Here is a 108,462-nt window from a genome sequence, read left to right on the forward strand (position 1 = left end):
ACCGGGATTCAAACCTAGGACCTTCTTGCTAAAAGAAAACAGTGCTACCAACCTCAGATTTTAAAGTTTTCTGCTCCGTACCTGGACTGATGAGGTTCACTCAAAAGTAAGTAAAAAAGCAATAATGTGCAAACAAACATTTAATTTAAAAAACCTCAAATAACAATGAGAAATATTGAACAAAAGCAGAACTGCTCCTTGCTGCAACATACTGTTTCTTTTTATATTTGCTGGGTTTGATTTAGCTGATAAAATACACTGCTCAACATAACTCCAAGTAAATCAAACTTCTGTGAAATCAAACTGTCCACTTAGGAAGCAACACTGATTGACAATCAATTTCACATCCTGTTGTACAAATGGAATAGACAACAGGGAGAAATCTTTGGTGATTAGCAAGACACACTCAATAAAGGAGTGGTTCTGCAGGTGGGGACCACAGACCACTTCTCAGTACCTATGCTTTCTGGCTGATGTTTTGGTCACTTTTGAATGTTGGTGGTGCTTTCACACTCGTGGTAGCATGAGACGGACTCTACAACCCACACAAGTGGCTCAGGTAGTGCAGCTCATCCAGGATGGCACATCAATGCGAGCTGTGGCAAGAAGGTTTGCTGTGTCTGTCAGCGTAGCGTCCAGAGCCTGGAGACGCTACCAGGAGACAGGCCAGTACACCAGAATATGTGGAGGAGGCCGTAGGACAACAACCCAGCAGCAGGACCGCTACCTTCACCTTTGTGCAAGGAGGAACAGGAGGAGCACTGCCAGAGCCCTGCAAAATGACCTCCAGCAGGCCACAAATGGTTAGAAACCGACTCCATGAGGATGGTATGAGGGCTCAACGTCCACAAATGGGGGTTGTGCTCACGGCCCAACACCATGCAGGACGCTTGGCATTTGCCAGAGAACACCAGTATTGGCCAATTCGCCACTGGCGCCCGGTGCTCTTCACAGATGAAAGCAGGTTCACACTGAGCAGATGTGACAGAGTCTGGAGACACCGTGGAGAGTGATCTGCTGCCTGCAACATCCTTCAGCATGACCGGTTTGGCAGTGGGTCAGTAATGGTGTTTGGTGGCATTTCTTTGGAGGGCCGCACAGAATCCGATTGAGCACATCTGGGAAATCATGTCTCGCTCAATCCACCAACGTCACGTTGCACCACAGACTGTTCAGGAGTTGGTGGATGCTTTAGTCCAGGTCTAGGAGGAGATCCCTCAGGAGACCATCCACCGTCTCATCAGGAGCATGCCCAGGTGTTGTAGGGAGGTCATACAGGCACATGGAGGCCACACACAATACTGAGCCTCATTTTGACTTGTTTTAAGGACATTACATCAAAGTTGGATCAGCCTGTAGTGTGTTTTTCCACTTTAATTTTGTGTGTGACTTTAAATCCAGGCCTCCATTGGTTAATAAATTTGATTTCCATTGATGATTTTTGCCCTGCGATGGACTGGCGACTTGTCCAGGGTGTACCCTGCCTCTCGCCCATAGAGATGCTGGAGATAGGCACCAGCTCCCCCGCGACCCACTATGGAATAAGCGGTAGAAAATGATTGACTGACTGATGATTTTTGTCTGATTTTGTTGTCAGCTCATTCAACTTTGTACAGAACAAAGTATTCAATAAGAATATTTCATTCATTCAGATCTAGGATGTGTTATTTGAGTGTTCCCTTTATTTTTTAGAGCAGTGTACATTAAAATCCTTAAAACATGCAAAAAAGAGGAATTCCTCTTCTTGTCAGTATGTTATTATTGTCTACGTCTATTATGAGAGCTTAAATGCACTCAAGAACATCTGAAGGAAGGTTTTTTTTTTATTTAATTTCTGCTGCTGCAATTTTACTGAAAGTATAAAAAAATATATGTCTTGAAGTTCTTAGTGAAAACACAAGGACAGCATCATTGTTTGCAATCCTTTGACGAAATGTTTATTTTTCTTACCTTCCAAAAACCAAAAGCGACCTCCATTTCTACAGAAATCCTTTCATCAGAGCAAGAAACATAAGAAAATAAAAGAACTCCTGCTCTTACCTTTTCAACCAAAATTTCTTGAAAAAAATAAATGACTCAATTTGGCTCCATTCATCTGAGAGATTTTTTTGAGTAGATCAAAGACAGACGTGGCCTTAACTTGTCAGCTGCTTTGTTTCTTTAGGATGTGTGTGTTATAATGCATGAAGGAAGAAGCAGCAAGCCTCTACAGCAAGCTCTGCTTCCTTATCAAGCTCTGGGTATCAGGAGCCTTCATTTAATTCTGCTCCTGTTTGATCTGTTTTTCTCCTTGTCATCTTTTCTTTTCAACCGACTGCATCAGTTTGCCGTTTCAGGATAAACCCAGTGACAATGGTGTCATCATTAATGCCTTAATGTGTTGTATGACTCTGCTTATCTTATCTGTGCTGTCATTCCCTCTACTTTCAGCCTGTCAGTAAACTGCAGAGAGTCTGAATGAAGGCAGGACGCCGACACTTCACGGAAATTAACATCAGAGCGCTCCAGGAGAGATACATTCAGTGCCTACTCCATTCCTTCATCAAGGCACTCTTATGAGCATCTACACAAACAGTAGGCTCAACAGGGAAGCCATCCAGCTCCCGCCCTAAATCACACAACACCCAAAGCCTCCGCTGCCCCTCCAAAAAATAAAATAACGCCATAATACCAACACGTCTTCTTGACTCTTTAAGTTACTCCTCTCATTTAAAGCTTCTCAGAGCACTCTAAGTGCTGAAACAGCTCTGATTGCTCCTTCTGCTGAGAAAATCAAGGAAACCTCTTGGAAAAGTAAATGGGTCTTAAGTGGGATTACTAAAAGGTCAAGTCAGCATTACACGGAGCAGTAACACTGCGTTTAGTCATCAATGAGGTGCATTTAGAAAGCCGTACTTCTAACCTTGAGTTTTGACTTGGAAAACAGGTTATAATCAGAATCAGCTTTATTGCCTAGTTCGTACATACAAAAAACAAGGAATTTGACTCTTTGCTCTCTGGGTTTCTTTTTGTTTTTTTGTGTTATAAGATATATTCTGCATATATCCTTATGTCCATAAATATATATATACACAATATACACATATACAAAGGTGTATTTGCAACTTCAGTATGAGGTTGTTTGGTACTCTATTAAATGTTCATCAGAGAAACAGCCCTGGGGGAAGAAACTGTCTCTGTGGCGGATGGTTTTAGTAAACAGTTCTCTGTAACGACAGCCTGAGGGTAGTACTCTAAAAAGATTATGTGCAGGGTGTATGGTGTTGTGACTATGAATCTGAATATATTATTCAATATTTAATATTAATACTTTAATATTTTGGGCAAACTCCCATGAACCCTCGAGCACCCTGTAGAGGGTATAGAGCTGGTCCAGTGTTCCACGGCTGGGACGAAAACCACACTGTTCCTCCTGAAGCCGAGGTTCGACTATCGGTCGGACTCTCCTCTCCAATACCCTGGCGTAGGCCTTACCAGGGAGGCTGAGGAGTGTGATCCCCCTGTAGTTGGAACACACCCTCCGGTCCCCCTTCTTATAAAGGGGGACCACCACCCCAGTCTGCCAGTCCAGAGGCACTGTCCCCGACCGCCACGCAATGTTGAAGAGGCGTGTCAACCATGACAGCCCTACAACATCCAGAGACTTGAGGTACTCAGGGCGGATCTCATCCACCCCCGAAGCCTTGCCACCGCGGAGCTTTTTAACCACCTCGGTGACTTCAGCCTGGGTGATGAAAGAGTCCAACCCCGAGTCTCCAGCCTCTGTTTCCACCACGGAATGCGTGATGGCAGGATTGAGGAGATCCTCGAAGTACTCCTTCCACCGCCCGATAATGTCCTCAGTCGAGGTCAGCAGTCTCCCGCCCCCACTATAAACAGTGTTGGCAGAGCACTGCTTCCCCCTCCTGAGGCGTCGGACGGTTTGCCAGAATCGCTTCGAGGCCAACCGGTAGTCCTTCTCCATGGCCTCACCGAACTCCTCCCAGGCCCGAGTTTTTGCCTCTGCCACAGCCCGGGCCGCAGCACACTTGGCCTCACGGTACCCGTCAGCCGCCTCAGGAGTCCCACAAGCCAACCACAGCCGATAGGACTCCTTCTTCAGCTTAACAGCATCCCTTACTGCCGGTGTCCACCACCGGGTTCTGGGATTGCCGCCACGACAGGCACCGCAGACCTTACGGCCGCAGCTATGGGCAGCAGCATCGACAATAGATGCAGAGAACATGGTCCACTCTGAGTCTATGTCTCCAACATCCCCCGGGATCTGGTCGAAGCTCTCCCGGAGGTGGGAGTTGAATACATCCCTGGCCGAGGGCTCCGCCAGGCGTTCCCAGCAGACCCTCACTATGCGCTTGGGCCTGCCGAGTCTGTCCGGCTTTCTCCTCCTCCAGCGGATCCAACTCACCACCAGGTGATGATCAGTGGACAGCTCAGCCCCTCTCTTCACCCGAGTGTCCAAAACATGCGGTCGATCATCGACCTCCTGCCTAGGGTGTCCTGGTGCCAAGTGCACTGATGGACACCCTTATGTTTGAACATGGTGTTCGTTATGGACAATCCGTGACTAGCGCAGAAGTCCAATAACAAAACACCACTCGGATTCAGATCGGGGAGGCCATTCCTCCCGATCACGCCTCTCCAGGTGTCACTGTCGTTCCCCACGTGGGCGTTGAAGTCCCCCAGCAGAATAATGGAGTCCCCGGGAGGGGCACTATCCAGCACCCCCGACAGGGACGCCAAGAAGGCAGGGTACTCTGCACTACCACTCGGCCCGTAGGCTGAAATGATAGTCGGAGACCTCTCCCCAACCCGAAGGCGCAGGGATACAACCCTCTCATCCACTGGGGTAAACCCCAACACGAGACGGCTGAGCTGGGGGGCAACAAGCAAACCCACACCAGCCCGCCGCCTCTCCCCGTGGGCCACTCCAGAGTAGAAGAGAGTCCAACCCCTCTCAAGGAGATGGGTTCCAGAGCCCACGCTGTGCGTGGAGGCGAGCCCGACTATTTCTAGTCGATATCTCTCGACCTCCCGCACAAGCTCAGACTCCTTCCCCCCCAGCGAGGTGACATTCCACGTCCCTAGAGCCAGCCTAAGCATCCGGGGATCGGGCCGTTGAGGTCTCCACCTTCATCCGCCACCCAATCCTCTTTGCACCGGTCCCTCACGGTTCCCCCTGCAGGTGGTGGGCCCACTGGAGGATGGCCTCGCGTCTCTCGTTCGGGCTTGGCCCGGCCGGGTCCCGCGAGGAGCAACCCGGCCACCAGGCGCTCTCCGACGAGTCCCGACCCCAGGCCTGGCTCCAGGGTAGGACCCCGGCTCCGCCGTACCGGGCGACGTCACGTGCCTCGATATTGTGTTCTTCATGAGGGGTTCTTGAACCATTCTTTGTCTGACCCATCACCTAGAACCTGTTTGCCATGGGAGACCCTACCAGGGGCATTTAGGCCCCAGACAACATAGCCTCTAGGATCATTTGAGCACTCAAACCCCTCCACCACGTTAAGGTGACGGTTCAAGGAGGGGCTCTGCTGAGTCTGCTGCCCCCGCGACCCGGTCCTGGATAAGCGGAAGACGACGAACGAACTTTAATATTTTGTCAAATAATATTTCGGTCTGTTAAGGGTTGTCCTGTGAATACCAGCCCAGTAAGGCGGTGGTATCAGGACAAGATCGAAAAGGGTGAGCCTAGCTCTGACATTATTGAACAGCAAAACTCTGCACACACATGGAATGAATTCACACAATTTCTTAAAATACAAGAATTTATTAACAAAAATAAGTCAACTCAAATCAAACATATTTCAATCAACAAACTCTTTACTATGCTAAAACAATCCAACTAACTACCAAGCAGAATTAAAGAATAACAAAGACTAATTGGCTATGTACAATATAAACAAGTTGATGAGAGATGACTGAAAACATGACAAGAAAAAGTGATGCAACATTACCATGCAATGTTTATGTTTGAGAACCAAGGATTATCTTGAAGAATCTGGAAGTGAAGTTAAGTTAGTCTTGGAAGCAACTTAGGCAATAATCAGCAAATGTTTAGACAACCATTCACAATGCAAGATCAGATAAAATATTATTTTAATAAAACAATGTTTTAAGAATGATTTGCTGAATAAAACCAACCTTCTGGATGACTAATTCTCAATGGTGTCTCAATAGCTGCCTTTATTTATTAAAATAATATTCAAATAAATATTATTAAGGAAATGGTAAAATATTCAAAGAAATGTTTTGGAAAAGAGCCAAATCTTTCTGGAGAAATGGGGCTTAATGTGTTTACTTAGTTATCACGTTTAGTAAAATAATGTTTAGGGAACTATTATTTATTGGATTGAAAACTAACAACCTTTCTGGGTAAATATTCTTTAGCAGCAAGCACGTGTTCTTACCTGTTAGCAGTTAAAGCTAACAAAAGAAGCTTATAGCTTAGCACCAGAATCAAACACACACCTTTAAAATACCGTCAATAAAAGGGTTAAAATGCATAAGTGCAGACGGCGCGTTATGATCAATCTTCTGTGTTTAAAATCATCTTTTGAATAAAGTTTGTCTTAACTTTAAAAACACACAAACACAGAACACAAAACTGAGCACGTGGTGAGCAGATAGCCTGCTAGCACTAAGATAGCTGAGTTTCACACAAACAAAACCAAACTTCATAAAATGAAAAACGTTCAGATTACTTCATCCTAAATCTTTATATCACTCTGCCCAAACCTAACCTGATGAACCGTGCTGAGGAGGAGTTGTCCGGGCAACGACGAAGTTTGAAGAAACGTTCACAGTCAACAAACGGTTAGCTACAGCCAGGGGCGTTTTTAGGGTCTCAAAACATTGGGGGCTTTAGCCCAAATCCAAAATATTTAGATTTCAATAAGACAATTTATAGGTAATTTAAAATCAAAATAATATAGGACATATTGTACCAGTTCTCTGTCACAGCTGGTTTTAGACTGAATGTAAATTATTGTGAATCAAACAAAAAAGGTTTGCAATAATTTTACTTTTTATTTTTGTTAGAAGCTGAATGAAGGCCAAGGAGAAACAGAGTTTAGACCTGATGAAAAACCATTTTGCTGAAGCAAATAATGACACATTTTGAGGTATTTAGAAAAGAACTTAATCTGAATTTTTGCTGACAAAGGTTTTTCTTAAACTCATAGATGTTTACTATGGGCCAGATAAATGTGCTTCTTTTCTCATCTACATAAAATACCTTTTTAAACGTTACATTCTCATCAAAGTGTTCCACTCCTGAGGCTCAATTGTCTTTATTCTTATATTTCGAAAAAGGAAAATGGTATGAAGTTGATTTTCCTAAATCTTAGTCAACTGGTAAAATCTTAAAACACATTTATTTTATTATGCCAAGAGCTTTCGAAACATTCTTTTTTAATTGTTTCTTCTTTTATGCACCTGTTCTATTTTATCGCCATCTTTTCAGCCCTTCATTCCACTTCTGAAGAAAATTGGCCTGCCAAAAATAATAAAAGAAACATTTTACAACTGTCCAGGGTGTACCCTGCCTCTCGCCCATAGACTGCTGGACATAGGCACCAGCTCCCCAGCAACCCACTATGGAATAAGCGGTAGAAAATGACTGACTGACATTTTACAACCCAATCTTTTGTTCTGCACTGAGAATGGGACACATTGGTGCAGTTCGTACTATTAAACACTTTGAGAGGAAAGGTGTTAAGTTGTGGTGTTTAAAATATAGCATAGAGCCTCATCCTGGACCTTATCAGTACTAATATGTTGGGACCCAGCCATGGATTTCAACATTAATCTCCAGTACGAACTCTTCTGGAACTTTTCAAAATAAAGTGCATTAACCTTCTTCCGGCACAGCCAGGAAACGGGATGACTGCGGACTTCCTGTGACGCCACTAGCCAAATAAAAACACAGCTGTTGCTACATCCGGTCTCTTTCCACACGGCCTCTAGTGGTACCGGTCAGGAGAAGCCCAGAGCGCTAATGTCATTTGCTGGCAAAAAGACATAAACTCTTCAAACTGGATCCATGAGTGTCATAAGATCACACGATCATATGCACAAGTTAAGTATGAGTGAAGCACTGTTTGTGTACCCGGTGATTTCATTCATAAAGAGGGGAAATTAAGGTATAAGCATTGCTTACTTTCTCTCCGAGGCCTGCCGAAACTGTGTCGCAGAGAAATCCCCAGTAGACAAGCTGTTTCTACAAGCCGAGTCTGAAGGAAGGACAACGGCCCGCATCGCCATGGTTACGGTAATGAACAGCTGGTTGACGGACAGAACAAGCCGTCTTTCAAGCCACAACTCCAGAGGTCAGGTTAGCTGAAAGCTAACCGCTTGTTGACTGTGGATGTTTCTTCAAACTTCGCCCCTTGGACAACGTTCCCTCAACATGGTCAGAAGTTAGGTTTGGGCAGAAAAATAATAGAAAGATTTATATTGAAATGATCTAAACATTTTTCATCTTATGAAGTTTGGTTTTGTTTGTGTGAAACTCTGCTATCTTAGTGCTAGCAGGCTATCTGCAGCACACGTGCCCTGTTTGTGTTCTGTGTTTGTGTTTTTAAAGTTAAGTCAAACTTTACTTCAAGGGTGATTTTAAACACAGAAGATTGCTCATAACGCGCCGTCTGCGCTTATGCATTTTAACCCTTTTATTAACCATGGTATTTTAAAGGTATGTGTTTGTTTCTGTTGCTAAGCTATCAGCTCTTTTTGTTAGCTCAACTGCTAACCGGTAAGAACACGTGCTTGCTACTAAAGAGTATTTAACAGAAAGGTTGTTAGTTTTCAAGCTAGTGAATAATAGTCCCTAAACATTATTTTACTAAATCTGATAACTAAGTAAACACACCATTAAGCCCCATTTCTCCAGAAAGATTTGGCTCTTTTCCAAAATATCCCCTTAATAATATTTCTTCAAATATTAATAAATAAAGGCAGCTAATTAAACAGGTTGAGAAATGGTCATCCAGAAGGTTGGTTTTATTCAGCAGATCATTATTTAAAACATTATTTTATTAAAATAATATTTTATCTGATCTTGCATTGTGAATGGTTGTCTAAACATTTGCTGATTATTGCCTAAGTTGGTTCCAAGACTAACTTAACTTCACTTCCAGATTCTTCAAGATAATCCTTGGTTCTCAAACATAAACATTGCATGGTAATGTTGCATCACTCTTTTGGTCAGACCGTAATATTATTTGATAAAATATTAAAATATTATTAAATATTAAATAATATTCTCAGATTAATAATCACAACAAATATTACAGGTATTAATAACTGTATACATATGGTATGTATGTCTCACCTTCCGTAAAACTGTATCCTTGTTTAATTTGTTTATATAATATTACATGTGAAACTCAGAAAAATAAAATAGTTAACTAATTAATGGTCCACCTGTGATTAATTGCTTTGATTTATTTCTTAATTATACTGCATCTTTAAAGCCAGAGCTGTATGTTTAGAATCAGCACAGAATATATGAAAGAGAAGAGGGAGGCTTACTTTTGCTCTTTCTACTACGTCTTACTGGCACCAGGAGATATTTTTCTGTAGACTTTTTTCTGTCTACATGTAGAACTAGACTATAAGACTGGCTGCAGCAATGAGATGCAATGTGTTGATCTGAAGGACCTTTTAATGTGTTCGGCTACGTTAGGATTAAATGCATTTATTTTGACTGAAGTAAAGGACCAGATATTTTCACATTATGATGCAAATCCAGCTAGAAGAAGGTTGCTACTGTTTTCTGTCACAGATCATTTAACTTTACCTGTAGCTCATGTGAAAGTCCCTCATCATGACCCTGAAGATGCTCATTAGAGTGAACCGCCACCTCATGTCTTGCTGGGTGATTCAGTGATTAGCTGTAACTTACAATTAGCCCATTCCGAGTCAGCATTCAGGTGTTACCGCTATCTTCTCCTGGGTTATACCGCTCTGCTTCCACCTGTTCCTGAACACACACACGCACCAGCCTCCCTCTCTCCGGTTGGCTCTGCGGTTGCTCTGAAATTAACCCTGTTTGAGGCGCTCAGTGTAACTTTTCAGGTAATGAAGGAGGCAGGTCGACCTGGAATAAACTGCTGTTCTGGATTTCTCCAGAATGGAGTCTGTCTCTGGCTGTGTGCGTAGTTGCGCATTAGCGGTGCCGCGAGTGCACAAATAGCTATTTTTTGTCTTCTCCTTTGAACTCATTGTCAGGTTAGGTGGAGTGGAAAGTGATTATATAGAACACAATTGAAAACGTCTGATTGTTTTTAAATAAAAATGTGAAGTCCAATACCATTTTGTGGCTGCATCTTTTTAATACTTCTAAATTTCTTCTATCAAGAAGTCCGGGGCTGTTCAGAAAACATCCGGGGCGGAAGCCCAGGTCTAACTATGCGCTTGGCTACAGCTAACATCCTTAGCTGTGGGGAGTGGCTCGTTCTGTCGGCCACCAAACTGCACGTTACCGTAACCACGGTGATGCGGCTCCTGTTGTCCTCCTTTCAGACCGGGAAACTGCTTCACTCGGCTTCGTAGAGACAGCGTCTCTACCGGGAATTCTCTATAACACAGCTTGATTCTGTAGGCCTCAGAGAGAAAAGTCAAGCAAGGCCTATACCTTAATTATTATCTTGTTATGAATGAATCTATACAGTGATTCATTTGTACTTATCTTAGTGCATATGATTGGTGATCGTATGACACTCTCGGATCCAGTTGAAGAGTTATGTCTGTATTGCCAGCAAAGAGACATTGGCGCGCTGTGCCTCTCCTGTCCCGGTCCCGCAGAGGAGCAGTGGAAGAGAAGGATTCCTTGAAAAGGGGGTGCTTTTATACACCCAGTGGCATCATGGGAAGTCCGCTGCTACCCCCCCCCCCCCCTTCCTCAGTTGCTGGAAGTCGGTTAAATGCAATTTATTTTGAAAGTTCCAGAAAGGTTTGTACCGCATCTTTCATGTTGTATCCATGGCTGTGGGTCCCAACAGTGGGGTCTGCAGACATTTTTCCAGCTCTTTTCTTGGCCCTAGACCTGTATAAGTCCTGGAAGGAGGGAAGGTCGGCCCTGATTATTTGATGCAGTCTGGACCTGTCCTGTTTTGTGGATGAACCAAACCACACTGAGATGGATGAAGACAGGACAGACTAAATGATGGCAGTGTAGAAGATGACCAGCAGCTCCTGTGGAAGGTTGAACGTCTTGAGTTTCCTCAGGAAGTACAGTCTCTGCTGGGCCTTCTTTCGAACAGTGTCTATGTGTGAAGACCATCTCAGGTCCTCAGAGATGATGGTTCCTAAGAACCTGAAGTGGTCCACGGCCGATACAGTGTTGTTGAGGATGGTGAGGGGGGTGTATGGGGGTGGTGTTCTCTGAAAGTCCACCACCATTTCCACAGTCTTGAGTGGGTTCAGTTCAAGGTAGTTCTGACAACACCAGTGTATCAGCCGATCCACCTCCTGTCTGTATGCAGACTCATCACCGTCCTGGATCAGTCCAATGACAGTGGTGTCATCTGCAAACTTCAGGAGTTTCACGGACGAGTCCGCTGAGGTGCAGTAATTTGTATACAGGGAGAAGAGGAGTGGGGATAGAACACACCCCTGGGGGGCACCAGTACTTATTGATCTGGATAGGGAGAAGATGCTCCCCAGTCTCACCTGCTGCTGTCTGTCCGTCAGGAAGCTGTTGATCCACTGACAGGTGGAGGCTGGGACGTTGAGCTGGGTGAGCTTCTGGTGGAGGATGTCTGGTATGATGATGTTGAAGGCCGAGCTGAAGTCTACAAACAGGATCCTGGCGTACGTCCCTGGACGGTCGAGGTGTTGCAGAAGGAAGTGTAGACCTAAGTTGACAGCATCATCTGCATACCTATTTGCTCTGTAAGCAAATTGCAGGGGTCCAGCAGGGGGCCTGCAATGTCTTTCAGGTGCTTCAACACCAGCCGCTCAAAGGATTTCATGACCACAGACGTCAGGGCTACAGGCCTGTAGTCATTTAATCCTAGGATGGTGGGTATCTTGGGCACCGGGATGATGGTGGATCGTTTGAGGCAGGGGGGGACCTCACATGTCTCCAGTGACTTGTTGAAGATCCCGCTGAAGATCGGGGCGAGTTGATTTGCACAGGCTTTCAGACATAATGGGGAGACGTTATCAGGTCCTCCAGCTTTCTTTTTCATGCGCAGAAAGAGCCTATTTACATCTTCCTCAGAGATCTTTAGTGCAGGCAGAGGATCTGAAGGTAGGGGGTTGGTTGTTTTATGGGAAGAATTTGTTCCTAAATGGGATGTGGAGGAGATGGTTGGAGGATTCTGTTCAGGATGGGTGGGGGCAGCTCCTGTAGGCAGTCAGGTTTCTCAGACCAGTCCCTACAGCTGAAGCATCGCCAATAGAAAGGCTGTTCTTAAGCTTTTTACTGTAACTTCTCTTGGCTGCTTTGATCTCCTTTGTTAGTTTGTTCCTGGCCTGCCTGTACCGTGCCCTTACAGATAAGCAGCTAAGCTCCAGGTTTTTTATTTTTATTTTACCCAGGAGGTGAGCGATCTCTGTGTGTTTCTTCATGTTTGACAATGACAACAGCTGGAACATGGTTTCATTTAGACACTTCATAGTTCATCGTGAGTAATCCGACAGTTGCATGCTTTTTAATTTGCTAACCTCCTCATCCAGTAATTGTGAATTAGGAGCATAAAACTGCAATTAATAGCAGAAAAAACCTCTGATAAAAAGACAGGACAACCTATCCCCTAACAGCCAGTCTTTGTTTCCTGTGAGATGCTTCTTGTAGCCATCTACCAGTCTACCAGGCTTGAAAATTGATCTGAGGAACATTTGTCCAAATTGCGGTTTCAGATGTAAGATGTTTGAGTTTCTTGCTTGTCCAGCCCATTTCAAGTCACCCCAAAGCATCTGAATGCAATCAAGATCTGAGTTTTATCCCGGCCAAGGACTTTTCGTTTCTTAGTTTGTATGCGCTTGGTGGGTTTACTGGTATGTTTAGGGGTCATTGTCATGTTGCAGGGTTGAGTTCTGATTCAGCTTTAAGTTTTAATAACAGATGGTCTCACATTTTCCTCAAGCATAGACTGGATTCATGTTAGAGTCAATGGTTGTTAGCTGGTTGTCTGTACTGGGGTCCAAATATTTCTGTTTTAGACTAAAACCAAAGAACATTATTGCAGCAATCCTCGACATGTCATTGTATGTTTTCTTTGGCAAAATTCAGTCATGACCTAATGCTTTTCTGTCATGGTTTGGTTTGGTAGAGGATCCAAGAGCAGCCAAGAACATGGGAGCAGCACAGTGAGTAAAAGGATTTAATGAAACAAAAAACAAAACGAAAGCATGGACAAAATAACAGGGAGGAAAACAGAAGAATCCATACATATTTTTTATTGTAAGAAATACTTACAATAGGTGTGACTGCTTATTTACATTACTTGGTTTATCTGTACTGTTAAAAGTGATGTCAGATATCCCTGTGTCTAAATATGTTAGAAAACACCGCAGCTTTCCACGTAAATGTATATGTTGCACAGACTGTAAGAAGTGCTGATAAAAAGTGTATGCCTCCAGCTTAAACGACATTTTAAACACATGGAGGTCATGATGGACAGTGACCTCAGGGCTGGCTAGTGGAAATGTTAACTTCAGGTGGCGTTCTTGTTTAATTTCCAACTGGAAACTTAGAAAATCTATTTTCCAACGACAAAGAGAAGTCTTAGACTTTGGGAGAGCTGGGGAGGATGGGCAAACTTGTATGTTTTGTAGTCCTGGGAAAAAAGGCTTTTTCTCATTGACCAGCTTACAGTTAGAGTGCGCATCCAGAGTACAGCATAACTACCAAATTATCAAGATTTTTAAAGTATACTATTTGTGCAATTGCAAATCTGTGTTATGTACTTTCAAAATCTTTTGGCCCTGAGGCCAGCAGGTCAACCTAAGAATTTTCAAAGTTTGCTTATGCCTCAAGCCAGCCTTACCTGGATGCTTCCCTTTACAGCTTTCCCATTCAGTTTGGACTCCAATCCTAAAACACAGCAATATTTTTGCATGTTTCTCAGAACTTACCTGTTTGCACAGACACTTAAAAGTATAAAACAAGTGTTTATTACCCATTCAATAAAGCACATTGTCTTTTAAGTTTCAATAACAGCTTTATTCCTTAGTTGACAAGCCAGTTAATAACCCTAAAAAGGCAAAGTTTGGTCTGTAAGCATGCTAACATTTAGACAGCTTGCAGTAATCGGCTCATACAGCGACTGAGACTGATGAGCTGCAGCTCTCCATCATAAACCAAAGAACAAATAGACAAAAGTGTATGCAGATCATGAAAGAAAGAGGTTTACTGGTTCATCCTCATGAATGAAATGAAATAATTAGAGCAATTATCACATTAGAACTAAAACTTTATCCCACTCTTTTCCGTGGGTGTGCTAAAACAGCAATACAATGGCTTTATTGTGGTTTGCCTTTAGTCAACAAGCTCAAGCATATGCTGAACAACCAGAAACTGTAGCCCTGGTGGGGTTTTCTACTGCATGTGTTTCACTTTATAGTAGAATATGAGCTTAACTTAGGTCCAATTATTAGTCGTTCATCAGCATGAAGCGTTAATCATCCTTGCAGACTTTGTAAAGCCATTGTAAAAAAAAATGTCCAACAAATGCAGAAAGAAATCCAAACTGCTTTTGTGACAATCTGTTTACAGCTGCATTTTAATCTCCTATCTGAAGGTTTCTATACTTTGTGGCTCTTAGGATGAATTTATCTTGATCCTTTTGCTGGATGGCGACACTTTAATAATAAATCAGAAAGTCCGGTCAGAAAGCAAATGAATTTGCTGCAGCTTCTTATAGTGGAAAAAGATATTAAAGTTACAACGCCTATGCTTTCACTTGTACAAAACAAATTTGTTAAAGTTCCAAAGTGTAGAAGAAGCATTTAGTGACTGTCAATAAAATAAACAACCTGCTTGAGTAGATATAAAAATATTCTCTGTTGCACTGACAAAAACAATACCACAGTAAGACATGTTGTGTTTTAATAAAATCACAAGTGCCATAGTTATAGGCAACAATTATAATTCTTATAAAATAAATGCACCAGAAGCATTTTAATAATTTATATTTTCCTTCTTAAAGTTGATCAGAATGTCTATGACTTTCTGCTTCCCTTGGGTATAAATTTCCCATGGACCCATTTCTGTTAGCCACCCAAGACCATAGAACATACTATTCAAGTGAGGAAGATATGTGGGGATCTCCATGAACCAGAAAATGACAAGAAAAATGCTACATGCTCAAACTTGCCCGTATCTACAGTCAGGGCATTAATTAAAAAATCAAAGCAGCTGGAAATATAACATGCAAGGCTGGTATGTATCGTACGATGGTTATGAAGGTAAAAACGTATCTCCAAAGCTTACTTTTAGAGAACTGCAGGAAAGAGGGGCATGTGGGGTCACCAAGTCGCCATAACGACACTTAATTTTACAGCTGCTGTTCACATACTTGCTGCAGGGAAGCCGGGAATTGTTGAAGGCTCAGGGCATTTGTAAATCCTTTTAACACACACACAGACCTCAGTTCTTATTAATGATTTATAAATACAGATTCTGGAATAATTTCTAACTTTACAGCAGATACACATTTTCTCATGTTACAACAGTAACCTGTGGTTTGTAATCGGGATTCTGAGTAATACATGAACACAAAGTAGTGCATAAATGTGGAGGAAGAAAAATTATTAATTGTTTTCAAAATTTGTTAATTTTTTTACACATTTTTCAAAATGTGTAAATAAAAATCTGAAATCTGCAGAGCACATTTAAAATTTTCCCTCTTTACTCTGATATCCCTATATAAAATACAGTGCAACCAACTGCTTTGGAAATAATCAGAATCAGCTTTATTGCCAAGTTCGTACATACAAACAAGGAATTTGACTCCGGTACACTTTGCTCTTTGGTTTTGTTTTTGTATTACAGAATATACATATTTACAATGTACAATATACACATATATAATAAAAAGTTGCATTTGCAACATCTGTATGCTGTTGTTCTGTACTTTATTGAATGTTCAACAGAGAAACAGCCTGGGGGAAGAAACTGTCTCTGTGGCGGCTGGTTTTAGTGAACAGTGCTCTGTAGCGGCGGCCTGAAGGTAAAGCTCTGAACAGTTTATGTGCAGGCTGTGTGGGGTCTGCAGAGATTTTAGCAGCTCTTTTCCTGACCCTTGACCTGTATAAGTCCTGAAAGTAGGGAAGGTCAGCCCTGATTATTCTCTCTGCAGTCCTGATTATTTGTTGCAGTCTGGACCTGTCCTGTTTTGTGGATGAGCCAAACCACACTGAGATGGATGAAGACAGGACAGATTGAATGATGGCAGTGTAGAAGATGACCAGCAGCTCCTGTGGAAGGTTGAACTTCTTGAGTTGCCTCAGGAAGTACAGTCTCTGCTGGGTCTTCTTTCGAACAGTGTCTATGTGTGAAGACCATCTCAGGTCCTCAGAGATGGTGGTTCCTAAGAACCTGAAGTGGTCCACGGCCGATACATTGTTGTTGAGGATGGTGAGGGGGGTGTATGGGGGTGGTGTTCTCTGAAGGTCCACCACCATTTCCACAGTCTTGAGTGGGTTGAGTTCAAGGTAGTTCTGACTGCACCAGTGTACCAGCCGAACCACCTGCTGTCTGTATGCAGACTCATCACCGTCCTGGATCAGTCCAATGACAGTGGTGTCATCTGCAAACTTCAGGAGTTTCACGGACGGGTCCGGTGAGGTGCAGTCATTTGTGTACAGAGAGAAGAAGAGTGGGGATAGAATACACCCCTGGGGGGCACCAGTACTTTTTGATCTGGATCGGGAGAAGATGCTACCCAGTCTCACCTGCTGCTGTCTGTCCATCAGGAAGCTGTTGATCCACTGACAGGTGGAGCCTGGGACGTTGAGCTGAGTGAGCTTCTGGTGGAGGATGTCTGGTATGATGGTGTTGATTTCAGGACCACAGACGTCAGGGCTACAAGCCTGTACTCATTTAATCCTAGGATGGTGGGTTTCTTGGGCACCGGGATGATGGTGGATCGTTTGAAGCAGGAGGGAACATCACATTTCTCCAGTGACTTGTTGAAGATCCTTGTGAAGATCGGAGCGAGTTGATGTACACGGGCTTTCAGACATGATGGGGAGACGTTATCAGGTCCTCCAGCTTTCTTTGTTTTTATGTGCTGAAAGAGCCTATTTACCTCTTCCTCAGAGATATTTAGTGCAGGCCCCCAAAGGTGCAGAAGGTCTTGGTCTGCATACACATGTCCTCAAAAAAACAGATGTATGATGTCACCACATCAGTTAGTTGGTTTAGGTCAGTGGCTGAAGTTTCAAAAACAGTCCAGTCTGTGCATTCAAAGCAGGCCTGTAGCATCTGTTTTGGTTCCTCAGTCCACTTCTTAACAGTGTGAACCTTGGGTTTGGAAGCTTTTTGTCTCTGTCTGTAGGGTGGGATGAGGTGGATTAGGTAATGATCCGAAAAACCCAGAGCAGCTCTGGTAACAGCATGATATGAGTCCTTTAAAGCTGTGTAACAATGGTCCAGTGTGTTTTTGTCTCTGGTGGGACACTTAATATGCTGTCTGTATTTGGAGAGTTCATTGGAGAGGTTTGCTCTGTTAAAATCTCCCAGTATTATGATGAAAGAATCCGTGTATTTTTTCTCCAGGTCTGTAATCAGCTCAGCAAGATGTTTTTCAGCGGCAGAAGTGCAGCCATGCGGTGGAAAATATGAGCCGATTATTATAAACGCGGAAAACTCTCTCGGTGAATAAAACGGTTTACAGATTATGGAAAATGTCTCCAGATCCGGGCTACATGTTTTCTCCAGCACTTTTACGTCTCTGCACCAACCTTCATTTATATAAAAGCAGATTCCGCCTCCTCGCCTCTTCCCCGATAGCTCTGAACAGCTGGAAGTCCGGCATCAGCAGTGCTTGGTCCGGGATGTTTTCACTCAGTCATGTCTCGGTGAAGCAGAGAATCGCTGATCCGCGGAGGTCCGTGTTTTTATCGGTGAGAAGAAGCAGCTCATCCACCTTGTTGTTTAGAGAGCGGACATTTGCCAGGTGGATTGAAGGCAGCGGTGTGTGAAGTCCTCTTTTGCGGAGCTTTACCAGCGCGCCAGCACGCTTTCCCTTCCGCCGCTTTCGGCGCAGTATCCCGTGTAGTGCCGCAGCTCCGCTTGCCAGGAGCTCAGTGAACCTCGGATCGATGAAAGATGGTGAAAAAATCCCAAGAGAGGACTCTCTGATGTTGAGAAGTTCCTCTCTACTGAATGAGACCACAGTACTGTGGCTCGAAAGACATAAAAACACACAAAATAGAGAGAGCGAAGCTCCGAGGCTGCCCTCGTCGGCGCCATCTTGGTTATATATATAATAAACTAACTAATAAATAATAAACTCAGTATAAATACAGGTCTTCTGTGAAGGCCTCAGATGTTTGTTAGAGAAGATTAGTAAACAAACAGCACAAATGAAGACCAAAAAAGACCACATCCAAAATGCTGTGTGTGGGTGAAAACTGCTGCTTCTCCTTACCACACCACATCAACACACCATCCACACAGTAAAACATGGTGGTGGCATTATCATGCTGTGGAGATGCTTTTTAACAGCAGGGTCAATCAGATTTGACGGGAAGCTGGATGGAGCTAAATAAAAGACATTTTGGGAAGAAAAACCATTGGAAGCTGCCTTCCAATAGAACAATTGCTCTAAACATGCAATCAGAGCTTTAATGGATATGTTAAAATCAGAATGTATCTATCTGTTTGAATGGCCCAGTCAAGGTAAAGACCTAAATCCACGTAAGAATCTGCGGTGATACTCTCTTCATTTAAATTGATTGAGTTTGAGTTTGCAAAGGAAATATTAGCAAATATTTCAGTGTCTAGATGTGCAAAGCTGGTAGAGACATATCAGAAGACTTGTGATTGTCTGATACATAGAAGTTTCTGGTTGTAACATGAAAAAGGTCTAGGGTTGGGAATACACAAGGCACGAACGAGTACACAAGGCATGAGTACACACATTTTTGGACTAATTTGAGCCTGTACTAGAATGGCTTTCAAGGAGAACCTGGGCATTTCCTGGTCCAGTGGAGTTATTGAATACCGCTACGCATGAGTACTTGATACACCTGGTTCTCCGAGATAACTGATATGACCCATTCACTACCAGTTAGCCATAAAGAAAGATGAGTCAATAACATGGGGCAAATAATACCTCACAATGTGGGCAAAGTGCAAGACAACTGCGACAGATATACAGTTAAAACCAAATATTTTCCAGTTTTAGATCAGTTTAGGTCAGCAAAATTATTTCTAATTGTTAAATGAATGAGTGAGAATTGTTCTGTAATATACATATTTCTAAAATTTCTTTTACATTAGGAACAATCCCTGGATCTATGTAAACACTTACATTTCCTTGGTAATTGGAAGAATTTCCTTTTAAACTGCATGACTTGGTCAAACATGCTGTGTACTCACAGTAGTTTGCTAGTATTTCTACTCACTCCAGGCAGATCTGGTTTTAACTGAGTCAGGTTTGTAGACCTCCTTGCACAAACACACCTTATCAGATCAGGACTTTGTCATAGCCACTCTGAAACATTGACATCTCATCCTTTAGCCACTTAGGAAGACCCATTTATACCCAAACTTTGGCTTTCTCTGTGTGTTGTTTGGAGGTGTTGCTTCAATATTTGCGCATAATTGTCTTTCCTTATGACACCCTCTATTCTGTGAAGTGCACCAGTCCCTCCAACAGCAAAAATACCCCAACAATATTAGGCTGCCACCTCTGTAATTTACAGTTCCCTCCCAGGGTAACAAAGGTCATTATGGCCAAACACTTTACGTTTAGCTTCATAAGACCACAAGATATGTCCCCAAATGTATTCTTATGGTATTTGTCCACGTGTGTAAATGTAATGTAGCTTTTTATGTTTCTTTCAGAGTAACGGCTTCTTCCTCTTTGAGAAGCCTTTGAGCCCATGTTGGTACATTGGTAAGTAGACATCTGAATTTGAAAAAAAAAAAGAAACTCCCTCTCTTATCATAATATTCAGCAAATATGTAAAATATTGGTAATCCTAACTGACTTTAAACAGGGAAAGAAAACATTGTTGTGTGTCTTTTTATTCAGTGTGTGTACACACTGTATTTGTTTTTTAAAGGTCTTCAAAAATCATTTGCAGCTTGTTTTTTTAAAATTAAAAACAATTTCTGTCGCTTTGTGTCAGCCCCTCAGGATAAGCTGCAGCGCTCAGACATTGCACACACATCACAGATCCCAGCAGAGGGCTGCCGGCAACTAATCAGCTGAGGGCTGGCATGATGTAAAACGTTATCCGTCACAACGGCACACTCAGGTCGGAAAAGAAAGAAAAAAAATGAATCAGTGCCACTGTATAACAACAGCTCCCACACTGTGAATGAGCCCACTGCAAGGCGCCTCCACAAAAGGACCTATGGTGTACCATCACAAAAACAATCCCTCTCACTCACGCACGTTCGTGGAGAAATTCGACAAAGCAGAAAGGATGATGGTGATTATGACACATAGCTATGCCACCCACAGTGGTGCCTGTGTGAGGGCAGAGCACATCAAACTGAGCAAGTGTAACACATGCTCTATGTCAGTCCTCCTCCCCTGCACTGGCATGTAATGCATGACACATAACTGAACCACCTACAGGCCTGCTGTCTCCATGCCCAGCTGATGATGGAAGGGGAGTCTGAGGGTAGCGGCCAAGGAGACGGATATTACACGATTGTCCTCTGAATGAAAGAGTGTTTACAAGCTCAGGCTGTTTCATGAGTGTGGAGAATTACTTCTTGGATTGGCTTAGATGTTTGTCTTATAACTTAAAAATATCACCAAGTGTCACTTAGAGTGTAGTGCTGATTTACTGTTAATAGTCATCTGCGGCTGCTTCTCACCCAGCAGCCCAACATGTGAAAACATGTTGCAAACGGACCTCTGGGTGTTCTGTGACTGCATCTGTCGTAAGATCAGAGCTATTCTGTGAATGTGATGAGCATATGTGTGTATTATTAATACTGAATGGGTGGGGATGGGGGGTGGGCTGTGGGGGATTTTGATGGCCTGCAGCCGCTTACTTCCAGGTGATCCAATCTGAGTGACCCTGAATTGGCCTGCTGTGAGGATGACAAATTAAAGCAGAAACTGTTACTTGATCTGACCCAGACCTCCTGCACAAATACAGTACATGCATAATTCACATCCATGCCCAAGCATAAGATCTGGTGTGTTCCCATAATTTAGTTCCGCAATTTTTTGACACATACTTATAAGTAAGAGGAGAGGTGAGAAGAATATCTGTGGCTTACTGTAGTTAAAGATGATGTACAGCTCAATCATATTTATTGCCACCCCTGGTAAAGACACGTAAATAGTCCTAAATAAAATAATCTTGTAGCATAATTTCACACCAAGCAATAAAGTTTAAGTGCCCTTCTTCTCAATGTGGGATAAAAAAAAAATCTTATATTAAGAAGTAAGTGTGTTTTTCTTCAAAATTACAATTTTGTCAGTTTTCTATGAGCCCCATTTGCCAGTAGGACAGCCCTTAGTCTCCTTCTATAACATTTCACAAGGTGGAAGAACACAAACAAAATGGATCTTTGACCATTTCCCATTTAGTATGTGTATAACATTTTTGGTAGACTGTATGGACTAGGTGGCTGTAAGCAAACTGCCCTTTATAGGAATTAATAGAGTTTTCTGGAGAACACTAGAATTTTATTGAAAATGTTTTTTTATTTCTATGATTTCTTGTAAATTCTAAGCAAGTGCTAAGGCATTTACTCAAGTAGCTTTGGTCAGGTAAGTGCTTGCTCAGGTCCATTCTGTAAGAGTGCATAAAGACAGAAAACATGAGTAACCAAGAACAAGGAAACTCAAGAAATTCTCATGAAAGATCTCAGGCTTGGCTTGCCTTGCCACCGGTAGTGGTTGACTATCTGACGTACTCTGAGGTAGATGAGCGGTTAAAAGTCAGGTGTGACTACAACAGTCTGCCATGGCAACCGCCCTCCAGGTAGCAGTCCTACAGCTCTGGAGAGAGAACACAAGCACACCCAACCCACACACTCCAAAACCATTACAAAAGTATAACTAAGCTACACTTCCTTTGAAAGGGAGTGTAGGGTGGCAATGAATATGCCATTGATTATTTTATAAAAAAGTATTATTTCTAACAAGAGAATTATTTCCCTTACTTGACCTGAATGTTTATATTATCCAGCTACAATAAAATAATAATTTACATTTAGGCTTTTTACCCAATTTTATCATGGCAGCTTATAACTGTTGCCTCCACCGTGTGTTTTGCTAAGTCTAAGAGCAGTTTATACTCGTGTAAAGGTAATTTTAATAACCTCCCCAGGTATGTGCAGCATGTCTTTATTCAGGGTTCCTACAATATTTCCTTTTTCCAGACTTAATTTTCTACATATTTTTTGGCAGGTTTTAGGACATTGTGGACATTTGAGCATAAAACATCTAGCTAGTTTTATTATCTGAATATGTTCTACAAAACTTTGATGAAGCTGCTTCCAATCTGGAAGTGTGGTAAAGGGGCATTTGGCAGCTTTTTGGCACCTGGTCAAACATAGATCAGTTCAAATCTACAGCCTTGAAAAATGTAGACCAGACTTTCCTTTGAATCATAGTTAATGATCAGTAATAGCTTCATTTCAAAAGATTAAAAAAAATTGCATTTTTAATGCTAAATTGAACCCAGTTCAGGACTCTTGGGTCCAGTTTTAAACCTAGAAGTAAAATGATCTAGAAGTAAAACTGTGAAACCAACCTTTTCATGATTTGATCAGTATTTTTATCAGTCAATCAATAAAAGTCATCATCTACATACTGATTAATGAAAAGATATTTATTTTAAGACTCATTTTTTTTATTTTTCTGTTCTTATCCAGACTTTAAATTGATCAGGTCAGATTCTCTGTCCTCCCAGACTTTTAAAGACTTTGTAGGAATCGTGTAAATTGCATGAAAACTGAAATTTTAAGATTTTATTTTAATGATTCTTCAACTTGAAAAAAAAATTGCACAACTGGGCTGTACTTTCCATTTCTAAATGAGTCACCCTATATATCAACCAGGTCTAGCATTTCAGTCATACTTACCTTGGTGTTCAGCTCCATAGGACAGTGCAGAAAATGTCTTTCTGTCTTTACATTTCTGAATTCTTGTTTCAAATCACCAGAAGCTTTCTCTAACCTTTCCTAACTGTTGAGCATAAGTTTCCTGAAGTTCTATAAACACTTTGCTTCACACATTTCTGCCGCTATTTTGTGCATTTCAGGTCCCTAGTATCTGACGGTGCAGGTTTTCATCAAGTTTGTCCGTCTAACATCTTTAAAGCTAAACAAAAAAGATCCAGCACTGTCTTCAAAAGATTAATTCATCTAGAAGTTTTGCAAGAACAAGATATAATATAATCATAATAAGCTTTATGTATCTAGAACCTTCCCAGATAAGATCCCAGTGTGCTTCACAACAAACCTTTAAATAAAAGACAGAGATAGAGCACCAGTTAAAATAGAAATAAAAGACAATAACAAGAAATGGTAAAATAAGAATAGACAGAAAAATAAAATGCTATCAACGAGCCAATCAGCCAATTCAGCTGTCTTGCACCAGATTGTAATTGATCATTCATTGTATGTCAAATTTCTTTGCCAGGACGGTAGCTCTTTGGTATAAATCTTGGTAAAGCTTGAGTAAAAAACTAAGCTGTGTCTGCATTTTTGCAAACACCACAAAAATAAACACGAAACATGTAATTGTGGTTAAAAGGTGGTAAAAAGGCCTTTGAAATTGGTTAAACTGGGGTTTTTTTGCAGGCAGAAACCCGCTTGGTCGCTACAACAGTAATTGTTTTAGCAAACAAAAGTATCCCTGTAAGACTGATGTAAAAGGAAAGTTTCAAGCAAAACACATGAGTCAGACTAAAAGGATCCACTGCCTTGTTTAGCATTATTAACAGACAAATCATAATGCCTTCGAGTACAACTTCCACATAGTTGTTGATATATCCCTCTGTGTATTTTTTTCTGCTTCTCCTGTTGCCTGTGAAAGAAGTATCTTAAAGAGAAAACACTTCTTGGCAGAGGTCGTAGCTTAACTAAGTGTTTAATTGTTGCTTTGACAATTAGCCCCTGGTTCATGCAAATGAAACGTAACTGATTTTCAACTTGTCCAGAAAGAGGAAGAAGGCGATGCGTGCACACATGCAGTTGAGTCGTTCCAGGTGATTGTACTGAGTGGGAACAGATGATAGCGAGACAGATGTGGCGCAAGAAGATAAGGCAGAGAAACAGGCGACGTGTGGAGACAGAGAAATTGCACTTTGCTCTCCTAAGAGGAAGAGGAAGCTCTACGTTGTGCCAATAGGAAGAGTTCGTTCCTCGGCGAGATACAGGAGACAGTGTCAACACACACGCTGTGCTCAATATAGCTGCTGTCACCAGGCCAGGCATACCTCCATCTCCTCTCTAGCCTGACACCTGCACCTTCCTCAACACCTCTCTTTCCTTGCTCACGTGCCTCCTGTCTCCCCCCTCATATATCCTTTCCTTTCCTCTCCACAGCCCGTGTCCATCAATGTCATGTCCTCGGAGCTAAATTAACTGATCCCTCCTTTCCCAAGCTTTCTCCCCATTTTTCTCCTACAACTCATTGTACTGTATATATATACCACAGACTTGACACTGTGCCAGACGTTGGTTTAATATAACGCGCTTTCTCTGTGCCTCCCACCCGCTCCCACATTACCCTCTCTTTCCGACTCCCACCACCCCTGCTTTCATATGGGCACCGGCTACTTGTTTTTTTTCCATACTTTCCCCTCTGCAAAAAAAGGAGCTTTTTGTTCTTGAATAGCTCCCTCATTGCCATGGTAATCCAGCAGAAAAAGAGAGTGCGGTTTCTCTGTCTAGGGCGTCTTGGATGAAAATAGTAAGTCACAATGGGTTTCTTTAAGTGGCCCTGCATTTGAGAAATCAGTCAGTGCAAATCTGGTGCTCTGCACACATTCATGCATGTGTATAAATATCACAATCATCTTCTGCATCTCTTGGTTGGACTTTTTGATCCAGTGTCAGCCCTCCTGTTGATCCCCCTCTTCTTCCTTGTCTTCCTACATCACACTCTCCTTCCCTCTCCTGCTGCACTAACGCACAACTCGCTGTGGCAATCCCATTACTCATGTGCAAATACCAGCTGGGGGGTGGGAGTGTGTGTGCACAGTTGAAAACTGTCTGGAGGCCTCACTTCAGACCTGTTTTTAAAATACTTCATTAGGAAAAGTGATAAAGACAGGTTTGCTGCAGCAGTTTTTGAACATGTTCAAAGGATTTAACTTGATTTTACATCCAGCTGTGGTCTCAAGAAAAATGTAGCAGAAATGTGGAAAATCATCTGAAAGTGTAAACAGTTGTGTTTAACTCAAGGCAGTAGACTGCAAACAGTAAAAGTCTTGCAGGAAGTTATGCTGGACTGGATAAAATGGCTGCCAGAAGAATAATGGTTTATAGACAAGCAGTACAAAAAAGGCCTATAGCTCGCCCAGTCTGTTTTCCTGTACATGTATGCTGTGGCTCAACTAGTCGTAAGCATAATAGACAACTTTGCAAATAAATAATACTAAAACAAACCTGTACGGGTGTTTTTACAACTAGTTTGTTGCAAAGACACAATTTCTTTCCATTTTTCCTGTTGAATTTACAAAAAGCAAAAACAAGGATATCACAGTTGGAGAGACACTGATTCTCATTTTTGCACCAAAAAGTGATTCTAGAGAGTCTGTTCAGCTGTTTGCTAAATTTCTGCATGCAGCAGTGGATTAAGTGAAGGATGATACATCATCTATGTCTTAATGAAAGACTTTCAGATATAAAATGGCTCACCGAAGTATCCATACCTTGAACTTTACACATTTTATCAAATTACATCTATGAATCTTAAGGTATTTTAGTGCAAAAAAAAAACACAGAAATAAAAGTCTGAAAATGTAGTTTGTATTAATATCCCGCCCCCTAAACTCTGACAACACCAAATAAAATCATTTGCCTTTCAAAGTCACCTTAGTAGTAACAGAGTTCACCTTTGTGTAATTGTATCTCAATTGCAGCTGCGAAGTGAAGGTTTCAGAGCCCCCTTTCGCCCCACTTGCAAAAATACTATATGTAGCAGAAAATTATCCACGGTGATATGTAATGAAACGGTTTTTTTTTCAGCATGGTCATTGAAACTGGTCAGAGCTGATAGATGATGCTAAATATAGGGAAATTTGAAAGAAAACCTGTTAGAGGATAGAAATGACTTAAAAATAGGGTTAAGGTTCACCTTTCCGCAGGACAAAAACCCTAAACATACAATCAAGGGTTCAGTAGAATGCTTCAGATCAAATCTTATTGATGTGTTGGAACGGTCCAGTCAAAGTCTAGACTGAAACTGAATTGAGAATCTATGGCAAAACTTAAAAACTCCTGTTTATAGATGCTCTCCATTCAGTCTGATTGTGTTTAAGCTAATTTTGACAGAAGAATGGTTTCAGCCTCTTGATGTGCAAAGCTGGTAGAGACATAGGCAAAAAAACTTACAGCAAATGGTGATTACATTACAAGTATTGACTTGGAAATACGAATGCATGCTACACTTTTGAAAACCAATAATCATTTTCCTTCCACTCCACAATTATGTAGTACAGGTCCTTCTCAAAATATTAGCATATTGTGATAAAGTTCATTATTTTCCATAATGTAATGATGAAAATTTAACATTCATATATTTTAGATTCATTGCACAATAACTGAAATATTTCAGGTCTTTTATTGTCTTAATACGGATGATTTTGGCATACAGCTCATGAAAACCCAAAATTCCTATCTCACAAAATTAGCATATCATTAAAAGGGTCTCTAAATGAGCTATGAACCTAATCATCTGAATCAACGAGTTAACTCTAAACACCTGCAAAAGATTCCTGAGGCCTTTAAAACTCCCAGCCTGGTTCATCACTCCAAACCCCAATCATGGGTAAGACTGCCGACCTGACTGCTGTCCAGAAGGCCACTATTGACACCCTCAAGCAAGAGGGTAAGACACAGAAAGAAATTTCTGAACGAATAGGCTGTTCCCAGAGTGCTGTATCAAGGCACCTCAGTGGGAAGTCTGTGGGAAGGAAAAAGTGTGGCAGAAAACGCTGCACAACGAGAAGAGGTGACCGGACCCTGAGGAAGATTGTGGAGAAGGGCCGATTCCAGACCTTGGGGGACCTGCGGAAGCAGTGGACTGAGTCTGGAGTAGAAACATCCAGAGCCACCGTGCACAGGCGTGTGCAGGAAATGGGCTACAGGTGCCGCATTCCCCAGGTCAAGCCGCTTTTGAACCAGAAACAGCGGCAGAAGCGCCTGACCTGGGCTACAGAGAAGCAGCACTGGACTGTTGCTCAGTGGTCCAAAGTACTTTTTTCAGATGAAAGCAAATTCTGCATGTCATTCGGAAATCAAGGTGCCAGAGTCTGGAGGATGACTGGGGAGAAGGAAATGCCAAAATGCCAGAAGTCCAGTGTCAAGTACCCACAGTCAGTGATGGTCTGGGGTGCCGTGTCAGCTGCTGGTGTTGGTCCACTGTGTTTTATCAAGGGCAGGGTCAATGCAGCTAGCTATCAGGAGATTTTGGAGCACTTCATGCTTCCATCTGCTGAAAAGCTTTATGGAGATGAAGATTTCATTTTTCAGCACGACCTGGCACCTGCTCACAGTGCCAAAACCACTGGTAAATGGTTTACTGACCATGGTATCACTGTGCTCAATTGGCCTGCCAACTCTCCTGACCTGAACCCCATAGAGAATCTGTGGGATATTGTGAAGAGAACGTTGAGAGACTCAAGACCCAACACTCTGGATGAGCTAAAGGCTGCTATCGAAGCATCCTGGGCCTCCATAAGACCTCAGCAGTGCCACAGGCTGATTGCCTCCATGCCACGCCGCATGGAAGCAGTCATTTCTGCAAAAGGATTCCCGACCAAGTATTGAGTGCATAACTGTACATGATTATTTGAAGGTTGACGTTTTTTGTATTAAAAACACTTTTCTTTTATTGGTCGGATGAAATATGCTAATTTTGTGAGATAGGAATTTTGGGTTTTCATGAGCTGTATGCCAAAATCATCCGTATTAAGACAATAAAAGACCTGAAATATTTCAGTTAGTGTGCAATGAATCTAAAATATATGAATGTTAAATTTTCATCATGACATTATGGAAAATTATGAACTTTATCACAATATGCTAATATTTTGAGAAGGACCTGTATTTTTGTATTGGTCAATGACATAAAATCTCAATAAAAGACCCTGAAGTTTGTGATTGTAATATAACAATGTAATATTGCAATATTGTAATAACGCTCAACAGTGCAATGAGTAAGAATCCTTTTGCAAGACTCTGCAATTTGTGTACTTCATATGTCTTTAATCCTTGTCCTCTCTTCTTTTGTCCTTCCCTTATTATTTTTGCATCTTAAGGACAAACTGCCCACCAGGATTTGCCAAACAATAAGGACCAAGGGCCAAATTTATAAAAGCTGAAAACTGTGAATGTTCAAAGAAAAACTAGAGACAAGTTTCAAATTCTGGGAACCTGCAATAAATACGTTCGGGCTCAAGAATTACGCACAGAGTTATGTATTCATCTCTCTTTGGGCATTTGCAGCAGTTTTTTTTTATTTGCACTGATGATCTTATGGGCATAAAAGATGAAGAAAAAGAAGGACACAGAGAGACAGTGAGTGATGTGTGGCCGTGTCGCCTGACTGTTGGACTTGCAAGCTTGAAAATAAACAAGTTCTGCAAGACAAAGAATCCATTGACTCCCTTGTTCCGTCTCCCTCTCCCACTCCTTATTCTCCACAGCTTCGTTCTTTTCCTGTCTCTTCCTCTCTGTCTTTTCTTGCTATTTGCCGTTTCAAAGGGATGAGGTTGCAGGGTGAGTAGGCGGGGTATTAACCGCCACCCCGCTGCACTTGTCCTGCTGACAGCTTTTTCTCTGTCTCTTCTATCTGGTCTGCTCTAACTGGCAGTGGCTTTTAGTCCGAATGCACATTTTCAGTTTGCTCCCAGTTCTATGTGTAATACAGTTGAATGAGGGCTTCTTTTGTGGTTTTTTTTGCATAAATCTATCAGAAGTTGGCTGTTTCATTTAATTATCTGGAAACAAAGTTTGAAAAAAATGTGACAAAGGAGAAAAAAAAGAGGAAGTGAGTGTGTTTTTATGCATGAATTGGTTGTCAATGCATTTACTTTCTTCCTGAGTGGTGTGCATCATCACACATGCTGTGTACATACTGTATTACTCTTCAACGCCCAGTCCAGTGATTATAATCCCTGCCTGGCCTCCACTGGTTGCAGAAATAAAATTTTGCATATGACATGCGTGCAAGTGTGTGAATGTTGAGTGTTTGTGGGCCTCCGCTGCCTGCGGTGGCTCTGGTTAGTGGGCTACCACACCCATTGTCCACGGTAATTACTCAGACTCAAGCCATCTGCGTTGTAGAGGAAACCAGTGAATGTGTTCAGTGCTGACTGCAAGGCCTGGTATGCAGTTGCACCACTGATGTCCACTGGAAAAAAAAGCATGTAGAGGTTTTAAGTTGCTTGGTAATTAAACCCTAAAATATATGTCATTTTCAAGTAGTTGGCAAAGATCTCTGTCGTGATGCCGGCTCTTGTTCGGGATGATGCATCAATTCAGTCTTCTCAGAAGAGGACCATGTGGGGGGATTGGGATGAAGGTTTGCATCTATAGGAAAAGATGTCTGGAGTTTATTCACACACACACAATCACTCCAGCGACAAAATCTGAGCTCTCCTTTCATTCTCTTCGTCTTTCTCTGCAGAGCGTCTGTCTGTCATTTTGATTAGGAACGGACAGAGTCGCATAAAGCTGTTTGCGTGTGTGTGTGTGTGTGTGGGCAGGATGGGACATAGAGGGAGTTACAGATGATGTGGAGCCGATAACACAAGGCTCCTCTGTGATGCACTGTCTATCAGACACATTACCATGTTCACTTCCCATACAGCTTCAGTTCTAACGGCTGAAAATTTGAAGTTGAATTTAAATTTAAATAAATGATACCAGAAATTGTCGCTGAGGATATGGGGGAACATCTTCCTCTTTGCCGCAAAGCCCAACTTTTCAGACATCCTTAGTTTTGTGTGAGTAATGTTTCACCTGTGCTGTGGGTGTTTTTGGTGGCTTTCAAATCAATGTGAGCCACACATTTGTATATGATACAGCTGCATAAAGCAGTGGCTACTAAAGTTGGAGTTGGGATCCCACTGGGAATCGGAAATCAGCAAGTTTAGGTTTATAGATCCTACAATAAGAACTCAAAGAATAAGACCAAATTGGTCATTACAAAAGGATATTCAAGCTACTTACAAAATATGCTGACAATAAATGGATTGCAAATGTTTTATTGTGTTGTCATTATACCTCTGAATTGACGTAATGGCAACATTTGAGTAATCCACGGATAAATGGGGTTACAATTCCCTTCCGCCATGAGTTTGTGAGTCAGATGTTGAACATTTTGCGGATTAATAATTTATTTAGCTGACAATAACTTCAGGCAATTTTCAGGCATTTTTGACACAAACCATAAAAGGTGTTACATTTATAGAGTCAGAGAAGGTTTTTGCGCCTTTCAAGATGTTTTTGCTCTCTTTTGTTTCACATTTAAATGTTTCAGATCATGCAACTGATATTGATAAAGTGAATACAAAAAGCTGCAAATATGATTTGATTTTATTTACAGAGAAAAAAAGCTTTCAAAACTCCCCTGGCCCTGTGTAAATATTCAGAGAATCAGAAAAGAGGCCCATAGTAGCTTTGGAGAAGCTGCAGAGATTCACAGCTCAGGTGGAAGAATCTACACGACTCTGACCATTGGGGAAGACTGGGTAGAAGAAAGCGATTGTTGAAAGAAAGACATCTTTCCGACGTCCCATCAGCAGTTTGATACAAGCCATGCAAGGTGTGTAATAAACATATGAAGAAGGTGCTTGGGTCAGATGAGACCAAAATTAATCTTTTAGTTGTGCTTGTAAGATGTGACTGTAGCAGAAATCTAATACCATACCCACAGTAAAACATTGTGGTGACAGCATCATGCTGTGAGGATGTTTTTCTTTAGCAGAGAAGCTGGTCTAAATTGATGGGAAGATCAATGAGGGAAAGCCTAGCAAAAAAAATCTATTAGGGGCCTTTTCCACCAAAACAGTTCCAGTGCTTAACCAGAGCTAGACCTTACTAAGCACTCGTTCTTTGGGTTTCTACCATTCACATTTTGGCCCTACCTCAGAAACAGTTTTATCCCAACACCGGTTTGCTGCCAGGTCAGAGAAAAGAACTGCTTTCGACAAGAGCTAAGAATGTGCTTATTGGAACAGCAGCCAATCAAAACATTTTGACATTTGAAATCTAAAACAAAACACAGCAAAAACATTGCTTCAGAACATCGATCCCTGAGTACACCATTATCACAGTGAAACATGGTGGGAAGTTTTGATGGGAAGTTGGATGAAGCTAAATACAAGACATTTATGAATGGCAACATTTTGGAAGCTTTCTTCCAACAGAACAATCACTCTAAACATAAACCATAAATTGTCTTAGATCAAGGCACATTCATGTGTTGGAATGGCCCAGTCAAAGTCCAGATATAGATGTAATTAAGAATCTGGAATAACCCTCAAAAATTAATGCTCACAGATAACCTCCAAGACTTAAAGGTCAATTGCAGCAAAAGGTGGATCTATAAAGTATTGACTCGGTGGAGATAAACATAAATGCCTGCCGCACTTTTCATATTTGTATTTGATAAGTAGATTTGAACAGTAGATAAATATGAAAATTATATGTAAAAGTTAAAGTTGCTTAAACATGTGCTAATTAGAATGACCTGTCTAATTAGGCACTAAATTATGAACTTATCAGGAGTGATGCACTGCAAAGGCCCTAAATCTTATAAAATAAAAGATAAAAAAGTGCTAAAGCAGCAATGTAAAAAAAAAAAAAAACATGTGAGCTCTAACTGGAGGACACTCATATTGTTTTTGGCTGTGCCTAATTACTTAGAGTATATCAAGGTCTCATTGACGTCTGATTAAGGTTAAGATCACAAGTTAGCACAATAATACTAAAAAAAAAAAATCTGAGTGAGAAGAATTATACAAAATGAATCTTGTTTCCTCAGTCCATCAGGCATGTAGGTGAAACCACTGCCTGACAAGGAGAGGAGGTAGGAGGAAAGGAGATAGAGGCACAGAGAGGTGGCAGGCAGAGGTAGGAGGACGAAAGGAAGAGGTGTGAGAGTGAAGGAAGGGTGAGTGGACACTGTGTATGACAGGTGGTGGAGGATGGCAAAGCACTGCAAACAGAGAATGGGGAGAAAAACAATCAGAGCGCACAAAGAGGAGGAAGCTGAGGAGGAGGAGAACACAGGTGGGAGAGAGGGAACGGGTTGAGCTAACCGTCGTATTTATTGGTGTTCAGAATGTACTGTGCTGTAGATTTGTCTGTAAATGTCATCTGCTGCACTTGATGTTCAATAGTGCTAGCTCACACAAGTCTGCAGCTTACACATGCGAATGAAGACCCAGAATGATAGAACAGGAGCAGTAATCTCCACACAGCACTAATTATCTCTTATGTGAGCATGTTATCAGAAAACTTGTCCTCCAGATGATTTCTTCCCCTGTATTTTCACAGACAGTGCATAATTTTGCAAAAGTGTTCTGTCAGGTCATAATTACAAACTTTAATGTGTTTTATTGAGATTGTATGTGATAACCTACACATAGTAGAGCATAATTGTCAAGTGGAAGGAAATTATTTTCAGAAATTTTGCAAATAAAACACTGAAACGTGTGATTTCGATCTAAACTTTGACTGGGCCATTCTAACATAAATCCACTAAACCAGTTGAAGGTTGAAAGTATACTTTTGGGCCATGAAAATTAGTTTTTTAAATTAAAAATCCAAAACTAGTTTTAGTGTGATTTTTTTGTTTGTTTTTTCTGGTCAGCGATTAATTAAATGTTCCCTATTTTAACTAAACTAATAAGATAGTGTTGATCTAAGGATCATAAACATTTATACAAAGACAGCTATATAATTTCTTGATCTTGGGGGTTGATTGTTTCCTATTTTCTAAGTCTATTAAACATTTTGTGTATTTTCAACAACAACAGGATGTGGGTCTTTCTTTAAAAACACGTGATGTATTCAGCCAAGGACATTTGTGGTCCTGTTTACTATACCATTAAAATCAAGCAACATACAGTAAGTGGTAAAAGTTGAATACATTGTGTTGTAACTAATTACTGCAGCTATCAATAAGCTTTACATCCAGATCGGATGTTGAATTTCAGGGTTGGTGAGAATCTGAGTTTCCCACTTGGAATTTAATATTTTATTTTGTATGGCAAGACCTTTCAAACATAATTAAGGAACAAGGAAATGATCAAAACACAAATACAAATGAAAACCTAAACCAAAACACTTAAGGATCGTATGTTTGTGTTTAGGATCCTGCCTGTTTCAGTCATTATCCTTATCACATAACCATCGGTGAGGGACAGAACATGGACAAAATCTCAGTAAATCAAGAACTTAGATTTTTTGCTAATCTCTTTCTTCACCACAAAGACTGAATCTGTGTGCAGATTACTGCAGATGAGGCCCTAATCCATGTATCCATTTCCAGCTCCATCCTGCCAACACCTGTGAACAAAACAATCAGATACCTGAAAGAGACAAAGCAGACATCCAATGGTTTTGATCCAAAGTTTCTGTGTTCATGGTATGCCACAACAAACCATAAAAGTCAAAATCTTGTCAGCATACACTTCTAAAATGTTTGTTAAGATGGTGGTACTTGGTTTGTATCGAGGGGGTACTTACTGTAACAACTTGGAGAACCACTGATCTAAACCATTTCATTGTGGTTCTGTATACATGTTTAGGGTCATCGTGTTAGCTAAAGGTGAACATCTGCCTCCTGTCTCAAGCCTTTTGTCCCCTCTAATAGGTTTTCTTTCAGAACTGCCTGTATTTACCTTCATTTATCATCCAACCAACATCCGCTCACGACAATGCTGCCTCCGTCATGTTTGGAGGAGGTGGAGTGCTCATGGTGATGTACATCATTTGTTTTCTACCACAGGCCATATAGGTCAGTTTTTGATTTCTCCTCAATAGAGCACTTTCTGCCACATTCCCTTGGTTTGTGGCAAATAGAAAATGGGACTTCTTAGGGCTTTCTTTGAACAATGACTTTCTTTTGCAACTTTCCCATAAGGGTCAGCATACTGGAGGGCATGATTCTCTTACCAGAGCAGTCGAACTAGCTTTTCCAAAGTTATCATTGACCTCTTGGTTGCTTCTCTGCCTAATGCTGTCCTGTTCTCTCATATTCACCTGCAAACCTCTGAGGCCTTCACAGATCAGCTTGATTTACTAATTAAGCAAGTTCTGAAGACAATGGGTTGCACCGGACATCATTTAAGTTTATCATACAAAAATGTAATTTCACACATATAAATTTGTAGTTTTAAAAAGTGTTGAAAGCTATAATTAATTTTCCTTCAATTTCACAGTTATGCACTACTTTGAGTTGGTCTTTCATGTAGAATTCATCCATCCATCCATTTGCTATACCCGCTTCTTCCATACTGGGTCGCAGGGGAGCTAGTGCCTATCTCCTGCAGTCTACAGGCGAGAGGCAGGGTACACCCTGGACAGGTTGCCACGCCATTGCAGGGCAACACAGAGGATGAACAACCATGCACACACACATTCACACCTAAGGGCAATTTAGAGAGACGACCTAAACTAACAGTCATGTTTTTGGACTGTGGAAGCCGGAGTACCCGGAGGGAACCCACACATGCACAGGGTTAACATGCAAACTCCATGCAGAAAGTCCCCAGGTGGGAGTTAAGCCCAGGACCTTCTTGCTGCAAGGCAACAGCTCTACCAACTGCACTACTGTGCAGCCCATGTAGAATCCCATTATATTGAATTAAAATCTATGGTTGTAACACAACCAAATGTGACTTCTGAAAATGACAAAATGATAAGGATGTTTCAGATGCATCCCAGAGGAAGCGACAGAGCATCCAGTGAAGAAAGGAGAATAGTGCAAGCTGATTGTCCTATTGTCAACTGCAGTGTGAGAACATGTCACCCAGGTCTATTTCTGTGGTTGCCCTGCCCCTGTAGAAGATAGCAGCTCCGAAACAAAAAGCTTTAGTTTCCAATTGAATGTTTTTTTTCTTATGGTTCGGTTTCTTATCTGGCAGAGCAGAGTCCGTTTCCTGTGCCTGTCAAAGAATGGGCAGCAAAAGGAGGACAAATCCTGTTTGTAAATCACCCCACCAGGACGCTGCTGCACTACTGTCAGGGGACTCTGTTTACTTTGTTTTACTACCACTGTCTTATCCTGTTGACTGGGCAGGGCAGTGATGTGTATCGTTGATGTAACAGTGGAGTCAAAAAAAACCCCCGCATGAACACATATCAGGCCTCCATCCTGTTCAGCCAGGTGCCAGTGTTCAAGAAGGCACAAAAGGAGATTCACTTCATCTCCCATGTTTGACGCCTCACGCCCTCGTTATCAGCTCAAATGGAAGCAAAAGGTCAGAGTGTTCGAGGTGACAGGAAGCAAGTCTGGGCTTAATACTGGTGCTCTCAATCGATTAGGTCATGCTGAACCTCTAATCAAAAGAAAGAGAAAGTTTACAAATTACATACATCTGAGATGGGAGGATGCTTAATATGCCCACACCTATAAATAAACGCTCTGGGTCACAGTTCAGCCGCCTGTGAAACGTGGGTGAAACACAGAATAGAGCTTGTTGACTGCATCTCTTAGGAACAGAGAGTTGGAATTGCTACACTTGATGACTCAAATTCATGTACAAACTGTTTTTGGTTTACTTTTGTTTTGCTGATGTTCCAATGATGAAAGTTTTTGTATTTGCTGTTTTTACTGCAGCAAAGGTAAAGCATTTCATTAAATCAGAGCTGTTTCCTTTGCATCATATTATTTAATTTTAAACTGTTACTTGGGTTTAGGAAGAAGTGCTACAGCAGTAACCTAAAACAAGTAATTGTTAATTGGATGATAAATATACTGTATCAAGTTAACACTTTCAGTTCAGCCCAATTAATGTAAAAATGCATATGAGCTTCATAAAAGCTTGGTATAGTTTTATTTTCACATTTCATGCTTTTAAATATTTTATATGCAGAAGCAAACAATGTAAAATTAATAGGCTTTAACAAAAAGTCAACATATATTCAATTTCCACAGAAGTTCTCTGACGACTCATCCATTGTGGGCTGAGTGCCTGAGGGGAACGAGCTAGAGTACCGGTCAGTCATTATGGACTTAGTGGACTGGTGTGAGCGCAACCACCTGTGCTTGAACACCAGTAAGACAAAGGAGATGGTGATAGACTTCAGATGAAGGACACCACCTCACTTACCAGTGAACCTCCTATGGAAGCAAATCGTTACCATATTTCAAATGAAAAAGCATTTCCAGAAATGCTTTTTCATTTTAAGAATGTGGCTGCATTATTTGACCCATAAATAAAATTAGTAATCAATCATCCTATTTGCATTTGCATTTTCTTCTTCACGACTGCACATTTTATGCCATAATCAAAAAGAAAACAAAGCAGACATTGCTTTTTCGTTTTTGTAGTATTTGCTGGGGTACATTTTGAAAAATAAATCTCAAATGTCTTTTTTTTTTTCATTTTAATTAAGTGAAAGAATTAGCAGTCTTGAAGAAGAAAATTAAAATGCAAATGGGATTATTGATAACTAATTTCATTTATGAGTCAAACAATGCAGCCACATTCTTAAAATGAAAAAGCATTTCTGAAAATGCTTTTTCATTTGAAATATGGTAACGATTTGCTTCCATAACCTCCAGGGGGAGGACATTGAGACAGTTGACAGTTTAAGTACCTGGGTGTTCACCAATAAACTGGACTGGTCCCATAACACCAACCACCTGAACAAGAAGGTCCAGAGTCTCCTCCAACCTTTTGAGGTCCTTCGGAGTGTGCAGGCCTTTCCTCAGAACTTTTTATGACTCTGTGGTAGCCTCTGCCATCCTCAAACTCCAGTTCTCGAAGGCCAGTGTCCTGCAATTTTTAGATGTGTCCCTGATCCAAGACACCTCAAACAAATGGTTGCATTTCCTCCTCAGTATGCAGTCAAGTTCTCCAGAATCCTGCTAATGACCTAATTATTTGATTCAGGTGTGTTGAAGCAGAGGAACATCTAAAAGTTGCAGGTTACCAGCCCTTGAGGGCTGGAGTTTGACACCTGTGCTCTATGCTGTCATCTGCTGGGCCCCAGGCAGCACAGAGCGGGACAGGAGTCAGTTTGTGTTTCAGCAAAAGGGAACAAAAAAAGAAACATTGTATATGTGTATGCTAAAGACCTTTTGTACCCACAATGGATGAATGGCAGCTTAACAAAAGTAACATCAGAAATGACTTCTAATACCTACATTTTCAACAACTGACTACAATACATTTTACAATACATTTGCATCAAACATTTTCTAAATGACACAATTGTCTCCTGGTTCTCCAATGGGTCAATAAATGATGCATGTTTTGATTGGCTTCAAGAACATTTTATGCCATAAACATGTCAGAGTACACTTTTGTTGTTTGCTTGTATGTTTTTTAATCCATCCATCTATCTTCCATCTATGCATGTTTATCCTTGCAGGGTCGTTGGGGGGCTGGTGCCTATCACACCCTGGATGGGTCCCCAATCCTTCTCAGGGCAACAAAGTTACACACAGGATCAACAACTATGGATGAATATGATAATTCCTAATGGCTTAATTAGAAAGCAACTGGTCTTTTTCTCTTGTTTCTTGAAGATGTATCACCTCTTATCCAAAAGGCTGAGAAGACAGCTCACCGGACAAGACTCCCAAAGTGCAAATGAGTTCATCAAAGAAACAATTCCCAATTTATTCACCATGGTCACTTTTTAAAACATACACAGACACGCTACAGAATCTAATATTTCTCTTACCTCTCTTACCTATTTACTGAACAACTTGGTAAATGCATATTTTGCCATTTTGCTGGCACAGTGGAGAAATGGAGTGACCCCAGTAAAATAATTACGGTCTCTCATGGCCAAAGTTTCTCCATATTTGTGACAACTAAAAGGTCTGACTGATTCTATGCAAATAAGATGTTGCGTAAAAAGGTAAAAAAGCCAATGAACGGCAGGATGATTTTTATATACTAATGAATGTTTTTTGGTTTTCTACCATGTATGGAACTTTAAAAGCATCCATCTAGCTGTCAGGTGCAGTATGCCCTGAGGAGGATACAGGGGTCTGTCGTTTATTATTTCACTCACTAATATGGATTAGACATTGTAAGAAGCTGCTGTGGTGACAGAAACCTGATGTTTACCTCAAAACATAATATTTTGTAGAGAATTTCTTCCTTGAACCGCCACCTTAATGTGGTGGAGGGGTTTGAGTGCTCGAATGATCCTAGAGGCTATGTTGTCTGGGGCTTAAATGCCCCTGGTAGGGTCTCCCAGGCTCTAGGTGACGGGTCAGACAAAGAGCGGTTCAAGAACCCCTCATGACGACTACAAAATCGAGACACGTGACGTCGCCCTGTACAGCGGAGCTGGGGTCCCACCCTGGAGCCAGGCATGGGGTCGGGACTCTTCGGAGAGCACCTGGTGGCTGGGTTGCTCCTCACGGGACCCGGCCTGGCCAAGCCCGAACAAGAGACGCGAGACCATCCCCCAGTGGGCCCACCACCTGCAGGGGGAACTGTGAGGGACCGGTGCAAAGAGGATTGGGCGGCGGACGAAGGTGGAGACCTCAGCGGCCCGATCCCCGGATGCTTAGGCTGGCTCTAGGGACGTGGAATGTCACTTTGCTGGGGGGGAAGGAGCCTGAGCTTGTGCGGGAGGTCGAGAGATATCGATTACAACGTAGGCTCTGGAACCCATCTCCTTGAGAGGGGCTGGACTCTCTTCTACTCTGGAGTGGCCCACGGGGAGAACCGGCGGGCTGGGGCGGGTTTGCTTGTCGCCCCCCAGCTCAGCCGTCTAGTGTTGGGGTTTACCCCAGTGGATGAGAGGGTCGCATCCCTGCGCCTTCGGGTTGGGGAGAGGTCTCTGACTATCATTTCGGCCTACGGGCCGAGTGGTAGTGCAGAGTACCCGGCCTTCTTGGCGTCCCTGTCGGGGGTTCTGGATAGTGCCCCTCCTGGGGACTCCATTATTCTGCTGGGGGACTTCAACGCCCACGTGGGAAACAATAGTGACACCTGGAGAGGCGTGATCGGGAGAAATGGCCTCCTGGAAGCAGTGCTTTGCCAACACTGTTTACAGTGGGGGTGGGGAGCTGCTGACCTCGACTGAGGACATTATCGGGCGGTGGAAGGAGTACTTCGAGGATCTCCTCAATCCTGCCATCACGCATTCCGTGGTGGAAACAAAGGCTGGGGACTCAGGATTGGACTCTTTCATCACCCGTTTATAACCTATATAAATATTCGGGACCATTTAACTCGTTTATTTTCTGCTGGAATTAAAAACTACAACCTCTATTAAAAAACCCGGAGTCCTTTTTTTTTCCTTTCAAGTCCAAGAGTTCTAAGAATAAAAAATTGGAATCAGTTCAAATTAGAATCAGTAGGTCAGACCTTAAGGAGAACCGTAAATCGGTATCAGCCAAGAAAATACCAGTTGGTGCATGTTTAATTCTTACAGGCAGCATATCTGTCTGCCTTTGTTGCAAAAATATAAAATCCTTATTCAAACAAAACCCACAATTTACGTTACTTACATAATTAGAACATATTTTTTGGTTTATTGCACAACTTTATGTACACTTAATTTGTTTTTTATTAGCATGTTTTAATGTCTTTCTTGGTATGTTGTAAATGCCTTTCACTCTGTAGCTGAAGTTCCACTGATGTACAAATAAAGGATCATTCTATTCTATTCTATTCTATTCTATTCTATTCTATTGTTAGCTTAAACCTCTGAAGCCCCAACCCCTAGTACTTGGGGCAGAATTTATCTTTTGTTTTCTTCTACTTTACTGCAAGTTCCATTAGTTAAACATAAACATATGTGGTATCCACAGAAAAAGTAGAATCTTGGCTAAAAGCTGACATAAACCATTTCTACAAACATTAAAACAGATAATAGGCAGTTGAATCAGAAAATAAACAAACTCCACAAAATGACGTAACCGCAAAATTTGGTCTCAGCTGTTCACCACACGGCTTCTTCACACACATCCAGCATGTCTGCTATAAGCAGAGAGCTCACAGATTTAAAAAAAAAAAATGTTGTCACAATCCACCCTGGTTTTACTCAACCAGCAGCAAAAGAAGGCCAGAATTATCACTCCCATTTGAAAAACATAATTATTAACACAATGATTGTTTAGAGAGAGTATGTCAATTCTCAGAAAAAATTTGTTAAGATTTACGCATGTATTTTCAGTTCAAACTTTACAAAACCCTTTTGGGCTTAAGAGGTTAAGGGGTACTGTGGTGCATCTTATCAACTACTGCCCATCAGTTGTGGTCTTTAAAAAAAAAAAACACTGGACTGTGCTGCAGTGCGCCAACACAGAAGAGATTACTGTGCTTCTGGCCAGGATAGTTTTATCAGAAGCATTTACCCTCCAAAATATGCCAGCTTTTGCATTTACCCTCCAAAATACGCCAGCTTTGGTCACCAACCCTTGAAATGATGACTACCGACTAGACGCTGGTGGTGTCTGAGGAAACCAGGGCCCCAACTGAAACTCTGCTTAGAGCCTCATAAAAGCTTTGATGGCTCTGTAACCGATTGATTTATAAACGTTTTTTTATGTTGTTTAGGCTCTTGGAACTTTTGTTCCCAGAGGCAAACACAAGTGCATGAAGCTTTAACACTAGAACTCCCAATTCTAGTAGTGTTAGCATTCTGGGAGTCCTAGTGTTAATGCATAATCCACACATGTAAAGAGAAGGCCTGGCTTTAAAAACAGACATTTTAATTGAAAGGAAGTGGATTTCTAACACAGAACTTTAAAAATTGGCAGGAATGATTCTGATTTCAGTATTAATCACCACCTGACGCTGTCATGTAATTTAACAAGGGTAATTATGCTGATGTGAAAAGGTTTAATTATCTCTGACTGACGCAGGAGAACACAGCGAGCCGGGCCGCTCTTGCGCCTCTCCGCAGCATTCGGATATGATGTCAGCACGGCAGCGAGCTGCGACAGTCTCCCTGGCAACGCCGCGCGCGGCAGTGACGCCAGCGCGGGCCCCCGGCTCGTGGTGAGTGGGCGTGACTCGCGACTTTAGCCCCCTCCCTCTTGTCTCCTCGTCAGTGTGGGCGGGCCCCAGTCAGGAGAGAGCGAGCGAAACACTACACCCCCGAGGAACCGAGCGAGGTGCGGGGGGGGGAGGAGAGCAGCGCTGAGTGGTGTGAGTGGAGCTCTAAAAAGTCTGCGAAGAAACACAGGTTTGCCTTCTAACCTTCGTTTCTGACACATAAGTAGCAGAGCTTTTGAAGCCGGGACTGTGCGAAAGATGCGGCCGGGACGGAGTAAGCAGCTACCGGACAGTTAGCCAAACTACTTGAAGAAGAGGACGCGGAGTGAAAGGCTTTTCGGCTGCCTCGAATCGGGACGGTTGGTTGTTTCCCCGAAGCGAGTTGAGCAGATTCAAACGCTCCCAGTTTACTACGGGACCAGCAGCGAGGACTCACGGCGACATATTTTTGGGGCTTTTTTTTTTTGTGTGTGTTTAAAGAGCCGGAGGAAACGGACGGAGAAAGAGCGGGGCGGCTGTAGCGAAGACACAGCCGCCGAGCGGTAGCTCCCAAAAGAAAAAAAAAAAAAAAAGTTTGCAGTGTGTCTTTACCAAGTTTTTCCCAGACTGGAAACCGCAGCGGGAAGAAGAGGCTAGAGAGACTGACTTTTCCTTCCACAAAAAAAACAAACAACTTTGTGGAGTTCCTCAAGTTTAGGTTTCCAGTTCAGTTGAGGCAGAATGAAAACACCTGGAGATACTGGTGAGTTGACTTTGATTGTTGTCTACCACTGTCTTTCTTGTTTACTCACTCAACAGGGGCTGGCAGTATCTGATAACTAGCTGGTATCATCGATTTAAAACAGCATGATGAAAACCTGTTGATAAGAGCTGCTCTCACGTGTGCCACAGCGGTCTTGCTTTCGCTTGATAGGTAAAATCTGGTGCATGTTTGGTACTGTAGTCCGGTCTGAGAGGAAGTGGTAACACTACTGTACAGTTTTTTTTAAGCGACATGCTACCGTGTCGCCGTGACAACATTACTTCACCTTCCGCCAGCTCTCAGAGAAATGGTTGAAAAATCCTAGAAACACCAGATGTCTCCTGCTGCTGCGGAGGTGGACGGATTCAGGCAGGTATAGGAAGAAACTGAGCTGACTTTTTGTCAGGTTCTTGGCCTGTCAGAGTGCTGAAGTTAGGAGGGGGGATTCCCAGCAGTCAGCTGAGGTCTCTGTGTGTGTCTGTGTCTGTAATTCCCGAAATACTTGCATAAGTTTGTTCTTGTTTCTCTCTATCTTAAGACCAGTGTACATTTTCTCCAGAAAGGAGGAAGTGGAAGTACCGTCATGTGTGTCATCTATGAAATTAGCTGTTTTTGCAGTGGTGGAGATAGACTGCCAACTACGTTTAACCTCAAGAAACTGTAAAACACAACTGTTGGTCCCAAGAACCAACTTAATCTGAAAAAGCAAGGAAATAACGTTTAAAGGACAAGGAATAACAATCAAAGTTACTATGTGTCAATTCCTTACATTCTGGGAAAATTATGTGAAAAAATGTAAAAGAAAACTTTGAAAAAAATGTGATTTATGTGTTTTTAAAGGTTGGAATACAAATTAACCACTCAGTTGACTAGTAATAGTAATGCATGTTAGCAATATTTTAAGAATTCTTTTTAATACCATGATTTTAGTTTAAAATTAGGAAGATTACGCCATTTAAACATCTAAAATCCCAGGAAGATTTATGTGGAAAAACATGAAACAGAATATTCATTGCAAACATCTGCATAATTTCTAGATTTTGTGAGATATTGTTACGAAACTTTGAGTGAATGGTCTTTAATGAATATTCAGGTTTTTTTCAGTGACTACATGCCTTACATGGCTTCTAAAAGTTAGGTGTGTTAGCCAAACTTCAAAAGAGTTGTGTGACAAAACAAACCATTTAATCTAAAATAAATGTAAAGTGATGCCCAGATCATGTATGTAAGTTGAAATAAAAAAAGTTGCAGCACTTTTATAACAAACATCCTGGGGTAATTCATGCAAAGAATGCAAAAAGTTGTGAAGCAAGGCCAAATATTCATGAAAAAATGGACATTGTTTCTACATTTTGTTTTAAATATGGTTATGAGGATTACAACAAATATTGTTTGATGAATGCTCTACCCTTTTTTGGATGTTGGAATAAATATTAATCACTCAGTCGCCTTCATTATTTGTCCAAATTATCATATTTGTTACTGTAGAAAGGGTACTTTTAGCATTAAAAACATCAACACAGAGCATTCTGGCATGAAACAAGAAAGGGCTCTGCTTTAATTGCTTTTCAAGGTAAACCTTAAATTACATTCTGAAATAAAAAATATTTGTTTTTATATTTACCCAAACCCTATCACTTTAGGAACAATGTGAGATAATGGTTTGAAAAAGTAACTTCATGGTATGCCAGTAACCACCCATGTATAATTTATATTTATTCCTCAATCACTTTTTCTGTAGAAAGATCAGGATGTTTCTTTAAGTACTTCCTAGGAAGCATTTGGCACAGGATCATCTGTGTCTTTGACCGACAATCCATGCAGGACCCTTTCCTCCTGGGACAGCCCCCCTTCCTTTCCCCCTGCTCGGCCTCCTCTTGACTCCCTCTGCACCCTAGCCTAAGCCCTTCAGCCCCTCCGCATTCCAGCGTGCATACACCCACACTCTTCAGTGGCCCCAAGGAGACTGCCCTGACATCCCACCACCACTAGCTGCTTTACAACAATAAACTCAGTGTTTTGTGTGGCAGCATATAGCTGAAGGCTCTGAAACATGTTTGTTTTTAGGGTGTGAGGTATGTTGTTGATTCTTTTTATTCAGTAAAGAGACTTTACTCTTGGTAGTTTTGCCTTCCAGGACGTTATTTAACATTTAACCTGACATGTATGAGCTTTATTTCTTTTTCTTTTAGGCCTATCTATATTTGTTTACATATGGCTCAGTTTATTTTTAGAGCGCCAATTCACCACAAAATGTCATCTCAAGGCAATTTACAAGTAAAACCGTTCCAATCAGGACAGTTAAATTCAGCGATAGTCCAATTAGTAAAGAGGCAGCCTACTCTATCGCATTGAGTCACTGATTTTCATCTGTCCTTGTTTAGGCCAAGCATATGGCAACAGCGGTCACTTAATTACATTCAGTACATCCACTGTCACATTGTTTCCTATCTTGCCTTGTTTGTTGGTGTATAGAAGTATGTTACGGAGTTTAAACGTGAGCAAATGAGGCAGATCTTGTGAAACATCAGGTCCTGTCACGTCTTTGAAGTATATGAGTTGCTTTTTATGTGCTCTGGGTTTAGTTGTGTATGTTTCCTAGGATTGAGACTGTGGATTACAGGGTGCCAACTGCTTCAGGGCAGGATACGTTACCTCTGTTCAACAGAGTAGACTGAAATTAAATAGTGATTTCATTTTTAAAATAGTCTAGTTGATGCACATTCAAAATCATAGGAGCATGTCTATGCAGTGGTGGTCACAGCTAACCAAAAAATTAGCTACGCTAACTCTTATTCCGCTAACTAAAATATTAGCTTCGCTAACCCTAAACACATAGAAAAGTTACGGATGCTAACAAACTGTAATAAACATATTCTACCTTGTTAGATACTCTTCCAGCTGTTTATGGCTGGCCATCCTGCCCATGGTGTGTTGGAACATCAACGTCTTGCTGGGGTTCGGTGTCATAATCAGGCCGATAAAGGTTGGTCAGTCCACTATATGCAGTGGTAGCATGTTGTTAGCAAGTGTTTGCACATGGCTGCAACAACTGGCTATTGGTGCTGCTGCTAGAAGATCACCAGTGTTTCCCACGGGAAGAGCCGGCCTTGATCCTCTCCTCAAACTGGCTGTCATGCGCTGGGTGTTTCCTCTTGACATTTATGACCATAATAATATTCTTAAAAAGGTCTTAAATTTAAAATACTTGCAGAAACCCTCAAATATAATTTAACATGTATAAAAAAAACTGCATATCAGCATATAAGCCCAAATACCATAGTATCATATTTTATTTTCAACACTATTTGATGAACATAGAAAGTCTGGGTGAAAATCTGACCCCAGCAGCACCTTTTAAACAGTAGTATTATTAAAGTTGTTAATCTGCAGGATTGTGTCTGATCCCCTGCTGTTTCCACATATGCAATCCAAGCGCTGTCTGGAACCTGCAAGGGTTTTTGCACCATTAAGATTAAACACAGTTGTAGGATGTGGATGAATAGTCTGCGAGATAAAAAATGTAATCATTCTTTCCTCTGTAGGGATGTTGATGTGGGATTATGTCTCGTATAATAATCTGCTCGCTCTGTTGAGTTAACTTCCTTACTGTTAAATGGTAGTCTTCCCTTTTGCGTCTATATTTTACCGATATTGTATTAGCCTGAATAGATAATTGGATTTCTGGTTAGAAAGTGAGCAGATGTGATGAAAACAGACACAACAAGGTTTTATCTACATCTGCATGCGCTGGCAGATGGGTGCTGGTTTTGCAATAGTGGAAAGGATCCAATTTGATTCAGGGTTACTATCTAATCACTGCCGTATACCTGGCCTTTGTTAGTGATTGACAGAGTTTGAGAGGTGGGATGTATTTCATCTGCACTCACACAGTCATATGTCCACCTATGCATGTGCCTGAAAGCCTGTGCTAATGATTGATTAAACGCTGGTGATAACGGTTTGGAGAAACACAATTAAAACTCTTATCAGCAACCCACAACAAACACAGCACAGTTTTACAACTCAGTTTTTCTCCATCAGACTTGAAGGGTTACTGTTCTTTCTTTTTGCCGCCCCCATCAATCCCGTTTTTCCCTCGTCTCTGACGGGATGAGGACTAGTCCGTGTCTTTGTGCGACGGAATTGCACGGTGGGACCCCTGGCTCTAGAGTTGGCCATTGTGTGGGTGTGTGTGGAGTGTGGGACAATGGTGGGAGTGGGGCAGGGCCTGGGACTGATTGTGTGTGGATCTGTGGGGCCAGGGACCTCTCATTGTGGTAATAATGGTGCAGAGTAGCTCATAGTTTGATGGTGCTTTTGACACATAAAGAGACCCCACTTATGCATGTGTGTTAAATGAGAGAGTGGGTGTGAGAGAGAGGCAGCGAGTGTGGAAAAAAGTGGAGCAATTCTGAACATCCAAGCGTACTTTTCAACAAGTGTTGAAGAAAAAAAAACCTGCTTTTAATGATTTTTGTTTTTCACTTCTCCCTGCTTCCTGAGAGTGATTGATGTACCTCGGAGATGTTGCCATTTATTTTTAGGTGCACACACAGAAAGTGCAGGAGACAAAAGTAAAATATCACGTTTTCCTCGCGTGGTTTCCATATGTGATTGCAGGCATACGGGTTTCAATCTCAACAACTGCTGTGATGATAAGCGCAGTGATTAGCTTTATCTAGGAAAACTCCCTTGCAGTGCTGACCACAGCAAAACCCTGCATTTCTTCCTGTCCCAGTTCAGTTTTACAACCAGGCTTGTGTTACAGGCTTAAATGTCCTGCTGCGATCAAGCTCAGCCAAAACGCCTAAAACCCTGAAACTGATAGTGTACCACAGCAGAACTGGTTGTCCTCCAAAGTCTGCTTGATTGCTTGTTTGACCGAGCCAGCTGTTGGGCCAGTTCTGCTGAGAAGTATGTGGATGAATCCTAAGAAGCCCCTTGTGTTGTTTCTGTGCTCACTAAGAAGAGTTGTGAAGATATTCATCTTCTATTTAGTTTGAGTTTATTTATTTGGGTCCTCTAGAGAAGAGTGCTCTGCACCAGATTTAGCCACTGGCAAACTTCCATCCTTAGTCCTTGATGTAAAACTGAATCTTTTTTGTAATAGCCAGAAGTAGAATATTTAATGTAAGCATGGACCATTTATCAGTAAAGTATGGCAAGATAGTTTCAAAACCACCAGAATTTTCCATCTTATCATTCCTATGGCTGAAAGTTCTCAAGATGCAATAAAAAGTCTTGGAGTGACCAGAGATTTCTTGGACTGTATGAAGAAGGTCAAGGCTGGTCACAGGTCCCCAAGCAGAAAGCCTCATTATTTCACCAGTTAATATCACCATTTTCTATTTGATACACTGTAAAGAGCAGGATGAAAGATTATTCAGCACAAAAAGAACTGAAAAACTACAGCTTAATGTAGCCATTCTATATTTTTGCCTCGGTGTATGTATCCATAAATAAATGCTGATAATGTTATTGTAGCTGTGAAAATCAGTTTATTATTAGAGATGGACTAGTCCATCGGCCAGAGATCGAAACCGAACAATTTTCCCTTGATCTGATTGATAATTGGCTGGTTAAATAGTTGGAAAATCTGCGTTAGTTTTCAGAAAAACTAAGAGCTTTCACTTTTTATGCTTTATAGTCCTCAAATATATAAATAACAATCGGCCAAAATCGGAATCTGCTTGTCAGACCTCAATCAAAACCAGAAATCATTACCGGCCTGTTTAAAAAGCTATATAAAGTTATTGTTGCTTGTCTGTTTTAAATAAAATCAAATAGATCACACTATCCTTTACTGTTTTAAAGGTTTGTGTAAATACCATGTTATTTGTTTGTTTTTTTTGCTCAAGAATATAATGAGAATCTTATACCAGCCCATGTCTACTCAGGTGCTTTTCCGGTTACAAAAATCCATCATGAGAGTTTTGATGTGGGCCTCAATGATGCTAAGTTGACAAATGACTTCTGGTTGGAAGGGAGCCTCAATTGTGGAAATGTCTGCATTTAGCGAGGAATGTGACCAAAGGGAACAATGTGCCCAGCCAGTCGTCACTAATGGACCTCTGCACCATTAGTCCAGCGTCGCCCTTGACCAGAGCGACCACAACCAGCAAGGCCCGGATGCTTGTGACCGCTCGACCCACTCTTCCCCTGTGGAGCTTTGTTTTAACCTCTTCAAACTAAACTTTCTTAGTGTTGATTAGCCACACAATTATGAAGGTTGATGCTGCATAACTTCAATGTTTTCCAACAGTAAGCCAGCTGCAGAAGTTGTGTGTGTGTGTGTGTATGTCTCCGGTAATTCCAGTTGTGCTGCAATAACATTAGTTGTAGGCAGCGTGACCCACATCGATCTTTAATGGGTATTGTTCAGAGTTGGCGATGGGCTGGGTCTGCATGTGGGAACTGGATGGAGTGTTGACTGATGACTGTAGCTCTCTTGAAGAACATATTTGTGGCTACACACACAGAAAACACGTACACACTCGTGCACAGGCTGCAGCTTTTTTTATTTGAATTCTTGGACCTCCCACATTCCTGCTTAGAAGGTTAATAGTTGCCGGCTGTGTTGCATTACACATGAGGGAGAAAACACAACAGTTACTATCTCTTGAACACTTTCCTATTCCTTCGTGAAGGATGCATTCTTGCATCATAAGGACAAATCTGATTATATGGTGAAACTTGTAGGATCATAATGCACATTACTTCACCATGCGCACACACATGGCTCTCTTTTCAGATGAGTATCAGAATTCATGTTGAGAATGCACGGTTTGACCCGCTCTGTTCGGCAGCTGTCTGCGCATGCATGTGTGTTTGTAACGTAATGAGGGGACTTTACACAACTCCACTGTTCATTCTTCACCAGAGGTGACTGAAAGGCATGCAGTCACGAAACAATATGTAGAGTGTATGTTTCTACGTGGGCAGCTCTTTAAAGGTAACAGAGTTTTGTATGTCCATGCTTGTGGGTGTATGTAACAGCCTCTCGGTGATGGCGGCGCCAGTGAAACTGATCCTAGTCCGATGACATGCACGCACACACACACTTCCACGCTTGACGATCAGGTAACTCTATGCTTCTGATCCCTTTAGATGAGAGGTTTTATTTTGGATCGGAACAAAGCAATGTCCTTTAGGTTAGAGCACGGACTGTCACCTTGCTACTGGTTAGAATATAATCAGGGTGTAATCTGTCAAGACTGTGACAGCACTCAGGCACTTAGGGTTTGTCATTCAAGTGTGAATCCAGTCCAATAAACCCCAATCGATGGGCTATAAATAAAAACAGAGACTAATTTATTTTATACTTCTATTGATGGTGCTATACTTTGAATTTATTTATGTTGTAGACTCAGACACCACAAACCTTCTTCTAACAGGCTTGTCTTTCAGGATTGCTATGTATTTATCTCCATCTATCCATCACTGACCAGTTTCCCTGTTCCTGTTAAAGAAAGGTATCTCCACAGCATGATGCTGCCAACACCATGTTTTACCATAGTGGCAATGTGTTCATGGGGATGTGCAGTGTGAGTTTTTTTGCCAAGCATAGTGTTGTCGTATGCAGTTTCCTCCGAGCAGAGCTTCCTCTTCCACACTTTTGCTGCGTCAGGGGACACGACAAACATTAAATTTCTTCCAACCACTCTTTCATAAAGACTAGATTTGTGCAGTGCAAGACCAATCGTAGTCCTGTCCATAGATTCACCACCTGAGATGGGGATCTCCGTGGCTTCTCCAGAGTTACCATGGATCTCTTGGGGGCTCTTTAGAGCAATGCCATCTTGCCAACTTCTTATTATTTTCTAACCTAACTGCTTTAAACTTGTCAGCAACTTCATATCTGACCTGTCTGATATGTTCCTTGTTCTTCATGATGCTGTTTGTTCTCTAATAAACCTCTGCGGCCTTCTCAGAACACCTGCATCTATACTGAGATTAAACCACTCGCAGGTAGACTTTTTACCAGTCAGGCAGCTTCTGAAGGAAACTGCACTGGAATTTATTTAGTGCTACTGGAGTTAAAATAGGCTAAATACTAATGTTCATGATACTTTTTATATTGTATTCATGAAGAAGTGCTCCTTTGCTTTTGTCTGTCACATAAAACCCTAATAAAATCCATTAAAGTTGGTGGATAACACACAAGTAATACCTGAACAGGTATGAATACTTTCATAAGGCATTGTATGTTGTAATACTTGTAATCTGCTTGGATTAACCCTAATGCTTCTGGTCAGACTGTGGGCATCTTTAGAGATCTGTTAATTTGGTTTCCTAACATGCAAAATTATCTAAATATATATATGGGTTTTCCATGTCTGTGAAGTTGCAGAGGATTTATTTTTATTCAGCCTGTGGGATGATGGACATTTGCTTGCTCAGACTATGATGGAAGCTGTCCTTTCTCACCATGTCCCAGGCTGTCTGATTTGGTGAGTGGCGCTCCTAACCCCGCTCTAACCCCTCATGTCCAGTGCAGGCGGCGGACGCTCCCTAGAAAAAGGCAGCAGTGTTCGAATAGTTCCTCTGGCTATTTTTATCTGGGAATCTGCCTCTGTATTGGACCCGGAGAGTAAGGGTGGAGGGCAAATATCTAATCTAATTCTGGATGATGGGAAGTCACCAAAAGGACTTCTGTGCCACTCGCAGTGTCGATATTTGGTGTGTGTGTGTCTGTGGTTGGCTGCCGGGTCTTGAAATGCTGTCTGGCGCCAAGTTAAACTTTCTCCCTTGTCACCCCCCCCCCCCATACTCTCTCCCTCCTCCTCCCTTTTCCCCCTCTCTCCCTTGTCCTCGCTCTCCCCTTCCCTCCACCCCATGTAAGGAATGTAAGATCACGTTTAGAGTTTTGGTTTCAACCAGGCATTGATCTTCCTTTGTCTCTTTGTCTTTCCCAGCGATCGTCTCTGTTTTTACCTTTTTTCTCTTCATCAGTGATCGCATCAGTGATCAAAGCTGCTTTCTCTTTGTTTTATTTGATATAAAACTGGTTCAACAAATTTTATGTCACTGAGAAAGGCATGTTTGAGGTTAAATGTTTCGTTGCGGAAACAAACTGTCCTCAACTGGTTTTAACGCTGTAATCTTGTTAGGTGTTTAAACCGTTATTCATGAATGGACATCAGTTTAATGAAAATGATGCTCTTTCTTTTTCTAGTTTAGCTCAAAATAGTTAGAATATAAAGGGATAGTGTGGCTTTTCTGTTGTTGGTTCTCTAGAGTTATTATCAGTAATAGGTCCCTCACCTGTAGTAGATAAGTTAGATTAAAATGGTTTTCTGGAAAACTGAAGAGGTTGTTAGGACAATTGGAGGCTTACAGCTGGTCAGGGAGAGGCGTTTTAGCACTTTAGGACACCTCAAACTGAAAACGTTCATATCTTTGAGATACAGTGGTATATTAAATGCTCTAGAGGAACTTAATAAATATGCCATCAATCAGAATATTTTCAAGAATTTATCTTTAATAGATATAATATAAGAAGAGAATTTAAACTATTGTTTTTCTTGCCTTTCTGTCACAAGTGATTAATAACTATTAGGAGAAGCAGAGGTGAGGTTAAACAGTTGCGGGAGGGAGCGTTTTATTTCACGTCTTGGCTCTTCAAAGAGATCCCGCAATGCACTCTAACATGGTTAGAGATGAACATCCCCACACCATCACAGATCCACCACTGTACTTAAGAAAAGACAAAACCTTGACACATATTGGATTTTGCTATTTTATAACAAACAGAAGGATTATGGGACTGACATGACATTGGTTTGGTGTTTTCCATTGGCAGCTAGCGTTGCTAGCATTACTAAAACAGCAGTCTGTGGGCGCGGTCCACAGGAAATGTAAATCGTTCAAAAGGGTGAAAACATTTAAAAGCATAGTGTGTTCTTTGACAGAGGCAGACAATTAAAAAAGATAAAACTTTAACACTGCTGAGAGTTAACAGCAAACTCCAGTCCTCGAGGCCCGGTGTCCTGCAGCTTTTAGGTGTGTCGCTGCTCCAACACACCTGAATCAAATGGCTAAATTCCTCCTCGGCGTGCGTGATGTTCTCCTGCTAATTACCTAAATATTTAATTCTGGTGTGTTGAAGCAGAGACGCATTGAAACATTGCAGGACAGGGATTGAAAACCGCTAACTTTTAGTCCTCTTCCTTCAGGAACAGCTTCCACACCAAAGATTGTTGTTATCAATTTGATCTGGTACTGCTTAGTGTGGTGCTTTTCTTGACCATAAAATGATGGGATTTTTAAGTTTCTAGTCCACTGGTCTTTAGTCAGTGTTGACCAAATAAATATTGACTTTGTCACTGTTTCCTCAGCCAAACCGTATCTGTGTTGCTTGATGAAAGTATTCACTTTGGGACTTTGACTCATCAGTCCACTCAGTCTGCCAAGAGTTGACTAAACCTTTGCAAAAGGGTGTCTTTTGGGCAAAGCCACTGAAGATGGTATCTTCATGCACTTTTCCAGGTCTCATAGTTCTTTGGAAATTATGTCAGCAGCCTTTGCTGATGTTGCCGGCAGCTTTCACAAAAGTAATTTCACAAGGCAACATGTACGTCGTTCTTCCCAGCAAGCATTAACAAGTCTCTTGCAGACGTGTAGACATTTCACATCCGCTAATATAGCTTCAGTTTGACTTGTATTAAATGGCTAAAGCCAGCTACAATGGGGGCTCTCATCTGACTAGATTTCATCACCTACCCCTAAACTCATAGCAATATGACGTTTTATTGCTACAGGTGAGGGAACTATTACTGATAATTTCATAGAACATCACTTTAAAAAATATCCAAACTATCTTTTTTAATAGCTGTGCTGTTAGCAGGTGTTTACATAGAGAAGCCACATAATTGCTAACATCATGACTCTCTGTCCAGCTGCTGCGGCAAGTTTAGAGTGAGGGCATAACTAGAGTTAACCAGAAAGAGGACATCTTCTGTTATTTATCCGCCATGATTGCTTAATCTAATTTGAGCTTTCTGGACAAGTCTATATGCAGGCACTGTCTGCAAGATTTAGAAGCACGAACCCACTGTCTCAGACGAAATTAGACCAATCATGGCTAATCTGTCTCTTGCAGCAATCAAAGGCCTGTTGCTGAATGCTGCTCTTTAGCAAGACTTGTGACTCTTCAGCCATATGGGGCCGTTCTGCAAAGCGTGTGGGGTGTGTGTGTGTGTGTGTGTCTAACTCTTATGTTTGTCTGCTTGCAGATGCACACGTCCCTGTAGGGTAGAGAAACCTTTTTATGTATCAGTTGACCCTCCTGTCCCACCATCCTCTCCTCCCTCTTGCCATCATTTCTGTGACACCAATCTATGAGCGAATACCCCAGTGGCAGCTCCTCTTCCAGTAGCCTGCTCCTCCTCTTCCCCTCATTCCTGTTTTATGCCTCACTTACTTTCTTTACTATCCAGAACAACTCAGCACGTAAATGGTTTATGGTCATTGAAACAGTCATCATTGTCAGATTGCCTTGATTATCTTGATTTAGTTTTCAAGGATATAATTATTCAGAAAACAAACTTTACACTCCATTATATCCCTCTTCTTGATCTTTAGACTTCCAACTTTTCTGACTTTGATATTTTCTTGGTCATCCAGTGTTTTCTTCTGTGGTCATATCTTCGCCTGGGTATCTTTTGTAGATGATGGCTTAAAAGAAACTGAATAATACATTGGATCATTGGAAAGGTATTTATAGGAAAGCACAGTGATTAAATTTTAATAGGTAAGATGGCCATCAGTGCAGCACATCATATAGCAAATTTTCCTCCGCATACATACACACTTAATCATCTAGTATTTCCCAGAAAGTTTGTTTCTAAGTGAGTATGTTTGCCAGTTTTGGATGTTTTCACCAGTTTGAGCTCTTTTAGTGCCTTGACGTAAACATGAGCTGTTTTTAGGTAGCTGTGTTGTTGGTGATTTGATGGTTGGTTAAATAATTCATGCCAGAAAAGTGTTACACTCACTCAAGGACAGTGACTTGGAGGACATGCCAGTTGTACTTACGCAGTAAAATGTTGCGTTCTCTATCTTTTTTTGCAACAGGATTCTTTGCAAAAAGGGAACATTTGTATTCCAATAAACTAGAGATTGGTTTATAAACAGTATTGATCAGTGAATTTGCTGGTAAAGATGTTTAAAACAATCTTTTTGCAGCAGTTCATCTCATCCTGTAAAAGTAATTTAAATACATTTATTTAGTACAGGAAAAACAGGCGTACAGCATGAACTATCCTCCACCGTGCTTATCTGAGGGCATAGGTTGTCCTTTGTTTTACACCAAACCAACCTGGAGTGTTTGTTGCCAAAAAGCACACTCGTTCCATCTAGCTTCCCAGTGGGTTTTAGCAACTTATTAAATATACATTTGAGATGTTTGCACAGATCAGTCCTTTTGCTGCTTAAATGTACCCAAATTAACAGTTGGATTTTTCTATTTTTTCTTACTAAAGACATTCTTCCTTCTGTTTTAGCAGATTTTATTTTAAGGCTTTTTACACATTTTTACCAAGTGTGCATTTAAATGTGGCCGGCACTGTATAGTAATTGACTGCTTTATCTTGCTAAGACTGCCTTTTGTGTCCTTTCGAAAAATATAGCTCCTATGGTAAAAGCCCCATTTTCTTCAAGGAAATAGTTTTTTATATTTTTGTACTGGTAAAACATTTTGAAGGCTCATCCATAACTCGGGTTCAATTAATGAAATAGCAAAAAGAAATAAAAAAGAAATCGCATTTTCAGCTGATGGTTAAGCTGCTTGACCAGCTCCTGCTGTCTGCTTGTGAATGTGTGCATGGTGCCCTTGTGCAGTACAGTAGTTCTAGCTTCGGTCACAATAGTTTTATCCATGTCCATTTTTAGCAGCAGCCCTGGCCCAATGAAATTACGTAACAGCCAGGCAGCTGAATCCGGGTGGGTGCACGCACGTATAACCCTGACGTACAAATGCACGCAGTCATTGTTGTTTTAGGAGATTAAAGCTTTTGAGAACAGGGAGCTAGATCCCCTGACCAGTCACAGGGTGAGGGGGGGGGAAATGAATGTATTGGGTGGAGGAGAGGGGGTTTTAAAGCCCAGAGGCAAGGAGGGTGAGGCAACAAGTTAAACTGGGGAAACCACAAGTTTGATGGAGGAAGAGAAATGGACACAGTGCGGTTGGTCTTAGGTCTGGTTGAGACACTGATGAGGAGGGGTCTGGCTGTAATAAACAGGTGTGCTTTAACAGAGAGATTAAAACTTTAATCTCTAGCAGCACGTTACATGTTGTGGTTGCCGGAAAGCAGATTTTATTTGCATATTTTCTTTAACATGTACCATCTGGTTTTCAACTGCCAGCATCTGCACTTGTAGTAAACAGTAATAATTTGTATACATGTTTCCTTGGAAACAAGGCCTTTAGACCCTGCCAATAGATACCAGTCAAAATATCACACCCTTACCTCCAGACCACAGACAGGGAGTAGGAAGAGCTGTAACCTTTTATTTCGTAAAATGCTTTTGCTCATACACACCTAGTATACACAGAGTCTTTCTAATCATTCGCATGTTATTTAGCCGGCCCTCAGTCGGTTACCATCCTACCTCTGTGTTTGTGTGGGTGTTGTTAGTTGTATTAATGTATTTGTCTGGCCAAACAATTAGCCAGGTTCTGGCACCTTGGTTAGTTCTGAAAACAGGCATGTTTGATTACTGCTTCTTAATAACAACACAGATTGGAGGCAAACTTCAGTACCTTGCCCAGGGCACATGGACATGTGGGAGGGGGAATCTGGAATCAAACCCACAACTTTCAAATTCCGATACAACTACGCTTCCCATTGAGCCACAGCCAGTATCATATTTCTTTGCTTTTGTCCAACCGTTTTGCCATTTTTTTTTTTTCTGTGCATCTGTAAAATCTTTCTGAATAAAAATGTCATTGAGTCAAACATGTGGATAAAGAGCATTATTTATTCACGAAAAAATTTGGTTGAACTGCTGTTTAAATCTCTGTTGTTGTGGTGGGACTTGGAAACGGCATTGTTTCCTGAAGTGATACTTGTCATAAAAGTGTGAGAACCACTGCTCTGCCATTTGGTGTTTTACAAGTCATACTTTGAGTTTACGTCGAGTGGAATAATGTGTAAATATATGATGTCATAATACAGGAAAGATCATTCAGAACAATCATTTACTTGTTCATATTTAGTGTCCTTACAGGTGCTGATCATGTGTGTGATCATTTTGGTGCAGTTTAAATAGTGCAAACACAGATTTAGTACTAGTATATGTTCATAATATGATGGTTTACCAGTGGGTCATGGTGTTTGTTGTATTGATCAGGTGTAACAAACTGGTGTCGCTTTCCCTTTATAGGGAACCCCCCCCTGATACCTCAAGTCAAGTTTATTTATATAGCGTTTTTCAGCAACAAGGCACTCAAAGCGCAATCAAAGCTGCCTCAGGCCTGGGATGCGTATTCTGAGCTAATCTGAATCACATTTTCAGCAACAGCTTGCGTCTAACATGTGTACAATGTGTGTATTCAGCTCATATAAGTGAACAGTACATCGGATGTTCATACAGATGTTCCCACATACACACCCAGCAGACATAGGCAAACTGTGAGGTAGGGCCTCATCTTATGAGTTTCACCAAGCAGAGGTAATTGGTGTGTGCACACTGGGCTCTTACATAACACCATCCAAGCAGTGTACCGACAGAGGGGAGAAAGTTCACTGCTTTCACAGTCTCTGTCACTCAGTCTTTTATCTCGGTGATCTTCCTTCCTTCCCCGCTGCTCATTCATTTCTCTTTTTAACTTCCTCTTTGTCCTTTTCTTTCTCTGATGACACCTTCGTTTTCAACTTTTATGTTTATTTTTAAGTCTAGAGCTTATAAACACTCATTTTTATGCACTTTGTTTTATTTTGAGAACAATTAACCATTAAGATAGATGTGCTTGGTAGAGATCAGAGTTTTGACTCTACAGAAAATATAGGAATTTCATGCATATCCATATTTACGCATCCAAGCACATCTCCTAACTTTTATGTTTTGTTTTTTTTTTCTTCCAAAACTCAAACAAAGTGTTAAAGACGGTATGCTGTTTATTGATGCATTTACTCATAACAAAAAATGGGAACATTCAGCTTTGATGCATTTTTTTTTTAACAGGAAAAAAACTGTCAGACCCGGTCAAGGTAAAGTTGGTCAGTTTTAACCACAGGCTGATGGATTGATTGGTGCATCATTAGTAATAGGGGTAGGTTGAGTGTAGTTTTGTTTTAACCCTGAATATATTTTGGTTTTTAGAACCATTTCTGTCTCGTTATGTGAAGTTCTTGGAACATTTTTCTAAAAATCAGTTAGTGTTGTACCATGTTTTACTGGTCATATCTCTCTCAGCACTCCCTGGTATCTATCTTGACCTGTTTAATAAACATACAGTCTTCCCATTAATGATGCTCCTGTTAACTGAGGAGAACATTTTGTGTCCAATTCAAGTCTATCTCTAAAACCCTTAATTGCAATAGCAATTAAATAAGACAAGAAAAAATTATTCAATTAATTAATTTAGCAATTTCTCATTAAATGATGAGCTATTAGGACTCTTAACTCAGGATTTTTGTCACAATTATCCCTCGATACTTTTTAAAATAATGTAGCTAATCAGCCTCAAAGACCCACTAGATGGATGTGTTCTTTAATGTTGTTTATGACTAAATGCTGACCCTACCATCTGCAAGTTGCAGATGCAATCTGTTGCTGTCCAGTTTTGGTGAGCCTGTGTGAATGGGACCCAGTGTGGTCACTGCTGCTGGGACCCATCGGCTTCAAGGTTTGACATGTGATGAATTCTTCATACCTTGGTTGTAACAAGGAGTCATTTAAGCCCCCGTTGCCTTTCTGTGATCTTGTACCAGTCTGCCCATTCTCCTCCAAGGCATGTTTGTCCACATTACTGCCAGTTACTGATCACTGGTTTCCTGCCATGGGTTCTGTAGGTAAGCAGCTTTTGAAATGTTCAAACCTGTCCAGGTGGCTCAAATGCTCATTGCTGGGCACCGCGGTGGTACAGGTGTAAAGCTTGTGACCCATATATGGAGGCTACAGTCCTCGACGCAGCCGTCACAGGTTCGAGTCCCGGACCGTTGACCCTTTGCTGTATGTCTTCCTCCTCTTCCTCCTTTCTCTTGAATCATACAAAATGCCCAAATCCACCAGCCAGAAGCTAAAAAAGGAAACATTTAATTTGTTCCTGTGGTCCAGTCAAAGGCCGGACATCTTAAGAAAACTCAGCAAAAGTCACGTAGATGATTAGCTAAAGTTACAATTGCTTGGCTATGGAGCAATGCGGTTTAATACACTTGTTTCTTTTATAATATATAGAAACAATAAGTTTTTATTATAAATATAAATGTTTTGTTGTATCATACTTACTGTTAGTATGATACAACAGAAAATTACCTGCAGCAGTCCTTGGGTAAATAAGGCCAAGTTTATTGATATTGACTGTTTGAAACAGAGCTTTGTAGTAGAATATAAGATTACATGAGTTGGTTTAACACTTGTTTAACACACTAGGTCTGCCCAGTGCACCTTTAAAAACAGGCATTTGAATAACAATTTGACCCAAAATTGATTCAGCCTGATAATGCTTGACAGTTTTGGCATACATATGTGTTAAATTGTGAAAGTTTGGGTCATTTGACATATTTATTAATTTAATTATTTTTTGTTTTTAAATGGACCTGGTCTGAGCACAGATTATTGTTGCTTCACTGTCTCAGCAGGTGATGTTGACCACTGCGTGCTGCAGGTATAACACTGACCACTTAGAAGTACTTAAGACAACCCCATTTACAAAAAAAGAACGGATCATTCCTTCAAGCTGATATAGTGTGCTCTATAATATAAGCACAGAGATGGTGTTTCTTGTCCTGGACTCACCTCATTGCTCTGAATGGGGAACACAGTGTCACAAATGTCAACGAAGGAGTCTGTAATGAAACTGGGGAAGTAAATGAGACGGACTTGTTATTATATAATCTACTTTTGTGTGTGGCTGGGGCAAAGATGCGAGAGCACAATGAGTACCGGTCTGTGCCAGTGCAGAGTGGTTATGTTTTTACAGCTTTGTTCACCGTCTAGTGGTCCAGATTAGGTGTGTTTTGTTAGATGGGTTGCTGGTTACTTGAAGCTGATTGTAATCATCAGCCAACTGCTTCAAGCTGTCTTGTCACATACCTCTTGCTTCTCCTCTCCATTTTTTGCTGTCCTGCTCCTTATCTTTTATGTATTTTCATCTTCTCCCAAGTTACATCATCAGCGGTTTTTCTCTCTTCCTCGCTCTCTTTGCCTCTTGCATAACATCCAGCTTTATGTGCTCCAGCTGACGATCCTAATCGTTCCCACAAGGCAAAGTGCGAGAGCAAACCAGGAGGGAGAAGAGGAGCTGGGCGGGTCGGCCACTCAGCCTCACCTGCCTCCAGGCACTCCTTCATTAGCTCAACCAATTAATTTGATGCTCAGCTTTATTTACAGGCCTTTTGTTGAGTAAACTTGTCTGTATGTATTTGTGGTTGTAAAGACAGTTTTCTCTCTGGTAAGTCTCAGTTGGCTGCTCCATGCTGACTGGAGGGATATAAGGAGATTATCCTGCAGCATGGGTTGATGCATATGCATGCAGACAGTGGCAGTTATCCAAACCTGGGGAGACCGATGGTGCGGATATTCCACCGTCAAAACCAAATATGCTCATGTTAATGAGACCATGTGCTGACTTGGCTTCCACCCAAAGAGGCAGAGTAATACAGACATAGATGCAGCCTCATGTTTGTGTGTATTGCAACTGGAAATACTTTGTGCATAGCAGCGCTCTTTAAAACAAAGTTTTTGCTGAATCTCTTGCACACACGGAAAAGAAACAACATACAAAGGGAGTGTGCCGACTGGCTGGCCGGCCTTCTGCCTGGCACCAACGGCTGTGCGAGGTGAGTGTTACATAAGGACGATCAACACTACTTAATCAGCTTTAGGAGACATTCTTAACAAGCTGACCAAGTGGGGTATGGGTTAGAGGAGGATAGGGAGGCAGGGAGAAGGCGAAGAGAAGCAGAGGGGCTTTAAAAAGACGGGAGGAAATAAAAGAGTAAATGTGGGAAACGATGGGGGAAGAAGAGAAAGTGGTGACAGGCGGTGAGGCGGCATGTGTCTCTTGTCCATGTTTACGACAGGATAAACACACACATATAAACACGCTGTGCTTTGCCCTCCGTGTCCCCCTCGCAGCCCACTGTGACGCACAGCGGTGATCAGCAGAATCCTGTTAAGGAGCACAGTGTGCATTTCCCTGTCTGTGTGCATGTGGAAGTGTGTTGTCTTTTTCCCAACAATTGAGATGTAGACTGTAGATGACCCTGTAATACAGTATTTGGCAAACCTAAAACAACAGAAGTTTGTGTAATGGTCACCATTTGCAGCTCTTAGATGCAGAACCCTGCAAAGGTATCCACACCCCTTGACTTACAGACTGTAATGTCTTGTTTGAGATATTGTGTTAAAGACCAACATAGGGTGGAAAAGGTTTCAAAATCTTTTACAAATCAAAATCTGAAAAGTGTGGCCTGCATTTGTTAATATGGCTATTCTGATTATTTAACTGACTTTTCAAGCTTATTAATTTTGATGCATGATTTATCTTTAAAACATATGTGCAATGAAAGACCAGTTGCCTGTAGTAAAGGGGAAATAAATCTTATGGACCAACTCAAATTTAACCTAAGAGATGGAACGGCATGCTGGCACAATAAGTCAAAACTACAGGCTCAGTTTCTTTTTCTTTGTCTTTTTATTTTCCACCATAAATTATTCCCATTTAGGTTATTAATGTTACCCAGGGAGAAGACCATGTTCAGGCATTGTGCCTTTACAATTGTCCATTCTTCATGTGGTAAAGGGGGCCAAATTACCATGTTTTACTCACTTCACGTTTTCTTTGCTCATGATGACAGCCTGTTGCGCTTGTGGTTCCCCTTTACCAAAATAAATGTCTAGGAAGTTGCTCCAAAACTGAATAATTATAGTTCAGTCATGATTGAGATCTGATGTGGTCGTGACCTTTACTCTCTTTGTCCTAGTTTGTTTCTAGTTGTTTCCTTCATCTCAAACATTCCTCAGTTATCCCTGATCCTCCACTTGTTAAGTTCTTTGATTTGACCTTTTCCCGGTTTTCCTTCTGTCTCCAAACACACACACACACACACATATTGAAAAATGACTTGCAGATGTTGTCAAAGGCTTTTTCCTTCATCTAAAATTAGCTGCCACAGAAGAAAGGCAGGAAAGCACACAAGGCTGCGTTGCCAGAAGGGAGGAGTTTGATGGAGAGGTCGAAGGAGGACCAAACTGGGACTGAACGAATTAATCAGTTGGTGGGATTAAGGTTGCTTACTAAAGTATTCATACCTTTTATCAGATTACAACCACAAATTTCTGTTTTTTGCTGGGATTTTATAGTAAAAGAATACATCATTTAAAAAATGTTTTTGGAACTAAAAACTGAACAGTGTGGTGTGCAAAAGTATTCAGCATAACTTTCTGCTGGAGTTGCAACTTTGCACAACTACAGACTGAAATGTTTACTTCTATGAACAGCAGTTTTCAACTCTTGCCACATCTTAATTGGATTCAGGCTTTGACTTTGACTAGGCCATTTTAACACACTGATATACTTTGATCTAAACCACATTACTCTGGCTGTATGGTGGGGTTGTTGTCTTCCTTGAAGGTGAACGTCTGCCCTAGTCTGAAGTCTTTTACAGCCGCTAATAAGTTTTCTTTGAGAATTGCTCTGGATTTAGCTCCAACCATCTTCCCTCCAACTATGACCAGCTTCCCAGTCTCTGCTGAAGAAAAGCATTCCCATAGCATGATGCTGGCACTCCCACCATATTTTTCACCAGTAGCATGGTGTGTTCAGGGTGATGAGCAGTGCTGGTTATGTAACATAGCATTTTCCATGTAGGTTCAGTTTCAGTCTCATCTGACAAGAGCAGCTTCTTCCACATTTTTCCGGTGTCCTCGTGTAAATTGTAGCAAATTGCAAACAAAAATATTTGTTGTTTTTTTTTTTTTTCAACAACAATGGGAAGCCTGGGATGTTCTTTGTGCCACTCCATAAAGTTCAAATTTGCTGATTGCATGACTTATAAATGCCCATGTCTGCCTGAACTGTGGGTCTCTGTGGCTCCTCTAGAGTTACAATGAGCCTCTTGGCTTCTTCTTTGATTAACGGTCTCCTTGCTCAGTTTTGGTGGATACGCATGCCTTTGTAGGTATATAGCTCTGCTATATATACTCTTCTCATTTTCAGATGATGTTGGTTTTTATGATGTTGTTTGTTCACTATTATTCTCAAACTATTTGAATGATTTCTAAAGAAAGCTGGTTGTTCTGGATATTATTTACTTTTCACTTCTGAATCATGCACTGTTTGGTATCACATAAACTCCTGTAGCTTGACACAAAGGTGGATAAGTTCAAACCGTATGAATACTTTTCCAAGACACTAGTGAGTCGGTATGTATGAGTGCGGTCTTGTATTACTGTGTAATAGACTTTGTTTTGTTGTGGGTGTGTGGGCCACTGTGACAAAATGTAATACACTGCTAAGCAGCTAATTAAAAGTTGCGACAGGTTGTTTGGGTGCTTTGACAATAGAGCAGTATAATTTCTCTCTATACAGTTAATGTGAATGCATATTGTCTTGTAGCACCAGTAATTATCTTCCTTGTGAAAATTTGGTTTGAAATGAGTATATGTTTAACACAGTCTTCCTTTTCAGCTGCCGTCAGCAAAGCTCATCTACTGACTACTAGCTCCCGTCATTTTGTCTTGCAATCATTCTGATGCAAGCTTCCCATCCCTATTTCTTGTAATTGCCCTTTTATTATCACCTTGGAAGCAGGAAGTTGTACACAACTGCAAAACAGCGGCACTGGTTGGCAAGCTTCCACTGCCCTCTGTTCGCTGAGAACCCAAGGGCCCATTTAGATTACCACATCAACAGAGCACCACTTTAGCCCCAAGTTAGGTTCATCTTTCCCCTGATAATCATCATCTGCAAGGTAGCGTGCACCTATGCATATGTGTGGGATGTGACTATGCTGACCTTTTGTCTACAAGCTAAACTTCAAACTCGTTTTTGGCATCAAACCTTTACCAGACACCGGTTCCCATAGAAAACAAGGGTGTGTGTCTGTTTGTACCTTTATTACTCACCATGTGAATGCAAGCTATCATCAGCATAGTTAGCAGCAGCAGAGCAGTGAGAAAAACATAATTCCCCAGGGCCCAACACATATTCCTCTCTGTTCTACTCGGCACAACATGGAGCTCATGACAAACACTCACACATAAATTGCATCCCTAGGCTTCCCTTTGCCGTCCTTGAAAATAAGTGTGAAAACTTTTTATGTCTGACTTCTTATGCCATCGGAGAATATTCCTCCAAGAACGTATCTTTAGAAGCAGTGCTATTAATTTTTGGAGCTAAAAATAACATGCATGCATTTCCAGATTAAAATAGCTGTTGAACGTTGCACACAGCTAATATATTTGTCCAAACCTACAAATATTTGTCAGTGCATAGGTTCTCAGTGTCCAAATAAAGCCTTTTAAACAGAAAGTACATCAATTTTGAAAAAGAGGTATAGAAAAAAACATTTGTGTATATTTTAGGTATCATTTTGTCTAGGGCTTGTACCTCTTAAATAATTTTTCAGCTCTTTTTGAACTTTGGCACTAAACATAGATGTCAGTTTATACTTATTGTATATTTGTTGGACGTTCTTGTTGTTTTACCAACTTTGAACTTAACTTTGAAGTTAAAATCGAGTGTTCACTCAAAGTTTTTATGTTTGTCTGGCAAAAGCATTTATTGCATCACATTTGCTCTCAGAAACTCTGCATGGTCAACAAAGGGGCATTGCAATTTCCAATATCTGAAGAATGAAACATGTCTTTCACTGCTTTCTACAAATTCCTTAATTAGACTGAAGCAATTTGTACAACAAAGAAGAGAAAAATGTGGATATCAGGCTCAAATAAATACTAAATGTTTGAAGTTTTGCTGCATCTCTAACATCTTTTATCCGAAAAGTATAAAAACAATTTTGATCTGTTCTGGAACATGCTACAGAACCCTTCACAGCACTCTACGTTTTGCATGTTTAAAGTGTTCTGTTTACAAGAAAGCCTAATGGAGCAGGAGAATGTATGCAGTCAGCCTCATTAGACTTGTGCCTTATTCAGAGGGATTTAATTGTCATTCACCAAATCTTAAGCCAAGTCAGACATACCATTCAGTCTTTTTCAACTCAACCAGGCATGTGTGGTATACAATGCAAATCCTAAACTTTAAAATACCTCCAGGATGGATAGATTAGTAACCTATTGCTTAGCATGGTTTAGCTACAAAAATCTGAGGTTTTACGTGATACTGAAGCAGAACTAATTAATAACTTTGCTTTTATTTTTTTTATTTAAAATTAGCATAATTGACTCCCATTTATCTGGGACTCTGCAGGGAAAGGTGGGTAAAGAGGATGGATGGATTCACAAAAAGAAATTACATTAGGTTGTTGAAGATTGGTTGCATGCTGGTGCAAAGCTGCATTTTAGTTTTTTTTTGTTTTGTTTTTTTTTTTCATTTTTTGTTTTACATGTCAAGTAAAAAAAGATTTTTTTTACTTGACATTTATGTTTTCAAAAACTTAAGTATACATAGAAATGACAAAATCTTTAAATGAGCAATTTCAGAATTTAAAAAAAGGTGCATTTCAAATAAACCAAACTGTCTACAACTTTAATACCGTACTTACATTCCAATTTTAACTGAGCAACAATTCTAGGGATTGCCAAATTTTAAACTCGCAAAATTCATAAAGTTACAATAATGCAACACTTTTGAACTGCAAACAAGTTTGAAAATTTGCAGTATTTATAGTACGCTTTTTCCAGTTAGATTGATCAAGATTATTAATAAATAATCATTACTTTGTAATTTTGCATGTGACTGCATAAACTTATAAGTTAACCCAATTAAAGAACTGATTTTCTTGGGTTCAGTGGTTCTGCTTTGTTCATTCAACACCCAGGATTGCTCTGAAAGAGCTTCATACTTGGCTAAATCAGCAGCTTTCCTACCTTCTCTAGTCATGTGGACCTTCATAAATGCTTCAGCGTTCGAGCCACCTCAGTCCTTTCACACACGAAATTATTCAAAAGAACATCAAGAACTTCTCCTGACTTCTTCTACTTCTGGTGTGAAGCGCTGCTTTGTTTTTATAACTTGCCATCTCATAACCAGCATGGTAATTCGCTGTGGAATGTGTCAGCTGCAGGCACTAAACTGCAGGCCTCTCTGCTTGTGCGTGTTCATGACTCAGTCGTCTTTCACTTTCTTTCATAACGTTGTTTATTTACTGCTGAAGAACGAGAAGAAAACTCACAAGAGGAATGTTCCCTGTCAGAGAAAGAGACCTTGCCAAGTCGTACAATGGTAACGGCGAACACACGCAGTGTAGGATGTGTCTGAAAACACCTACACTGTTTGTTTAGGGATGTATGTTTGCACACCAGTGTTAAATTTATGAACATAACATAGGCTCACTTAAGTCGATCATATTTATATATGGGTCATTTCCTAAACGGTGAACATCTGGGCCGCTGTCTTGTTACCTTTGTCCTCCCTAAGTTAAAGTTTATTCAGATATTCTGGCCTGTCATTGGAAGTAAACAATAAACCTGCTGATTCCATTTTTTTCCCTGATGACTATAACACATAAAGCAGAAAAACTTGGTGCCAAGTATTTGATTGGTGGTAGTTTAGATTCCTGAAGAAAGGGCATGATGATCCACATTTAATATGTCCCTAACCTCTGTGATGTTGATTAAACTCATAAAACGCATGTCAGAGTACACGTCGTTGGTTAACGATGTTATCCAAAGGGAGATCATAGTTTTTCATGAATAGAGTGAAAGAAATCTTATTTTTCAGTATTTGACCTGCTGATCACTGATCAGAACCAATCAGAATAACTGTCCAGATTCAATCTCTGGCTGATTGACTGAAGCATCTATAGCAAATCAGTAGGGATGCACCGGCAGATCGACCGACTGATACTTACATGTGAAACCGATTTTATCCACCAATCTTATTTACATCCACAAAGGTCTGAAAATCACCCAATGTCCCATTTCGCTCAGCCGTAAGAGAGGGCTGACTGACAGACCCGCCCACTAGGTCACATCTGCACGTGCACAGTTCACAACTGTTGACAACAACAGTGTTGTGACCTTATAACACGTGACAGTGTCAGTTTTGAGGAAAATCGGTATCGGCCAAAAATGGAGCCGGCAGCTCAGGCTTCTCAAAAATCGGTAATTGGTGATCGGCCAGAAAACTGCAATCGGTGCACCACTGTAAATCAGATAAGAAAAAATTATCCTGTTTTTTGTTTGTTTGTTAAACCAACAAAAGTGGATTTTCTTTATCTTGACTTCAGTCAGAACCAATTAAGAAAGAACTGGCTCATTCTGATCTTTAGCTAAATGATCGTTTCATCTGTTGCAAAAAAAGATTAGGTATAATTATCTTGTATTTTTATTGAATTGTTTCTGACCAAGCAATGCCAAATAATTATTTTGACATTTCTTTTACCTCAGTTTACCAAATATTTTGCCAAACAGTGGGAGAACTGGCCGTATTTAGCATGTTTTTTGATTCACCTATGATTGCTGCTGTGGAGGAAATGACTAAGCCGTCAGCTCCACTGGCGAGAGATTTGTGAGACAATGCCCGAGAGCCCGTGTCTCACACTAAAAGCAACAGTGTTTTAAATCGCACTTAAAACTTCAGGAGTTATTTCGCTGCAGGCAACTACAGCACATGGGTTTATGATTAGATGTCCTCCTTTCTAGAGATAATTCTAATAACCAATAGAAATGTCAAGTTGCGTAGACATGTTCATTAATAAAATAGCTTGCAGGTTATGTGTGAAATCTGTTTTAGCATAAGAAGAGTTGTAGTTCATGAAGGTTGCCGCTCTGAATTGTCGCTTTATTCATTCTTTTTAAAACATTTTAGTAGAACACATTGTTTGCAGCTTCTTGCTGAACTGGGTGGCAGCAATGTGCTGCAGTTTGTGCTTGTCTTTAGCAGTTGCAGCTTGGAGAAACGGGTAGAAAAGCCTGCCAGTCGTGGCTACTGGGCAAACATGCGTGCAGAGCAGAAGTCTGTCTCCTGACTACCTGTTGCTGGCAGATTCAACTCCCACTCTCTCTCCCTCTGCTTGTCTTCTTCTCTCGCAGCTGCCGTTCTCTTTCTTCTCTAATACCTGGTCTGTTTGTGTCGGTGTTCCAAGCCTGAAAGGATTAATTGCCGTTTATGCTTTATGTTTTTTTGTTCTGTTCGTTTCTGGAGGGGTTATTTTTAGGCCTAAAGTGTCCGGTTGCTAGGAGACAGCGAGGGAAAGACAAGAGAATGGAGGAGAGTTTGCGTTGTTGAAGGCTGAATTACAAACACATTCACGCACTGAGTCAGCACTGACGCACACTCGCACACATAAATATACGCTCGCCAGGCGTCTTTGGTCTGTAGCTGTTGTTGTGGACTTGTTTTTCTGGTTCGGTTTATCTTCTCGTCGCCATCATTTAGGTTTGATTTCTCGCTGCGCTGCAGTTCCTGCTGTCACGTGCAAGCAACAATGTGAAAATGCACAAGCACTAATCAGCTTTTACCTTTTGACCGCTGACCGTTTAAGTGTTCATCTCTGTTTACGATGATGGAACATGGTGTTCTTCTAAGCAAACCCTCATCTCTACACTGACATGGATGACACTTTAAAACTTTTTTCCCTCATAATCTCCAGAAACTGTGCATTTCTTTTTTGTTGGACTCGGCAGCATCATTAGGAAGCGTGTCTAATCCAAAGAAATCCCACTCTACTGTTCACATGCACTAAAATATCTGATGCTAACATCCCAGTTTAAGAGACCCCAGGACAATGAGTCATTTTGTTATCTTCTTTGGAGTCTAAAGATCACAAATGACTGTGGAGAGGAAGTTGAAGCTCTTTTGTGCAATGAGTGGGATGTTTTTGGGAGTAATCCTTGCTCTATTGCTCTTTTATAGAACATTTTTATTCTTAATCAATAAAATATTATTTTGAGAAATCCATTTTATCCTAAAGAATGGCTCCTGTTAGGATGGAAATGCATCCCACTTAATGCTTTAATGGGTTTGGATCAAATTAAACTTGATTTGTATGTTGGGTTGCAAGATATTACAACATTACTTTGATTTTATTGTTGAACAAGGGTGCAAACATTACATTTAGCTCCTGAGACAATACACAGTAATGGGTTTTGAATACGAGATAAAGGTGAGATAATGTTCTAGCAGTATATTGGGGAAAATAAAGCTGCTGTCTCATTTTGATGTGCTGCCATTGTGAATATGGCATGTGTGTTGGGATCAAGGGTGTGAAATTCAGTGTTCTGCTGCGCCAAATTAGGTAAACAGTCTGTGATGATGTCACAATCTCGTTTTATTTATTTTTTCATATTTATTTATCAACTGACCTCCTGAATTTTAATGCTCTCTAAGTGCCTCCAACTCATCATGAAATTATACAGGTCCTTCTCAAAATATTAGCATATTGTGATAAAGTTAATTATTTTCCATAATGTAATGATGAAAATTTAACATTCATATATTTTAGATTCATTGCACACTAACTGAAATATTTCAGGTCTTTTATTGTCTTAATACGGATGATTTTGGCATATAGCTCATGAAAACCCAAAATTCCTATCTCACAAAATTAGCATATTTCATCCGACCAATAAAAGTGTTTTTAATACAAAAAACGTCAACCTTCAAATAATCATGTACAGTTATGCACTCAATACTTGGTCGGGAATCCTTTTGCAGAAATGACTGCTTCAATGCGGCGTGGCATGGAGGCAATCAGCCTGTGGCACTGCTGAGGTCTTATGGAGACCCAGGATGCTTCAATAGTGGCCTTTAGCTCATCCAGAGTGTTGGGTCTTGAGTCTCTCAACGTTCTCTTCACAATATCCCACAGATTCTCTATGGGGTTCAGGTCAGGAGAGTTGGCAGGCCAATTGAGCACAGTGATACCATGGTCAGTAAACCATTTACCAGTGGTTTTGGCACTGTGAGCAGGTGCCAGGTCGTGCTGAAAAATGAAATCTTCATCTACATAAAGCTTTTCAGCAGATGGAAGCATGAAGTGCTCCAAAATCTCCTGATAGCTAGCTGCATTGACCCTGCCCTTGATAAAACACAGTGGACCAACACCAGCAGCTGACACGGCACCCCAGACCATCACTGACTGTGGGTACTTGACACTGGACTTCTGGCATTTTGGCATTTCCTTCTCCCCAGTCTTCCTCCAGACTCTGGCACCTTGATTTCCGAATGACATGCAGAATTTGCTTTCATCCTAAAAAAGTACTTTGGACCACTGAGCAACAGTCCAGTGCTGCTTCTCTGTAGCCCAGGTCAGGCGCTTCTGCCGCTGTTTCTGGTTCAAAAGTGGCTTGACCTGGGGAATGCGGCACCTGTAGCCCATTTCCTGCACACGCCTGTGCACGGTGGCTCTGGATGTTTCTACTCCAGACTCAGTCCACTGCTTCCACAGGTCCCCCAAGGTCTGGAATCGGCCCTTCTCCACAATCTTCCTCAGGGTCCGGTCACCTCTTCTCGTTGTGTAGCGTTTTCTGCCACACTTTTTCCTTCCCACAGACTTCCCACTGAGGTGCCTTGATACAGCACTCTGGGAACAGCCTATTCGTTCAGAAATTTCTTTCTGTGCCTTACCCTCTTGCTTGAGGGTGTCAATAGTGGCCTTCTGGACAGCAGTCAGGTCGGCAGTCTTACCCATGATTGGGGTTTTGAGTGATGAACCAGGCTGGGAGTTTTAAAGGCCTCAGGAATCTTTTGCAGGTGTTTAGAGTTAACTCGTTGATTCAGATGATTAGGTTCATAGCTCGTTTAGAGACCCTTTTAATGATATGCTAATTTTATGAGATAGGAATTTTGGGTTTTCATGAGCTGTATGGCAAAATCATCCGTATTAAGACAATGAAAGACCTGAAATATTTCAGTTAGTGTGCAATGAATCTAAAATATATGAATGTTAAATTTTCATCATGACATTATGGAAAATAATGAACTTTATCACAATATGCTAATATTTTGAGAAGGACCTGTAAGTCAAATGAATCAGAAAATAGGACAGACCATCAGTTTCACTTTTAGTTTCAAGCATTCAGCGTGGTGAGTGAATCTTGATTTATACAGACAGCATAGCATAGTGTGAGAATAGGTAATGTTATTATTGTTGTTTGATATGTTGTAGTGGTGCATTTGTGCAGCATTGGTGGCATATGAGATGTCTGGGTTTCCCTCCTGGAATCTTATGGATGGATGGATGGATGGATGGATGGATGGATGGATGGGAGGGAGGGAGGGAGGGACTGGTTTTGTGTTCTATTAAGTAACTTACATATAACCTTTGTTGCAAATTGGTACTTTAATCATAAACTGATCCGAATTCATTGCAGTGATTCTGACAGCCACCAAGCCCAACTCGGTGGGAAATCTTGGACCTAAACCTTTGAAGATGTTCTCCTTCACCATCATCTAAACACCTGATTTAATGAATACCATTTTAAGAATGGTGTACAATCAGTGCTGTGATGTATTGAAGGTATCCAGGTATAGGATAGTAACCAAAGCCCTACTACAAGTCCTGTAGGCGTATATGCTACATGTTTAGATCATGTTAGATGCTTTAAGCTTATTAATATGAAGGAAGTCTTGTGCGTCAAGTTTGTGTTCTAGGAAATTGTATCTTTTCTTTTAACGGTAAACTCAGGTGTTTACGTCACACTAAATTTATTGTTGTGTAATGCTGCCTCAGTGGGTTTTTGATTCCTGCCAGATTTCATTGTACATCAGAAATTACATGAACACACACACACATACAGGAAACAGCTCTGTTACCTTGGTGCACACACACACACACACACACACACACACAACAGTTGCTCACATCCTGTCCCACTAGAGTGGCACATTCCAGGAAACCGCCCTCTGAAAGTGCCACCCATCTCTGAGACACTCTCAAACCTTCCACACCTGATAGACATACTATTCGATTTTTGTCACATCTAATTTACTCCTCCATGGCACAGTGCTTGACCTACTCACCTTGCAGAGAGTCGGTTGTATTCACACACCAGGAGCATGTTTCCTATTCACACGTCATGCTCAGAGTATCAGAGAAGACGAAGGCATGTTTTTACATCTGGAAATGTAACAAAGTAATGTCTAGTTGGAGCACACCGAAGTTTGTTTATCTACAACATCAAACATATTAACATAATACTTGCAGCTTAATAAGACTTGATAAAATGCTCTTTCTCTCACATTAACATTCTTGCCAGTGCGCTTCATCCAGTTGGGCAAAATTATTTCTCACATCAAAGGGAAAAAGTTGAAAGAACGTGATACCAGAAATGTATTTTTGCTTTCCAATTTGGAGATATGATCATGATATGTATTTTGGGTGGTATTTTTATACTAATGAATTTAACTGTAAAAAGATCTGCAGTTTTGAAAAAAGCTCAAGACAATTAATTCGCTCTGAAACCTGAGATATCTTGAAAAACAAAAGTCCCAATTATATGTTACATTATTTCCTGACTTGTAGTGAGTATAAGGTATAGCTAGTTGTTTTCCTGTTGTTTTAACTTGTTTTAACTTGCATTTAAATGATGAAATACATTGCTTTCCCTAATATAATATTTCTAGATATGAGGGTAATCGCTGATGAGGAGCCGTATTCATTCTCGTTTTCTGGATGCTCACTGAAGTTGTTCTTCCTCAAATCTGGGTTTGATTCAGATTAGGTCTTCAGCTGAATTACAGCAACAAGTGCCAAAGCCCTTATCACCAGCCGTTGGCGACACTTTGCAGCTTTGTTGACACTGTTCAAACTGGTCACTTAGTGAGTTTCTGAATTGCATTTTTGCAGCTTTTGAAAATATTGGTTTAGATTTGCTCTGGTGTTGAATAAAAACCCAACTAGTGTGCTGTTGAACCAGAGGGGAAGTGTCAAGTGGCAGCTCCCTACCAAACAGTTGGCTGCAAAAGTGCATTAACACCATGCTGTGAGAGGCTGGGTGAAGGAGAAGTGAGGCGCCTAAGGCCAAAAACATAGCTGTGTGAAGGCAGAAGGACTTTGATAGAAATGATCAGCTTAAGGTGGCAAAATAGCTGGTTTTGATGCAAAATCGGCAGATTCTGTGAGTTTCTTTGTACTCTCCAACCCTTCAACGGAGCCACTTGTCTTAACCATTTGCATTAGTTTTAAGGCTGCTGCATAGCTTCATACATGTCAACGCATTCCTCTTCACATTCCATTGTAAAGGTGTTGGCCTAGCCAATGACTTCATTACATGTCCTGCACAATGGAAAAGTCCTCTAGAGACAGTCTTTAACAGATGAGCAGCTAAGGAGATGAGTTCATTTACCTGAAATGATCAGACTGCATGTTCGTATGTCCATGTTTAAGAAATACTTACACTTCGCTGCAATATGCCATATAGAAGCATCTACTCACATGTTGGGAGTCAGAGGCCATGATTCCCAACTGGAAAACGGTGGTCTGCTACATCTGGGGTAGAAATCAGTACCTGCCACAAGTGGAGCAGTTGGTTTTATGTTCACGGTTGATAGTAGGATTAAACAGGAGAATTTCAGCCTTAGAGAGGGTAGAGCGTCTGCTTCTCTGCATCGAAACGAGTCAGTTCAGGTTTGGACATTTGATTAGGAGGCCTCCAGAGTGCTTCCTTTTGGATTGTTTTCACAGAGTTCCTACTAGGAGAACCACAGGGAATACCTAAAACTCTCTGGAGGGACTATATATCCCTTTTGGCCACGTCTCCAGATCCCCTAGAATTAACCGGGCCTGTTTTGGACCTGTTACCCAAACACTACGTGATGTTTCCTAACAAAGCTTCAACAACACAAATCTGCAAGTTGTGCAGATGTGGGTTTCTGCTCTTTCTCACACTGCCAGATAAAAGATTACTTTCCCATGAACACTGATTTGTGTTCCCATGTATGTATGTTTGTTTAACACCACCAAAAAAAAAGAACGTTTGGTTTGTCTGACACACCAGCACAGAAACGTCAAACATCATCGTATGTTTCACAGCCAAACCCTTTGTCTGCGATTGAACTTCAGGACAAATCAGAATGAATAGCTACGGTTGTCAGGTTTGTATGCTCTTTGACCGCTTATACGGAAACCTGGATTTTGAAAATGAAGGCTGTGTTCAGCCAAACATTATTGGTGGGAGAAAATAAAGCACCACCTTGCAGCACGGCTGCAGAGTGAGAGTTTATTGTGGACTTTAAGGCTTCCAATGAGATAAGGTGTTGATCCATTCCACTTTCACCAGTGCATCTCTTAGTATGAGTGTGTGCATATGTGCGCTTTGATCCAAGGAGACACCAAGGAGAGAGGTTAATATCTTGGGAGCAGTGTGTCACTTTGGTGAGAGTAAATATACCTACCAGCACCTTGAGAGCATCAGGAACTTTCACCTGCTGACACAATATTATTCTGCTGTTCTTAACACTCTCCTGAGAACACACACACTTTATAAACACAATCCCACCAAGCTTGTTTATGGGTGCGATTACATGCAGAAAGTCCAGTTGTCCAGACCACCTGAGATCGAATCAAGTCCAGTTCCTTGGTTCTTCTTTGTGTGATAACTATAGACAAAGCTATAGTTTTGTTTCCCGAATGTTTACTGTCTCTATTAGAGATGCACCGACTTGAGTTTCGGAGCTCTGTTTTTTTGTTAAGCTTTGACCTTCAGATAACATTTTTAGACAATTGTGATTTCTGTTGTAGAGGTTTCTTTATCCACTTGATCCCTCCAGGGTTGCACGGGAGCTGGTGCCTATCGCTAGCCGTCGGTAGGTGAGAGACGGGGAAACCAGACACCCTCACACCTAAAGGCAATATAAAGTGGCCAGCTAACCTATTTTTCTTGATTTTTTTCCCAGAGTACCCAGAGATAATGCACAAATGGAGATGGAGAACAGGGAAACTCAATACAGAATTTGCCCTGGCCAGAATTTGAACCCACAATATTCTTGCTGCAAGTCAGTAGTGTTAACAGCTGTTCCACAGTGCAGCCTTGGAAATAAGAAGCTTTACTGCCATAAGTGTTCATTAATTATATATAATAAAAGCAGAGGTGACGTCACTCCGTGTATGAAAGATTTCAAACGGACTAAATGAATATGAACTTGTCATTTCGGTGTTCTGACAAAAACGTGTTGCGTTCACGTGAGTGCACGTGGCACCACTGAAAACGCTGCAGTAAGTATGCCGGACCCATTGGTGGAGCTGTGACACTGCCACAGAAACACACCAGGAACAGTGGACAAAAACACCCAGCATGGTTAGCGGAGTAACATTGCGGCACAGGAGGGGCACGCAGGTTGGTGCTATGATGTCATTGTCCCAGAAAAGACAATGCATACACACGGAAACACGGAACCGGCGTTTTGAAATATTGGGAGTCTTACTGTTATTTACTGATGTCTGGCTCTGTCGCTCTCTCGCAACCTGAATCAGACTCAGTATGTGTTGGAAAATACAGTTTTCTTTTAAACGGCTCCTATGTCTGGGTGAGTTAATGTCACCAACTGATTTCCCTGCTTTAGTAATCCTTACATCAGTCTATTTAGCATTTTTAGCACTACTGTGTTATCATAAAGCTTGCTTGGCACATAGACTGATGTTAGTCATGCTCGTTGTATGCATTTGGTCCACACGGCCTAAATTCATCCTCTCATCAACGGACTAGAGCCCTTTTCACACATCAGTTAACATTCTTGTTAAGCTGCCTCTGTTTCCCTTCGGTGATTCACACCAACCAAACAGAGGTGGCCCAGCGTGGGATCACTGTGTTCCTACACATAGGAAGGCGGCATCGCCTAACCAGCCAAGGGACAGCATTGACGCTGGATAGAGTCTGGTGCTGAACATCCCTCCCTCGTACAGGTCATTTAGCACCAACTTTGACCTTCAACCAAAATATGCCTCTTTTTACACATGACAGCAAATCACATTAGACACTTGAGGCTTGACTTGAACAGGCCTGAAAAAGTCTTCAGTCTCTAGGATCATTAAGCATTTTCTTAGGCGTTTAAATATTTACAATAGTTTCAATGCTTGTTAATAAGTAGAGCTACCTAATATCTAGAGCATCCATTTTGTTACACGTGGGAATCTCTTAAAGGGAACTTTTTTCCTAATTTCTCACCCTTTAGACAGCCATATGTTTTACTTTCATGCAAGCTTAAACTCAGCACAGTTTTTCTTTTTTCGGTATCATACATTAAAAATCTTGTAAAGTTGGTACGGACTATGTCACCGATTTTAAATGTAGCTGTCCAGCTTTTAGGCTGGATAAGGAGTCCTTCGGGGGTTGTTGTTCTGGGATTGAAGGTCCCTCTGGATTCTGCCTTTTTCTTTCCTCTCGCTCCGCCCCTCGTTTTCCTGGAAATACTCCGGTCTGTTCGCTGGAAGAAGCACTGAGCGGCGATAAGAGAAGCTGAGAGTCCAAATTGTTCATCTTACATCATGTTCTTCTCATTTTGTCTCACTTGTGCCTGCATCTTCTCCTCCTCTTCCTCCTTCAGCGCTTTTGTACTTTCCCGTCTTCTCCCCATCCAAGTTGTGTGTGGTTTTGCTCTCTCTGTTGAACAATAACCCCAGTGTGTGAGTGTTGGTTTGTGTGTGTTGCTATTTTCAGCCCTTCCAAACCCACGAAGCAGTCCCTTCTCTCTTTTACTCTTTCTCTCCTTTTTTCAGTCGTATGGCTCCACCTTAGAGCCTATAGAAGATGTTGCAATGTGACGGCCTCTAGAAATAAATGAGCAGCCTCCCTACTCTCTGCTTACATGTGTTGGTGTTAAATGTTTGTTTACCACTCATGCCACTCAGGTGACGCTCAGACTTTGAATATTCTTGACTGATCTTGCAAGAGCAAGCCCTTTGAGGGAAGTTAGTTTGCACCTGGATCATTTAGAGTCCGCTCCCATGAAGATTTATCCACAAAAATTAAAATCTCCCCTTTATGTAGCTCTAAAGTTTTACTAACGAAAGTTTGCAATTAGAAGCGCAGCCTAAAATTAACTATATTTAAGTAATCCACCGAAAATGATCTACATCACAACTTATCCTAACAGAAATTCTCTAGTCTGCCCACTTTAGCCACCAACTCCTCTGAACTGTTTGTGATACATAACGTTAACCAACTACATTAATGATGAATTCATCTTGTGTGCTGATTTTAAACAGTCAGTATAAAGCAAAGTTTTTCTTCAACTAAACCAGGGGTTATTTAGTAGAAAAGAAGCTATGTTTTGCACATGAAGGAACATGCTTGTTTGTGCACAAAATATGCATGTATGTTTGCTTTTTTGTTGCAAAGAGCTCAGGAGCAGGAAATGAGGCAGACAGAGGATGTGTTAAGTCCCTCAACTCATCTTTGTATCTTCGGAAGCAGTTTATTTTTATTTCATAAGACATTGGCAGCAAAAATTAACAGTACAACTTACAAGACTGAACACCTCTGCCACCCTGCCTGCCTCATATTTTTTTCTGTTGAGCACTTTGTTTGCAATAACGAAGCAAAACAGGCATGCATTTTCCATGCACACCATAGCGGGTTCCTTCATGCTCCCGTCTTTGACAGTGAAAAATATTGCTTTTCTTCTACTAAATGGCCATGTTTTTTAGGTAGAAGAGGAGAAATTACTTGGTTTTACACTGACTGGTCTTCACCTATATGAACTTACATGGCCAAAGGTTGGGTTTAACTTAAAGATTATTGTGCTGATGTAAGAGGACAGCGATTTCCTGAAGTCGCTGAGTATTACTGTGTTTTCATGTTTTTGCCTAGCAAACAATTTTAAGATAAGGTCTTATCTTTTCTACTGCTTTTATCTCTCCCGGTCATTTTCCCCATTCTTTGTTTTTATGACAGCAGATTTTATTATGCAGGTCAGTCACAATCTACTGCTCCAACACATGCTAGCTTTGTTAACAAAGCTACTTTGCTGTTCTTACAACACATCAAACACTCACAGCCTGATCTTTTATTTTTTAACATTATTCTGACTTTACACATTCAGCTACAACCTTTTAATAACCCAGTTTATCCTTCTGCTGCTTTAATGCTTACCAGTTTACTTTAGTCTTAGCCTAAAGGTAGCACACCTAATCTCTGTTTTTATATGACTTGTTGATAATTTGGTTCCCAACATAATTCAGTGCTCAGTTTTCCTGCGTTATAATGACATGTTGAGCATATGATTAATTCTGTGTTTAAATTACAGCTGCCACTAACGGTTATTTTGCTAATTGATTAATCTGTCGACAATGTTTTTACTTATTCGCTTAATAATCAGATAGCAAAAGATGCTTAATAGGAGGATTTTTGCAGAATTTGAACCAGTTGAATCTAAAGCTATACCAATTGAGGAGTTCTGGATAGAGCATATTTATAGACAAAGAAGGTTTTTCATCTTAAATGTATATTTATGTTTTCTACAGTTTTGGCCCCAATGTCACGTTTTAGAGTCTGTATACTCCAGTTAATGATTATTCGATTACTAAATTGACAATTTTTAAATAATGTGAAGAACCTGCAGTGTTTAACAATAAAACTAAAGACTGGTGTCCCTTTTTCCTGTTATGGCCATCTTTTCTGTCACTTTTCTGTCTCCTTGTTTGACTCATTCTCAGTCTCCATCTAATATTGGCCTAATGAATTTTTAATGGACTTGTGGGAAGAGCCCAGACACTTTGGGATTTAGGCATATGGGCTCTGATTACCCGCCTCCTCCTCCTCCTCATGCCAAACACACCCACCTCTATCCTCGCCCTTCCTCTCCTATCGCTCTAACTTTCTGTCTCAGAACTACTCATCTTTATTACCCCTCCGTCGATCGTGTGGCCTCGTGTTTCTGCCCTTTACTTTCCAAAGGAGCTGACGGGTAAGACAAAACAACTGTATGCAGGAGTATAAATGTCTTTCAGGCAAATATACATCTTAACTTTTAGTGCTTTTATGGACTCTGACATCAGACAGTGACCTCACCTCCATCATCCATACACTCTCACAGTGTTCATTTCCCACATCCACGCTAAAGCTGAGTGTGGTTAAAGTCGGACAGTACCAGCCAGCTGCCGCTAATGGCTGTTCAGAGGCCTTGTATAAAAAAAGCCCTGAGTCTGCAACTCTCCTGTTACTTTGGCACGGCCCTGTCAGTTGATTTGCTGCTGAGTCGGACTCACAGCTCAGGGAATCTCTTCTCTCGTCTCTTTTCTCACTCTAATACTTTGTCTGACTGCCCGTCTGTCTCTGCCTCCTTCCCATCAGGCTCTGCCCTCTGCGACACTTCAGGGCTAAGGCGCTAATGCAGGCTGTTTTGGATATCGCATGTTAATTTTTAATTTAACTGCTGAATAATTTAGTACAGAAAGTTACACTTTAATTTGTCTTTGCTTAATCCAGATTCTCATCATGTGTGTTTGAAAACCTTTTAGAAGCTGAATGTTCATCCTTATAAAATACAGCTCTGATATCCTAAAGATATCCAAAACGGTGTTATTGTCTTCAACATCAAAATCTAGAAGCAGAAACATTATACTATTATCCTGGTATTGTCTGAAGTCTTAACATTAGTTGTAAGTATAGCAGCTTTGGTTGTCAACTTGTATGTCACAGTACCTTTTCTTATTTGGCGAGATTGACCACAAATTAAAGATGATGTAAGTGCAGTGACACCGTTAATTAAATATGAAATCCATGAAGTTGCTGATGTGTGAAACACAAATCCAGCAAGCATTCACAAGCAACAAAGCAAGTTAGCAGTAAGAATGAAACAACAATGTGCTCAGGGTGCAGTACTGTACAAGTCTTCAGTTCACTTTGTTTTTGATTTTATTATTTTTCCCAGAAATTGTCGTAACAGTTTTTCTGGTTTTGTGAAGATATTTTAAGTTTCATCTTTGGACTCTGGCTACTTTTTCACTTATATACAGGGTAGGTCCTGATCCGTTTTACTTGTTTTGTTAAGTCACTTTCACTCTTTTCCTCTCTTTATTCTGTTCTTTTTCTCCTTCCTTGGTTCTTTCAATTTCTCTCACTCTTTTTGTTCTGTTTTTTGCACTTTCTTTCACCCCAATGTTGCTCTTTAGCTACTTAGTTCTTTTGCTTTCTTTCACTGTTTTCCTTCTTTCTGTCGCTCTTTTCCTATAACTTTCACTCTCTCCATTTATCTCTCTTTCTCCTGTTGTTTTTACACTCCACACATAGCTAGAATAGCAACGGCATTCAAAGCCTGCTACCAAGATCACAGAGAGGAAGAGTCATCTGCATCTCAGAGGAGGGAAAGAGAGCGGGAATGAGAGATGGATGGAGTAAAGAAGAGGAAGAGGGAGGGGGGGTCTCAACAAACTGACCTGGAATGACAACAGACTACCAGATGAGCTATGATCTCATCGCTCCCTTAATCCCCCTCCTTTCCTCCTCCTTCTTCCTTCACTCCGTCCTCCCCCTCTTACTCTCTCTCTCATTTTTCTCCCAGACTTACTTTTCTTTCTTTCTTTCTTTCTTTCTTTCTTTCTTTCTTTCTTTCTTTCTTTCTTTCTTTCTTTCTTTCTTTCTTTCTTTCTTTCTTTCTTTCTTTCTTTCTTTCTTTCTTTCTTTCTTTCTTTCTTTCTTTCTTTCTTTCTTTCTTTCTTTCTTTCTCTTGTTTCCCAGACCTCCCTCCCCCATCTCTTATTCTCTCTTTTCTCTGTTCTTTTACTCATCCTAGAGCTTCACCCCAATTCATCTTGCCTTCTTCTCTTTCACTCTAACCCCTCCCTCCATCCTCCATTTCTTTGCTCGCTTTGCATTACTTTCTACCACCTGCCCCTCACTTGTCCCTCTTCACAATACACACACACACTCACACACACTCCTTGACGCACTTGCTTTCTCTCAGTGGTGTCCCAGGGCAGAGATTAGGCGCACCCCTATCGTCAACCCTCCGAGCCGGTTTCTACATTATTGATGCAGTGTGTGTGTGTGTGTGTGTGTGTTAGGCTCGTGCATTCAGGCTGTAATGGCTATCTGGTGTCTCCCCCCGGGGAGGGAGGGAGACGGGTGAGGGAGGAAAGGAGCCAAATAGAGGGAGAGTGGAGGTCAGAGAGGTTAAGTGTGGTGGTGGGGGTTATGTCATGCTCCACGGGCTCTTCCCCACTGCTGCTCTCCTTCTCTTCATCATGCTGTTCAGCTTAAAACACACACACAGATTCCAAAAATTCCCTCCTGAAATTCTCCTCTGGGGTGTATGGAGGCTGATAAACCAGATCTGTGTGTGTGTGATAGTCGATCCAGTATTAGTCTGGACAGATCAGCCCAGGCTGGACTTCAGCTGGATGGGAGGACAAAGACACCTGTTCTTTCTCTCAACATTCCTCCAGACATAATCCTCACCGTCTTTGTCACACACACACACACACAGCTCACACAGCAGGGGTGTAATGGTTCGCTAAATTCACGTTTCACTTTGAAATTTAGTTTTAGGAGGACTTTTGTTTTCAGTAAAGAAAAATGGTGAGGAAAACAAGAAAATGCCCCACGTTGTATTTTCAAGTATTTCATGTGGTAAGGCTGCTTTTTTTCTTGTTTGTTTTTACCCTTTAGACACAGCTATCATGTCTGAAAACTTTACTGGAAATGTCATGCCACATAAACGGTGTCCTCTGCCCGAGTAAATGGACTGAAGACACATTTTAAGTTTTTATTTTAGTAACTGCACATCCTTAATACTAGAAGGTAAGACTGAAAATTTTCAGGAAAATAAGTACTTTGGATAATATTGCTGAATATTGCAATGACGATATAAATTATAATTGACATATTTTCCTAGTCTCCACCACTTGGTGTGAGCTTCAGCATCTCATCCAATAAAACCTCGTCTGTTTTACATGCCCTACTGTGGGAGATTCACGAACGTCCTAAAAATGGCTTTTGATCAGGTTTGAATTAATCCAATATGAGGTAGAGCTTGTAAATATCAGTTAAACATCAAAACCCTAAATAACTACTCGTACTCGTCGTCTTCCACTTATCCGGGACCGGGTCGCGGGGACAGCAGACTCAGCAGAGACGCCCAGACGTCCCTCTCTCCAGACACCTCCTCCAGCTCCTCCAGGGGGAGCCCAAGGCGTTGCCAGGCCAGCCAAGAGACATAGTCCCTCCAGCGTGTCCTGGGCCGTCCCCTGGGCCTCCTCCCGGTGGGACGTGCCTGGAACACCTCCCGAGGAAGGCGTCCAGGAGGCATCCGGTATAGATGCCCGAGCCACCTCAACTGGCTCCTCTCGATGTGGAGGAGCAGCGGCTCTACTCCAAGCCCCTCCTGGATGGCCGAGCTCCTCACCCCATCTCTAAGGGAGTGCCCGGCCACCCTACGGAGGAAACTCATTTCAGCTGCTTGTATCCGGGATCTCGTTCTTTCAATCATGACCCAAAGTTCATGGCCATAGGTGAGGGTAGGAACGTAGACCGACCGGTAAATTGAGTGCTTTGCTTTTCGGCTCAGCTCTCTCTTTACCACAACGGACCGGCACAGCGCCCCCATTACTGTGGCTGCCGCACCGATCCGTCTGTCGATCTCCCACTCCATTCTTCCCTCACTCATGAACAAGACCATGAGATACTTAAACTCCTCCACTTGAGGCAGGAACTCCCCTCCAACCTGAAGAGGACAAGCCACCCTTTTCCGGTCGAGTACCATGGCCTCGGACTTGGAGGAGCTGATCCTCATCCCAGCCGCTTCACACTCGGCTGCGAACCGCCACAGCGCATGCTGTAGGTCTTGGCTAGAGGGGGCCAGCAGGACCACGTCATCCACAAAAAGAAGAGACGAAATCCACTGGTCCCCAAACCAGACCTCCTTCGGCCCTAGGCTGCGTCTAGAAATCCTGTCCATAAAAGTTATGAACAGGACCGGTGACAAAGGGCAGCCCTGCCGGAGTCCAACATGCACCTAAATAACTATTAAATCACAAATTGAGGATATCGGATACATAACTAAGCTGGTGTGTGAAATGTCACTTATTGTGAATACAACAGCCTGGAAATATGACAAAAATCCCTGTTTAAAACCACACCCAGATTTGCATCTTGTGTTTTACTACAGTTACCTTGAAACGTTTCTTTCTTAGTTTCTTTTAACCAATTTGAGAACAATACTAAAGGTGGACTGGGATTTGCAGCTTACAACCGAACATCCAGAGTGAGGGAAATGTCTTACTATTACTCTCCGCCGGAAAAAATAAGCAACATTTGAGTCATTATTTAACAGAAGGCTTGAATAGAAAGCGCCTCGAGTCCATGAGTACGGCAGTGTTTCCCATCAGCCTCTTTACTACGGAGGTTTACCTTGCGCCACTTTAAATGGTCCCCTTCAAGCCATCTGATATAATGCTGGTTTTTGGCACTTCTGGCTTAGCTTAATTTTTCAGCCTTACACACCACAACTTTTCCAACTTTTATGTGGAGCCTATAGCTTAATTTCCATCTCTCCCACGCACACAGGTTCAGTAAAAGAAGATGTTGATTGTTTTTTCTGTGCTGCCTTTCCACCAGCTCAGAAAAACACTTAACATGTACCCTCTTTGGTTCACTGCTTTGTGATGAGTTATACAACATACACAACATCCCGGCACATGTTTGGCATCTAAACACACCTGAGCTGTGTGCCCTTACCTCTGTTCTTGATTTACATTGTTTCTGATGACAGGAACTCATCCGATCTATTTTTAGGGACACACATGCGACTAAATGAAATAGTTTCGAGGACAGTGTCACTGGGTTGCTTTGTCAAGCATTTATCATGCGTTTTATTCAATAAAAATAAACATAGTTGTTTAGTACTATGTGTCGTATGAATTTAGTGGCTTAATCATTTCGTTCGGATCTTGTTTCTTACATCAACAAATGTGCTTTGCATGAAAAATGTAATTTGATCAAATCATTTTTCTCAAAAACGTAATTATCCATCCATCATGAAAGGAACCAATGCTCTATTCTTCCACGTCTGACAGTTTTTTAAATTAAAAATAAATAAAATTAAAATATTTACTTTATATTAGCCTCCATGTGAAGTCATTGGAGAATGTTGATCCTTCACCTAACTTTTAGATTTTCAATAAGTGGCCAAAATTTCCGAATCAATCATGTTTCATCGCAGAGGTTGCAAGCTCAAAAAGATAAAACATAGCAAATTTGCTTCCATAATTTTAGCCTTCCTGTTATTTTCTGAAAGTCTTACTCTCTCTGATCCACATAGATGTCCTAGAAAGTAGACAAAGCTTCTTAGACCTCTGAGCTTCCTCTGACTTAATTTTAAACACCTCACTAATGCTGAAAATGGCTAACACTGAGTATTCACTTAGAAGTGGCATCCACAACAAAGAGTGGGGTTGTTACTGAGACTTGGTAGCACTTCGCAATGGTGCACTCCCTTATCAGAAAGGGGAGGTTCTGAGAATGATTGAGTCGATCAAACTGGTAATGAAGTGATATCTTGGTGAATCTTATAAAACTGCTTGATAAACTCTAATAAGCATGTTGGAAAGCAGCCACACAGCTGTCTGGGATATTTCATAAATTCAAAAATACTTTATTAATCCCAAAGGGAAATTAAATGTTGTTGTAGCTCATATTATACAAATTTCTTCAAAGAGCTGTTGTAGATGCTGATGGCTGTGGGCAGGAAGGATCTCCTGTAGAGGTCTGTCTTACTGCAGATCTGAATAAGCCTCTGACTGAAGACACTCTGTTGTTGTAGGACAGTCTCATGAAGAGGATGCTCAGGGTTCTCCATAATGTTCTTCATTTTATGAAGAATCCTTCTTTGCACAATGATCTCCAGAGGTTCCAGAGGAGTCCTCAGAACAGAGCCAGCCTTTTTTATCAGCTTGTTGAGCTTTTTTAAGTCCCTGGCTCTGATAAATTTATTATTTTATGGTGTTTGTTTTTCGTTTGTATACATAAGATTAAGTCAGTACAGCAAAAGTACAGCTTTGTGATTATTTCACACTGAGCTTTACAGATCAGTAGAAAGATAGCTGTCCAGTTTTACTGCCAGAATAATGTTGAAGAGCTTATCTTGCAAAAATTGCAAAGCCACAGAGTATTTTGGGTTCTTTTTCCCCACTTTCAGTGTTATCTCTGCATAACGTTACGGCTGCCAAAGTTAAAACAAACGATTGCAGATGGATCTTCCCCGACATAAATATGCACAAAAGGCCAGTGCCTGCATAACAGCCTGCAACCTGTGAAGCTGTTTTTCATCTCATATTCATCTGGTGTTTGTTTGAGAAGCTTTGCTTCTTTTTCACAGCTCCCTGCTTTACATGCTGACAGTTACACACCCGACACAGTCATCCCATGTTGGCCACCAAGCGGCTTCGTTGAAGCAGCTGTCTTGTTTAACAGCCACAAGCCGGGGTTAGTGGTGAAGATCGGCGCTCTTTATTTATTCACTTCAGCCAGATGGAGACATGACCAGTCACTACAGTTTGAGTCTATCTTGCACACTCGTCCAAAATCGTTATTATTGTAAAATATAATCGTTGTTTGTCTTTTGCTATCTTGAAGTCCTCACAGGAAAATGTGTTTACGACCGTTCAATGATTCTTCACTCACTGTTTGGTCGAGCCTCTTGATTTAATGTAAATGCTTGCTAGACAGGAGGAGGAGGGTGAAAAAAGGGAACAAAGTGACTGTCATTTGCATGTTAACTGCCACCTACATATGCAGCCCTGGAAAGTCTTAGAAACTACAGACACAGGTAACAGCTTGACGTTTTTTGCCATCTTTGCACATATGGACGTTTCACATGTTCGTCGTAGGGACAAAGATCCAAACTTTAAATTAAGATGCACCTTCTTGTAGCTGTAGCTGGGCATTTTATACTCGGCAGATAAAACTCTCTCCAAGATGGAAAATGTGTAGGCATCTCATACATAATTTGAGTAACATCAGAAATCTTTATTTTCTATCACAAAATGACTTCTGAGTAGGTGTATGTGATTCATTGACCATGCTTTGCAGATAGATCACTGTGGAGGGAAAACACGACATAACCATGCTGAGAAATGGCTGCTAACTGAGTAGGAAGGCATGAAGCAGTGAAACTTTTTTTTATATACATGACAGTTGGCTATCAGCCTTCTTTCGCGTTATGCAATGCTGCCTAAATGGTGATTGCTGAGAAGATTATCGGGGCTATCCTTCTCAACTGCAGGCCGTCATTCAGAGTCTGCTGACACGCTCCATAATCTGATAGTTTAGTCCAGGTTAAGCAACCCCAGCCCATCTCTTTTTTTTTTTCTGATCATATTTGTTTTTACAAAGCAAGCTACAGCTTCATTATTAATCTTTCCCTGTCTTTGCAAAGTAAATATATCATTAGCTTAATGAGTTTAATAATAGAAACCCTCATGAATACAGAAGAATTAATGTAATAAACTGGATGGAGACTCATCTGTGTCTTGAACATGCTTATTTAGCTTCGTAATGTTTTCAAAGGTTATAGGTTCGTTAACTTCTGCAACTCTGTTGCCAGTAGGACAGCACTTACTCTACTCATATTACATTTCAAGGTGGCTACTTACAATAAAACGGGTCTTTGACCGTTCTTCTTTACACAGTTTCTCTAGATGGTCCAGAGCCCTGCCTGCTCTCCCATGCTCTCTTCTCCCCAGCTCACCCCACAGCGCTTCAATAGGATTTGGGTCTGGAGCTGGGAGGGGTATGGAGGGCAGCTGGTTTTGTGTCTGGTGAAACATTTCTATGTTGATTCAGATTTCTTTTTTAAAAATGTCCTAGTGTATTTATAGAATTGATGATGGTTCTAGCTAGGTTCCCCAAGACTTTGAAAGAGAAAACAGCACACAGCATCACGGGTCCTCCATTATACTTAGCATTGAGGGTGGGGGCGCCTCAATGCTAACAACCTGGAACGTTTGTCACAAAAAGCTCAATCTTTCTCCCATCTGATCAATGCAGACTATTTCTTAGTAGAGTTTAGCAATCTTCACATGCTTATGTTTATGATGGTTGGACAGAGCAAGCTTTCCCCTGGTTGTTCTGGAGACTAGTTGACCTCAAAAGGCCACTCTACGCTTAAATTCCCAGACAGTTATCTCTGGAGATGGGTTTTTTTTGCACCCTGCTCACTTTCTGTGGTGGCAAGGTAAACCTGGGAGCTCACCCAGCCTTGATTGTCACAATTTATGTTGTTTTTAACCTTTCAAGATATGTGCACATTTCGACAAGTAGCTATTCTATTTTTCATTGCATTTCTTATCAAATAAACACGCATCCACCATACCTGAACAGGGCATTTTCTTGTCTTTCCCATTTTGAAGAGTTTGGAAAAGAAACTAGCCTCTGCCATGTTTAAGCTTCAGTGAACATAGCCATTGATTACTAAATATTAACTTCTTACTTAGATCAACATAAAAACATAGCATTTCTTATTCCCTACTGAATTAAACTGAAATTAAAAGTTCACTGTGAGATTCTGCTATTGAAATGAATGATGAACTTATTTTAGGGCTGTTACACATATTTACCAGAGGTGCCTCCATGCCAATTCACCCATGCTTTTTGCAACACAAAGTATCCATATGTATTTCTGATTACATGCAAGCAGGTTGCGTTATGTTTCTTATCTAAGCCAATCTTGCCATTCCAGTCTCAGAGCCATCAGTGTGACTGTAGCTAAAATAAAATCCAGTCCAGGCAAAATCTGGCAACGTACTACACTCCGATAGTTTGTTTTGCTTAGTCGTGTCAGATTTATTGACCACCCAGGCAACAGAATGTTAGTGGGAGACTTGCACAAACATTTTTAAACACACGCAATGGCACATAAACTCTTTCAGGCTCGTACACATGCTCATGAAACAGTCATATACCCTCGCCTACGGTCTCATTCTGCGCCTCCAGTTCTGCGTTTCCTTCAAGCGGAGGGTGGAGAGAGAGATAGAGGGATAGACAGGAGGGATGACTGCCCATGTTGTTTTCCTCCGGTCAGGGGAAAGAGTGATTGCATGCAAGAGGAAAGAGGTGGAGGAGAGGTGGAAAGGTTTTTTGTGCACCTAACCCTTCCATAAAGCCCACTTACACAACGACTTTCGGTTGTAGTTTCAGAGTGCATTTGTGTTTCCTGCAAAGAGCTGCTGTGGCAAGGCGGTGACCTAATGACATTATGGGGAAGTGGTTTAGAAAAGTCAATGAGAGTCGTGATTAAGACAAACCCAGAGCTGCACACGCTGGTTGAAGCATGTCACAGTGCCATTTTTGGTTGCTTATTAATTTCTCAGTTTTTTTCTCAGCGTTTTGTTTTTCTGCCTTTAATCTTAACGTGAGAACAGAGATACATCAGATGAGGCGGTGTCACCAACAGGAAGCACTGCTCTGTACCGCGAGCTTTTTATAGCTGTCTATAATTTTTCAAATGCACGTTTATTCAGACCACTGATAAAGCAGCAGAGCAATCTGTGTAACTGATATGAGTTGTTGCTGCTTTGATATTCCTGGATTTCATATGTAGTAGCAAAAACAGTCTGTGGTACAATTTACAGTATTTCCATTCACAATGTTAGACATGAATGAGTTTTTAGCTTTATTTCTTCTGGATGTCTAACTCTACAGTTTCAGTTCCAACTTTTACAGTTAATATTTGCTCTCCAGGTATACAAACAGTCCAGCTCTTTGTAGAGCTTCATATTAGGAAACATTATGACAATATTGTTGAAATCTGCAGTGGCAATAACAGTTGCAGTTAAACCCGTTTTCTTCACTCGTGTCTTTCTTTGTATCTACAATGTCCCCACAACTCTCTGTAAACTTTAGCAACTAAAATGAATGCTGGCCAGATATATTACTGGCACTTAAAATACATTAACTCATCAAATACTGAATCCAAGCAGACCTTTGTGATTGCCATTTTCAGCCTCTTAATAATGCAATATATTATGCAGCTCTTAATTCTTTGAAATGTTGTGGCTCTCATGTCAAGAGCAAATAAAAAATCAGAAAAGCACAAAACCAAAGGAGAGGGGAAAATAAATTTTAAAATATAGCTGGAATCTGAGTTAAAAGAAGTAATAATAGACAATAATTGGAAATATGCTTGGAAAATGTTGGGAGTTATTGATTTGAGATTAATCTAAGAACAGCTGTTCCCAAACTGTTCAGCTTGAAATAACACAGAGAAACTCAAGACGAGAGCTGCAACAATCAGTCAAAATAACCGACAAAAAGAATCATGGTGTTTTGATGCTACTTTAATGATTTTTATTACTACAATGCACTACAAGAGCTTATGTGGACAGGATCATCCCGGTTCTCTCTGAGGTCTTCACAGACCCAACAGTTGTTGTTTCAAGACCCCCACTTTGCAGATCACCGTTCCCACATGTACTTAGTAATACTTTTCAGGCAGCGTTCAAACCACATTAATTAACCTTTTGCTCCATCTGCTGCAGGGTTCGCCTTTCCAGAATGGGCCTACAAGCCAGAGTCAAGTCCAGGGTCCAGGCAGATCCAGCTGTGGCACTTCATCCTGGAGCTGCTCAGGAAAGAGGAATATCATGATGTCATCGCATGGCAAGGGGACTACGGCGAGTTTGTCATCAAGGATCCCGATGAAGTGGCCCGGCTCTGGGGGGCCCGGAAGTGCAAACCCCAGATGAACTACGACAAGCTGAGCAGGGCACTGAGGTAGGCCGACGGTTAAACTGGCTAAGTGTGCTTGTTTGAGCGTCTGCTTGTGGGAGCGAGTCTTTAAGGTCTCTGTGAATTCCTCTGTCTTTAGACCTTGTTGTCTTGAGTTTCTAGCAGAGATCCAGATCTTGATTTTCAGTGTTGTCATTTCCCATCATGTTTAGGCTGCAGGCAGAAGCCTCTCTTAGCGCTGTAATAAGCAGCAACCAGTAACCAAGATGGGAAATGTCATACTACAATGAAGTGGCTGTTGTGGTAACTAGAGAGGCACTAATCAATAGGAACCAAGCAATTTTCCCTTGGTTGGATCTGATCGGTGATCGGCTGAAAAATTATTATTCATAAAATGCATTCAGACTATATATAAGACTATTTCCAGTCTCTAAATGTATGTCAAGAGTTTGCACTCTGATGCACTTTTTCTAGATTAATAAAAATTGCATACGGTCTAGGACAAATGCTCTGATGTGTGAGTGGAGATATTTGTGTAATTACTTCATTTTCTATGCGATTTAAAACTACCACCTATTTTAAAAGATCCTGCAGCAAATGTTTTTCTATTTGTTTAGTCCTTAGGGGAAAAAAAAACAGAAACCGGTATCAGCCGATAAAAGCTGCAGCAACAGGTAATCAGTGCAACAACAGCATAAACTGGTTCCAGTATATAAAGTGTGAATTAACGGACAATGATAAAATGCAGGTTTTTAGTATCAGTCTTATTAGGACGGACTCAAAACTGGGTCAAAGAAATCCTAAAAACTGAAGGAAAACCTGGAGCTTAGCTAGGCTGTTCTGTTTGGAGATGGTCTTTGAATGCGACAGAAGAAACCGACAACCTGTAGATGTAATGGAGCTACCCTGAAGACAACAGTGAGAATGTACATGTCTAATGGCAAAGCTCTGACTTCTTTAGCTCTGATCTTAAATTATCCCCAAAGCCATGCCCTCAAAGAAATAACCTCATTAGCATGACTGGATAAATTTAGCTGCTGTTATTCTCTAATTAGAGTTACAGCACTAACCCAGTTGGCCAATAAGACTGTTTATACCTTTTGGTTCAGGTTTTATCCACAGCCAAGTCTATTAGTGTATTACAGGGACGTCCTCAGTTTGAAGCTCACAGAGTAGCTTTCTTAGGTCCTACTCGGGGCGTTTCGAGGTCAAACACGGTTGCTATACATTTATCTGTATTAGGAAATCCTTACTGTATGACCCTGAGTCAAAACATCATGACATCATGGTATTTTACACAAAATGTGTTAAATATGTAACACGATCAATGATTGTTAAAGAAGAAACTGTTATTTCTAACAGTGCTTAAATTGAAATATTGATTATTACAGTTTATAATAAATATGAATAAAATGCATTTTTATTTAGACTTGGGAAAAAACATAGAATAAATATTCTCTAAACGTAGTCACAGCTTTTGTAAATTTTTGCAAATAATAAAGTTGCTACTTGTTTGTTTGTGCTTCCGGTTTCTACATGTTCAGTTTTGTCAACATCTTCATGTCTGTTTGATCCAGACCCTCAAACTGGATCTAACAGCAGCAGCAAAACCCTGAGGAACTCATCCGATCCCAGCTGCACACAACACTTCTCATTCACGGCTTCCTCAGTTTCCAATTCATCGTGTTTTCATAGGGACGGCCGAGATTAGGTTAAGCACTTTAAAGGAAGCCACATAAGGGAGGGGAATGCATTGAATTGCTTCATGGCCGGCTTAAGTATGCTCTTTTACTGGTGAGATTAGAACGATGTCCGTTACAGATGAGATCCCATGAGGACAGCCAGCATCTAAAGAGACTGCTTAATTATCAAGATGAGAAATCTGGATTTAGAATCCCTGAATTAGTTGGAGAAAGAATATGGGCAAAGTACTGGTTGCCTGGCTTTGTATTTATAGCATGTCCATCCTTTTGAAGCTGGAGTAGATTTGGATCTTAGGCCTTAGTAAATGTTTATATATAGTGGATGTTCGTGTCCTCTGATGGACCAACCTTGGAGGCTGATTACCAGCCAGATCCTTCTCCAGCCGCGCCCCTGTTGGAGTCTGTAGATTAGGTGGTGTCACTTCAGGATTAGAGTAAGGAGGTCAAGATGCTGCAAACATGCATGCTGTCACCTGATTTGATACCACAGCTCCCCTCACTGCATGAAACTCCAGAAATGAATCCTCTCCAGACATCAGTAGTGAAGTGGCACGATGACTAAAGATTGTTGAACACACATGTGCATGGTAACCGTCCCCATATGGACCAAACTGCTTGCGCCCCTCATATGGAGAAAACCTGCAGCCTGCTAATAATGGAGCCCAGTCAGCATGTGGCAGCAGGCCTACACACACAAACACACACTTGAAAAGCCCTGCTTGTTTTGAAGTGTTCCTTTTATCACTCACCCTTTGTAATTATTATTTTTACCCCGGTGTTCCTATTCTTTTGTGCCTGCCATGAACATGTTGGAAATTCCCTCAATTAGGACGTCGTTATTGTGTTTGGACATGCGAGTATGTGCCGGCTTTCCGCTGAGGGGACGCAGCCTCGGCACATGCGTCATCCTGGCCTCCTGCTCCCACGGCTGCTGTGAAATTCCCACTCCTGTTGAGAGGATTACACTCAAACTGTGCGAGTGTGTTTGTGTACAGGAACGTGCTTGTGGAACTGGCGGATGTTGAGAAGTTAGATGTTCTTTTTTAGCTTTTATTTGTGAATTAAAGTGATTACAGTGCCTTACAAAGGTATTCTTTCATGTTCACTGAACCTTGTATTCTCCCTTCCTGGCTCAACACTTTGTAGAACATCGTTTCACTGCCGTTACAGCTGCAAGTCTTTCTCCACCAGCTTTACCCATCTTTCACCAGCTCAGTCACATTGAATAAATTGTGTATGGAAACTTCCATTTTAAAGTAGTTGCTACAGACTGAATAGGATTTATGTCCAGACTTTGAATGTGCTTTTCTAACGTTTAATTATTCTTTGATCCATGGTAGCTCTGGCTGTGTGCTTAGGGTTGTTGAGCTACTGGAAGGTGAACCTCAGGCCCAGTCTACCACAGTGGGGGAGGTGTGATCATAGAACCTTTTGCATGTGGGGCTAAAAGTTCAGTTTTGATCTAATCTAAAGTCAGCATCTTCTTCCAAGTGTTTGCTGCCTCCTTACATGGTTTGTGGCCAACTGCAAGAAAGACTTCGACCATGATTTTCACCACTCTTCCTTAAAAGGCAGATTTGTCGACTGCACAACTAGCTGTAAACGGCTTCTCCCACCTGAGCAGTGGATCTCTGCAGCTCCTCTCGGGTTGCCGTGTACCTCCTGGCTGTTTCTCAAACATTCTCCTTGTCTGGTTTGTCAGTTTAGGTGTACAGCCATGCCACAGCTGGATTTACACTATGATTAAATTTTGCAAATATTAACTCTCTTTTTTAATTAGGGGACTTCTAAAGATAGCTTGTTTCACTGAGTTTTATTTAGGTGTACCAGTGTACAGTAAATGGAGCTAAATACAAGTGCATGTAACACGTTTATATGTAAAACAAATTTTAAACACCATGTTATCACTTTTCTTCCACTTTACAGCTATGTAACAGCTGTCACACTTATTGTTAGCTAGGTGCTCCAGATCAATATAAAACACCACTAGTCTTCCTCACTTCCTTCTTTGAACTTTTCTAAAAGTTTAAAGCCAGTTCTGCTAATGAATGAAGAGATGAGCATAATCTCTATCCCCCAGCTACAGTTTTATCTGTGGTTACTTGAAATGAATGAGAAATTAAAAGGTCTAACCCTACTTGTTTCACTATTCACTTATTGCACCAATTTCTGCTCTCATGAAACAGAAAGGCTGCGATGAGCCAAGCAGGGTGGGGGTAAATGAAGCCTGTTACCAATCATGCATTGCAGAGTGCCGGCCTAATGAGTGTAATCACGCTAAGAGGTCCCAGCTCCCTTAGACCCCCAGACCTCCGTGTCGGCCAGTCATCAGCCACCGTTTGCTTGGCGGTCAGAGGTCACGGCGACTGCCACGCACAGCTGGTAAAGATTACCAACACAGCTCATGCCCTCATTCATGTACACAAATGCACCATTGTACAGACTGTTGCCCAAGCAGGCTTTTCTTACACACAAATGGTTCTTTTTACAGCATTTCTTTAATTGATGGGCCAGCACTCGAGGATTTCATGATTTGTTATATGAAGGCGAAGTAGCACTTTTTGAAACTGCTGGCACTCAAACTGTTTACGATGCGCGTTTAGTCCTAACCCGAGTGACCACATTTACAAAACATGTTGCAGGAAATGCTGCTGCATGTGCAGACTTCACCACGCTGGTAGGGGCTGTTTATGGGTCAGAGGTTCTCTGTTTCCAGCCGTGCTGAAACTGCAGGGGCAGAACCACTGCGTGACTTTGTGCTTTATGTGCATGCATTGTTTAACCATCATCTCTATCTGCTGCATGTATGTATCCAGCTTCCATGAATTCTGTGTGTTTGTCTTTGTACCAGGGTGAATGGAGTCTCTGTTTTCTACTTTCTGCCCTACTACGTATTGGCGCCCACAGAGCATGTGACCGGCCCAATCAGAGCCTGACCAGATCCTTTTCTTCAGCAGAAGCACAGAGCATGCAACATCTTCACAAATCAGACCCCTAACCCAACAAACCTCACACAAAAGCATTTAATTTCCTTTTCCACTCAGTAAACACGAAGTTACACGAAGGGCTTTGACGTGTGCGACTTGTTCACACAAACACACACCTGAGTATGAGCAGCTGGTGTGTGTGCATATGTGTAGAGGTAGATCTGGCTGGGGTGTGAGTATCTGTAACAGCGAATGCTGACGAAATAGGCAGAAAATAAACACGGGATGCATGGGGAGTATTTTAATCCTAACTTCCTGTCACAGTCAGCCCCTATTTACAGCCCAACAATAGGCAAGGCACAGCCTGTCCACGTGCACGCAAAGCGGGGCTGCCACTGTTTGGTTTTAGAGGAAACAAATTAAAGGTTATTAAATAAAGTTTATCTTGGAGAGGATTTAGTTTCACTCACCGACCTAACTTGGATGTGCAATAACAGTTTGATCTCTTATCTTCATCATTACTTCATCTGCTCTATAAACCAGAGCATGAGCACAGGTTTGCTTTTACCACAGTGTTAGTTGTAGGGGTGCACCGATTGCAGTTTTCTGGCCAATCACCAATTACCGATCTTTAAAAAGCCTGACCTGCCGATTCCGATTTTGGCCGATACCGATTTTCTTCATAACTGACACTGTCAGGTGTCATAAGGTCAGAACACGCCTTCAGTGTTCCAATCTTATACTGTCAACAGTGGGGAAACTATTGTGAACCGAGCACTTGTGGACGTGACCTGGTTGGTGGGTCTGTCAAGCAGGCCTTTCTCATGGCAGAGCAAAAGGGGACAGTGGGTATTTTCAGACCTTTGTACAGGTAGATAACATCGGTGGATAAGATCAGTTTCACAAGTAAGTATCGGCGAATCACCCAAAATGAAGAAAATCGGGGCCAATCGATTGGGGCACGCCTAGTTAGTTGTCGAATATTTCTTATTTTAGATCTTTGTAATGTTTTAATTATTAAAGTTAGTGGCCAACATCTCTGCAAAATCAACCAAACTCAGTATAGATATATATTGTGATCTTTAGATTTCAGATCAGGTTTGTTGTATTTGTTTTGCACTCTGGCTATAAGCATCTTTATGTAATGAAGATAAAATCTACCTTTTAAGCAAAGGACTCTCATCCACACATGTCTCTGGTGACATCACAAAAGGCGTAAAACAGCTGATCAGAGTTTTTTCGCATACATTTTTACTGTGCTTGTTTTCTTCATGAGGCAAACAAGGCAGCAAAATTATTTGTACAGGCTGCAAATCGCAGTCGTGGTTAGCCAGTTATCTAACGATTGACTGACTTCTCAGAATTGTTACCCTGTTAGATCATATTTTAGACAAATGAAAATAGTAACAGGGATGTCTGTAAAATTAAACATTAATATCCTTCCATGTTATTACCGTCACAAGTTTAGATTGCATTATGTTGTTCATATATGTGAATAGATGCATACTTTACCTTAAGACAATAAAAGATCCCAAATCTATATAATAAAAACCTGTTGTTGTGTTTAAATGTAATTAATGCGCAGTTCAAAGTGTTGGAGATCTTAAATTGTAATTTAGATCCAGCTTTGCCGCACATTTCTCTGCTTTGATCATCACGTTTTGAACTGTGGCACGTTCGTGTAATTGCGACCTTATGCCTAGACTCATTCACAGTAAACAGCGAGTCAATAGAGAAGCTTTCCTTTATGTGCTTGGATTGATTGTCCAGGTTATAGTTTTAGACCAGCATGGAGAGGAATAAAGATGCAGGAGATAAATGTGAGCGGTCTCCCTTGTGTGATTTTGAATGATATGGCACAGAGTATGTTAGAGGCATGTAAGTGTCTGTGTATGCATGCAGGGCAAGTTTGGTGGGCAGCTAAACACAGGCACTCAAAGAATCCCTTTCTTCTCTTTTGAAGTGAGTTCAAATGCTCTTCAAAGACCGTCTGCCCGTATGACGGCACAGGAATCGGATGAAGGGGGGGTTGGGTCACCATGTGCTCCAGACTCAAGCTTCAGTTGCTGCGAAGTTGTTGTGAGTTTCCAACTTTGGATCTCAGCATCCTTTACCTCGTGGATCTTCACTGATTTTCTTTATCCGTTCATTTCCAGCACACAAGATCCCAACTCTGATTCAGATTCAGTAGCCATATTTTCTGGAATACCGTCTACAAGAAACGGGAAACTTAACATCATTTTTATAATTGCCTTTCCATACAAAGAGAAAAAAATTTCCATAATTTATAATAACATAAAATTTAAAAGAATAGACATCTGACAGAAAACAAAGTGGTAAATTTAGCCTTGAGTGGGTCGGCATGAATTTCCACGATGAAAACTGCAGTTCTTTATATCCCCTAAATTACTTGTTTGTCCCCAGTTTCAGCTTTAGGCCCAAGCAGAAGCAGGATAGACCTCGCTGCTGAGATTATCTGAGCTATAGTGTTTGCTTTTGATGTCTTTGGGACATCATCCCACAGCAGTGGGAGAGAAGTCAGGGTAAAACAGGTCATTACTATATTAAAACACAACAATTTATCGAGCTGAAATTTGAAACTGTAAATCAGACCTTAGATGAGCAATTAATGCAGTTAGCATAAGTAAAACCTCATTCTGTGTTTATTAACTAGAGCGGTAATTCCCAAAGACGAAGGTCGGGACCCCAGGGGGTCCTAAGACACTGAGTCAAGGGTCAAGAGATGATGTTCAGAATCTTCATTATGAGACTTCTGAGGTGTATGGAGGGCCAAAAAGGACACAATTAAATAAATAAAATAAAATAAAAAATTTACCATTAAATATCCCATTAAATAATTAAAAGTACCATTAATTTATATAATTATAAAAATATTTATTTATTTATTTATTTACCCTCTTACATCTCTGCTTCTTCTGGCCTAGTTTCACTAATACCAGAAATTGTTATTTTTGAATTGTTTTTCGTTGCTCATTATTAGAGCTGAGCAATAAAACAATATTAATCGCGATATAATTTTCCTTGATAGACATATGAGTCGATATAGACCTTCAATATACAGACATGATGAATAGCCAATGACAACAGGAGTTGCTTCGCGCTAGACCAATTGTGTGGCTGGAATAGAGCCACGCAAAAATGAAGCTGACGCAGACAGCACAGTCGCAGCCAGACAGCTAATGTTTTAATGGACTTTTTTATTTCCATTTATATTGACAAAAAAAATCTTCACTGAGAGCAAAGTGTACCGGAGTCAAATTCCTTATTTGTGTGCACAAACTTTGCAATAAAGCTGATTCTGATTTTATTTTTTATTTATCCCAAACAGTTGAATAATCTTTAATGACATGTTTAACTTCCACTAAAATATTAAAATATAAAATTGTGACTATAAACCCATAAACTACAGTTTCACACTGATTTTTATATGACTGATAAAATAAGGTCTATAAGGGAATCTCTTTGTATTACATGAATATCATGATTAAATAAGAATAAAATGACCTAGAAACTTAATGCTTTATTCGTGCTTGTTTATTTAATCAGGAAAGACTTAAATTTTAGATTTAAAATCTCATTTACGATAATGTGCTGGCCAAGATGACAGCATAAACATGCATAAAAAGTTACAAAAACATGAAAGTTACTAAAGCAAACAATAAATATATAGTTTTTATAGAAAAGTACAACAGTTAATCATTAACAAAACCATATAAGAACATTAACATCCACATGTTAAAATGGTTGCTGTGATTAGGTTTTAAATATTTTTATTTTATTTTATTAATTTTTTATCTATTTATAAGCTTTTCAGTGAATTTGCCTGTCTAGATGACATAATGGCTCAAATACTGGAAAAATGAGTCCGAAAAAGTCGGGAGTTTTCAAACTGGGAACGTGTTTCTGTAACTTTTTCCACGTTCCATCCAGTCTGGATTGGTAAAGGTACCGGACCCCCATATGGACTGTAGCGCACTTTGGTGACCCCAATTTGATCTTGTTTTTATTTTAATTCTGCATGATTCTCCCCTCGTTTTGCTCCCAAACACCTCACCCTCCCTCCCCTCCCGACCCTTGTGAGTGTCTCCCCTCGAGCAGAAATTACATGCCGCTTTGTGCCTGGCTTAAACAATGTTTTCAACAGTGCAGGCCTGTCCTGTCTCTCGCTGTTTCTCCCTCACTTACCCATCGCCTCGAGGGGGATCAGTGGTGAGAGTTGGGATGAAGACGTAGGGGGGAGGCGGGTTGACGAGAGAAAGTGGAAGACAGGGGGTATCAGTGTGGGAGAAATGAAGAAGGAACAGGAGGGTGAAGAGGACAAGTGAAAAAGAGCAACAGCCTGTTCCCAGAGTAAGAAAAATGGTCTAAAAAGTATGGTAATAAGCATAATAAAAGGGAGAGAAAGGGTGACACCTCAACTGCAACAAAAAACAGACACTTGCACACACACGCCGCCATCTAGATAAATACCACTGAGTGTAAATGATAGTCAGCAGGCTTTAATTAGCTTAACAATAACTACATACCTTGAAGATGCCCTTATCGTTGCTAGCCCTTATTACCTAACTCGTGCCAGGAAATGCATGCTGAAGTAAGTCTGTTTCTGTAAAAAACTGGGAGGCATGCAGCGTCCTGCAAGATTAGTTTGCCAAGAAAAAAAATCGGTGACGTTTTGGTGCACAAGCTTGTCCTCTACCCATTTCTGCGTTTCCCCTTATCGCCGCCTCCTCCTGCCCTCAGTCGGTCTCACACGGTGTGTGGCGGTTCACTGCCAGCGATCTGGAGGTTACATAAAAGTGGATCTGGATAAGAAAGGAGAGAGATGTTACATAAAGAGCTATAGCTGGACAAAGGTTAATAAAAATGGAGCCTTGCAGTGTAGGGAGGAATCATGGGGGAGAGAAAGAGAGAATGGCTGTTACATAAACAGATAAAGAAGGGCTGAATTATTGGTGGGTTTGCTTTGCTGTTACATAAAATGAAAATCTAGCAAAAATGATGACAGAATGTCCTGTTTGGTGTTTGGCACCAAACTGACTATAATTATAATATCCATATTAATAAGCTATAATTAGAGATGCACCAGTCAGAAAGCTGTGGCCATTGTTTGTGCATTTATGGTTTCTCTTTAAGAACCACAGTATGAAAGATAAAATAATTCATAAATTTTTAATCAAAGTTCACACTGTGAGAGACAGCAACCGCTTTGAAACAGGAGTTTACTGCTTTAAAACAAAGACAATTATGCCTTTGACATTCTAAGCCATCTTTAGCCTCTTATATCAGCAATCAGTAGTCTCTGTGTGTAATACCTCGCATGTTTAGATCCCTGTCTTAACTCTGAGGTTTCCAATATTTCCAAACCCAGCATCATTAAGAGCTCCAAAGGATAAAACAGAACTACTTTGCTATTCTTTATTAAGCCTTCCTGTTATCTGCTTGAAGTCTTGCTCTCTTAGAGCCAGAATAAATGGCAGACCAGTCAGAGAACAGACCGCTTCTTCCTAAATATCTTCTTACACCTCTACTTTCACTGACTTTGTTTTGGGCACCTTACTGATACTGAAAATACCAAACGTTGAGTCTTCTTCACTTAGTAACAGCATCCGCACTGAAGGGTGTTGTTGCGCTGGTAGAGTTTATGTAAGGTGCGTTTATTGATCAGAAATAGATCACTGTTGGAGACAATTGAGCTGAAAATGTACCCGTTTTGGTCAACATGATTTTTAAGTGCATCTCCAGGTATAAATAATGTTATTAATACCATTAATAGGTATTTTAGCTTAAGTTTCTAATTGCTTATTGCGCTTAATAATGCTGTTTTTTTTTTGCTGTTCTGCTCTTTTAGTGTACCGTGAGTATAACAAGCTGATAACAGCAGTTGGGTCTAATTCATACCTCCTAGTCTGCTCCACTCCTTCCTTGACTTCAAAGCTTGTATAACATGCATTTTATCTTTACTGACCCATTATGGACCGCTGGGATCTCCACAGCCAGGTGTTGAGGACAGCATTCATTTTTTTCAGTTTCTTCTTCTCCTCTGACTAGATATTGTACAAACCAGAACAACATCGCCCCCTATGATGCTGTTGTGAAAACTATTAAACCCTTTAATGTAGCACTGTCTTACAACAAAGCTATGAATGACTTGTCTTGACTCGTCTTTCTTGTAACCGAGAAAAGAGTAAAAACCCAGAGTGTGCAGCAACAGGTGGGGGAAGGGCGGTTACTCTATGCTCCATACAGCTGGAGAAAACTGCAGTCGCTCCCCTACTGTCTCTAACATCTCATTAATATGACTGTAAAGTGTCGGAACTGTTTGATGGTTGGAAACTAACTCTTAAAACCTTTGTTAAACCTTATAACCAAAACCTTTTACTTAAACGCCCGAGACACCTTGTAAAAACCTTCATTCAATCCGCCTTGTCCTAATAATCCACTCAGGACAGCCTGCATATTGGCAGGGATGCTATTGCTGCTCACACCAGCCTCTGATCTTTTTAATTATTTGCTTTTCCTGACACACAGCATCATCGTGCTACTCCAGAGCTCCGTCCATCCTCTGTTTCTCATCTCGCTTACCCTCCTCTCTCCTCCCCCTTTTTGTGGGTCTGCTTTGTGCAAATGTCATACAACACTCTGTAATATCTGTCGTCCCGGCGATGAGGGGTGCATGAAAGACTTGTGCCTTATTAAAGTGTGGGCTTGTGCATGCAGGCACATCTGTCGCAGCCTCCATGATTTTGATAAAATGATTAATGCAACACCGAGGCTGAGTTTAAAATTAAATGTTGTGATGTGTTTTTGTTTCTGCTGTTTTCCAGATACTACTACAACAAGAGGATCCTTCATAAGACGAAAGGCAAGAGGTTCACCTATAAGTTCAACTTCAACAAACTGGTTTTGGTCAACTACCCGTTTATCGATATGGGTTCCACTGGTAAGCCTTGGCAGACCAACTCTTTGTCTGCATGCTTAAATGTCTCATAATCCTTAAATAGGTTTCTCCATTCGTTTCTTCTATTTCAGGAAGCAGCGTACCTCAGAGCGCTCCCCCTGTCCCCACCGGGGCAGGCACCCATTTCCGCTTCCCTCCCTCGACCCCGTCCGAGGTCCTGTCCCCCAACGAGGACCTGCGCAGTCCCGGGGGCATGTTCAGCACTGTAGCGCGACGGATGGCCCGTGGCTCTGTCAGTGACTGCAGCGATGGGACCTCAGTCAATTCAGAGATCGAGGAGGGGAATGGGGGAACGGGAGAGGAAAGGGGGGAGCGGGGTGTGAGCGGAGGAGGTGGCCCGGGCGGTGGAGGGAGCTATCGGAGTATCATCCATCCCCGTCTATCTCATGAGGCCCTGTTCCGTATGTATGGAGGACCAGGTAACCCTGCAGCCCACCCAGGTTCCCGTGGTCCAACGGGACACCGTATCCACCAGGAGCCCCTGTCTCCCTTTCCCGTGTCCCCTCTACCAGGACCCCCAGGAGCAAGCCTCTTGGCCCCTCCTCTGTCTCCAGCACTATCCATGACCCCAACATCTCACCTTCCTTACACTCCCTCACCCACGCTTTCTCCCATGCTGGGCTCCCACTTCTCATTCAACCCAGAGGACATGAAGCGGTACCTGCAGGCCCACACCCAGTCGGTGTACAACTACGGCCTCAGCCCCCGGGCCTTCCTCCAGTACCCCAACATCGTCATCCCTCAGCCCCACCGGCCCGCCGCAGACAAAGCCAGCATGACAGCAGAGAGGGCAGCCGCCGACAGGGCAGAGAGAGCCGGAGGTGGAGAGAGGGCTGGAGACCGGCACCATCATCCATCTCTTGCTCACTCTGCCCACCACCACCCACACCCTCCTCATTCTGCCCACGCCCACCCCCATTCCCATCCTATGCATCACCCACTCCACCTGGGAGAGGAGCCCCCTCACATGTCTCCCTTCAAGTTCAAGCTGCAGCCACCTCCATTGGGAAGGAGGCAAAAAGATGGACAAAGCCAGAGCAAACCCAGGCAGAGCTCGCTGTCCTCGGGCTCCGGGTCCGGGTCCATGTCCTCTACCTCCGGACTGGGGTCCTCACTGTCATTTGGCAGCGACCTGAGCTCGGCCAGCGGCTCGGGCATCATTTCTGCTTCCTCCTCAACTCAGTCCTTGAACAGTGCTGGACTCCCAAAGATAAAGGTACATAAACCTCCTCCACTTTAATAAAAGGAGGCATCATTAGTGGATTTACTTTAACCTGCAAAAGTATTCACAAACTTTTTTTAACTTTTACACATTTTTACATGTTTCAGCCACAAACTTCAGTGTATTTTATTGGGATTTCAAAAGCATGGGGTGAGCCAACACAAAGTAGTGTGTAATTGTGAGATGGCAGGAAAATGATTTATGGCTTTCGAAGTTTTTAAGATTAAAAATCCAGGCGGGGCAATGAAAGCCTCTTGAACCTCTTGAAGAGCTGCAGAGCTCAGGTGTAAAAATCTGTCAGCAGGACGATTATTAATCATGCCCTCCGGAAATCAGGCCTCTAAAGAAGAAAGCCAAAAAAAGCCCGATTTGTGGCCACAAGCCAACTAGAGGTCACGGCAAACGTCATAAAAATGCTCTGCTCAGATAAGAACCAAATTAAACTTTAAACTGTTAAATAGTTTGTGCACAGGAAAAATAACACTGCACATTACCCTGAACACACCATCCCCAGAGTGAAACACGGTGGTGGCAGCTTCATGCTGTGGGAAGCTGATTGAGGTTGATGTGCAGGTTGATGAAGCTAAATACACGGCAACCTTCCAGCGGGACAACAACCCTAAACATACAGCCAGAGCTACAATGGATGGTTTGGATCGATGCATATTAATGTATTAGAATGGCCTAGTCAAATCCAAACTAAATCCGACTCAGATGTGCTCCATCCAGTGTGACTGAGCTCCAGTTATTTTGCCAAGTCCAAGAGACCTGCAGCTCTAAATGCAGTGAAAGGTGGTAATGATTGAGTCAGGAGGGTGAATACAATTGCAAGCCGCACTTTTCAGATTTTCTTCGTAAAACAATTAGGAAAGCATGGATCATTTTCCTTTCACTTCACATTCATGGGCTAATTTGTGTTGGTCTATCACAAAACATCTCAGTAGGATACTAGAGGTATGAATATTTTATGTTTACTGTGCATCAAAACTAAAAAAGAAAGTGAGGGTGGTTGTGGAATAAATGAAACTGCTGGATATTTCGTTTTCGTCTTCTTAATTCATGTCATGAATTGTTTTTTGCGGAATGTGCAGGTGGAGCCGATCTCTGATATAGAGTCAGAAGAAGAGGTGGAGGTGACAGACATCAGCGATGAAGACCCGGATGAGAGAGATAACGAGTCTGAGTTCTTCTCCTCTCGACATTCCAGAGTTTCTAACCACCACCACAATCACCGCCTGTCCAACGGCACAGCAACCGCCCAGCATCAGTCGCAGGACGAAGACCTGGATGAGGATGTCTTCAAAGCCCCCGCTCCTCCTCCTCCTGGTCTGATGCCGTTTTTCACCGCACATCACGCACACTCGGGGGCACACCGCGGGCTGACCGCCCTCAAGAGTGAACCTGTGGAACCGGGCGAGAGCAACACCACCCAATCCCAGACGGCTTCGGCTGGAGCCACGCAGGGCAAGTGCATCCCTCTGAAGCTGCGGTTCAAGAGGCGCTGGAGCGAAGATCAGCGCATGGAAGCCTCGCAAGAAGAGTCGGATGACAAAAAGGTCCGACCAGAGGAGGAGAGGGATAAAGAGAGGCAAACTAATGGATGTGTGGAAATGGAGGAGGACGGGGCAGGCAGCGGGGAAGGAGACAGAGACAGTCCTCCTCCATTAGCTTATGAGGGCTCTTTAACAACCCCTCTGGCTTCACACAGGAGAGTGAGCGCCGAGCTGCACCGTGCTACAGCTCAGCTGTCCCTGGAGAATAAAGACTGCTGAGCTGAGGAGCTCAGCCCAAACACTACTGCTCCAGCAGTACAGGAGTTTGTAAATGGTTCCTCTGTAATCCCACTCCCACACTGACAACCCAGATGACCCGAGAGCAGAGTCTAACACACACGCTCTTAAAACTGACACACCGAGGACAGCCAGATTCCTGTTGTTTTAGAGCCACTATCAATCCTGCACCAGGGCTCCTGTGGGACTCACTTACTGTAAAAACCAGCTCCCACCTGCCTGGTGAAGCTCCAGCAGCACAGCTTCCTTCTTCAGGCCCCCTCATCAGCAGGATCAGCAGCAGCCAGACAACTCTTTTCCTCAGGAAAAACAATCCCTCACAGCCCTGCAACTCGCCCAGGACGATCCAATGGGTCGTTTCCTACAAGCCGACGGGACTTCTAAGTGCCTGCATCAAACCCCGAGAGACACGGAGGGCGGGACGGTGGAGGGATGCTACAAGGAAACATCATGTATTTGTAGGACAAAAAAAGAACGTGTGTTTAAGACTGCTGAGTGGGGCTGTAGGTTTTTTGTCTGGCCCTGTCCGCTCAGGGAAGCCTTTTGCTGTATCTTTATTGGATCCATGCACACAAAGACACACACTCAAGCAGCTAACAGCGAACGGGGCTTGAGGGACGGTAACAAGCCCGGTTAAACTCCCAAACCAAGCAAAGACTTTGACTTTCCCCAAAAGTTTGACTTTAATATCACCCTTTCTCTGATTTTCTCCTGTTCTGTTCTCTTGCGGACCACTTGTTGAAACATCATGACTCTCTCCTCACAGAAATATCCTGAACCCCAGGATGATGCGAGGAGCACAAAGAAGGATGAAGACAAGCTCACCAGTCTCTTCTTCTCCAGCTGAAGGTCATCTCAGCTGTATCGTAGTTTACCGGCTCGAGCTCGTCTAACAAGCGTAGTGTTAAACTAAACCAGCAAAGACACACACACACACACACACACACAGCACTGCCGTCTCCGCTCTCCTCTCTCTCTGAACACACACAGACATGTATGCAGACACACACTGCCGCTGTTCGCCTTCTTTTTAAAGCATGTAAAATAGTTCAAACACGCAGAATATATCTTTATACAGATGGAGATGATTAAACAAGAGTCTAAAAGAAGCACAGCATTTTAATGATGTAACGCGGTCAGAAGTTGGGTTTCTTTGATACGCGGATCATTTTCAGATGGTATTGTTATGGGGGGCAGCAGAACGAAGAGGAGTGGAGGGGGGTTTCTTGTATATTTGTTTCATATATGAACACAGAGCTCAGGCCAGTGCAGCAGAAGAAGAAGGAGAAAACCAGCAGACTGCTAATGATTCCGACAGTTTGGTTGGATCTGCTGTTCTCTTGGTTTTACGGTAGTCTGCCCTTTCAGCGTGCAGCGCTCTGGATTTTTTGTTTTTTTCCTGTCTGCAGTCTCGCTCTGCTCAGCGGGGTTCTCCCTGGATGGAGCTGTCCTGGCTGCAGGCTACCTCTCAAGGCTTCCTCTGCCTGTGCGTGTGTGTGTGTGTGTGTGTGTGTGTGTGTGTGTGTGTGTGTGTGCGCACGCTCTCAGAGTCAGCTCATGGGTTATTAACGAAGCAGTAATCCTGCATTGTTCATATAGTCCAGTTGATATTAATGCTTCAAAGTTCAGCACAGTTGAGAAGAAGGGGTTAATCATTCTACTGAGAGGAGACCCCGACCAGAGCTGCCCCTCTCCTTTTGATCTATGCACTTTCACACACACACACACACACACACACACAAATAAGCATGTTTTTGTATACCAGGGAATTTTGAGTTACTGTTCCTTAAAAAACGTTTTCATCCTCTTTGAACTATTTTTAGTCACAAGGCAGCCACAAACTTAATCGTATTTTATCTAATGGACCGCATGGATTTAAAGTTTTTAATCTGAAAAGTGTGGTGTGCGTTTGTAGCCGGCCCGGCCCAGTCACCGGTCTGAAGAACCAGCCCGCTGAAAGCATTCTGGGATACGTCTTTACCAGCTTTGTGTCTACAGACTGAATTTTTGGTGCATTCTTCCTTGCAAAAAAGCTCAAGCTCAGATTGAAACGATAGCCTCTGAGAACACAAATGATTAAGTCCTGCAACAGATATTTAGTTGGATTTAGGTCTGGACTTTGACTTGACCGTTCTAACATGAATATGTTTTGATCTGAACCATTCCATTGTAGCTCCGGCTGTTTGCTTGGGGTTATTTCCTTGCTGGCAGAAGAACATCTTCCCCAGTCTTAAGTCTTGTGCAGTCTCCCTGCTGAAGAAAAGCATTCCCACAGGATGACACTACCACCACCATGTTTGGCCATGGTGATGGTGTGTTCAGGGCGATGTGCTGAGTTAGTTTTGTGTATCGCTGGTAGGCCAGAAAGTTACATTTTGGTCTCCTGAGCAGAGCTCCTTCTTCCTGAGGTTTACTGTCTCTCCTACTTGTAGAAAACTGCAGATGGGACATTTTTCAACTTTCTTTTAACAATGGCTTTCATTACTCCATAAAGGCCGGATTTATGGAGTGCATCACTAAGAGATGTGTAGAGCTCTGCAGCTCCTCCAGAGTTACCATGAGCCACTTGGCTGCTTCTCTGATTCAAACCACCCTGATTAATGCGCTCCTTCCTCCGCCCATCAGTTTAGCTGGACAGCCATGTCTTGGTAGGTTTCCAGATGATGGATTTAACAGAGCTCTGGGAGATGTTCAAAGCTTAGGATATTGTTTTATAACCTAATCCCACTTTAAACTTCTCCACAGCTTTATCCCTGACCTGTCTGCTGTGTTCCTTGTTCTTCATGATGCTGCTTGTTCTCTAATGTTGTCTAGATAACCGCTGAGGCCTTTACAGAACAGCTGGATTTATAGTGAGATTACATTGCACACAGATGGGCTTTATTTATCAATGAAAGGGAATTGCACTGTTTTATTCAGAGGAATCAGATCAAATGGGGTTGAATATAAATGCACACCAGACTTTTTTTCAGATTTTTATTATCAAATTGATGCTGTGTGTCGGTCTTTCCCATAAATCCCATGGACATATATTGGGAGTTTGTGGTTGTGAGGCGAAATATGTTAGAAGGCACAGTAGATGATCTGCAGTCTGTCTGTGTGGCTGAGCTGATTAAATTTCCCTCGTTCAGACCCCTGATGTTCTGGATTGAAGCTTTTGTAACAACACACACACACACACACACACACTTACACCCACCAGGTCATACGTCTGTATTTGAACTGACAGCTGCCTTACTTTACCACATCTCAGCGCCAGACAGGACACCAGTCTTAGCTCCTCTGCTCTCTCTGTCCTCTCACTGCTGAACGTGTCCTCGCTCTGTCGGACTGTCTGCGAACAGACCCGGCGAACAGACCCAGGCCGCTACGGCGTAGGGCAAAACAAAAAGATTCATCCAAAAACAGTTACTCTCTCATCCTCTTACAGGCCTCAAATTTCTCTATGAAAAACAGTACAAACCTATTGCTTTATTTTTATGATGTCAGTATGAAGATGGATTATTGTTGTTTTCTGTTCCTCGTTGACTAATTTATCTCTCCACCTGGCATTACTTTCATTCAGCAGCTCTACCTGTTGCTTTTTATGTCGTGAGCATCACTATGGGAGGGAATTGCTAAGCTGACCCCCGAACTTCATTCCCTGTATTGAATCCTTTCCAGCTTTTAGATTTTTATTTTTTATTGTAATATAAGTGAAATGTGTGACAGTAATTTCAGTACTGACAGAGAAATACCACCTGGGATGGAGCAGGAAGGGAAGCAGGCGAGGATTTTATTTTAGGGCACAGAAGGAGTTTTTATCCTTTGTCTTTTATTGTCATTTTAATTTTATAATGTTGCTTTTATCGCTCACTCTTGTATATTTTCCTTGTGTTTTGGGTTGTTGTTTTTTTTTTGGGAAGAGGTGTATGATTTTAAAAGAGAAAAAGTTGTTTTACTGTGTAAAGATCTCCCTCTTTCGGTCTGTTCTTTCTCCTCTTTTCTCCCCAGAGCTGTTGCATAACACCTCACATGGAGGCAGGAGAGTTAATACTATGATGTAACGTTGAATTTCTGCGCTTCTTTTATTGTTTGTTTGTTTTTCAAACTTGTAATTAAGATGTAATCAGGGTTAATTAAAACCAGTTAAAACCCAATATAGATGTCGCTGCTCTTCTTTAATGCATCCGTGTTTATTCAAGGATTCAACCAGACTTTAGGGTTTTATTGTCTGTTTATTTGTAAACAAAGGGATTAACTTTGGACTTTCTGGCATCAGCAGCAAGCCGCCGTGCGTGAATAAAGGATTTGAGTATTTCAAGATTAAGGTAAAAATAAAATTACTCAGAAAGCTTGACTAGAAGAGGTTTTTTGTTTTTTTTTAAACGGAAGGCGGACATTTATTTGTTATTGTTACTGAAAGGTAACAGAGTCACAGCATTTGTACTTAACATTGTTCCTACATAGTTTGGAAAAGTCAGGTTTTGGTTTTTTTTTCCAGGTTTGTATATGTACAGAAAAATACAATAAGAAACATATTTGTATTTCCAGACTTTATTTCTTATATCCCACTGCCTAAATGCTGTCTGTCCTTATTTTATGTGCCCTTTCTTCCATCCT

The 108,462-nt window shown here is 41.6% G+C and overlaps 1 protein-coding gene across 1 annotated transcript; it reads left to right on the top strand.

Annotated features, from left to right (window-relative positions):
* The first annotated feature begins 41,545 nt into the window (after positions 1 to 41,545).
* Positions 41,546 to 107,999, top strand: erfl3 (Ets2 repressor factor like 3). The gene is made up of 5 exons (XM_047361043.1): positions 41,546 to 42,280; positions 89,050 to 89,284; positions 100,715 to 100,830; positions 100,920 to 102,064; positions 103,162 to 107,999. Exons 1-5 carry the CDS (start codon positions 42,259 to 42,261, stop codon positions 103,840 to 103,842), a joined length of 2,199 nt encoding a protein of 732 aa, XP_047216999.1. The 5' UTR covers positions 41,546 to 42,258; the 3' UTR covers positions 103,843 to 107,999.
* Positions 108,000 to 108,462: the final 463 nt, after the last annotated feature.

The sequence above is a fragment of the Girardinichthys multiradiatus genome, chromosome 3 (genome assembly GCF_021462225.1).
Source record: "Girardinichthys multiradiatus isolate DD_20200921_A chromosome 3, DD_fGirMul_XY1, whole genome shotgun sequence".
In the NCBI taxonomy this organism is placed as follows: Eukaryota; Metazoa; Chordata; class Actinopteri; order Cyprinodontiformes; family Goodeidae; genus Girardinichthys; species Girardinichthys multiradiatus.

What these genes read in the sequence shown, in the direction of transcription:
- erfl3 (XM_047361043.1), top strand. Translation starts at nt 42,259, where the DNA reads ATGAAAACACCTGGAGATACTG. An exon ending in AAGCTGAGCAGGGCACTGAG is followed by an intron (nt 89,285 to 100,714) that starts GTAGGCCGACGG and finishes GCTGTTTTCCAG; the next exon opens with ATACTACTACAACAAGAGGA. An exon ending in CTGGACTCCCAAAGATAAAG is followed by an intron (nt 102,065 to 103,161) that starts GTACATAAACCT and finishes CGGAATGTGCAG; the next exon opens with GTGGAGCCGATCTCTGATAT.